The 144,179-nt window shown below is 36.0% G+C and overlaps 1 protein-coding gene and 1 pseudogene across 1 annotated transcript; one reads left to right on the top strand and one right to left on the bottom strand.

The window, feature by feature from the left end:
• Positions 1-59,476: 59,476 nt before the first annotated feature.
• LOC112825646 (translationally-controlled tumor protein-like) lies at positions 59,477-60,153 on the bottom strand (annotated as a pseudogene).
• A 4,026-nt stretch (positions 60,154-64,179) lies between these two features.
• Positions 64,180-138,172, top strand: TACR3 (tachykinin receptor 3). The gene is made up of 5 exons (XM_025873725.2): positions 64,180-64,715; positions 100,486-100,674; positions 103,103-103,253; positions 135,983-136,179; positions 137,645-138,172. The coding sequence occupies exons 1-5, from the start codon at positions 64,180-64,182 to the stop codon at positions 137,955-137,957; spliced, it is 1,386 nt and encodes a 461-aa protein (XP_025729510.2). The 3' UTR covers positions 137,958-138,172.
• Positions 138,173-144,179: the final 6,007 nt, after the last annotated feature.

The raw sequence follows: 144,179 nt of genomic DNA, 5'->3' as shown, positions 1-144,179 counted from the left end.
TTATTTCACTTTTTTAACAGATGACAAATTTATTATGAAGCCAGCAAAAAGTTAATGGACAAAGGAGTATGGGGAAATACTTGCAACATAAATTAATATTTATAATCTATGAAAAACTCCTATAAATATAAATAAAATGATAAATGTCCAAATAGATGAATGCATAAAGGTTGTGAGCCAGGTAATTAATAGTAGAAGAAATATAAACAGCCAATAAAAAATAAGAAGTTCAACTTTACTATTTATCAGGAAGATACAAATTAAAGACAACAAAGATAATATTAGTCACCAGTAAAAATTTAATCATATCCAATGTTTGATAGGAACAATAGGTCCTCCAATACACTATTGTTGTGAATATAAGAAAGCAGTCTTTCAGTTTGACCTAGCAAATCCACATCATCTGAATCTTCCAAAGAATACTAACATAGCCCTATATAGTTCAACATACAAGGGTGCTTATTTTATTTTATTTTTAATTTTTTAAAATTTATTTATTTTAGAGGGGCGGTGGAGGGGCAGAGGAAGAGAGTCTCAAGCAAGCTGCATGCTGAGCTTGGAGCCTGACTTGAGGCTCAATCTCATGACCCTGAGATCAGAACCTAAGCAGAAACCGAGTCAGAGGCTTAACTGACTGAGCCACCCAGGCGCCCTAAGGGAGGTTATTTTAATATTATTTGTAATTGTGAAGAATTGAAAACAATTTAAGTATCTAGCAAAAAAAAGTGGTTAGAATGACTCCACATTTTCGATGGAGTCTGACTGTACAAGTTGTTTTCATCTGTAAGAATTGTGTGATCACAGTACTTTCGAGCTGACATGAATCCAGAAATCTTCCAAGAAGAGAAGATTGAGGCCTTAGAAGACTTCTTTTTCTTAAAATCTCAGAATTGTGCCTAAACTGAGATGAGAACTGGTAACTTGGCTCAATCCAGGGAGCTAGTTTATTTTCTACTACAAAACCACAGAGACATTTACTATACATTTTTTTAAAGATTTTATTTTTTTAAGAGAGAGAGTGAGACCGAGGGAGAGGCCAAGGGAGCAGAGGGAGGGACAGAGGGAGAGGGAGAAGCAGACTCCCCGCTGAGCGGGGAGCCCGATGCGGGACTCCATCATGCAGGACCCAGAAATCATGACGGGAGTCGAAGGCAGATGCTAAACCGAGCGAGCCACCCAGGCACCCCAAACCACAGCGACGTTTAAACAAACCTACATTGAGTGCTTATTATTAACTGCTAACTGCCATCACATGTTAATTTATCATTAAACATTTTCCACATTCTACTTATTTTTTTCAGCTTATTTATTACAAATCACTGTCAAGATTTTTACCTGGTAGTAGCATAGAAATAATAAACCGACAGCTCTATTTTGTAACTACTGATTCTTAAATGAATTATTTTAAACACTAAATACCAGTTTAATTCATTATAAGTTAGAAGCATTATACATTTTTAAAAGATTCATTTATTTTATTTTAGAGAGACAGCAAGAGCAAGTGAGCGAGTAGGGGAGGGGCAGAGGGAGAGGGAGAGAGAGAATACTCAACAGATTCCCCGCTGAATGTGGAGTCCACTGTGGGTCTCCACCCTGAGATCATAACCTGAGCCAAAACCAAGAGTTGGACGCTGAACTGACTTAGTCATCCAGACACCTCAGAAGCATTATAAATTTGATTTACTCAATCACATTAACACTGACTCCAAATTTATTATTTATTATTTATTAAGGGAACAGTGGGAGTGTCTATATGCAATTTATATGAATTTGTACTGCTTCCCACCATGTCCCTGATATATTTGCATAGCTCTTATAAAAACATTTAATACTTTATGTAACCTAATATTCTCATGAGGTCTTGGAGATAGAATACTGACCTACATTTAATGAGTTCTATAGTTGAGAATAAGGTGAAGCAGGCATTTTCAGACATGGCTGGTAGATACATGTAAATTCTCTGGAAAGCAATTTAAAAACATATATTAAGATCCACAAAACTGTTCAGAACTTTGACTCAGAATTCTGTGAAAAATAACTTAAACAAAGGTGAAAACACAGAAAAAGATTAAGATTTAGGTACAAATATGTCCATCTTCATACGATCTGTAATAGCTGAAAATAAGTATGAAATGGCTGCAAAACAAGTATTCAATTTTAGCAAAATAAATTATGAGGAGAATACAAGGCAAGGGGATGAAGCTGGATAGGAACACACAAAATATGTGTACACCTGTGAAGACGTGTAACAAAACTGTTGTAATTTACAATGTTAACAAATTCTTGACACAGAACAGCCAAAGTAAATCTGCAGGGGAGAATTTTAGAACAAAGACTCTAGGAATTTTTTGTAACAAAACTTAACATTATAGTACATTATAAAATATAATAGCTTTACATTTATAATGTTATTAGAATTTGTTTTTCTTCCAGTAAAACTACTGTTGTTGGTTTTGTTTCCTATTGCTCAGGATGGAGGCTGGAGGCGGTAGGCTAAAAATTCTCCCCGTGTGTCAACAACTTAACAGGAATGGTGATTTCATCATGATGAACAAAGAAAACAGGAAGCTAGAACTACTAAGGTTTCATGGTCTGGTGCACAAAAGTTGTCAGTGTTTAACTAATGTATATTTATTGCTAAATATATTGATGTTTCTGTTGAAATAATTAACGTTCTGAATTTTAATAGGTTGTATTAAAGCTCTGTTATTTATTTAACCTGAAATTTGAAAAGTCTATTAAATACTCAACAAAATTTTCTGTATCCTAAACTCTTTGAGGGTAGGGTTAGCATGGGAGGTCTCAAGATTTTTTTTCTTTGAAGTATAGAAAAATATTAAAATAATAGTAGAAAGGAAATGCAAAAAGAAACTGGGTCAGAAATAGTACAATGAGCTTTCACATCTATTTTGTCCTGCTGACACTATTTCTTTTAGATATATCTGAAATCTAATGACTTTTCAGCATCTCTACCTCCACTACTCATAGTCTAAGCCACCAAGAATTCTTGCCTAGACTATGGTCATACTTACCGGCTCTTTCTTTTCATTGTGACTGCTATAATCCTGATAAAATGCAAGTCACATTAAGTTCAGATCAATCACTTACCTGCTGAAAACCACACAATGACTTAAAATTACCTTAGAATAAAATAAAACACCTAGAGAGTCTTTGTTATCTGGCATCTGACTATAGCTCCAAAATCAATAGCCACTCTTACCATATTCGTCACTCTACTTCAACCAGACTGGACAACTTGAGATGCTTTAGAAATTCTCACCTACGTCCCTGACTCAGGGGCCTTTGCCGGTTCCTTCAATCTAGAATGTTCTTCCTCCACGTATCTCCACGATTCATTGACTCACTTTCTTTGATTTTTGCCAAATATCATCTTCTCAGAAAGATAAGCCTCTATCACTTTAACCTGCCTTCCTTTTCTTTATTGAGTATATTATAACTAGACTTTAATATTATTTGATTAATCTTTTTTCTCCTACTGAGGCAGAGACTTTGTTTCTTTTAAACCACCATACCCAAGGTTTCTAGAATAGTGCCTTACACATAATAAGAATTGTGTTAAATCAAAAAATGAATTTCATCCCTACTAGAATATGATTCTAAAGGTATCATACTAACTATATAGTTAAGGGCAGAGCCCAGAGAAGCTTTTACCTGGTAAAGTGGAGAAGCCCCATCTCAGAACCCACAGCTATGTCACTCCAAAAAGGATGCTCTTTACCACTGCATTGGATGAACTCATTCCTCTTTATAGACCTGAACCATCTGTGGGTCTTTATAAAATATACATATCTGAGCTTCATCCAAGAAAGGATTTAGTAGATCTGGATTGAGGCTCCACAGATGAATTTGGTATGCAACCAAGGTCGTATTTTTATTAGAATAATAAAATATGGTATAGACAGATCATGTTTAGTAAGTTGTTCTTCCAAAATAATTTCACTATTACTCTAATGTACCTAATTCATTGCAATAATTGGTGCATATATCAAAACCACATGCTTTCAGAAAGAAAATTGCTGTATATATATTTATATAAAATATGAATGTGTCACTATATTGACATATATGTAATAATATGAATTTCTATATCATGTGTACATATATGTAATGATGGTACATATGTGTAGCATTACATTTTACATATGTAATAGTACATATGCAATGTCATATGTCATATATAAAGCTATATATATGATATTATATAGATTAACTCATTTTAAATTCATAATAATCTTGTTTATACACCTGTTAAATTTCTATTTAAAGCATATTTTCAACTGGGAAAGAAAATAGGACATCTAAGAACTTAACCAAGGAGGAAAGCTGTTTTTTCCAATTTAGAAAAAAATAACATCTCATTTTGTACATATCAGGATTAGCTCATCTTGAAAGTGTTTTTAAAAGCCAGCAGCTGGAGATAAGCACAAAATGAAAATATAGTTTTAAAGGGAGTTCCAGAGAAAGCTGTGTCGACTGGAGAGAAAAGCTAATAGGATGAACATCTTAATTTTAAGATCAAGTGACTGACTAATCTGACCAGAAGGAAAGATAAATCTATTCCTATACCAAGGCCAGATGTTCAGTGGTGCAGACCATGCTGAATTGTTCTTCTGCAACATGCTACATATGTGACCTTGGGAAAATTACTCCACTCTTCTGTATCTGAGGTGTTTCAAGATCATTGTGAAGATTAAATGACTTAATACATGGAAAGTGTTTGGAGAAATGCTTGACACATAGGATGCACTATGTGAACGCTTGCCCTTTTAATTTTTACAAGCTGCATTGCTGGGGAGGTTATATCCCCTGAATAAATAAAGTGACTGACTGAATGAATAAAAATAAACAAAAAAAATATACATCGGGGAGCCTGGGTGGCTCAGTCATTAAGTGTCTGCCTTCGGCTCAGGTCATGGTCCCGGGGTCCTGGGATCGAGCCCCGCATCAAGCTCCCTGCTTGGCGGGAAGCCTGCTTCTCCCTCTCCCAATCCCCCTGCTTGTGTTCCCTCTCTCGCTGTGTCTCTCCCTGTCAAATAAATAAATAAATAAAATCTTTAATATATATATATATACATCATTCCTCAGGGAATATTAATTCCTGTATAACTGGATTTTCTTTACGTATCAACAGTGTTAAGAGCTGTTCCAATATTAGAAATGTTGGGAATTAAAATGATAACTAAAATCCAGAAAAATATAATAAATAGTGTAATCACAAACACCTTTGTCTTTTTCTGACTTTAATATGACCTATATTTTGCACATTAAGTGTAACGTTGACATTTAGGATGACATATATACATAAAGGTTCATATATTAAAAGAAACATTTTACTAAGAATTTATCAAAAATTGACGTTCAATAAAATGTCCTTTTGGTATATGTAGACATGATTGTGTGAGATTATATGGTTTTTCTCTTTAGGTATATTTATATTATGAATTATAGAACTGTTTCCATTTCTGAAATAAATCCCACTTGTTCAAGTTCTATTTCACTGGATTATGTTGCCAAGATATACTTTTAGGATTTTTGTATCAATATTCATATTGAGACTGATCTAAAATTTTCTTTTTTTAACTATTTTTGTCAGTCTTTTTTATAAATATAATGCTTCCTATGTGAAAATAATGTGGAAGATTTTCTTTTTCAATACTCTATTTCATTCACATTATAGTTATCAATTTTTAACAGTTTCAAAGAACTCCCCTGTGAAGATTTCTGGGCATGCTTATTTTGGGAGGGGAAGAGAAGGATGGATACTTATTTGACAATTCTCCTTTTTTTTAAGATTTTATTTATTTGAGAGAGAGAGAGAGCATGCATGGCGGGGGTTGGGGGGGCAGACCAACAAACAGGAGTAAGGGGAGGGGCAGGGGGGAGGAACCCACCATGGGTCTCCTCTGATAACCCTGAGATCATGACCTGAACCAAAATCGAGAGTCACAAGTTTAACCAACTGAGCCACTCAGGTGCCCCAACAATTTTCTATACATGTAAAATTTTCTAAAATCGTTGGAAATTGATCCATTTATTTATTTTGTTTTCTGGGATAAGGTTCAGCAATATAAAATCCTCTGATATTTCCTTTATTGAATTCAGTTCTTAAATGTATTTTGAGAGAAGTAATTCCATTCTAAACATAGTCCCCTTTTGCCATGTCTTTTTGCCATTTTCTTGCTGCTTGGTACCCAAAAGCTTCCTACACTGCACTATTCACTCGGAAGGCTGAAATCTCCAGAGATGTGCAGTGTGGCCTCATTCCTGACTTTTTATTTCTTCTCATAAGAGCAACCGCTACAATCTGTGGAATAGTCTTTTCTCTCTTATCGCAAATAAATGCGAGCGTGCAATACCAGAATTCACAGTATTCATCAGACTCTTGAAGGAGCTCATGACCCAAGAAAGTTAAGAGCTAAGGGCTTTAATCCAGTTCTGTAAGGCTGCCCAGTGTGAGTCACTGGACAAGTCTGTTAAGCAGGGCCCTCTCTTCAGGTCCATTTTTTCCCAGCCATTCTCCCCTTAGCCACTGGGGTTTTATCCTTACACTGTTTCTTAAAAGCCTCCGATGATATTCTACTGCTCTGAACCCCTTAGTTTAACACACAGGACATATGGTCATCTGATTCGTTCCTACATTTCTTTAACTTCAACCCTTCCCTTGAAGTCTTCTCTCTAAGAGAAACCAACCCATTTCATGGGGCTGTGACTTCCTCTATGGTATTTTCTCTTCCTGAAGGCCTTCACCACTAACTCATCTCCAAATTAGTACAATTCATCTTCCCAATGTCAAATTCTTTAGGAAGGATTTCCTCTTCCAAGCCTGCATAAAATTCCCCTTTTTAAAGTCGCCAATCTTCTGTATATCCCAAACATCGCACCTCTCACCCAACAAAATCTAATGTCAATTTGCTATTTTTGTCCATTATACTCTGAGCTTCTTGAGGAATGAGACTGTATAATACATATCACAATTACTTTCAGGTACATAAAATGACCTCGATAACTTTTGGCAAATAAATGAGTAAATTTATTATGAACGATATATTTAATAAGAATTCTGAAGGTGAAGAGAGCTTTGTTTACCAAGGTGATCTGTGAAGATTTCGAGAGGCTAGAAAACACATTACAGCAATTTTTCACTCATATCTAATGGCCTTGCCTCATATGAATATGTTCCCAGTCAGAAGCAATCTGAACCAATGCTTTAACAATGATGATCCTAGCACTTGACTATAATGTATTTGGCTAGCTAGCACTTGGCTATAATGTAATAAATACATTGCAGAAGCCAGAAAAACTGATAATATGTCCTTAATTCTTTCTATTGACAACATGATTCTTTTTCTAAAAAGATTTTATTTATTCATTTGAGACAGAGAGATACAGAGAGAGAGAGAGAAAGAGCATGAGCAGGGGGAGAAACAGAGGGAAGGAGAAGCAGACTCCCCTCTGAGCCAGGAGTCCAACACGGGGCTCTATGTGGGGCTTGATCCTAGGACCCAGAGATCACAACCTGAGTCGAAGGCAGATGCTTAACCATCTGAGCCACCCAGGTGCCCCACTTCTGTTTGATTCTTATCTTCCAAGTAGTTTATTCCAAAAGCACCTGTACATGGTGGCATTAAGTTTATCAAAATAAATGTCACTTCCCTATTGCAGGAAGCATTGGCACAACTCTATAGAATTCAGGTTGAGTATTCTGTATAATTATTTTCTCTGCTGTGTTCCATTTTACTTACATCAATATTATACGAGGTCTCTGAATTGATAATCTGCTCATAGAAAAACATTATTATCTTGTAATATATAGGAAAGTAAGTTCTATTATTTAATGTTTAATGTAAACTAATGCAGCTTGTTTTTAATTTTTAACTAATATTTACTCATGTAAATAAGCCCTGAGAACATAGAATTAATGATGTCTCACTGCTCACTTGAAAACTGCTCATATAAATAAAAGTATTGAAATGATGGCAGAGAGGTAGTCATATTAAGCTAGTGGAAACCCTTTACAACTTTGAGGGGAAAAGCAAGTGAATACTAATAAGTCAATCACCATGTGCTCTATCACAGACTTCAAAGACAGCACAATCATATCATAGATATAGAGACATACAGTGGAGGTAAATATTTTAACACCCCCTCTTCATTGCAAGGATACTTGAGGAAGAAAAACATAAAATCTTCAGTTGATGAAACCACAGACGCAGATCACAGACCATCTTACTTTATCAGTTTTAAAGAATTCGAGAGCTTCCATTTAAATGTTCCATTAACATTTTATATGGACTATAAAAATATTTTTTTCTTATCTTTTTCTCCTTGTGGTATCACTGTTTGTTTGTTCAGTAGGGTTTGTAGAATTCAAATTAACTGATAAATTTACTTGTGTATGTTAACTAAATGATTAAAGGAAATACCTTAACCAATCTTTCTCCTTCTGACTTCCTTCTTCTCCTCCCTACCATCCAACTTACCTCTACTATAAATATTAGCTTCCCAAAATTGTTAAAAACATATATCTAGCAGTATCACTCCACCTCTAAAGTTCCTCCCAATGGTTCCTCAATGCTTTTAGGATAAAGGTCTAAATTCCTAGCATGAGACACAAAGCGCCTCATGGATCCAACCCTAATCTACATAATCAGTCTCAGAGCAAACTACTTTCCAACACACAATAAATCTATTCTCCAACAACACTTACACCTCGTTTCTTCTTTTCTCCTCTGCATCTAAAACAGGTATTTTGGTCTCCATAATCTACATACAACACCCAGGGGTGTCTATGTGTGTAATAAGCACCAGTTAATATATTTTGAATTAATTACTCAACACATTTCGTATTGGTAAAAAGAAAAATATCTCCGTTGTCTGATTCTTCCTTCAGTTTAATAGCAGTAAAGTTGTGGGGTGCCTGGGTGGCTTAGTCAGTTAACCATCCAACTCCTGGTTTCAGCTCAGGTCATGATCTCAAGGTCGGGAGATCAAGCCCTGTGTCAGGCTCTGTGCTCAATGTAGAGTCTGCTTGTAATTCTCTCTCCCTCTGTCCCTCCTCCTGTTCATGCTCTCACACTCTCTTTCTAAAACTAAATAAATAGCGGCAGAGCAAGATGGCAGAGGAGTAGGAGACCTGGATAGAGTCTGGTCTCAGGAATTCAGCTGAATAGGGATCAAACCATTCTGAACACCTACGAACTCAACAGGAGACCGAAGAAGAGAGTAGCAACAACTCTCTGAACAGAGAAGCGACCACTTACTGGAAGGTAGGACGTGCAGAGAAGTGAATCCGAGGCGCTTTTCAGGAGGATAGACGGCGGGGGAGGGGGCCTCTATTGGCCGCTTCTGGCAAGTGCTAGAGCCACGGAGCACAAAATCAGAACTTTTAGAAGTCGGTTCCACTGAGGGACGTTGCTCCAGTGGCTAAGCTAGGGGTGGAACCCTCGCGGGACAGTGTGGTCTCAGGACCCTCAGGGTCAAGAAAGACCAGGGGTGCCTGAGTGTGGCAGAGTTCCCAGGTATCGGAGCGGGGAAGCCGGCAGCAGAGATGGAGCCCAGGCACAGGCTCTCAGCTCGGGGTTGCCATAAACTATGATTCGTGGCCCACTCGGGCCACTGCGCCTCCAGCAGGGACCCAACAAGCGGCAGAGCCGGGGAGACGCCCCTTCCTTCCCTGGGAGGAGCGGCACGGGAGTGAACCGCAGGGATCTGCTGGGTTTGGAGACTCCACACCGCATCGGGTGCCAGAGATACAAACGCTCGGTCACAGGCCGGGTGAGCACAGAGTGCGGCCGGAGACCGGGGAGACGGGAGTGACTGCTTTTCTCTGGGGGCGCACTGAGGAGCGGGGCCCTGAGTTCTTGGCTTCTCCGGGCGGAGATTGGGAGGCCACCATTTTCACTCTGGTCCTCCAAAGCTGTACCGAGAGCTTGTAGGGAACAAAAGCTCCTGAGAGCAAACCCGAGCAACTTGCTTAGCCCAGACCGACAAGGGCGGGGCAATTCCACCTCCGGCAAAGACATTTGGGAAACACGGCAACAGGCCCCCTCCCCCAGAAGATCAGCACAAACAGCCAGCAAGCCAAGACCAAGTTTGCCGATCAAGGAGAACGGGAGAACTCCAGCGCTAGGGGAATACTGCACATAGAATTCATGGCTTTTTTACCATGATTCATTAGTTTTTCAAAGTTAATTTTTTTAACTGTTATGGTTTTTTTTTTAATTTTTCTTTTTCCTTTTTTCAACCAACCTCTTATCAATCCCTTTTTTAAAAGAACATTTTTTATTTTTCATTTTTAGAGTCATATTTTATCCCTTCATAGTAGTTACCCTTATTTTTGGCATATATATATAAGTTGTTCTCTCTTTAAAATTTTGAGATACACTTTCTTCTAACAGATCAAAATATACCCTAAATCACTAGTGTATGGCTTTGTTCTGGTCTCCTGCCTGATCACATTCTCTCCCTTTTTTTTCTTTCCTTTTTTTTTAAATCTTCTTCTTTCTTTTTTCAAACAACTTCTTATCTTATCAATACCTTTTATAAAATCTTTTATAATTTTCATCTTTACAGTCATCTTCCATCCCTTGATTGTATCAACCCTTATTTCGTACATATATAAGTCTTTCTTCCTTTAAAATTTTAGGAGGCACTTTCTTCTAACAGAACAAAATACGCCCAAAATCTAGTGTGTGGCACTGATCATCTATGCATTACCCTGATCATATTTGATCATATTCTGTTTTTTTGGTTTTGTTCTGTTTTTGTTTGTTTTTATCTTTTTCTTTTTTTTTTTTTCCTCTTTCTTTTTTCTTTCTTTCCCTTTCTTTTCCCATGGTTTCAGGTCTTTTCTGATTTAGATAGAGTATATTTGCTGGGGACGTTGTTAACCTGTTAGCATTTTGTTCTCTCATTCATCCATTCTCCTCTGGACAAAATGACAAGATGAAAAAAAATCACCTCAGCAAAAAGAACAAGAGGTAGTACCGTCTGCCAGGGACATAATCAATACGGACATTAGTACAATGTCGGACCTAGAGTTCAGAATCATGACTTTAAAGATACTAGCTGGGCTTGAAAAAAATCGTGGAAGTTTTAGAGAAACCCTTTCTAGAGAAATAAAAGAACTAAAATCTAACCAAGTCGAAATCAAAAAGGCTATTAATGAGGTGCAGTCAAAAATGGGGGCACTAACTGCTAGGATAAATGAAGCAGAAGAGAGAATCAGTGATATAGAAGACCAAATGATGGAAAATAAAGAGGCTGAGAAAAAGAGAGAGAAACAACTACAGGATCATGAGGGCAGAATTCGAGAGATAAGTGATATGATAAGACGAAACATTAGAATAATTGGGATCCCAGAAGAAGAAGAAAGAGAGAGAGGGGCAGAAGGTATATTGGAGCAAATTATAGCAGAGAACTTCCCTAATGTGGGGAAGGAAACAGGCATCAAAATCCAGGAGGCACAGAGAACCCCTCTCAAAATCAATAAAAATAGGTCAACACCCCGACATCTAGTAGTAAAACTTACGGGTCTCAGAGACAAAGAGAAAATCCTGAAAGCAGCTCGGGAGAAGAGATATGTAACCTACAACGGTAGAAACATTAGATTGGCAACAGACCTATCCACAGACACCTGACAGGCTAGAAAGTACTGGCATGATATATTCAGAGCACTAAACGAGAAAAATATGCAGCCAAGAATACTATATCCAGCTAGGCTGTCACTGAAAATAGAAGGAGAGATAAAAAGCTTCCAGGACAAACAAAAACTAAAGGAATTTGCAAACACGAAAGCAGCCCTACAAGAAATATTGGAAGGGGTCCTCTAAGCAAAGAGAGAGCTTAAAAGCAGCATAGATCAGAAAGGAACACAGACAATATACAGTAACAGTCACCTTACAGGCAATACAATGGCACTAAATTCATATCTTTCAATAGTTACCCTGAATGTAAATAGGCTAAATGCCCCAATCAAAAGACATAGGCTATCAGATTGGATTAAAAAACAAGACCCATCAATATGTTGTCTGCAAGCGACTCATTTTAGACCCAAAGACATCCCCAGATTGAAAGTGGGGGGGTGGAAAACCATTTACCATGATAATGGACACCAAAAGAAAGCTGGAGTGGCAATCCTTATATCAGACAAAGTAGATTTTATTTTTTTATGTTGTATACAAGAAACCCACTTTATTGTTTTTTGTTTTATTTTATTTTAATAATTTTTTATTGTTATGTTAATCACCATACATTACATCATTAGTTTTTGATGTAGTGTTCCATGATTCATTGTTTGTGCTCCACGCAGAATGTGCCCTCTTTAATACCCATCACCAGGCCAGCCCATCCCCCCACCCCCCCCCCCCCCCTCGAACCCCCAGTTTGTTTTTTAGAGTCCATCATCTCTCATGGTTCATCTCCGCCTCCGACTTACTCCCCTTCATTCTTCCCCTCCTGCTATCTTCTTCTTCTTTTTTCTTTTCTTAACATATATTGCATTATTTGTTTCAGAGGTACAGATCTGTGATTCAACAGTCTTGCACAATTCCCAGCACTCAACATAGCACATACCCTCCCCAGTGTCTGTCACCCACCACCCCCTCCCTTCCACCCCCCACCACTCCAGCAACCCTCAATTTGTTTCCTGAGATTGAGAATTCCTCATATCAGTGAGGTCATATGATACATGTCTTTCTCTGATTGACTTATTTCGCTCAGCATAATACCCTCCAGTTCCATCCACGTCATTGCAAATGGCAAGATCTCATTCCTTTTGATGGCTGCATAATATTCCATTGTGTATATATACCACTTCTTCTTTATCCATTCATCTGTCGATGGACATCTTGACTCTTTCCACAGTTTGGCTATTGTGGACATTGCTGCTATAAACATTGGGGTGCACGTACCCCTTCGGATCCCTACATTTGTATCTTTGGGGTAAATACCCAGTAGTGCAATTGCTGGATTGTATGGTAGCTCTATTTTCAACTGTTTGAGGAACTTCCATATTGTTTTCCAGAGTGGCTGCACCAGCTTGCATTCCCACCAACAGTGTAGGAGGGTTCCCCTTTCTCCGCATCCCCGCCAACATCTGTCGTCTCCTGACTTGTTAATTTTAGCCATTCTGACTGGTGTGAGGTGGTATCTCATTGAGGTTTTGATTTGAATTTCCCTGATGCCGAGTGATGTTGAGCACTTTTTCATGTGTCTGTTGGCCATTTGGATGTCTTCTTTGGAAAAATGTCATTTTTTTAATGTACTGTTGGATCCTATTGGCTAGTATTTTGGTGAGAATTTTTGCATCCATGTTCATCAAGGATATTGGTCTGTAATTCTCCTTTTTGATGGGGTCTTTGTCTGGTTTCGGGATCAAGATAATGGTGGCCTCATAAAATGAGTTTGGAAGTTTTCCTTCCATTTCTATTTTTTGGAACAGTTTCAGGAGAATAGGTATTAATTCGTCTTTAAATGTTTGGTAGAATTCCCCTGGGAAGCCATCTGGCCTCGGGCTTTTGTTTCTTGGGAGATTTTTGATGACTGCTTCAATTTCCTTAGTGGTTATAGGTCTGTTCAGGTTTTCTATTTCTTCCTGGTTCAATTTTGGTAGTTGATACATTTCTAGGAATGATTAGAAAGTGATTAACATAACAATAAAAAAAATTTTTTAAAAAGAATGAAGATGATAAACACTGTGCAGGTAAAAATGTTTGGAAAACTTGTTTTAAAATCAAATCCAGGGGCGCCTGCGTGGCTCAGTTGTTGAGCGTCTGCTTTCAGCTCAGGTCATGATCTCGGGGTCCTGGGATCGAGCCCCACATTGGGCTCCCTGCTCGGCGGGAAGCCTGCTTCTCCCTCTCCCACCCACCCGCTTGCGCTCCCTCTCTCACTCTGTCAAATAAATAAATAAAGTCTTTAACAAATAATCAAAAAATTAAAAAAATAAAAATAAATAAATAAACAAATAAATAAATAAAATCTTTGAAAAAAATGCCATGAAGTTTTTTTTTTAGAACTATATACTAAAACTCTATAGTCTCAGTGGCTTATTTTTTAAACCCATCGTATTTGAAGTTAGATTTTTCACTTAGTTGACCTTTAGTAACATGTTTTAAGCACACATAGTACAACAGTAATGAAAATGCTGTGTATTATTATATAATGATTTTTCTGGAAGCATATTGTATGGTAGGAAGAACATGGGAATTCAGATCAAACAAAATCATAACAATGTCATAATTTTTCAAGTTAGTTTCACTGTTGTTTACTGATATACTAATAATAATTCCATGAATAAAAGGATTCTTTGGCCAAAAATCTCTTTGAGAACTACTAGAACTTAACATACAGATTTTGTAGTAACAAAACTCTTTGCTTACTTGGTCATTGCATGAGTTCAGCTGCATTTAAGAGACTCAACATGGTGATTTTAACCAATATTTTTTGCAAACCAGGAGTCCCATATACAGTGGCTTCAGTAGGTCCATAAAGCATCATTGTCCTAAATTTGTTCTAAGTTCTGCTCTACCACTCTTATAATCCCCTCATATTACAAAGATGGCCAGTCAGCTCTCAGCCTGTCATCTGAATGCTGGGCAGGAAAAAGGAAATGCCAAAACTTTTTCAGAAAACACCAAAAGTTTCCCACTGAACTTTCATTGACCAGAACTGACAACTTATCCTAGCTTAAGGGAGGCTGAAGTAATGACTTTTGGCTGGTCATATTGTTGCAATAAAAATTGAGCTTCTCTTAGTAAAGAATGTAGGCATTCGACAAGCAGTTATCAATGACTTCCATTATCATAAAGCCATTTTTATCCACAAATGTCAAGGAACATTAATAGATCATGAAGCAATTTTTAGAACAGTGGTAGCTTTAAAAACAAATTAGTAACTAAATCTATGTACCTATCTTCTTCCGCACAACCCTCCCTCCCAAACTATCAAATATAAAATATTATGAAGTATAATTTATGAATTTCATCATATTAAATCAAAGTAAAATTCTTGGAATGAAATATAAATTAAAACTCTCCTTTTTGAAAAAAAATCCTTTGTAATAGGAACAAAATGATTATGAAAGCAGTTGAAAATGGTTTATGAACATTATGAAGTATTTTTTAGAAATAATTTCTGCCTTTATGCATTATAATGCTATGCTAAGTATATATGGTAATGTCAATTCACATTTTATGTGTATTTCTGACACTGTGTTGTAGTATTTAAATAACCTAAAGCTTAAAATCTTGTTTTTTATTTAAAAATTTTAGAAAAAACTTTTTTTAGAATCCTTAAAATTTTTAGAAAAAAATTTACCAAGAGATGTGATATCATGGGATTTGTTTTACCTGATCTTTGAAAGTCATAGACTATTCCCCCACTCAACCTTACATGCACACTGGGATCATCCTCCCATGTGCAATTATCTACCAGTTGTCTTCCTTGTTTCAAAAGAGCAGACACTGCCATGCCTTGTTTACCACTCTATCTCCACCATACCACACAGGAGACATGTAATGAATACCAACTGAATGAACACAATGCTTTCATGAACAAATGCATTGTGAGATTCACACTGGATTGATACAGTTGAACACAACTGATTTCTTCATCATTGCCTTTTGAAAATGTTGACTCTTCTGGGAACAATAAAAACTTTTGTTTGTTTTGACAATCAAAAAGTCTGAGATTTGGACAACTGCCACTGTCAGAACATGGTAGTTATTTAAATTGTATTCAATATCTGTAAAAAAGAGAGTTATTATGCCAATAACTTCATATTAACTGGAAGTAATGATAAAGTTCCTAATTTAGCATTACCTAATAAACATTAGCTAGAGCTTCATTAAATTTTAAGTTCTTTAAATTATGATTTATTATAATTATTACACTAAATTATTATATTGCTTATTCACTATTATCAACAGACCAATATTGTGTTACACCAGAAAGCCAAAGACACAGCACCTAATTTACAATTCAGAATCTTTTCATTGCCCTGAGCTCTTTGTGCTTTCATCAGCTATCTCTAATGAGTAATAATAGTCCTTTGTGTTATGCTATTAGTCCATATTCAATATTAAGAATAATTATTTTCTCCCTTCTATAGTAGTATATATAAAACAGTACTTGAATTGTTTTATTATAATGAATTATTTTAAAAGATAAATAAAGGTGTGCATGAAGAGTACAAGTGGGGTGAGAAAACAGAGAAGAGAGAGAATAATGCAAGTGGAGAGAAAATGTTAATTTAGAGAACATTGAGGTAATAAAGTAAAGTTGCATTGAAGTGGAAAGAGGCTGGGGAAGACTGATGGGAATGAGTTGCCAGTTTTAATTTTCCAAATAGAGCTGGAGTAAATTTCCCACTTAAAAGTAAGAAAATATTCACTTGTGTACCAAGGGGTGCAATTAATTCTATATCACCCCGTACCCTGAACTGAAAGTCCAAATATTAACCCTAGAGAAAATAACTCTAGAGAAAATAATAACAGAGAAACCAACTTAAAATTGGTTATTTAAGCCAATGTTCCTGTTGAATCTTCATAACTATTGATAACTAATATTTTCATTTATTGTATCTCTTGCATATTTAGTAACATATTTTAATTTACGGATTTTTAAATCTCATATATTGGGAGCCATTAAATTGAAGTTAATGTAAGGCAAATTATCACTGTATTAAAAATATGTAATCATGCACTTGGTTTTATTATGAAATTATATATCATCATTGTTTTGCCTTTGAGAGTTTTCATATGTAATATCAAATTGTTTTGTCTCTTTAGGTGTATCTTAAGTCCTTGAATGGATATTATTTACAACCAAAACATTTCACTAATAATAGTCCTCCTTTTAATTGTATATGCAGTAATCATTTCTCAAATTTCCCTAGAAAACATATTATGCATTAACACATAAGTCTATTAGGAATACATATAGTCAAAAAATATAGAGAAAACTTGTAAGCATTTCCATGTAGTAGAGAAAAAATGCTGAAGTCTTTCAAAGTCCCTGATACAACATTATTTAATGCTCAGTGGCAATTTTAAATTAGTTTGTGAGGCAAATAGAGTAACTACATGACATAAAGCAGCCTCTGTAATCAGCAGTCAACATATTGTGGCATACAGCAATATTTATGTTGAAAAAAGAACAAACATATATAATCACAAGTATCTTTTTTTGGGCAACTCAACTTAATCTATCAAATATTTTATCAAGTCTAACTGCAATATTACAGTGCATGACTATGCATTTGATACAGTTATCTCTTGCCTCCAAGTAAGTCACTTCACTCTATGTTTTGTGTCTAAATTCTCTTAATTCTATGGTTGGAATATATAAATAAATATTATCTTCATATTGATGTTAGGTTGACATAAAATCTTTCGATAGGTCAATCAAAGGTACTAACACCTGTGAAGTGATACAGCAGCTCCCAAATTGCGTGATGTAATCAACTAAAGGATCAAAAAATTGAGCTAAGCAAATTGGTTTTCCGTTGAGTCCAGTCTACGTAAACTCCTTTATGCAGTGAAACTCTACATATGCTTTGTACTGAAAATTTTAAATGTGAGCTTTCAATAATGAAAGTATTTCATAAAAGAAAATATTTTCTTACTCTCAGATTTAGTCTTCCAATAGAATAAGACTCTACTCACAATGAATGTGCTTGAAGAAGTAAATAATCTTTGAACAATAACAACAACAACAAAAAGAAAATTTCTGAAGCACTGTACTTCCAGATTCAGAAAAATGTAGGTTGACTACAAAGGTAGAAACATTAGATTGGCAACAGACCTATCCACTGAGACCTGGTAGGCCAGAAAGGACTCGCACGATATATTCAGAGCACTAAATGAGAAAAATATGCAGCCAGAATACTATATCCAGCTAGGCTATCATTGAAAATAGAAGGAGAGATAAAAAGCTTCCAGGACAAACAAAAACTAAAAGAATTTGAGAACCACAAACGGACCCTACAAGAAATGTTAAAAGGGGTCCTCTAAGGAAAGAAAGAGACTAAAAGTAACATAGACCAGAAAAGAATACAGACAATATACAGTAACAGTCACCTTACAGGCAATACAATGGCACTAAATTCATATCTTTCAATAGTTACCATGGATGTAAATGGGCTAAATGCCCTAACAAAAGACACAGGGTATCTGATTGGATAAAAAAACAAGACCCATCAATATGCTGTCTGCAAGAGACTCACTTTAGACCCAAAGACACCCACACATTGAAAGTGAAGGGGTGGAAAACCATTTACCATGCTAATGGACACCAAAAGAAAGCTGGGGTGGCAATCCTTATATCAGACAAATTAGATTTTAAGACAAAGACTGTAATAAGAGATGAGGAAGGACACTATATCATACTTAAATATGGTCTATCCAACAAGAAGATCTAACAGTTTTAAATATCTATGCCCTTAACATGGGAGCAGCCTATTATATAAGCTAGTTAATAACAAAATCAAAGAAACACATTGACAACAATACAATAATACTAGGGGACTTTAACACGCCCTTCACTCAAATGGACAGATCATTTAAGCAAAAGATCAACAAGGAAATAAAGGCTTAAATTACACGATGGACAAGATAGACTTCACAGATATATTCAGAACATTCCATCCCAAAGCAACAGAATACACATTCTTTAGTGCCCATGGAACGTTCTCCAGAATAGATCACATCCTGGGTCATAAATCAGGTTTCAACTGGTACCAAAAGACTGGGATCATTCCCTGCATATTTTCAGACCACAATGCTTTGAAACTACAACTCAATAAAACCCTAGCCAGACTTATCAAAAAGAAAAGAGAAATGACCCAAATAAATAAAATCATGAATGAAAGAGGAGAGATCACAACCAACACCAAAGAAATACAAACAATTATAAGAACATATTATGAACAACTATATACCAGCAAATTAGATAATCTGGAAGAACTGGATGCAATCCTAGAGACGTATCAACTACCACACTGAACCAGGAAGAAACAGAAAACCTGAACAGACCAATAACCACTAAGGAAATTGAAGCAGTCATTAAAAATATCCCAACAAACAAGAATCCAGGGCCAGATGGCTTCTGAGGGGAATTTTACCAAACATTTAAAGAATTAATACCTATTCTGATGAAACTGTTCCAAAAAATAGAAATGGAAGGAAACCTTCCATTCGTCTTATGAGGACACCATTACCTTGATCCCAAAACCAGACAAAGACCCCATCAAAAAGGAGAACTAAAGACCAATATCCCTGATGAACATGGATGAAAAAATTCTCACCAAAATACTAGCCAATGGGATCCAACAGTACATTAAAAAGATTATTCTTCACGACCAAGTGGGATATATTCCTGGGCTGCAAGTTTGGTTCAACATCCGTAAGTCAATTAGTATGATACAATACATTAATAAAAGAAAGAACAAGAACCATGTGATCCTCTCAGTAGATGCAGAAAGCGTATTTAACAAAGTACAGCATCCTTTCTTGATTAAAACTCTTCAGTGTAGGGATAGATGGTACATACCTCAATATCATAAAAGCCATCTAGGAAAAACCCACAGCGAATATTGTACTCAATGGAGAAAAGCTAAGAGCCTTTCCCCAAAAGTCAGGAACATGGCAGGGATGTCCACTATCACCACTGCTGTTCAACATAGTAATAGAAGTCCTAGCCTCAGCAATCAAACAACAAAAAGAAATAAAAGGCATCTGAATTGGCAAAGAAGAAGTGAAACTCTCCCTTTTTGCAGATGATATGATACTTTATGTGGAAAACCCAAAAGACTCCACCCCAAAACTGCTAGAACTCATACAGGAATTCAGTAAAGTGGCAGGATATAAAATCAATGCACAGAAATCAGTGGCATTTCTATACACCAACAACAAGACAGAAGAAAGAGAAATGCTACCTAGAGCAATCTACACATTTAGTGCAATTTACACATTTAATGCAATCCCTATCAAAATGCCATCAACTTTTTTCAAAGAAATGGAACAAATAATCCTAAAATTTGTATGGAACCAGAAAAGACCCCGAATAGCCAGAGGAATGTTGAAAAAGAAAAGCAAAGCTGGTGGCATCACAATTCTGGACTTCCAGCTCTATTACAAACTTGCCATCATCAAGACAGTATGGTACTGGCACAAAAACAGACACATAGATCAATGGAAGAGAATAGAGAGCCCAGAAATGGACACTCAACTCTATGGTCAACTAATCTTCGACAAAGCAGGAAAGAATGTCCAGTGAAAAAAGACAGTCTGTTCAACAAATGGTGTTGGGAAAATTGGACAGCCACATGCAGAAGAATGAAACTGGACCATTTCCTTACACCACACAAAAAAACAGACTCAAAATGGATGAAAGACCTAAATGTTAAACAGTAGTCCATCAAAATCCTAGAGAACACAGGCAGCAACCTCTTCGATCTCAGCCACAGCAACTTCTTCCTAGAAACAGCTCAGAGGCAAGGGAAGCAAGGGCAAAAATGAACTATTGGGACCTCATCAAGATAAAAAGCTTTTGCACAGTAAAGGAAACAGTCAACAAAACCAAAAGACAACTGACAGAATGGGAGAAGATATTTGCAAATGACATATCAGATAAAGGCCTAGTATCCAAAATCTATAAAGAACTTATCAAACTCAACACCCAAAGAACAAAGAATCCAATCAAAAAATGGGCAGAAGACATGAACAGACATTTCTGCAAAGAAGACATCCAAATGGCCCACAGACACGTGAAAAAGTGCTCAACATCACTTGGCATCAGGTAAATACATATTAAAACCTCAATGAGATACCACCTCACACCAGTCAGAATGGCTAAAATTAACAAGTCAGGAAATGACAGATGTTGGTGAGGATGCGGAGAAAGGGGAACCCTCTTACACTGTTGGTGGGAATGCGAGCTGGTGTAGCTACTCTGGAAAACAGTATGGAGGTTCCTCAAAAAGTTGAAAATAGAGCTACCCTACCACCCACCAATTGCACTACTAGCTTTTTACCCCAAAGATACAAATGTAGTGATCTGAAGGGGCACGTGCACCCCAATGTTTATAGGAGCAATGTCCACAATAGCCAAACAATGGAAAGAGCCTAGATGTCCATCAACAGATGAATGGATTATGAAGAAGTAGTATATATATATATATATATATATATATACACACACACAATGGAATATTATGTAGCCATCAAAAATGAAATCTTGCCCTTTGCAATGACGTGGATGGAACTAGAGGGTATTATGCTAAGTGAAATAAGTCAATCAGAGAAAGACAAGTATCATATGATCTCACTGATATGAGGAATTTGAGAAACAAGACAGAGGATCATAGGGGAAGGGGGGAAATAAAATAAGATGAAACCAGAGAGGGAGATAAACCATAAGAGTCTCTTAATCTCAGGAAACAAACTGAGGGTTGCTGGAGTGGAGGGCGGTGGGAGGGATGGGGTGCCCGGTGATGGACAGATGAACGTACTGGGGAGAGTAGGTACTATGGTGAGCACTGTGAATTGTGTAAGACTTATGAATCACAGACTTGTACCCCTGAAACAAATAATACATTATATATTAATTAAAAAGAAAAAGAAAAAAAAAATGTTAGGTTGAAGAAGCAATCCCTTCCAGTCAGATAACCTGGGTTTATTCTGGTGCTACTGCTCACTAGCTGTGTGATGTAGGAAAAAAATCATTTTTCCTTAGTTTCCTCATGTCCAAAATAAAAATATGCCATCTATGATATTATCTAATATTTACCCCACAAGTCTGATAGAGCTACTAAAATACAGAACACATGAAAAGAGTTTAGAAAAAGATTGGCACATAAAAAGTTCTCAATAAATTCTAGGTGCTATTGTTTTTGTTATTATTATTACCAAATATTTTTCAAGTAATAAACTTCAGTTGCTGTGCCTGGGTGGCTCAGTCATTAAGCGTCTGCCTTTGGCTCAGGTCATGATCCCAGGGTCCTGGGATTGAGCCTGGCATCAGGCTCCCTGCTCCACGGGAAGCCTCCTTGTCCCTCTCCCACTCCCCCTGCTTGTGTTCCTTCTCTCACTGTGTCTCTCTCTGTCAAATAAATAAATAAAATCTTTAAAAAAAAGTTCTAAAAAAATTAAAATAAATAAACTTCAGTTGTTGATGATCAACCAATTAACCAGTATTTGGTGAGTTCTCCAATTAGAAGTTAATGGATCATCTCTGTCTACTCTTGGAAATTAAATTAGCAAGTACTATTTGACTAATGGACCAGTGAAGACCAGGTAGGCTCTGGCACTCATACCTCTTCTGTCAAGAGAGGGAAGGTCTCAAAGCACAGAATAAGTGACAAAGGAAAACAAAGTACAATATAGTATAGCTGGATTTGAGCAGCTATGAATAATCCTAATTTTATGAATAATGTAGAGATGAGCTAGAGTAATGGCTTAAGTAGAGAGTTTGAGGAACTTCTCTCCCTTCTAGGTCTTGACATATATCTTTGAAATTTACCAGAATCTGGTGAGCAACTTTGAAGAAGAGAGTAGAAGATAAGTAAGTAGGCTAGATGTTTTCCTATGTGGAAGCAGTGTGGGCCCTTCCCCACAAAAGTGAGAAAGACAACTCCATACCTGTGTGCACGACCTCCTCCACAACCATGGTCCAGTCAGAGCTTTCAAAGCTGGACAATCTGTAACAATTCTTCTTTGGTGAAAAAAGGGTTTGTGACATAGATGGAGCAAATTTCCTCCCTTATTTGCTCCAGAGAACTACATAGGAACAAACTAATTGCAATACACAGCTACATTCTTTCAATGTTTATCATATTAAGATTGTTCAAATTACTATTTCTACCTAACAAAATACCTCAAGATTTAGTTGCTTAGAATAATTATTTTTTGTTCTTATGGATTCTGTGGATGGGGAATTTGGACAGAGCACAGCAAATAGTTTGTTTTTGCTGAAAAGACTAGATGACTGACGTTGATCATTGTTGCACTGCCTAGGACTGGAATCAACTATAGGTTTATTTACACATATGTTTAATAATTGATAATGGCTGTTCACTGGGTCCTCATCTGAGACTTCCACATAACATTTTCATGAGGGCTGTACTTCCTCACAATATGACTTCATCAGAGTCATCAAACTTCTTAATTAGCATTCCAGAGCTCCAAAAACAAATATCACATTGACCAGTTCATCACATTTCCTAACATAGCATTTGTAGTCATGATGCAATTGACTCACAAGCCTACCCAGAATTCAAGGTAAGAGGACAAGTGTCAAGGTCACATTGGCAAAGAACATAAAGGGTGGGAAATATTAGTGTAGTCATCTCTGTAAAACATAATCTGCACAAAGATATAGCATTACAATGAAAGACTAATAAAATCATATTAAAAACAAATTAATTGTCAAATTTTGGAGAATATACTATAAGCATCAATGAATTTCAGGAATTGCAGATATCAGTGAAAGCAACTCTAGCAGCAAATAACCTTATGGAAGAGACTGGCCCTGAATTGGGCCTTGAAAGATAGGTAATATATTTTAACAATCCCTCTATACTTCAGAAAAAAAAACATATTAATGTCCAGCTGGTCTCCATTTTCCATTTAGAACCAATTATGGTTTGCCAATTTCTTGTTAGAGTTAGTATTTAAAAGAAGAAGGAAACTTTGATATCATTCACAATGATAAATATAAGAGTAATATCTTCTAAAATAGGCTAGAAAATATTAAAATAATAAATTTTTCCTAATATAGTTAGCACATAATTTTGCTTAACAATTATAACTTTTAATGAAAAGGAACAAAATTATAAGTAGTCACAAAATCTCAGGTTAAAGAAAGAATGGTGGAGGGAGAGGAAAAGATGGCTGAGGAGTAGGGGACCCTATTCCAACTAGTCCCTGGAATTGAGCTGGATATCTACCAGACCACTCTGAACACCCATGATATCAGCCTGAGATGTAAGAAGATATATCTGGATCTCTACAAACAATACCATGGGCGGTTGGTTTTGAGGTATGAAGCGGGGAGCCGTGATTCCATGGGCACATATCAGAAGATAAATGGAAGGGGGAGGGAGCTGTGAAGATCCTACACCACCGGTGAGCGATAGTCCCCCACACTGGGGACAGGGCACAGACGTGCAGACCAGTAGCTGCGGGGAAAGGACTTTAGGGCAGCCCTCCGACTGAAACCTGGAGCATCAGGGCTGCCTGCGCAGACTGGGGGCGGCTGGAGGTTTTAGAAGCACAAAGGGCAGAGACATGCCCCTGTGCCCTGACCTGGAGGTGAGGGCTGGGAGCACTGCTGAGGGGCGCACAACCCAGGATGTTGCAGTTTCTAGCAGCACAGACAGAAATGGAGATAGTGTGGCCTGGAGAACTCACTGAAGAACAGACTGCAATCTCTCTGCTCTGACGCAGAGGGTTGGAAACAATCTCTTCTGCTCTGACTCTCAGAAGAGACGCAGAAAGCTGCCAGGGAAAGCCACCAGAGAACAAAAGCCCCCCAAAATGTGTTTTCACTGAGCCCATTCCCCCACCCCCACAGAGGGCAGGACAACTCTGCCCAAACAGGGTTGCCTGAGTAACAGCACGGCAGGCCCCTCCCCCAGAAGACAGGCTGGGAGAACAAGAGGCCAGCAACACTAAGATCCCTATAAAACAGGTGCATCTTACTTGGGTTGTGGTCAATAATTTGGACTCTGTACATTCCCTCAACCACACCTCAACAGAAAGACTAAGAGAAGGAACCACCAAAATAGGAAAGACTCACAGACTGTGACTTCTGCCACAGATTTACAAATGGATACAGATATAACCAAGATGTCAGAAACAGAATTCAAGGTAGTAGTTGTGAAGACAATAGCTAGAATGGAGAAATCAATTAATGGCAACATAGAGTCTCTAAGAGTAGAAATGAAAGCTGATTTGGTAGAACTTTAAAATGCTATCAATGAGATCCAATCTAATCTAGATAATCTAACAGCTACAGTAAGCGAGGCAGAAGAATGAATTAGTGATCTAGAAGACCAATTGATAGAAAAGAAAGATAAAGAGGAGGCCAGGAAGAAACAACTCAAAATCCATGAAAACAAAATCAGAGAAATAAGTGACACCATGAAACGTTCCAATATCATAATTATTGGGATCTCTGAGGGAATGGAGAGAGAGAGAGAGGACTAGAAGATATATCTGAGCAAATCGTAGCTGAGAATTTCCCTAATCTGGGGAATGAAGCAAACATTCAACTCTTAGAGGCAGAGAGGACCCCTCCCAAGATCAAGGAAAACAGGCCAATGCCGCAGCATGTAATAGTAAAACTTGCAAATCTTAGCACCAAGGAAACCATCTTAAGGGCAGTTAGGGGGAAGAGATTCTTTATGTACAGAAGGAGGAACATCAGAATAACGTCAGACCTAGCCACAGAGACCTGGCAAGCCAGAAAGGTCTGGCAAGATATATTCAGGGAACTAAATGAGAAGAACATGCAGCCAAGAATACTTTATCCAGCAAGGCTGTCATTTAGAATGGATGGAGAGATGCAGAGCTTCCAAGACCAGCAGAAACTGAAAGAATATGTGACCACTCAGCTGGCCCTACAAGAAATATTAAGGGGAGTTCTATAAAAGGATAAAGACACCCAAGAGTGTTATAGAACAGAAATTTACAGAGACAATCTATAGAAACAAGGACTTCAAAGGCAACATGATGACAATAAATTAATATCTTTCAATAATCACTCTCAATATAAACGGCCTAAATGCTCCCATAAAATGGCACAGGGTTGCAGAATGGATAAAAAGGCAGGACCCATCCATATGCTGTCTACAAGAGACTTTGAACCTAAAGATACATTCAGACTGAAAGTGAAGGGATGGAGATCGAGCTTCTGTGCCAATGGACCTCAAAAGAAAGCTGGGGTAGCAATTCTTATATCAGACTAATTAGAGTTTAAGCTAAAGACTGTAGTTAGAGACACAGAAGGACACTATATCATTCTTAAAGGGACTATCCAACAAGAAGATCTAACAATTGTAAATATCTATGCCCCCAACATGGGAGCAGCCATCTACATAAGCCAGCTGTTAACCAAAACAAAGAGTCATATTGATAACAATATGTTAATTGTAGGAGACCTCAATCCTCCACTCTCAGCAATTGACAGATTATCTAAGCAGAAAAATCAACAACGAAACAAGAGCTTTGAATGATACACTAGACCAGATGGACCTCATAAGTATATATAGAACATTCTACCCTAAAACAACAGAATGCTCATTCTTCTCAAGCGCACACTGAACTTTTTCCATAATAGACCTCATACTGGGTCACAGATCAGGTCTCAACTGATACCAAAAGATTGAGATTATTCTCTGCATATTCTCAGACCATAATGCTTTAAAACTAGAACTCAATCACAAGAAAAAATTTGGAAGAAATTCAAACACTAGGAAGAAAAATTCAACTTTGCTTAAAAATTTTTGGGTAAAAAAAAAAAAAAAAAAAAAAAAAGAATGTTTGGGTCAACCAGGAAATCAAAGAAGAACTTAAACAATTCATGGAAACCAATGAGAATGAAAACACATCAGTCCAAAACCTATGGGATACTGCAAAGGTGGTCCTAAGGGGAAAATACATAGCCATCCAAGCCTCACTCAAAAAAATAGAAAAATCCCAAATTCACCAACTAATTTTACACCTTAAAGAACTGGAGAAAAAACAACAAATGTTGCCTAAGCCACACATTAGAAGAGAAATAATTAAGATTAGAGCAGAGATCAATGAATTAGAAACCAGAAAGACAATAGATCAGATCAATGAAACTAGAAGCTGGTTCTCTGAAAGAATTAATAAGATTGATAAACCACTGGCCAGACTTATCCAAAAGAAAAGAGAAAGGAGCCAAATTAATAAAATTATGAATGAAAGGGGAGAGATCATGACTAACACCAAGGAAATAGAAGCAATTATTAGAAATTATTATCAACAACTATATGCCAATAAATTAAGCAACTAGAAGAAATGGATGTCTTCCAGGAGACCTATAAACTGCCAAGACTGAAACAGGAAGAAATTGACAACTTGAATAGGCCTATGACCAGTAATGAGATTGAAGCAGTGATCAAAAACCTCCCAAAAAACAAGAGTCCAGGGCCTGATGGATTCCCTCGGGAATTCTACCAAACACTTAAAGAAGAAATAATACCTATTCTCCTGAGGCTGTTTCAAAAAATAAAAACAGAAAGAAAGCTTCCAGACTCACTCTATGAGGCCAGCACTACCTTAATCCCCAAACCAGGCAAAGACCCCATCAAAAAGGAGAATTTCAGACCAATATCCCTGACGAATATGGATTCCAAAATTCTCAACAAAATCCTAGCTAATAGAATCCAACAATACATTAAAAGGATCATCCACCATGACCAAGTGGGATTTATATCTGGAAGGCAAGTGTGGTCCAACACTTGCAAATCAATCAGTGTGATAGAGCACATTAATAAGAGGAGGGAGAAGAACTATATGGTCCTCTGAATTGATACAGAAAAAGCATTTGACAAAATACAGCATCCTTTCCTGATTAAAACTCTTCAGAGTATAGGGATAGAGGGAACATTCCTCAAGTTCATAAAATCCATCTATGAAAAACCCACAGTGAATATCATCGTCAATGGCGAAAAGATGAGAGCATTTCCCTTAAGATCAGAAACACGTCAAGGATGCCCACTCTCGCCACTATTGTTCAACATAGTGCTAGAGGTCCTAGCAACAGCAATCAGACAACAAAAAGAAATAAAAATGTATTCAAATTGGCAAAGAAATAGTCAAATTCTCTCTCTTCGCAGATGACATGATACTTTATGTGAAAAACCCAAAAGACTCCACCCCCAAATTACTAGAATTCATACAGCAATTCAGTAATGTGGCAGGATACAGAATCAATGCCTGACACCCAGGCACCCCTAAATGATTTTTAAATTTAAATTTGCGTACATTAAGATTCACTCTATGGTTGTAAATTATCACAGGTTTAGACAACTGTAGAATATCATGTATCCAGCATTACAGTATCATATATATCATAATTTAACCACTTTAAAAATATCCCTTTCCACAAGACCCTGGAACTACTGATCTGTTTACCAACTTCATGTTTTACCTTTTCTAGAATGTCATAAAAATGGAACTTATGGCACTTTGAGACTGACTTCTTTCATTTAGCAATATTTAAATTCATCTATGTTTTTTTATGGGGCTTGATAGCTTATTCCTTTTTATCACTGAATATGAGTCCATTGTGTGGCTGTCTCACAGTTTATCCATTTTCCTATGGAAGGACATCTTGGTTACTTCCAGTATTTGGTGATTATGAATAAAGCTGCTAGAAACATTTATGTGCTGGTTTTTATGTTGGCATGAGTTTCAAATCAGTTGTGCAGCTACCTACGAGTGCCACTGCTGGATCATGGTAAGACAATGTTTAGCTTTGGAAGAAATTGCCAAACTCTGTCAAAATGGCTATACCATTTTACATTCCTACCAGCAATGAATGAAAGTTTTTATCATTTTGCATTCTTTTCAGCAATTTGTATTGTTAGTTCTTTGTAATGTAGCTGTTCTAATATATATATATATATATATGTAGTAGTTTATTTGGGGAGGATGGGATCTAGAATCTGAGTAGCTGAGATAAATCATGTAGGTACTGCATGCTTGTGTGAGTGAACTCCAATAAAAACCAAGACATCAAGGCTCACATGGGATTCCCTGATTGACAACACTTATCATGTGTTCTCACATATCATTTCTGGGAAACCAATTGTATTCCTGTGTCACTCCCTGGGTAAGGATACCAAGAAGTATATGTCTGTTTTCAACTGGACTTTGCCCCAGGTATCATTTCCTTTGCTAATTTTAATCTGTGGACCCTTTCACTGTAATAAACTTAGTCATGTATATAACATCTTTTTCTATGTCCTGGGAGTCTTTCTAGTAAATCAGTGAGCCTGACGGTTGTCATGGGAACTCTATTACATGCCTTTAATATATTAATCATAATTATTTTGTATTTCCTTTCTGATAACTCCAATATGTGTGCCATATCTGAGTCTAGCTCAGATGACTATGTTGTCTTTTCCCACTGTGTGTTCTTCCCTTTTTGCATGCCTTATAATATTTTGTTGAGAGCAGTACATGTTATCTTGGGTAATAGGAAATGAAGTAAATTGGCCTTCAGTGTAAGGATTTATATTCATCTATCTTGGAGCTGGACTGTGTTTAACATATGTTGTAGTTATAGGTGCCAGAGGCTTCAAATTCTCCTAATGACCTTATTTTTGTCTTCTGTCTTATCATAGAGGCTTCCTAATAATTCCCCAGAGTCTGAGCTCTTTCAGTTGTAGTCATTATTATTATGGGAGAGCCCTTTTGCTGTGGTGGTAAGGTGTGAGGGTGGGGAAACTTTCTATAATCTTTTGATTAAACCTTAATCTTTTAGTGGGACTTTGACTTGGACTGTGTCCTTCACAAGTATTCCTTCAGACCCTCCTCCATTTTATAGGTTTCTTTTTTTTTGATGTTTCTCTTCCCTGTCTGTGGCATTCCTAATTTATATCCTTAAAGCCCTGTCCCCTGTTGATTATAGTTTTTTCCCCATAGGTGAGACAAGAAAGTAAGAGGGGCTGCATTTGACAGGAATTCCTTTCACCCAGCTGAGATAGGGTTTCAAAATTTTGCTCAGGCAAAGTATTTTTCCCCCCTGGAAAGTAGGCTTTGGGAGTGTCTCACAATGGCTACTCTTCCCCTCACCCTGCCAGAGCCACAAGGGGAAGTTTCCAGGCTCGTTAGAGTGAGCACCTGGTAGGATTCTTGGAGTGGAAGCCTATGAAAGCATGAGTTCCTGTAAGACTACAGTCCTATTCTCATGCTAGTCTAGTCTCAGTCTCAAAATTACCATCTTTCTTCAACTTAATGGCTCCATATGCTTGTGCTCCAGGTAAGCAAATCTTGGTTGCCATACTTTCTGGATACTCCTCTTTTTCCAGATTTTGGGATGACATTTGCCCTATGACCTCAATTCTCTGATGGATCCAAATGAAGGCACCAATTTTCACTTTGTCCCATTTGTTTTAATTGCCATGTTAAAATGGTTAAGTGAAATTAGAATAGACTACATTTCATAAAGATCATTAAAAATCAAGGCAGATCTTCTAGAAAGTTGAAACAAAAATAGAAAAGGCACAGTGTGTTTTAACACTTTGTTGTGTTGTTTTTGCCAGTCAAGGAAGGGAATGAGGCATGGTTGCTTAGTGAGAAATATAGTTTGCAGATGTAGGTAGTCTGGGGGAGCAAATGGAGTTCTATTATTTGGATAGCATGATGACAGGACTACATCAGGTGGAAGAATGGAAGATGTAGTTGCACAAAGAGCAACAGGGTTAATTGCAAAGTAGGACTGATCATATAAACAAAGATTATAATGGTCAAGAAAAAAATTACATCAAATATTGGTGGATTAAACCCAGCTGTTGAAGAACCAGTATTTCAAAAATAGCCTATTGGCTAAGGCATCTTATCTGTGATTCAGTGTGCTTCATCATCCTTAGAATGTATTCAGCAAACAGACATAACCATTCAATATAAGAAATAGCAATTTATGATGTAAGGTATTTTTAAGAATTGAAATAACTTTAGTTGTTTTATTTTTATATTTGAAACTTACTATTACTAATCTACTTAATCTACCCATTACCAATTCATAATATGCTTGGACACTAGACAGTATATTCAGAATTGCTGTTCAGATAACAGTTTTCTTTATTATAAACTGGTTTTTTTGAAACTAAATTAATCTTTTCTAGTTTTTCAGAGAAAGAATGCTATATCTAGCAACTGATATCTGAAAATATTTTTTTATAAAGTGAGTCATTTTTTTGAATTAGATAGGCCGACAGGATTTTTCATTTCTTAGGTTTTAAGGTACTTAAAGGTAATAAAGAAGTGTTCAAAAGATGTTTAACATGAAAATGGAAAATTCATTTATCAATAGTCTTTCAGTGAGTAGCCTATAGTTTCCACCATTCTTTTTTGAATATATTTTCTTTTCTTTAATTTTATTTTATTATGCTATGTTAGTCACCATACAATACATCATTAGTTTTTGATGTAGTGATCCATGATTCACTGTTTTCGTATAACACCCAGTGCTCCATGCAGTACATGTCCTCCTTAATACCCATCACCAGGCTAACCCATCCCCCCCTCCCCTCTAAAACCCTCAGTTTGTTTCTCAGAGTCCAAGTCTCTCATGGTTCTCCTCCTCCTCCGATTCCCCCCCTTCATTCTTCCCTTCCTTCTCCTAATGTCCTCCATGTTATTCCTTATGTTCCACAAATAAGTGAAAACATATAATAATTGACTTTCTCTGCTTGACTTATTTCACTTAGCATAATCTCCTCCAGTCCGATCCACGTTGATGTAAAAGTTGGGTATTCATCCTTTCTGATGGCTGAGTAATATTCCGTTCTATATATGGACCACATTTTCTTTTTCCATTCATCTGTTGAAGGCCATTCCACAGTTTGGCTATTGAGGACATTGCTACTATGAACATTGGGGTGCTTATGGCCCTTCTTTTCATTTACATCTGTGCCTTTGGGGTAAATACCCAGTAGTGCAATCACTGGCTCTATTTTTTAATTTTTTGAGGTACCTTCACACTGTTTCCCAAAATGGCTGTACCAACTTGCATTCCCACCAACAGTGTAAGAGGGTTCCCCTTTCTCCACAGCCTCTCCAACATTTGTGGTTTCTTGCCCTGTCAATTTTGGCCATTCTAACCGGTGTAAGGTGGTATCTCAATGTGGTTTTAATTTGAATTTCCCTGATGGCTAATGATGATGAACATTTTTTTCATGTGTCTGTTAGCCATTTGTATGTCTCCTTTGGAGAAGTGTCTGCTCATGTCTTCTGCTCATGTTTTGACTTGATTATTTGTTTTTTGGGTGTTGAGTTTGATAAGTTCTGTATAGATCTTGGAAATCAGCGCTTTGTCTGTAGTGTCATTTGCAAATATCTTCTCCCATTCTGTGGGTTGCCTCTTTGTTTTGTTGACTGTTTCCTTTGCTGTGCAGAAGCTTTTATCTTGATGAAGTCCCAAAAGTTAATTTTTGCTTTTCCTTCACTAGCCTTTGGAGATGTATCTTGAAAGAAGTTGCTGTGGCCAATGTTGAAGAGGTTACTGCATATGTTCTCCTCTAGGATTTTGATGGACTCCTTACATTGAGGTCTTTCATCTATTTTGAGTTTACCTTTGTTTATGGTGTAAGAGAATGGTTGAGTTTCATTCTTTTGTGTATAGCTGTCCAATTTTCCCAGCACCATTTATTGAAGAGACTGTCTTTTTTCCATTGCATATTTTTTCCTGCTTTGTTGAAGATTATTTGACCATAGAGTTGAGGGTCCATATCTGGGCTCTCTATTCTGTTCCATTGGTCTATATGTCTGTTTTTGTGCCAGTACCATGCTGTCTTGGTGATCACTTCTTTGTAATATAGCTTGAAATCAGGTAACGTGATGCCCCAGCTTTGTTGTTTTTTCAACATTTCCTTGGTGATTCGGGGTCTTTTCTGATTCCATACAAATTTTAGGATTGTTTGTTCCAGCACTTTGAAAAATGTCATTGGAATTTTTATCAGGATAACATTGAAGGTATAGATTGGTCTGGATAGCATAGACATTTAACAATGTTTATTCTTCTGATCCATGAGCATGAAATATTTTTCCATCTTTTTGTGTCTTCTTCAATTACTTTCATGAGTGTTCTGTAGTTCTTAGAGTATAGCGTATATATATATATATATATATATATATATATATATATATATAGCTAACACTGAGTCCTAAATGTGTGTCAAGCAGATCTATGTGAAATAATTACAGTATCTTCTCAAAAACAATAATCTTAAAAGGCAGGTAAAAGTAATATCTCCTTTATACAGATTAAGAAATTGAAACAAAAAGAGATTATGATTTACCCAGAGGTATACAGCTATGAAAAGTTCAGAAATAAAAGAAGTAAAACCAATGAATTACTGAAATAGTAATTAGTAAAAGTTTATTGGGCACATGTCAAAAAGTTTACAAACTTGGAGCACTCAAACCCAAACATTGGATGAAGCTGGGGGGTATACTGTGGTATATAGTGAGACAACAGTGACTGTTCTTCACAGTGATTTGTTATATATTAGAATTTTCCTAAATGATAAGGAACTGGTCAGGGTTACTTCATATCAACCCTGGGAAATAGTGTAAGTTTGCTTATGATTTCCAGAGGCATAAGCAAGAAATGACCCAGGTCAAGTTAGTCTTGCAAAATACACTAAATTAAGCTTTGTATGTCTAAACTGGTTTTGTCAACTCAGGGAATTTTCAAGACTGGTCTCCATTTTTTTTTTTTTTTTAGTTCAACACACCTAATAAATACAAATATCAAAATAGGGGTGCCTGGGTGGCTCAGTTGGTTAAGCACCTAATTCTTGTTTTCGGCTCAGGTCATGATCTCAAGGCCATGATCTCAGAGTCGTGAGATCAAGCCCTAAAACTGGCTTTGCACTCAGCATAGTCTGCTTGTCCCACCCCCTCTGCTCCTTCCCCTCCAACGCCCACTGGCATTCTCTCTCTCTTTCTAAGATAAATAAATAAATAAAATCTTCTAAAATGAATATCAAAATATAACTGATAAGATTATATCAAAGACTTGCACCTCTAAATTATTGTAGAAAAAATGCTACTGTTGTTATTTGTTTTCTCAATTTTTTTAAATATTTTATTTATTTATTTGAGAAAGAGAGACAGCAAGAGCAAGAGCACAAGCAGGAGGAGCAGCAGAGGGAGAGGTAGAAGCAGGCCCCCTGCTGAGCAGGGAGCCCAACTTGGGGCTCAATCCCAGGACTCTGGGATCATGGCCTGACTGGAAGGCAGACGCTTAACCAACTGAGCCACCCAGGCACCCCATCAATGGTTCTTTTTTTTTTTAAGATTTTATTTATTTATTTGAGAGAGAGAGAGGGGGAGAGAACAAGTGAGGGGAAGGGCAGAGGGACAAGCAAAATCCCCACTGAGCAGGGAGCCCGATGTGGGGCTCCCATGGGGCTCTTATGGGGTTCTGTATGGGGCTGGATCCCCCACCTAAGATCATGACGTGAGCTGAAGTCAGATGTTAACCAACCGAGCCACCCAGGTTTCTCAATAGTTTTTCAGTCTCTTCCCTACACACTGTTTCCAACACTTTCCATCCACAGCCATTTTCAGAGTTCAGTGTCCAGTGCTTCTCATTCAGATTTACAGTAACCTGTCATCAGCCCTCCTCACTCATTGCAACCTCAAAAAATAAATAAAAAATTCAGTTTATAAATATGATAAAAACACTTGCATAAAAATGTTTAGTTCTTTTAAAAAAGATTTTATTTATGTATTTATTTGAGAGAGAGAGGATGAGTGCACAAGGACAGGGAGGGAGAGGGACAAGCAGACTCCATGCTGAGTGCAAAGGCTGATGCTGGGCTCAATCTAGTGAACCTGAGATCTTGACCTGAGCTGAAATCAAGAGTCAGATGCTTAAACGACTGCACCATCAGGTGTCCCAAAAATGTTTAGTTCTGATCTACCAAATGTAATGGCTCTCAAGATTTCATTCATTTCAACAATACTTATTTAAAGAATAAACTATAGCTTTTCATCTTTTAATAATTTAATGCTCAGTGAGCTTGGTTCCTGGCTCACATATTTAAAAAACTAATGATTTTATATGGTACAAAAGGGACACAAATCTAATTGCCTAATGACCACATTACCTCTGAACATAACCATTGTTCTATAAAATGGTTAAATATTGTCTTTCTCTTTTATAAATTATAGCTTGTTTCTTTTGAAAGAAATAAGTGCAGTAGAAGAGAACATTATTGTCATATTTCATTGGGCAATTCGGAAATAACCATTCTGAGGTGGGTTGTTTTTTTTTTTTTGGTTGAATATAGCTGTTGTCATGCTTTATCATATCTCTCCAAAAACTACTGAGTGGTCATTAAATAACGCCTACCTCAAGTCATGCTCCCAAGGAATCAATTTTATGATGAAGGAAATTGAAAATTGTCTGAATATAAGAAATATTTTTTAAAAAAAGAAATATCATTTTTTAAACAATGTGTTTTTAAAAGAATATCTCTATGTGAATGGAAGAATTAAATAATCATATATTTTTCTTTTTGTGTGCATTTGAGCATCAATTGATCATGGTTGCCAAAATTAAATATTATATTGTGACTACAAAATGATGACTTCTCTAACCATGTCATTCCTTTTTTATGTGTTGGCATTTTTCTGTAAAGAAAAGTCTTCTGTCCCACACCACTTCTTGTAGTATTAAATTTATGATTTCATTGTATTCAATACAGTTTATGCATTATATTTTTTATGCTGATTTGGCCCAATTTGACCATTAGATGCCCCTTCGAGCTGGTTCTCTGTCCTTTTACTATGACTCTATTAATTTTTTAGTACCTCCTTGCTTTCAGCATAATAAGACTGAATGGTTTTATCTTGTACTTTCCCTACCCTAGTTCTGAAAGCTGCTAATTCTCTAATAATTCGTGGTTTCTTTTAGTGGACAACAGTATTTAGAAACCAAGAGTTAACCTCTAGTTGTGCATATTGATAGTGGGATGTCATTGTTTCTAGGCTCCTTCTGTGAGCAGAAGGAAGTTAAGTCAAGAGTTCACACTAAGTCAAGATACCACCAATTCAAATCCAACATTCTGAGTCCTCCCTATCTCTCTATCATTCAATATTTGTGTCTTCCATCTCCCATTATGAGAACCCTGGTTCCAAATATATTTAATACTTGTGGATTTTCTCTATCTTACAGTGCCTTTAGAATATAGTTTCATAATTACACAACTAATACCACTTACTAAGAGCAAGTCTACTATGTAAAGTTCAAAATTCCCTTGCAGTTCTTTCTGTCCTTATAGTTTATCTCATTAATGGTTTATGGTCAGAGTCCAATACTTTGAATCTTTATTAATATTGATTCAAGTTATTGGAATGAAACAAAGGGAAAAATTTGATGGAGTGTATTTATTATGGCAGCAAAATCTGGAACATTTAGAACAGATCTCATTTTGCTCATCTCTGAATCTCACCTCAAGCATTTCTATTAATGTGTGAACCCAGTAACCTTCCAAGACAAACAAACCAAAAATCTTGCCTGAGTTAGAAAGAATTGGTTTTGTTGCAACCAAAGAATCTGATTCAATACAAATGAGGTACCCATAGCAGGACTAGTTAATATTCCCTAACCACATACATGTTTTTTGTTGTCCTGCTCACTTACATTATCCCCTCCATCATAAATTTTTTTCTCCCAATATCCAGAGAGTTAAATGTGTGGTTACTGGAGCCAGACACCTGAGTTTGGATCCTTCTTCATCCACTTAAATAGCTGCAAGTTATGTCACCTTAACCTCTTTTAACCTGAATTTTTCATCAGCCTGAATTTCACCATTATAAAATGATGATAATAAAAGCACTTAATTTATAAGGTTGTTATGATGATAGTAAGTTAATAAGTGTAATACTATCTGACACATTTATGAATGTCACAAGGTGATTATAAGCAACCCAAATGCACAACTTTCTACTTCTCTGATTCCTATTGTGACTTGTGTTAACATATAATATATTTGGTCTTTTAATATTTTATTTCCTAACAGTGCTAGACACAGAGTAGATGTTTCAAAAATACATGTTAAAATGAATTAATTTTACATTTGTTGACATAGTATTTAATTTTACTTCCCATAAGGACAAATTCTGTGCAATACGCATAATCATTTTCAATAATACTTGTTAAATTTAACTTAATAGAGATACAAAATTGCTATATATCACTCTGGTGAAATAAAACTTTGATCCCATATAAATAGAAAAGGGTCTCATTTAACCAAAATCTGGGAGTAAATTGCTTACATTATTTAGTCCCTGCTAGGCCTGAAAATTTTTACTGTGATAATCAAATAAGTTTCGCCCAGTTTGATGTCTGATAGACTCTTTTTATGGAAAGGATTAAAAAAAGTATAGTATTTGTTGAGAATTACTGAGCCAAATTATAGTTTTTGAGCTATATACAATCTCTTATATGTGCGTATAAAATTATCAGTGGGTTCTAATATATAGCCTTTTTCTAGTCTCAGAAAGAAACAGATAATAACCCACTACCAATATGTCCTTTTCATTCCTACATGTAATCAATATAAAATTATTGAGATATTTTAACTATTTTCATAGTAAGTGCTTGAAGTCTAATGTGTATATTATACCCACTGCACATCTTAATTTGGACTGACGACATTTCAAGGGCTCACTCATCACAAGTAACTAGTGGCTACTATGTTGGACATGGAAGACTTAGTGTCTTAACATTTGTTTATGTTCTTGCTCAAAATAAAGCCTTTGAACACTGTTTTTTGTCTGTTTCCTTGTTCTCCCTATTGATATCTACTGAAGTTTTGCTTTAGACTAGGAAACTATCCAATTCAAAATGGTTAACTGCTATTCAGTTCATGAAATCATTTTTGTTCTGCTGGATTTCTCTGTCTTATATCTGTGCTACTCCAGTAGATGTTGTATTCTTGGCAATTGCTTTTTATCTACATGCTTTAAAAAGAAATAATTTAAATAATTTTTAGTGGAAAAAAGAATGGCCCAATTATGTAATAATCCTATGAAGCACTTCTAAATAACACTATTAAATATACTCCTAGAAGAAAGTGGCATTATCTTATAATCACTTCCCAAGAAGAATAAATTTGATCCGATATGAGCTCATCCAACTCTCCAAAATGTAAATTAATAATTTAGCTTTCTAGAATATTTAGAACAATTAATGTGTACTTCTGACCAGCAGGTTTTGTTACTTACTCAGCCCAATTTGAATAGTCTCTTACTGAAATTGGTCATCATGACCTCTCTCATTTGAGATTAACAGACCCTCTCAAATACTGTTTTTAAACTTAGAATAGTAGAATTTTTTTAAATAAAATATTTAAAAATAAAATCTAATCTTTGAAGAGAGAAAACAGGACTTCAATTCTTTCTCTTATTAATTCCCTCTGAGGCTTCAGAGAAATTCTCTATGGCATCCCTGTGGTGATGCAAAATACAGTGAGAAAATAAATAGTTTAGAGCAGTTAAGAATAAAATCATATTCAAATTTTGAATTAGGTTTCTCTCTTCTTCAATCTTAGAAATTCATGTACACAAAGAGAAAATCTCCATTTTACTACAAATCCCCCAAGAGCAGTTGTAACTACATATGATATCCAAAACCAGATCCCATCCAGTTAAATATAATCTGCAGAGCTATACTTATGTTTCATCATGTTATGTTTCCACAAAAAAAAATTATATTGAAAACCCTGAGTCCTTATAGAAATAGAGGACATTCACACAGCATTACCACAAGTTTCTTCTTTCTGTCTTGCTTTTTGTGATATAGTTTGTGCTATATAACTTTTCTGTGGTGTGCTTCTGAAAACTAATGAGAAAATACCTCTCCACTATAAGCAAGTTATGTTCACCTACCCTTTGGTGGATACTAACTATAATAGGAGCCATCACACAAATTAAAAAAAAAAAAAATACTGTGCAGGGCGCCTGGGTGGCTCAGTTGGTTGAGCGACTGCCTTTGGCTCAGGTCATGATCCTGGAGTCCCAGGATCGAGTCCCACATCGGGCTCCCAGCTCAGCAGGGAGTCTGCTTCTCCCTCTGACCCTCTTCCCTCTCATGCTTTCTATCTCTCATTCTCTCTCTCTCAAATAAATAAATAAAATCTTTAAAAATAAATAAAAAGTACTGTACAAAGTGGGGAAATAAAGTTGGCTATCACTAGTGCCAATAATATCATGTGGTCTGAGATTAAAAAATCTAATTTGAGAGCATTTATTGCTATTAATGTTCTTCACTATTTGATACATGACTCCCTTCAGTAGAGCTATCCTAGTAAGTTAGTGGAAATATGATTTTGTTCAAAGTACTATTTAGTTTCAATTCCATGGATCAAAAAAAAATCTTTAAAGAAATGTCAGATTTTTTAAAAAATAATTCAAATTAGTAAAACATTTTTATATATTCAGTTCATGTTTTTAGGAAAATATTAAAGACTATTTCTTTTTATTTACATTATAAGAATTTAAACATACAAAAATACACTTAAAATATAATTTTTCATGTGTTTTTCTATCGTACTTTGAAGCAAAACATCAGAATACAAAAACTATGTGTAAATAGTTGTTTATATGTACAGGTTTCTTTGAAATTGTTAACTTCTCATAAAAAAGAAAAGCAAAAAATAAAGGGATATATATTAAATGAGGAAAAAATCTGTTTCAGGTAGCAGAGGCTTAATAATTTCTTTTAATGATGAAACATAGAATGATCTTCATAAGTACTGTTTTGAAATACTGGCCTCCACAATCAATATTTATTTAGTTAACATTGTATGCTGTGTATCTCCTACGGAAGAGGTAACAACAACAACAACAAAAGGTATTAAGTTTATTCTCTGTCCTCAGGAAGATTATAAGCATATTCTTGAATTTATATTTACTTTTATAGGGTGGCACTATTGAAGAAGATGTAAAGGGATTCTGAGAACAAAACTAAAAGCAGGCCTTCCTCCCTCCCTGCTTCCTCTCCACTCTCTATTTCTCTCTTGAACCAAATGGCTTCTGAGGCTGTCAGAGTGAATGATTCAGGAGTTCTGGGGTCTGTTGGAGTCTCTATTGAGAACAAGTGCACTATTTACTTGTGGGAGAGGGGTGTGTTTGGAGACCACTCCAGGAGAGACACTGTATTGCAAAGCCACAATTCACTGTCTGGACATGAATTTATTCCTAGACACCTGCAGGTGCCCTTAGGAATAGAATAATATCAGGCGGTTCAACCATGCCTAGTTTTTCTGACTCTAAAAAGGTAGTTAAGAATTGGTGGGAGTTACTATGTTGTTTCTGCTTCTTACAATGGAAAGGTAGAAGGAAATAGGCTTTTGCCTAGTACCTCAGTCAGCTGCCAAGGGAGAGATGAGACAGAAGAATATTCAGCAAAGTATTGCTGATGGAGGAGGCAGAAACTTTAACTTAAAAATGAGGATGAGGATGATGATGACAACAACAGGAACTGAGAAAATTTTCCTGTGGCTTGAAAAAGTCTTTTTGAATCCAAAACCAACACAAAATAAAAAAACATAATTTGCCAGCTAAACAAGTCAGTGGATGAATTGAATGAGGTGATGGAAACAGCTCTAACTTAAGTTAATGGCTTGGAAAATGAAGTTTAAAAATATCTAAATCACAGAGCAAGATTGTAAAAAAATAAACATAACTGAAAAAAAAGGTGAGGAAATTGGAGAATATATTAATGGCACTTAAAGTACAAATAATAGTAGTTTTAAAAAATCACAGATGCAAAAGGATGGAAATTAAGCCAAGAATATAAGAAAATGTCCTCAAGATGAAAAGAGACATAGGTTTGAAAATTGAAATGACTCAGGCTGCATTCATGAAAAAAACCCACAACTTGTCATGTCATTTCTGAATTTTAAAAACTTCGAAACTTAAGAATTAAAAATTAAACAAGTTTACAAATATAAATAGAAAGGTTGTTTATAAACATTAACCCCCAAATCAAATTTATATTGGAATTTTCATTTATAATACTAACAATTGAAAAATAATAGACTAGTATCTACAGACTACTGTGAAAGTGGAATACAATCCTTGAGACCTGATAAGGAAAGAATAAGAAAAAATAGTGATGATAAATGAATTTTGCAATATATACAAATATATATCAGATATAAATATTCAAAGATACATAAGATGTACTGAAATTGATAATTAGTTTTCTGAAGACAGAAAGCTATATACATCAGGGAATATTAAAATAAAATTAAAGATCAAAATTACTAAACTATTTCATCAAAGAAGTTGAAGCAATGCTGAAGAGGGGAGAGTATAGAAAAGGTACAGAGAGACTGAGTCACACTTACTGCCCCAGTTTGACAGCCATGTAGCTTCTCCATAGCTTCCTAGATGATGGACAAATGATGACAGATATATGAACAAATAATATTACTACATGTTATGAAACATAATAAATACTATGTATATAGTATATATATCATAAATATAGTACTATATATCACATGTAGTTTATCTTATATATTTATATAACCATAAAACATTTTTATATATAAAATATACATATATATAGTTTTGTATATGTGCATTTACTATAAACAGGAAATTGCCTCACAGAAGAGAAAAAATCATTTTATTCAATCATAGATATGCTTAAATAAAGCAAAATATACTAATATTAATGAATATCTGTCTGCAAAGACATAGTCTGATATGAAAGCCAAATTAATTTAAGCCAAGTTATCCCTGTTGTCATGCCATAAATGTTATCTTTGGAAATTGCAAGACAACAAAAATTTCTCATATGTAAGATGTGATCTGTTGAACTGTGAAATAATATCATATTTAATGCCTTCTGTCAAAATGGCTATTATTAATCAAACATTTTTTGTTATTATGGTATTCAAGGCACAATAGGTATTTCATTCTCTAAATGTTTGTCACCTTTGGTACCAAACTCAGAGTGATGATCACTGACTTTTACAAAATTTTAATTCTCCACAGTAATAAATATTCTCCTACAACATATAAAGACAAGGAAATAGGAGAGATCTAAAATTTCCATTTGATGAATGGATGAAGGATAAATAAAATGAGGGAAGGGAGAAGGAGATAGGATAAAAGGGGAAAAAGAGGAAAAGGAAAGGTAAAGAAATAATGGTGAAGTTCAGGAAAGAACCTGAAGCATTCAACATTTAGAGTCCATGAATAAGGAGAAGGTATATATAAAGATATAATGTCTCAAACTCTTAAGTGTACAAAGGTTGTTTACCAAAAACCTCACACGTTCGCATATATATATATATATATATATGTATATATAACTTTTGCTGTGATGACATACATTCATTAGAAAAGAGATTACTTTAAAAAGAATATCTTTCAAAAAAAGTTAACATCCTTCATTTCTGTATATTAGATGGCATTATAATAATGTCATTACCAAATATTAGAGATACCATAGAATACATGTGTTTATTCATTTTTGGGTATCCCCATTAAATTTAATAATTATGGGATCATAAGCTTGTTTTTTTTGTTTTACTTTTAGGGTCATAAAAGCAGTTTATTTCTATATCAGATTTATTCCAAAGAAGCATAAGCCTCATGTTAGACATTGTGCATCAAACACGTTTGCCTTGTCTCAAGTTGTTTATGTCATCTCTATATACAAGTAACACAGGTTGTCTTTGCATCCAATTTATTTTTTTATTATGTTATGTTAATCACCATATATTACATCATTAGTTTTTGATGTAGTGTTCCATGATTCATTGTTTGCGTATAACACCCAGTGCTCCATGCAGTACGTGCCCTCTTTAATACCCATCACCAGGCTAACCCATCCCCCTACCCACCTCTCCTCTAGAACCCCCAGTTTGTTTCTAAGAGTCCATAGTCTCTCGTGGTTCGTCTCCCCCTCCAATTTCTCCCCCTTCCTACTATCTTCTTTTTTTTTTTTAACATATAATGTATTATTTGCTTCAGAGGTACAGGTCTGTGATTCAACAGTCTTACACAATTCACAGCCCTCACCATAGCACATACCCTCCCCAATGTCTATCACCCAGCCACCCCATCCCTCCCACCCCCCACCACACCAGACACCCTCAGTTTGTTTCCTGAGATTAAGAATTCCTCATATCAGTGAGGTCATATGACACATGTCTTTCTCTGATTGACTTATTTCGCTCAGCATAATACCCTCCAGTTCCATCCACGTCGTTGTGAATGGCAAGATCTCATTCCTTTTGATGGCTGCATAATATTCCACATTGTGTGTGTGTGTGTGTGTGTGTGTGTATTATATCTTCTTTATCCATTCATCTGTCCATGGACATCTTGGCCCTATCCACAGTTTGGCTATTGTGGACATTGCTGCTGTAAACATCAGGGTGCACATACCCCCTTCGGATCCCTACATTTGTATCTTTGGGGTAAATACCCAGTAATGCAATTGCTGGATCATATGGTAGCTCTATTTTCAACTGTTTGAGGAACCTCCATACTGTTTTCCAGAGTGGCTGCACCAGCTTGCATTCCCACCAACAGTGTAGGAGGGTTCCCCTTTCTCTGCACCCCCGCCAACATCTGTCGTTTCCTGACTTGTTAATTTTAGCCATTCTGACGGGTGTGAGGTGGTATCTCATTGAGGTTTTGATTTGGATTTCCCTGATGCCGAACGATATTGAGCACTTTTTCATGTGTCTGTTGGCCATTTGGATGTCTTCTTTGGAAAAATGTCTGTTCATGTCTTCTGCCCATTTCTTGACTGGATCATTTATTCTTTGGGTGTTGAGTTTAATAAGTTCTTTATAGATTTTGGATACTAGCCCTTTTTTTAATATTATTACATTTCAATATCCCAAATAGTGTCTGGCTAATAACAGTCCCGAACAAATGTTTGTGAATAAAAAAAAAAAATGAACATATGAACATAAAAATTCTCCTGCAAAACTCATTTTCTCACCTATTGTGTAAAAATACCCAGAGTTACAAAAGAATGAGTAATTGTGATAAACCATTCCCTAACAGACCAAATTGATTTTAATGTTTTTGGAATCAAGTGCTTGTTCACTTTTTCCCTTGTATCATAAGGGCCTGTGTGTGAAACAGTAATGACAGTGGAGCTATCTTTTAGAAAGTGTCAGTATTATCTCCCTCTTTTTTTTCCTTTAGCACAGGATAATGAAATAAATATTTAAAATATTCCATTTTGGGGGAATAAGCAGACTGTTCCTTGGAAATTTATTTTTTTAATGTATATTTTTTTTATTTCAAAAGAGAGATATTGTAGTATTTGTAAAGAATGAGTTTATAAATAAGTCAATCAGAGAAAGACATGTATCACATGACCTCACTGATATGAGGAATTCTTAATCTCAGGAAACAAACTGAGTGTTACTGGAGTGGTTGGGGGTGGGAGGGATGGGATGGCTGGGTGATAGACATTGGGGAGGGTATGTGCTACGGTGAGCGCTGTGAATTGTGCAAGACTATTGAATCACAGATCTGTACTTCTGAAACCAATAACGCAACATATTTTAAGAAAAAAGGAAAAGAAGAAGATAACAGGAGAGGAAGAAAAGGGGAGTATGTCAGAGGGGGAGACGAACCATGAGAGATGATGGACTCTGAAAAACAAACTGAGGGTTCTAGAGGGTAGGGGGGTGGGGGGATGGGTTAGCCTGGTGATGGGTATTGAGGAGGGCACGTTTTGCATGGTGCACTGGGTGTTATGAACAAACAATGAATCATGGAACACTGCATCAAAAACTAATGATGTAATATATGGTGATTAACATAACAATAAAAAAATTAAAAAAAAAAAGAATGAGTTTATGTTCCCTAAACTTGACAAAATGAGACTATTCATTTTTCTATTATTCAGAATAAATATTATGGATTTTAAATATTTACATATGTAGAAAATCCCAAACATATGTCATTTATCCAGTAGATTCTTCAAGATATATCTCTGGCATGGACTTTTAAAAAATACCACAAACATGCTACCATCACACATAGTAAAATTAACAATTATTTAATTAGATAATATTAATAATATCCAGGCTTTATCCACACCAATTGTCTCAAACATGACAATTTCAAGATTCAAACAAGTCCACACATTGCACATGGTTGTTATGCTTCTGAAGTTTCTCTTATTATCTTAGTTATTTCATTTCCTTCCCCTCAACCACCTCTTTTATTCACCTGATTGTTGGAGAATTCAAATGACCAAAAGACACAGGAAAAGATGTTCAGCATCACTTATCATCAGGGAAATACACATCAAAACTATAATGAGATATCACCTCGCACCTGTCACAATGGCTAAAATCAACAACACAAGAAACAAGTTTTGTCAAGGATGTGGAGAAAGGAGAAACCTCTTACACTGTTAGTAGGAATGCAAACTGGTGCAGCCACTCTGGCAAACAGTATGGAGGTTCCTCAAAAAGTTAAAAATAGAACTACCCTAGGATCCAGTAATTGCACTACTAGGTATTTACCCAAGGGATACAAATAAACTGATTCTAGGGGTTGTTATGCACCCCAGTGTTTAGGGCAGCACTATGAACAACAGCCAAAATATGGAAAGAGCCCACATGTCCATTGACTCATGAATGGATAAAGAAGAGGTATTATACATATACAACGAAATATTACTCAGCCATCAAAAGAATGAAATCTTGCCAGTTGCAGTACATGGATGGAGTTAGAGTGTATTATGCTAAGAAAAATAAGTCAGTCAGAGAAAGACAAATACCATATGATTTCAGTCATGTGGAATTTAAGAAACAAAACAGATGAACATATGGGAAAGGGGGAAAAAAGAGATTGAGGGAAGCAAACCATAGGAGACTCTTTAAGACAGGACAAACTGAGGGTTGATGGAAGGAGGTGGGTAGGGGATGGGTTAAATCATTGTGATGATGAGCAATGGGTGTCGTATGTAAGTGCTGAATTTCTAAATTTCATACCTGAAATTAATATTACACTGTATGTTAACTAACTGGAATTTAAATAAAAACTTAAAAAATTAAAAAATAAAAGCATCCTTTAAAAAGACCCATAATCTAGAACTTTAGCACTAAAAAATATTTTCCTGTCTAGATTGTTATTTTGTCTAACATCAAAATTATGATACTTAACTTTTATATTTTTTATCATTAATTTTGCATGTGCCTTGTTTATTTCATGGCTTTTGCCTTATTAGACAATCTGAATAACTTTTACATTTTAATGCACTGAGTTAGAGTCATTTATACCTATTGATATGACCAAATATTTGTTCTCAATTCTGTCACATTGTTTTATTTTATTTAAAGCCTACATCACATGGTATATTTCTTTTTATTTTGTCGTATCTCTTATTATGTAGATAAATTTATATTTTTTGTTTTAATTATTGGCTTTATACTGCTAATAATAATTATATATAATATTCTAGGTCTTCTCCTTTTGGCATACTATTTTATGATTCCTACTATCCACAATAATTAATTAGGCTAATAAAATCCTCCCCTTCTCTCCCTATTCTCCAGTATCTGCTTAAAATCATATTATTTTAATTTTTATTGCCTATAAAATACAACTAGTAAACTTATTTTACTTCCATATACTCTCTCTCTTCTCTGCCAATTTTTGATAGTTCTATTATATCTACGATGTCAAAGCATATACATTTATAATTTTCTCATCATCATCCTAAACACTTAGCTTGGTTGCACAGTTAAATATACTTTATGCTTATCACCATACCTAATAATAAAACTTCTTTATGATTGTTCAGATGCCTAAAGTAATTATCTAGAAGATTATTCATAAATAGTTGATGGGAACAATATTAGTCAATTACTCTCATGTTTGTAATTGTCCATGACCTTTATATTTTGGCTGGATATAAAATCCTTGCTTCCTTGAATATCTTCAATAAATTCCTCCACTGTATTCTATTATGAAATATTATGTTCTAGAAGTCTTGTACCTATTTGTTTTTTTCCCCTTATAAGTAAATTAATTTTTTTCCTGGTTTCCAAATACCTTTTCTTAAAGATAATTCACATTCAGTAATTTTAATAGGTTATATCTTGGTGTTGATCATTCTCAATTGAAAGTCACATATAATATTGAAGTCTTCCAGTACATAGGTTTAAGTATGATTGTATTCCATAAATAGTTTCCTTAATGATAATTATTAGTATTTATTCTAGTCCATTTCATTGCTTTTCACTTTGGCGATGCTAAATCATTGTATGTTGGATCATCTTTGCATGTCTAATTTTCTCTTGAAGAGTTTTTTTTTAATTTTTAACTCTTAATTTCATTTTCCTTTAGAGATATTGTTATGAATCATATTGAAAAATAATTTCTTCCCCTGGAATTCATAAATGCAATCCAAGTTCCACACTATAGAATCAGAAAGATTCTATATAGGACAGAAAGAAAAAAATATTAGAAGTGGGACAGAAATTAATGCTATGTGCTTGTACTATCCCTCATTCCCTCTTCTCTATTTTCTGCACAATGTCTCAACGACTTATCCAACCATGAATTCCCTTTATGTTCACATATATTAAGTTTTAACACACATTTATTCAATTTTGCAAGCCTTACTTATAACCTGTCAATGTAGTAAGTAGCTGTTTCAATTGCCCATTCAAGTTTTTAATTTTTGAATATTTTGTGGATGGTAAGATGTGATGTTTCTCAGTGCATTGTTCCACTGCACCTGCAACAAAATGAGTTCCTTCATCAAATGCTATATAAGCAGAAGGTCCAAACTGAAATGTTTCCAGCTCTAGGCATTAAACAGTGTTAGAAGTGTTTTCTTCAGTTGATGGATATGTAAATCTAAATTAATAACAAGTGTCTACACTGGTCAAGGCCCTTTGGTATCTACCCAGCTTTATGAATAATTCATCAATGTAATCTATAAACTATGGGCCTGCCTAGATCTACTCAAAATGCAACCATGGCTTCTTTTAGTCTCTAATGTTCCTGTTGACAAAAAAGCAAATACTGTAAGCTTCTAAGACAGTAGGGCACATAGTTTTTCTATGCCAGTCAGTGTATTTCTTGGTAAATCCCCCCATGCCAACTCATCTCATGTGTCCAAGAGACCACTTTCCAGAACCATCAGGAGTATCTACTGGTTGGTTCCAGCCCCCTTCTGAATTTGAATGGCATTCTCTTGGTGGGTATCAATATGGCCCACTTTCATTTCCCCCTCCTAAATCCACATTTTCCATAACATAGTACCCACTGAGATTCCTTTTGTCTTCCAATGATCTATGTCTCATTTTCTAGATATATTGCTTGTTCATTAGCTATTCCCCATAAATGTTAAAAATCTATATCATATTATCAGCCAGTGCAAATGCTTTCCAGATTGTTAACCTTCCACTCTTGAGACATCTGCAAACCATGTTGCATTTTTAGCACCTTCAGATAACTGATCATTGGAAGGGGCCCATTTAGCCAGAATGTTAGGTAATTCTTCAGGAAGATTTAATGTGGGACCCAAAGAATAGCAGCTGTGTGTTCATTTACGTAGTCGGTACCCTCAGCGGTTTCTCCTGTTGCATTTTCTTGAATATTTCCAAGAACCAAGAATATTTTCACTTACACTTGCTGAGGAATGTCTCTGTGCAACTCCCATCCTGCTGGGATGATGGTCTGATAGAACACAGACCAAAATAGGTATTTCAGGTCTCAAAATAACTGCATGCCATTCAACAATAGAAGCTTAAATTAAAACCCAAGAAGTACTTAACACTTGCTAAATGAGTATGGCAGTACACTGAGCACCAGTGTCCACCAATACTAATAAAGTTTCTTCCTACCCCAACCCATTTTACCTATACAAAACCAAATGACTTTTCAACTCCTGGTGACTCAGTTGCTCTACCTCTAAGGTATTTGAATTAAGTGATCTCTACAGTCCCTCTAACATAAGAGACCTTTGAATACTTAATTTTTCTCTCCTTTGATTTTATTTCTTCAGCCATCCAAGGAAATTATTTCTTCAGATGAAGTAATCACTTTCTTCTAAGCCCAGAGAGAACAGTTGGGTCTGTAAACTTTTGTCTGAAGAGTCAGTTCTATAAATAAACTGCATTTTTCATAAGTTTGCTCTCTAAGATTTCAGAAACACCGTCTTAATTATAGCTCAGTAGGTAATACTTTTTATCATCAACAAATTGTAGCAACCAAAAAAGAACAGTCGTAATCGCTACAAAGGCTAAGATCAGAGTTTCCCCATTTTAAGAATGATTTATTCAGGCATTTTTCCTACCAAAATTATTACACCTGATTTCCCCTAATGCAATAAACCAGGAAAAAGTCAATAAATCTATGAGTTTAGTATTTCTAGAGAAATAATTTTAAATCTTTGGATAAAGGATTAATACCAGCTGAATAGAATGCAAAACATCAGGATTGGATTAAGGGTCTACCACAGAGTGGAAATTATAAGCATAATTTCCTAAAGTTAAAAAAATCCTTGCAGTAACCTTACTTTTCACACTACCACTAGGACTCAGGAAGGTGGCACAAACAAGAGAAAAAAATGTAGATCTCTGTCACGCCAGCATCTTTGTGTCCTCCTACTCTAAGCCAATGGGGGGAAATCCTCCAGGGACCAAAAGAAGTGCATCTTCTCTGTGGCTGGAGAATGCAGTGGCAGTGGGAGAAGAGACAGGAAAGGGAAGTATAGCATTAAGATCTTTTATAACAGATTTTCACCAATTAAAAATCAGTGAACACAGGGCATGCATGCATACACATGATCATTACTGTATAATTTATACCTTTGTTCTACTATACTAATATATTAGGTAAATTTTAAAATATATACCAATAGCATAAAACAGTTAAAGGATAAGATAAAGAATAAAAATCATAAAAGTTCTAATATATCCCCCCACATCTTAACGAATCTTCTCTAGCACCACATGCAATATATGCACCTCACTTGGACACCAATGGTATAAGGAAGAGATGCTAGGGTTAGAATCATTTATATTCATTTAGATGACATAATGCCTCCCTTTTAATTGTTTTATAAATGTTATTTCTAGAGAATTTTAAATGTTACTTTTCTGTCTTTTCAGATTTTCACACTACTTTATATACACTTAATACATTTTCAAAATCCTATAAAAATTTTGAAAATAAAGATTAAACTGGGCGCCTGGGTGGCTGGCTCAGTCGGTTAAGCGACTGCCTTCGGCTCAGGTCATGATCCTGGAGTCCCGGGATCGAGTCCCGCATCAGGCTCCCTGCTTGGAGGGGAGTCTGCTTTTCCCTCTGATCCTTCCCCCCCCTCATGTGCTCTCTCTCTCTCTCTCTCTCTCTCTCTCATTCTCAGTCTCTCAAAATAAATAAATAAATCTTTAAAAAAAAAGAAAATAAAGATTAAACTACCTTGGAAATTTTGCTTTGCCATAGAAAACAATAAAAATAATAAGATTATGAGGGTTGTTTCTGAAATATATTGTGGGTTCAGTTCCACACCACCACAAGAAAGTGAGTATCACAATAAGGGGAGACAAATACATTGTTTGGTTTCCTCGTGTATATAAAAGTTATGTTTATACTATACTATAACATATTAAGTAAGTGTGCAATAGTATTATTTCAAAAAAAGTGTACACACTTTAAAAATATTTTATTGCTAAAAAGTGCAACAACAATGAGTTGTAAACTTTTGCTGGTGGAAGGTCTTTCTTCAGTGTTGATAGCTGCTGACTGGTAGGGTCGTGACTGCTGAAGGTTGGGATGGCTATGGCAATTTCCTAAAATAAGACAACAAAAAGTTTGCTGCACCAACTGACTTATTTTCACAAAAAAAAAAATTCTCTGTAGCATGTGATTCTGTTTGATAGCATTTCACCTACAGAATTTCTTTCAAAATTGGAGTCAATATTCTCAAACTCTGTCACGGCTTTATCAACTAAGTTTATATAATATTCTAAATTCTTTGTTGTCATTTCAACAATTTTCACAGTATCACAGAAGCAGATTCCATCTCAAGAAACTACTTTCTTTGCTCATTCATAAGAAGCAACTCATCTGTTAAAGTGTCATCATAAAATCGCAATAATTCAGTAACATCTTCAGGCTCTACTTCTAATTCTGGCTCTCTTGCTATTTTCATCAGATAGTCAGTTACTTCCTCCACTGAAGTCTTGAACCCTTCAAAGTCATCCATGAGAAATGGGATTAAATTCTTCCAAACTCCAGTTCATGTTGATATTTTGACTTCTTCCCATGAATCACGAACTTTGTTAATGGTATGTAGAATGGTGAATCCGTCCTTGAAGGTTTTCAATTTACTTTGCCAAAGTCCATTGGAAGAATTATTATCTATGGCATCTTGATCCATGGATCAAGAAATCATTTCAACACTCAAGTCTTTTTTTTATAGCAACATTATCAATAATAAACAAACTATGGAGAGAGCCCAAATGTCCATCAACTAATGAATGGATAAAGAAGATGTGGTATATGCATACACTGGAATATTATCCAGCCATCGAAAGAATGAAATCTTGCCATTTGCAAGGAGATGGATGGAGCTAGAGGGTATTAGGCTAAGCAAAATAAGTCAGTCAAAGAAAAATACCATATGATTTCACTCATGTGGAATTTAAGAAACAAAACAGATGAACATCTGGGAAGGAGAAAAAAAGATGGAGGAAAACAAACCATAAGAGACTTTTTTAGACAGAGGACAAACTGAAGGTAGATCAAGGGAGGTGGGTGGGTGATGAGTATTAAGGAGGGCACTTGTGAAAAACACTGGGTGTTAAATGTAAGTGATGAATCACTAAATTCTACTCCTTACACCATATGTTAACTAACTAGAATTTAAATAAAATTGGGGGGAAAAAAAAGAAATTGCAATGATCTGAACTTGACTTTGCAAACACAAAATCTTTAGATATTTCTCCAAATTTTTTCCACAAGTGGATTGATTCTGATTTATTCTGCACTGTTTCTGTTGCAAAAAACCTCTGGAGAGGTCTGTCTACCTGTCAGGTAGAGCATTTTGACTCATGAATGAATTCTCCTTCTAAAGCAAGGATAACATTAACAAATAGAAGAAAAACCCTATAGTGAAGAGAAACTTGAATTCAATTTAAATAAAATTGTAAGAACAGGCAAAAAAAAAACTATCAAGTAAAATGTCCTCATAGGTCCTTTGTTTCTATGAGAAATTGATAAGAACTAATTTCCACTCAAAATATATAACCAGTATGGTAATATAAATTAAATATAACCTGAAATATAAATAATTATAAAATATGTTCCCCTTTACTTTCGCTTTATTTTGTTGACTTTTAAGGAATGCTGATGTATTTTTTTTTCATTTCACCCTGCGTGTTACACTCTGTGTGATGATTTAACATAAAAAAACACATTAGCCTCTTTCAATTACTTTCCAACTAAACTGAGACCAAAGAGTGGTTGACTAAGGCTGTGGGATTTGCTTTTGAAACATCTGGATTTGAATGCTGGCCCTGTCAGTTAAGTTTCAAATTACTTCTCAGTTAGTTTCCTCACTCATAAAATAGAGATGTTAACAATTATGGCACTACATTTCTATATACATTTTTGGACTATATACATGTCTATAGTTGACCCTTGTACAATGCATGGCTTAGGGGCAGTGACTCCCTACACAATCAAAAATCCAAGCTTTTGACTCCCCCAAAACTTAATAGCTTACTGTCTACCAGAAGCCTTACCAATAACAAAAGCAGTTAATTAGCACATATTTTGTATGTTACATATATCATGTACTGTATTTCTACAATAAAGTCAGCAAGAGAAAAGAAAATGTTAAGAAAATAATAAGGAAGAGAAAACACATTTACAGTACTGTACTGTATTTATCCAAAAACATCTGCATATAAGTAGACCCATGCAGTTCAAACCCTTGTTGTTCAAGGGTCAACTGTACTATAATGTCTTATAGATGTACCTGAAAGACTTCTATTCAGGGAAAATAAATAGTTACATTTTAAAAAATCAGGGTATATGGGGGAAAAAGGATCAGGAACACTTCTCAAAATTTATACAATTTAGTTACAAAAGCACTGTCAAAACATACAATCAAACCTGGGGGAGAGACTTCGTACTATTGAAACAGGCTGGTCAACATGACTGGAGGCAGCCTCAGCAGATATTAAAAATGTACCAACATGGGGCACATGAGTGGCCAGTCAGCTAAATGTCTGGCTCTTAATTTCAGCTAAGGTCATGATCACAGGGTTGTGAGACTGAGCCCCACATCGGGCTCTGTGCTAGGCGTGGAGCCTGCTTGGGATTCTCTCTCTCCCTCTCCCTCTGTGCCTGAACCCTCTCTCAAAAAAAAAAAAAAATGCACCAACTTCCTAATAATAGAGTTATCATTCCCTCATTTGTAAATCCCATGCAAACTAGCACCTACAGGTACTTCAGTGTGGAGTGTTATATTTTTAATTGTTGGGATACCGAGGAACTCCAAGTGTTCCGAGGAAAGAGGATAAAACTTCCTAAGGGGAAAAAAGGAAAATATGTGTGTTTCAACCAATTAGGAAGTATATCAATACTATAAAAGTTAGGACAGCCATTTATGGACACACCTGTTGACTCCCAACTGTGTATGCAGCCATGGAATTAGTGGGATTGCTAACAACTTGTTTGTACAGGTTGGGTGAGGGAAGTACCTATGCAACATTATTAATATCATTTCAAAATAATTACAGAGGGAAAATTTTCATATCGATGACCAAATCTACTTTATGTGAATGAAGATTAAATACTGAGATCCTACCTATATGTTTAAAAACTATCGTCAATGGCTTCGTCTTTCTTTATCATTAATATCTTAAATGTATAAAATACATTAATGCAATAATGCAATATATAAAATTTGTGCATAAACATATATATATTTATGCTTTCTTTTGAGCTCTTGATCAACAGCTGAATACTACACTAGTCAGTATATAATAGTACAAAGATTAGAAAGTAATTTGTACCTCACAGTGTTAGCTATATTTGATTTTTTAATCTAACCAGATTTAGATTAAACCATATAAAATGCTGGTTTGATTATAGATTATGTCCTTAGAAATCTTCTTAGAACTCTAAGAACATTTTGGAATAAATGTGTATCCAGAAAATTTTGTGCACTATTTTTTTAAAGATTTTATTTATTTATTTGACAGAGAGAGACACAGCGCGAGAGAGAACACAGGCAGGGGGAGTGGGGGAGGGAGAAGCAGGCTTCCCGCCGAACAGGGAGCCTGATGTGAGGCTCAATCCCAGGACCCTGAGATCATGACCTGAGCTGAAGGAAGATGCTTAACGACTGAGCCACCCAGGCGCCCCAATTTTGTGCACTATTTTGAACAAATTTAACCTATTTTCTCTTTAATATATTTCCATTCTTGTGGAGTTTATGCAGTGATCATATTTGAAATGAAAAATTACACTAAGCAAAATGAAGCATACATAAATAAAGATATCAGCTTTTCCTGTACACACTAATTTCTGATTCCTCCTTTAAATGATAGTAAATGAATGTGTAGCACAGAAATTATATACCAATCATGGAATCCTATAATTTTACTGATTAACTTTGATTTAATTAACAGATAGGAGTTCTCCAAGGAACTCTTAATTTGAGAGCTAAAAAATGCTGAATTATCCAACTACCCCTACTCACACACACATTTAGCAGTTTTTAATTTAGAGTAATAGATACTTTAATGAGTTTTGAAAGATTAATTCTTCTCTTAATTATGTCACCTGAATCTTTTGAATCAACATGGGAAATGCCAGTGTTTGTAGATAACCAACAGATATCTGACCTACCACCCCATACTTATTTGTGTAGAACACTTTCTCCTCTTAGACAAAAAAATAAATAAACAAATCTTGATGTTATTAGAATTCTTTTAATGAATTTGTATAAATTTGTTTTTGTTTCTTTGGAAATTGTATCCAAATTACTTGAGGGTATAAATGCAGGTGGCAAAATTATCATCACTCTATAATTCTATGGAATTATATTATACACGCCTTTCATATTCTAAAATTCCAATAAATATACTTAGGAAATAAAGAAGGAAAGAGGTAGGGAGAAAACAAGGAAGGAGAGAAATAATTTACATTTTCAGGTAATGCTCTTCCCATTTTCTTGATTTAGCATAGTCCCAGTGAGAAGAGGAGATGGGAGAAATGAATCTTCAACTCAGTCATTCTCACCTCTCATTGTGTAAAAGTTCTGCACAAATAAATATGATTCTAGTGTTTCAAATGTGCATTTTGTACCATCTGGACTCTGAATACAATCTAATGCTTTATTTTTCGCTAAACTGAAGAAGCAGCAATAGATTCCAGCTTGAAGACTAGCTATTTTGTTCCTTAGGAAACACGGTGTATGCACATATCATACTTTATCGGTGATATGGAGGATTCTCAAGGGCCACTTTGATAATGTGATTTTCTCTTGCATACAAACTGTAGTCACTACTCCTCATGTAATCTGTGACTATGTTGTGCACACATATGTTTAGAAACACTGGTAGTGAGGATACTGATCACCTCAAAGTCATCACTGTGTCTCAGACCCAACTCTGGTCCATGGCTCCAGTCTTAACTGATAGCTACTCCAGTCCACTTTTGTTGGCTGGGTTTTAGTTACAAAGAGATTATCTTTTTGTTTGGTTGCTTGCTTGTTGTTTGGTTTGTTGGAGTATCGTTTGTGTTCTACAAAACTCTCATCAGTGTTATATCTGAGTCCCTGCATGTTTGAAAATGTCTTTCTATTATCCGTATATTTGAAAAAGAGCTTACTTACTGGGATAAATTTCTTGGAACACATTTTCCTTTCCCGAAGAATTTTTAAGAATTCCTTAACACTCTTCCAGCAGGTAATGTGTAAAATTTCAAGACCAAATTGATTTATTAAACTTACAGGTGATTTGACTATCTTTGCCTGTTGCATATAATATTATCTCCTTATCTATGAGCCCAGGGGTCTTGTAACTTCACTTGAATATGTCTTGACTTGATTTTTTTGTGTAAAGCTTGATTGGGACATGATGAATCCTTCTGAATTCTTAGTTCTTTGGTCTTTTTAGGAACTGTTTCCTGTTTTAGGTAAAATTTACATAACACAAATTCCACCATTTTAATCATGTTATTTTTTTAAAAGATTTTATTTATTTATTTGACAGAGAGAGACACAGTAAGAGAGGGAACACAAGCAGGAGGAGCGGGAGAGGGAGAAGCAGGCTTCCGGCCAAGCAGGGAGCCCGATGCGGGGCTCGATCCCAGGACCCTGGGATCATGACCTGAGCCGAAGGCAGACGCTTAACGACTGAGCCACCCAGGCGCCCCCATTTTAATCATTTTAAAGTTTACAATTCAATAGCTTTTTGTACATTCACAGTGTTGTGCAACCATCCCTTCTATCTAATTTTAGAACATTTAAAACATGCTCTTCAAATGATGGGATAAAAGCCCATCTTTGAAGATACTAGGATACAGTTTTTGGACATGCCAAAATTATTTTATGTTTATGCCTTTTACATCTTTGATCTCATAAATATAACTCTAAAATACATCCTTGTACATAAATTTTTGTCTGAATTTCTGATTACTTCCTTAGATCAAATCACTAGGATTGAAATTATTGGACTTGAAGAGTGAGATTATTATCAAGATTCCTGATATATATTACTTTGTATTATATCATTTTTCCACTGCCGTAGTAATTCATACACTGCATTGAGGGCTATTAACAACACTTAGTATTGAAGGGGGGGAGGAATTCATGGTTGTCTTTACTCACAGTCTCTCTATTTATTGCTTCCTACCCAGCACTTGATTCACAAAATCTATATACAACAGTTGAGCTGTCAGTCTCCAATTTAAAACCTTCCTTAAATATGACCCTCAATATTGTGTCCCTCTACTCCCCCCCACCAAATAAATTTAGTTCTTAACTCCCAGTACCTGTGAATATGACCTTATTTGGAAATAGAGTCTTTGTTGATGTAATCAAGTTAAGATGAGGTACACTAGTTTGGGGCTGACCCTAATGCAATGACTGATCTCATTATAAGAAGAGGTTAATTTGAACACAGAGAAGGTAATGTAAAGATACACAGGAAGAATGTCATGTGATGAGAGGGACAGAATTAGAGTGACACCATCTAGAAGCCCAGGAACACCAAAGATTGCCAGCAACCAACAGAAACTAGGAAGGAGGCATGGAATAGATTCTCCCTCAGAATTTCCAGAAAGAACCAAACTTGCCCACATCCTGACTTTAGGCTTCTAGCCCCCCAAACTGTGAAAGAATAAATTTCTGTTGTTTTAAGCCACTCAGTTTGTGGTAATTTGTTATGACAACCCTAGCAAACTGATATAAATGTCAAATGCTAATGCTACAGAGAGGTCAAGGAAGTTAAGGACAGAAAATGAGAGTTTAATTTATTATGCAGAAAATTGATAGGACAGTGCATTGACAGAAGAGTATTAAATATTTAATATTTAAGAATATAATTGTGAGTTAGGAAGTGAAAATAATGAGTTTAAATATTTTGTTAAAGAAGCTCATGTGGGAATAGAAGGAGAGAGAGAAAAGTGGTAACTAAAAGGGAATGTGGTCAGAAAAGAGTTATTTTAATGTAGATTCTTAGATGTGTTTCAATCCTAAAGACAAAAAAAGAGATGCTGAAGAGAGAGAGAAAAGAGGAGTTGTTGAAAGAACAGGTAGCACTTTAGATAAAAGAATGTTTCAGGAGAAGATAAACCACTCTCATCAAGATGATAACAAATAATGAAAGGTGGATGAAATGCACAGAAATGTGAAATTCATGGCCGATGTTCGTTTTTTTAAGATTTTATTTATTTATTTATAGAGCAGGGGGAAGGGCAGGAGAAGGGGAGAGAGCAGCATCTCAAGCAGACTCCATGCTGAGCCCCAGTGCAGGGCTCCATCTCATGACCTTGAGATCATGACCTGAACCAAAATCAAGAGTTCGTCACTTAACCAACCGAGCCACCCGGGTGCTCCAATTTGGCTGATGCTCTGAATCTTTTTCAGATAAATTGGAAATAACTTGCTGAGCAGAAGAAGGATGATGGAGAAAGAAGAAAGTTGAAGGAAATTTGGGATTTGGGGAAATGGAAACTGATAGAGCCACATGAAAAGGGTGTTTGGCAGAAAACAAGTATTTTCAAGGCACTTGTCTACACAATTGAGTGGAGTTGTATCGATTGCTGATTATTGATTGATTGCCAGCAATACTTAGTAGCCTGATCTTGTGGAAATGACCCAATGTAATTGCAAAGCAGTATCATGAAATAACAAAGGAAAAAAGTGTAAAGCAAGAGTCAAAGTGTGGACCATCAGATCTGAAATTCATAAGAAAGAAAAATAAATCTCAACACAGTGGGAACACCGAACATATCGAAACAAACTGTCAAAGAGAAGTTCGTTGTCAGAGAAATCTGGAATTTTGACAAACTTTTTCTGAACATAACTCCTCCACTAGCCAGCACCAATACCTGAAATTCTACCCTATTATTTTTAAGAGGACTGTTAAAATAAAAATACAAGTGTGAAATATGCCATATGGTTTCCTTGAGTTGTAAGGGAAAAAAAAAAAAAGAGGAGGAGAAGGGGGGGCAGAGCATGTCATCAGTATCCATTCTATTATTATAAATTGTTAGCAAATTACTGGGGCACGTTACCAATATGTATTCCAAACAAAAATATGGAGAACAAATAAAACTTGAAAGAAATGTAGTCTATTATACATAATAAATAAATAAAATAGATAAACTTTTCTCATTAGGAATAAATAACCAACATTCACATAAAAGATCATAATTTGGGGGTGCCTGGGTGGCTCAGTCTGTTAAGTGTCTACCTTCAGCTCAGGTCATGATCCCGGGGTCCTGGGATCAAGCCCAGCATCAGGTTCCCTGCTCAGCGGGGAGTCTGCATCTCCCTTCTCCCTTTGTCCCTCCCCCTATGCTCATGCTCTGTGTCTCACTTTCTCTCTCTCTCTCAAGTGGATGAATAAAATCTTTAAAAAAAGATCATAATTTGTATTAATATTTATGTAGTCAAACCAAGATTTAATCACTATTATGTAAAACCTATTAACATCTCCTATGATACCATGCTTGGCTTATTTCCTAGCAGCCTCACGCTTTTGCATAGGTTTTAAATGTGCTCAAACACATTCCCCAGGGTTTTTTTCCTTACTATATTAGTCTCTTCTTATTCTTTTGATAATGTCATTGAGTTAACTACTACTTCCGTTTGTACGTGATGGAATGTATAAGGAGTCACTTCAAATGTTGGCACCACTATGAGCATGGTCTTTCCCTTTACTTGAACTCAGAATTAAGAGTTTTGGTTCTTGTTTTTTTTCCTATTCCAGTCCCAGAAGAAGTTTTCCCTGTAGAAGTTATCTGTAGGCCGTCTTATGCTTTCTAGCAGTAGTCCACAACCAGGCCCTAACTTCTCCAGGGTGCTACACAGGATCGACTTAAATATGTATTAAGCTAAGAGACATTCTCTCAAATGAGTTTAAATGCATTTTATCTTCAGCTAACCTACATGATATGTAAAAAAAAAAGAAATATGCCTTAAAAACAATGCTTCTGCTCCAAATAAATCAAGGTCAAAATAAATGAAGAGCTCAAGATGACATCAGGCCCATTTGTCTAAGTCCTGGTGTTGTATGGATGAAGAGCAGCAGCTAGTTACGACAATACATGATGCATCCAAAGTGATGGCCAAATTCCTTAACATTTTTCCATTTCTAAACCATCCTTAAAGAAAATCATATATAGGGCCACACCATTCTCACGGTAGTCCAGCAGAGCAACCATGCCATCTGGATTTGTGCTTTCCCTAAAAAGAACTGGTAATTTTTGAAGTTAGCTGGGATGTGCTTCATTTGTTCTTCAGCTCCTGTCGTAAAAGATTTTACTCTTTCTGGCCTCTGTTCTTTCAGTTTGCCTTTGATTGATTTCATGTAATCTTTGATGTACTTCTTGTAGGCTTCTTTTGTGAAGCTGGTTTCCTGCAAGTGATGGTTCATGACAATAGCAACATCAGTGATTACCGTGCTTCCAGTACCTTTGCCCTCAGGGACTTCAGTGGAGGCATTTCCACCATTAGTGAATCATCAATGGTACCTTCTGTCTTCTTGACCACCTTCCCCTCCACCTCTAGGCGCAGCCCATCTGCGATCTCCCAAATCTTACAGATGTCAGAGGACATCTCATCGTGGCTGAGGAAGTCCTGGTAGATGATCATGAGGGCAGCTGGAGAGAGACCACTGTGGACTTAGTTTAGCCAGAGCCAAGAGCTCTGAGCTAGTGGTACAGCCTGAGCAGCACTGGCGGGCAGGAGGGAGTGGGCAGAAAAGCCACACTCCCAAGTTTTAAATGGAAGAGGAGAGGATCCTTCTCCAAGAGTCACCTTCTGGTATGTTACCATTTCCTCTGCCTGTCCTCCTTCCCTCGGGAGTCCAGGACTAAGACTTTGGAGTTCTTATAGTAATAGAAAGAGGAATTAGGAAACCAGCAGAGTGGACTCAGATCAGGGCAGGATTCAGATTCTGGAGCTACAATGAGTAGACTATTCACCAAATTCTCTTAGGAAGAAGTCTAAGGAAGCTTCTTTCTTAGCCATTATCTTCTAAACCTTCCCATTTTTCAAGGCATAATCTTCTGACAAGTCTATTTTTTGGCACTTCATTTCATCCTTACAAATAAATTTTTGTTAATTGAAGTAGAGTCAAACATAATGTTACGTTAATTTCAGATGTACAACATAGTGATTCCACAACTCTATATGTTATGCTATGCTCACCACAAGTGTGGCTACGATCTGTCACCCTACTTCACTATCACAATAGCACTGATATATTCCCTATGCTGTACCTTTCATCCCTGTGACTTACTTATTCCATAACTGGAAGCCTGTATCTACCACTCTCCTTCACCCATTTTGCCCATCCTCCTTTTTCCCACTGGCAACCATCAGCTTGCTCCCTATATTTATGGGTCTGTTTCTGCTTTTTTTGTTGTTGGTTTCTTTTGTTTTTTAGATTCCACATATAAGTAAAATCATATGGTGTTTGTCTTTCTCTGACTCATTTCACTCATTATAATATGCTCTAGGCCCATCCGTGTTGTCACAAATGGCAAGAGCTCATTTTTTATGGCTGAATAACATTCTATTGTGCATATATATACACACACACTACACCTTCTTTATCCATTCTTCTATCAATGGACACTTAGGTTGCTTCCATATCTTGGCAACTGTAAATAAAGCTGCAATAAACAGAGAGGTGCATATATCTTTTCCTTACAAAGAAATTATGTGAAGTTGACAGAATCCAGAATCCAGTGAACACAACATCCTCCTGTTCAGTTGAACACTCCCATTTTTCTCTGTACTTTCTTATTCCACCATCCATAATAATTGCTCTAAGATCAAAAATATTGCTAGACTGCAGGCTCAGCGAGGACAGGAGTCATATCTGGCTTATGTCTATAGATTCCCTGCTCCATCCTAGTACCTGGCATAGCTCCTGGAAGGAAGTACCCTCAGCACTGATGGGAGGAATGACTGAAGCAATGAATGAACAATAAATCTTCTACTGGGATACACAGACATTCTCTCTGTGGAAGACAGATGTAAAAGGAAAGCCATGACCTGGATCCCTCTCTTCCTCTGAAAGGAAAGAACTAACTCATTAAACCCTTTTCACTGGGGCCTGGGTGGCTCAGTGGGTGGAGCGTCTGCCTTCGGCCGGGGTCATGATCCCAGGGTCCTGGGATGGAGTCCGGCATCCGGCTCCCTACTCAGCGAGGAGTTTGCTTCTCCCTCTGCCCAACCCCTGACCTGCTGTCTCTCTCTCTCTCTCTCAAAAATAAACAAATAAAAAATCGTTTTTTTTAAATAAACCCCTTTCATTGTAAGTACTTCTAATTCTATCATTATCACTTTTTTTTTTTCATATCATTTCCACTCAGGGAAAAATCCAATGAAGGCGGAATTACAGACCTGATACTCTGTATGGGATAAGTAAAGCACAGAATAAACTGAATGGATTTCTACACAACTAGGTAATTTTACAATGTTAAATATTTGATCAAAATATGCAAAATTACCAAGCGACCACATGACTTATTTGATGACTGATGAATGTCATACAATTTTTTTTTAATTCTTCCTTGATTTCCTTATGGAAGAAAGAGATTTTCATTTGCAACTCAAGTAATTTCTAAGTCGTGAACTGGCAGAAAGAAATAATCTGCCTTTCAAAAGAAAATGGTTTAGTTTAGAATTAGTAAACAGGACATGTGGAATCTCTATTAAATTCCTTTATGATTTATCACATATTTTCACAGGTCTTTCTGAGAAGAAATCATAAATAATAACTTGATAATTTTCAGCATGCATTTATTTTGAAGCAGGGTTGTATCAATATATTTATTATCAGGTTGCCTCAAAGTTATTTCTATACACTACCTTGTGTGTCATAAAAACTACAAGAAAGAAAACATTATTCATTACCAGACATCCAGGTCTACTTGTATAATAATCACTGCAGAGTTTTGGAGAAATATGTTCTACACCAGGAAACTAAAGAATACAGAATGTTCACAAATCACATGCTACCTTTTCTTGAAGCTAATAAAACTTTCTGTGCCAGTCTATTTTACCTGAAAATGTTTAGATGAAATAAACAATGATAACAAGAAGAAAGGACGCTAACATGTATTGAGGTCTCCCCTTGCCTTCTGTTGTTGAAAGTCTGTTGAAAACTATTTGCCCCCTAATTATTCTGTAAATTAGATTTTTTTAAATATTAACTTTCAAATGAGGAAACTTGGGTTTAAAGAAGTCAATGTTTTGGGGAGGTTGCTAAAATATGTTTAACCCCCAATCCTGTTATTCCTGCCTCCAAGAAACTAATAAACAGTTTCCTCTCTGGAACATACTGATAAATTGCCCATCACATCCATCTCCAGCTTGCACTCCATAAACACTGCTGCTCACCTGCTCCCAGCCAAAGCTCAAGAAGTCAGGCCCTCCGGGTCTGCACAGGAAACAGGTTACTGTCACTCACCCTTATCAGAGTGTCCTCATGGTCAGCCCGAAAACTAAGGCGCCAAATGTCCAAAGCCATATAACCAAATGAATGTGTTTAGATTGCTTACAAGATATGTTCACACCAGAGAAATGAAGAGATTCAAGTCTTGTCATCGTATTTCAAAAAAATCTGCCTCTCGGGTTTCTGATTTACCCTCAGTGTGTTATGGCATTCCAACGTGAGCAGAATCCTCCAGGAGAAACCAGTCTCTGCCCGGGAGGAAGGCAGAGGAAACTGATTTCTGGTGACAGAGATTAGAATAGGACAAATGGGTAGACTTCGGAAGAGGGTGAGGAAAAAGGATCTGAGAAGTGAGAACACACACACAAGCAGAAAGTGGAGCGAAATTCCAAAGGCCAGCGACACCTACCAAAGTGAGCGTCTAGCTGTACCCGCAGCCTGCAGCAGTTTACACACACACACACACACACACACACACACACACACACACACACACACACGCTCTTGACGACAAATCTGGGATAGTGCCTCTGCTTTAGGGATGAATGGTTTAATTGGTTTGGAAAAGAACAGCCCATAAGAAATGTCTGAGAGCAGGGACCTCAGCAAAAATATCTTGAAGTTAAAAAAGGAAAAATCAATCATGTACAGATTTTAATTACAACTGAGAAAATGCAGCCCTTCCTGAGTGTCTCAACCCGCCACGCTCCAGCTGCGTGGCTACAAGTAGCGAATGAATGAAATACGAAGGGCGCGACGGAGGAAAGGAGCGCAATCATAGCCTGCGAAGGGGTTCGTCAGCTCCGCGGCCCCCACAACGTCACCAAAGCAGGGGACTGTACGAGACTATAAAGCCAGCTGCAGCGCCTGAACCTCAGTGCTCCAGCCAGGGCCCGGGAACCAGAGAAGAGGCAACCCCGGAGTTCCCCGCTGGTGACAGCTCCTAACGTCTCCCTTCCCTCCCATCTCATTCTTCCTGCCTGCTCGAGTCGGAAACTCCTCCGAGAAAGTGCCTCCCCTGTTACCCATCACCTGCTGGCTCCAAGCATCTCATAACCAGCAAGGGCTGCGGTAGCTTCTCCACCTTGCTTCCAGGAGGGGCTGAGGTCCGCCCAGCAGCAAAGGGACCAGGAAGCAGAGAAGAACTTCGAGGGAGTCGGCTCCGGCTGGCGGCGGTGAGTGGGGAGATCCGGGGCTGCAGACCCGTGGCGATGGGCTCTCTCGCCGCAGCCGCAAACTGGACGGACGGTGCGGGCACCGCGGGCGCGGACGCCGGGAACCTGAGTGCGGCGCTCGCGGCAGGGGCGGCTGAGGCTGAGTGGCTGCATCTGCTGGTCCAAGCCGGCAACCTCTCGGCCTCCTCTTCCGCGCCGGGACTGCCTGCTGCCTCCCCGGCGCCTACGCAGCCCCGGGCCAACCTCACCAACCAGTTCGTGCAGCCGTCCTGGCGCATCGCCCTCTGGTCCCTAGCATACGGCGTGGTGGTGGCCGTGGCGGTCTTCGGGAATCTCATCGTCATCTGGATCATCCTGGCCCACAAGCGCATGAGGACCATCACCAACTACTTCCTTGTGAACCTGGCTTTCTCCGACGCCTCCATGGCTGCCTTCAACACCTTAGTCAACTTCATCTATGCGCTTCACAGCGAGTGGTACTTCGGCGCCAACTACTGTCGCTTCCAGAACTTCTTTCCTATCACGGCGGTGTTCGCCAGCATCTACTCTATGACGGCCATTGCGGTGGACAGGTGAGGAGAGAATAGGGAGGAATGGGGGAAAAGGGAGAGAGAAGAGCTGGGCAGTGGGATAAGGTTACCAAGGACATGGTGACAAGATGGATTTGATGAAAGGAAAGGGCCTAGGAAAGAGTTCTTGGAGAAAGGAGGGCACCAACACATGGTGTTGGCCGAACCAGTTTCTGCTTCTGTGGCCTCCCTCACTCTCCCCAACCCCTGATCCCACTAAGAGCATCTAGAGGGACTGAGAAGACCAAGGAGGGAGACGGGGAAAATCTGTCATTCCAAGAGGGACAAACTCAGCTAGAAACAATCCTAGCAAGTTTCCCAAATGGCTTCAAACTATTGCTACAAAACTTACATTCTCTGTAAAGGGTACCTTTTGGTCTTCCTTCTCTCTGTCAGTCACTATTCTGTCAGAGAAATGGACGATGAGTCACCCTCCACCCTTCCCCCCTCTCCCTGGTCTGCTGGTCCTCAACCCCACCAGCCCTATTCCCTATCCTTGCTCCAAGGCCAATATTGGCTTGGCCCCCCAGTCATGGAACATCCAATAGAGGTAACGATGTCCTCCAAAAGATTGCTTTATGCTGAAAGTTTCCACAGTGACTTGGGTTAGATTTCACTTTCAATAATCTGAGGAGGCTATGAGCTGGGTACACCTTGTTCCTGGAAGATTACCTCCAGCCAAATGCTTCAGACGATGGGGGGAGGATCCTAAATAATGAGATGTACCACTTTATAGCTATTTAAGATGATTTTTTAGAATGTTCCCCCATCTACAGTGGGGATTCTGAGATCCTTAAGCAATTAAAAGAAGCCTGATAGACTGCCAATATTTGTCCTCATAATTTAGTTTTTAAAATTTCTGTTTGCATTTGCTTTCTCCTATTGAACATTATGAAATACGCATAATTGTGTTAATTGTGTTAAGACAATGGTAAACCCCTACTTATTACTGAAAGCTGGTTACACTAATTCAGTATTATTCTAAAACCCAACACCACCAGTTGATTCGTGTCTGTTCTGTGACTGGCAGCTGCATGGGGGATGTAGGGGGCTGACATGACTTTAACTTCAAGCCTCAAAGTTCTTGACCATGAAAAGAAAAGAGCACTTTTTTTCTATATTAACAACCTGTTTCCAAAATGAAATGAGACTTAATATTCTTACTACATTAGCATTTTTAGAAGGCCTCCAAAATTGATCTTCCCTTTATCTCTGATCTTCCACATGTATCTCTTCCTTCACTTTTGTAGGAACACGAGTGAGTGCAAAGAAGGAACAAAATCAGCCCCAAGTTGAGGAATAGGTGAAATTGCCTCTAATTTTGCTCCACCAAGATAGAAACAAATGTTCCTTTAGCTTGAGCATCTTCCCTTTTGTTTTGTTTTGGTTTCCTTTTCCTTCTTTTTTCAAATTACTTGTAAACGTGATTTTCAATGGGATCAGGAAGGGAATTAGCATATCGTGTTATAAAATTCTCACAATCTTCTTGAAATATTAATAATTCCTAATGAGATTTGATGAAATTTTAGTGTTGTGAAATTGGTATTTCAAGTCTGAGGGGAAAAAAGGGGTACTTTTCCAGTTATTTTCTGCCAACAGTTAGACAAAATCTGAAGTGGTCTTGGAGTTATTTTAAGTGATAATATAATGCTATGTCATCACAGTCACTGATTTGAAATTAATGAATACTTTACTTCTTCTTTACTATTTCTTTAGTAGAAAACATTATTTAATCAGCAAAAAAATGCAAAATTTATCAAGCATGTAATTTGCAACAAAATTTGAAGCATGCTCAGCTTCGTTACTGAAAATGTTTTTAAAAACTGTTACTTAAAGTAATATTTTGTGCACTCAATTGATGAAAATCAATACAGACCTATAGAAAAACCTGTTTAAGATAATTTTTAGAATCAAAGATCATTCAAATATAACAAGTTATTAGAATTTTCAATAGTTTACCATCCTTGCTGGATGGATGGAATCTTTCTACACTAGTGTCTTATCAAACATGAACTGGAAAAGCTAGTCCTGTGGTATTTGCCATTACTTTATAGATTCAAGTTTGCAAGGTCGACCCTCTCTGAGAAATTTCAGGTGAGTCATGGTGCCTTTGGTTATGGCTGCATGGACTCCCCACCCCATATAGGATATAGGAAATAGTATGTGCTCACAGAAATTATATTTTCCTGTGTAATTAATGCTTTATTGAAATAATCATAAAGGTTACTAGTTCCCTAATTAGTTCTTATTGATAAAGGAATACATCATTTAGACTGTGATGTGAATACTTGTCTTATTGAATTGTGTTTTCTATCCTCATTTAATATGAACTGAATTGTATTCTCCCAGCCTAAATAGAAAACATATTTAACTCACTCTGTCCCTCTGCATAAAATCAAAAAGATCCTCTGAGCTTGAAAACTACTTCAGCTTTGACTCAGGCACAAATGGCTTTTCTTCAGCTAGAGCAAAATGGTTACAATCTCCTATGAACTTGGAAATTTTAGACCTGACTATAGATATTCCCCTAATGAACACATGTATTTTATAAATGGAGAACATCAAGCTAACTGTCACACATTTTGTTTTGTTTTGTTTTGTTTTTGTATAATTCTAGTAGTTCTACCAAATATGTGCATGTGAGGTCATGGTTCTGGTCTTATCCTGATACATGTTACCTTTTGTTTTGTTAAAAATTTCTGCAAAACTCTTTTTATTGGCTCAGAAACCATCTTTCAGTTCTACACAGTTCCCTCTTGCCTGGAAGTCTACTTCAGCATCCCCACACATCCATACCCACACCCACACACATACACATGCACACACACACACACACACACACACACACACACACACACTGGAATTATTTGCCAATCAGGTCAATGTTTCTCTTCACCATCCTTCCCAAATTTACCATTTTTAACTTTAACATTTAAACATAACATTTATTCAAAAGATGCTAAACTTTCCCAAGATCATGCAGTAGAGCCAAGATTCAAACCACTGTAACCCGCTCAAGGGTCTGTGCTATTCTCAGCCTCTATGTTAGTAAAATGGCTCCTAAGGAATTCTGATGATTGTAGAGTTTAATTAGACAAATTATTACCTTCATTTAAATTAGAATTTAGTGCTTGTTTATACTATATAAACTATATATCTATATATTATATATCTTAAATGTACATTTAACACCTTATGTATATAGTACCTTTGTTGTAATTGAGAATGTAGATAATAGAAAATTATTAATATAATACAAATATTGTCATTTTATTCATTTATGGCCATATACCACTTGATATGTGGGAATATATTAAAAAACAAAATTTTTTCTTCCGTTTTCTAAGCACATTTTTGAGATTAAGTTAGAAACTCTAGGAAGGGTTTATTAATATGTAGTAAAGGAAAATTTCAGAGCTCATACTCCAGTATTGATTGTAATATTTAATTAGAGAATTTTTAAAATGACATTCACTCTTTCTTACCTGGAAATCTTAGGGAACTATTTCAATATGTCTTATTTAATAGTCCTAAAACATTAACAAAGACAGCAAAAAATACTTTATATTCTTCAAATCCAGGGACACACGCCCAGCACGAATAATTGTAAGAGAAGTATTTTATCTAACTGAACTGTTTTATTTTTCATCCAAATAGATAAAAGTTGATCTTATATGCTACTCTCCATTTTTTTTTAATTTCTTTAGGAGGATCCTTTTTCATAAAGCTGTTATGCAGAGTATTCATAGAACCTCTATTTCTTTTGAAGTTTATTGTGGACAAATTAAAAATAGGTAGTTATAAAAAATCATGAGGCCTCGGAGTGCCTGGGTGGCTCAGTCGTTAAGTGTCTGCCTTCGGCTCACGTCATGATCCCAGTGTCCTGGGATCGAGCCCCGCATCGGGCTCCCTGCTCCGCGGGAAGCCTGCTTCTCCCTCTCCCACTCCCCCTGTTTGTGTTCCCTCTCTTGCTGTGTCTCTCTCTGTCAAATAAATAAATAAAATCTTAAAAAAATCATGAGTACTCAATGTGATAAAAATTACCTAAATGTATTGTGGTTACTTTTACATCACTGCTATGAATATTATGGATATAAACACTTCAGTAAATTTTTTAAAACTCCCTCATCGGTCTTTAATTCCGGTGCCCTGAGCCAAACTCCTCATTCCTCTCTATTTTAGGGACAGCTACTATCCATGCAGATAATATTCTTTATTAGTGTTATGGTAAGACTTGATTCAATATTTAACCCAGATGATGAATTGGATGAGTTTAGCCTAAGATTAATTGCTCTATCTTTGCTTTATTTACAAAATAGTAAGTAAAACTATGTTTGGGAAAAGATTGTTTTTAGGGTATTTACTGTGAATCTTCAGCTCTTTCTACAATTTATAGTTGTTATCTAAGGCTTTTAAAATATCCCATTTATATCTACTAAAATTACTGCTGTAGTGAGCTGTGAACATTCTGTTAAAATTATAGTGCAAATTCTTTTAAAATTAATCATGAGCACATAGTGAAAGCAATAAATATACATTAATTGAATGGGTGAAACATACGATCATTATAGTATAAGATATAATCACAAGTGGCTCTTCTATAGCTAGCAGAACTCTAGTTGATATCAAGGTTACATTCACCGCAATGGGAAAGACTATGTTGAAAAAAAGTTTGCAGCATATTTAACAGACCTAGTGTAAAGACAAAACCTTAAAATATAACACATTCTTACACACTAATAAGAAGATACAGCATTAATATAAGAAGAACAAAAGACATAAACAGAGAGTTCATAGAAGAAACAAATGTCCAACAAACATAAAATTATGGGCTGCTTAGATTCCATATCTCCATTTCTTCACCTGCTCTTTGCTCCTCAAGCTACTCAAATCTGAATTAGTCTCCCAAAACTCTATCTGAAGACAAGTTGTGAAACCCCGTGGGCATTTCACTCCTTAACTTCCTTGATTTTTCAGTAGCATTCCTATCAGGTAGCTCACTGCTTCTTGGCTTCCACCTTCCCAGGTCCCCTCCTTCCTCCTTGGTCTGTCTTCCATGCTTATATTTCTGATTCTCTGCCTCTATCTAGTGATTAAATACATAGGTTCCTCAATGCTAAATCCTGGGCCTGAGTTTGTCCTAACTTTATTCTCTCTCCCCAAGTAAGCTCATCCAAGCCCATCACCTTATTTTTCACTTTTGAATAAAGAGCTCTCATTTTTTCTATTATCTAATTGGTTTTCTTCTGGATTATAAAGATACATGACCATCTGTACAGTAGACAAATATAAATGAATGAAAAATTAAGACTGGAGAAAATACTAAAAAAGCAGGGTGAAGTTATAACAGACATTTAAGGTAAAGAGTTCTAATGATTAATGAAAAGTTGAGCTTCAGATATGTCTGCAACTCTTGATGTACATGCAAAAAAACACAATTAGTAATATAGCTGACACCGTCCATAAAAATAATACCTACACATTCATTAAGGGCTAAGGAATTTCTGGTATTGAGTTTTAAGAAATTCTTTGTTGGGTAATAAAGAGGACACTGTCTTAACCCACGCTGTCACAAATGGTTGTTAAGTGTTCCTCTGGGTGAGCCAAAGCAGAATTCAGTGAATGAAATCCTCAGGGTCCCAATTCTCTATTTGAATAGTTTCCAGATGTTCAGGTTGGATGTATTGAAGAAACTACAAGAAGGGATAAGGTACATTTCCCCCAGAAGTATTTTTCTCGCCTGAACTTTGGATATAGTTTGAGAAGCAGAGAACTCAAAGTTGTAAGGTATGGCTAAAGCCCTCTAAATATTCTTCCTTTCAGCCCCCAGTCCCTGATCCTTATCTATCCTCTATGCCAGTCTTTTATTCCAATGTATTATTTCACTCATTCGTTTTAAGAGGCACATATGCACAGTGTAAAAAATACAAAAATTTACCTAACAATGAATCATGGATCATTACATCAAAAGCTAATGAAGTACTGTATGGTGACTAACATACCTACTCCCCAAATATAGCCAGCCTATGATCTTCATATTCATATTACAACTCTCATTTCTGTGAGATATGTATATAATCTCACATATATGTATGACATATATACACATCTCTCGTGCATAGTACATTATATACAGGCATAAATACAGATGTCTTTCCTTTAATTACTAAAATAATGTCACGTTACTGTCATTTTTAATTTAATAAACTTATTAGACTTTTGTTGAACAAATTATAAATCTCGGACATTATTTGATATGAGAATATACAGATTCATCTTGCTCTATAATGTTCTTTAAATTTTTAATAGACAATACATATATTTTGTTTAAAACTCAGTAAATGCCTCACAATTTAAAATCCTATGTCTAAACCTTCTGCAAGCTCTGGTTATGTATATTCAATTACCTAATTGACATTTCCACTTGGATGCATAAAAAGCCCCTTAAACTCCACCCAATGCCATTACCTTACCTCTAAACCTTTTCCTTTTCCAGTGTTCCCCATTTCAACAAGCAGTACAAGCATCCATTCAATTGTTCAAATAGCTCCCAAATCTATTAACTTTTTTCTGTCTCTACCCCAGTTTCCCAAGTCCAGGCTACCATCATGGTCACACAAAGAATGATGCATTCAAAATAAGAACATGTAAGAACATGATTCTGCACCCCTGCTTAAAACCCCATGTTTGCTCAATGCTCTTATGAGAAAAAGAATTTTCTTTTTAATTTTTCCTCTCATACCATAACTCAACTGACCTAATCTCTGTTCCATGCACTCCTATCTTCTTTCAAGTCCCTATTTTTGCCACAAAGCTTTTTTGTTGTTTTTTTTTAATGCTATGTTAATCACCGTACATTACATCATTAGTTTTTGATGTAGTGTTCCATGATTCATTGTTTGCATATAACACCCAGTGCTGCATGAAGTACATGCCTCTTTAATACCCATCACCAGGCCAACCCATCCCACCACCCCCCTCCCCTCTAGAACCCTCAGTTTGTTTCTCAGAGTCCATAGTCTCTCGTGGTTCATCTCCCCCTCCGATTTCCCCCCTTCATTTTTCCCTCCCTACTATCTTCTTTTTTTTTTAACATATAGTGTATTATTTGTTTCAGAGGTACAGATCTATGATTCAACAGTCTTACACAATTCACAGTGCTCACCATAGCACATACCCTCCCCAATGCCTATCACCCAGCCACACCATCCCTCCCACCCCCCACCACTCCAGCAACCCTCAGTTTGTTTCCTGAGATTAAGAATTCCTCATATCAATGAGGTCATATGACACATGTCTTTCTCTGACTGACTTATTTCGCTCAGCATAATACCCTCCAGTTCCATCCACGTCATTGCAAATGGCAAGATCTCATTCATTTTGATGGCTGCATAATATTCCATTGTGTATATATACCACTTCTTCTTTATCCATTCATCTGTCGATGGACATCTTGGCTCTTTCCATAGTTTGGCTATTGTGGACATTGCTGCTATATACATTGGGGTGCACGTACCCCTTCGGATCCCTACATTTGTATCTTTGGGGTAAATACCCAGTAGTGCAATTGCTGGATTGTATGGTAGCTCTATTTTCAACTGTTTGAGGAACTTCCACACTGTTTTCCAGAATGGCTGCACCAGCTTGCATTCCCACCAACAGTGTAGGAGGGTTCCCCTTTCTCTGCACCCCCCGCCAACATCTGTCGTTTCCTGACTTGTTAATTTTAGCCATTCTGACTGGTGTGAGGTGGTATTTCATTGAGGTTTTGATTTGGATTTCCCTGATGCCAAGGGATGTTGAGCACTTTTTCATGTGTCTGTTGGCCCTTTGGATGTCTTCTTTGCAGTGATGTCTGTTCATGTCTTCTGCCCATTTCTTGATTCGATCATTTGTTCTTTGGCTGTTGAGTTTGATAAATTTTTTATAGATTTTGGATACTAGCCCTTTATCTGATATGCCATTTGCAAATATCTTCTCCCATTCTGTTGGTTATCTTTTGGTTTTGTTGACTGTTTCTTTCACTGTGCAAAAGCTTTTTATCTTGATGAAATCCCAATAGTTCATTTTTGCCCTTGCTTCCCTTGCCTTTGGCGATGTGTCTAGGAAGAAGTTGCTGCAGCTGAGGCCGAACAGGTTGCTGCCTGTGTTCTCCTTTAGGATGTTGATGGACTCCTGTCTCACATTTAGGTCTTTCAACCATTTTGAGTCTATTTTTGTATGTGGTGTAAGGAAATGGTCCAGTTTCATTCTTCTGCATGTGGCTGTCCAATTTTCCAAACACCATTTGTTGAAGAGACTGTCTTTTTTCCATTGGACATTCTTTCCTGCTTTGTCGAAGATTAGTTGACCATAGAGTTGAGGGTCAATCTCTGGGCTCTCTGTTCTGTTCCATTGCTTGATGTGTCTGTTTTTGTGCCAGTACCATGTGCTCTTGATGATGACAGCTTTGTAATAGAGCTTGAAGTCCGGAATTGGGATGCCACCAGCTTTGCTTTGCTTTTTCAACATTCCTCTGGCTATTCGGGGTCTCTTCTGGTTCCATACAAATGTTAGAATTATTTGTTCCATTTCTTTGAAAAAAGTGGATGATATTTTGATGGGGATTGCATTGAATGTGTAGATTGCTCTAAGTAGGATTGACATCTTCACAATATATTTTCTTCCAATCCATGAGCATGGAATGTTTTTCCATTTCTTTGTGTCTTCCTCAGTGTGTTTCATGAGTATTTTATAGCTTTCCGAGTACAGATTCTTTGCCTCTTTGGTTAGATTTATTCCTAGGTATTTATGGTTTTGGGTGCCACTGTAAATGGACTCAACTCCTTAATTTCTCTTTCTTCTGTCTTGTTGGTGTATAGGAATGCCACTGATTTCTGCGCATTGATTTTATATCCTGCCACTTCACTGAATTCCTGTATGAGTCCTAGCAGTTTTGGGGTGGAGTTTTTTGGATTTTCCACATAAAGTATCATATCTGCAAAGAGTGAGAGTTTGACTTCTTCTTTGCCGATTCGGGTGCCTTTGATTTCTTTTTGTTGTCTGATTGCTGTGGCTAGGACTTCTAATACTATGTTGAATAGCAGTGGCGATTGTGGACATCGCTGCCGTGTTCCTGACCTTAGGGGAAAGCTCTCAGTTTTTCCCCATTGAGAATGAATTCACTGTGGGATTTTTACAGATGGTTTTTATGAGATTGAGGTATGTACCCTCTATCTCTACACTCTGAAGAGTTTTAACCAAGAAAGGATGCTGTACTTTGTCAAATGCGCTTTCTGCATCTACTGAGAGGATCATATGGTTCTTGTTCTTTCTTTTATTAACATATTGTATCACATTGTTTGATTTGCAGATGTTGAACCAACCTTGCAGCCCAAGAATAAATCCCACTTGATCGTGGTGAATAATCCTTTTAATGTACTGTTGGATCCTATTGGTTAGTATTTTGGTCAGAATTTTCGCAGCCATGTTCATCAGGGATATTGGTCTGTAATTCTCTTTTTTGATGGGGTCTTTGTCTGGTTTTGGGATCGAGGTAATGCTGGCCTCATAGAATAAGTTTGGAGGTTTTCCTTCCATTTCTATTTTCTGGAACAGTTTCAGAAGACTAGGTATTAATTCTTCTTAACATAAATATTTGGTAGAATTCCTCTGGGAAGCCATCTGGCCCTGAGCTCTTGTTTGTTGGGATATTTTTGATGACTGCCTCAATTTCCTTAGTGGTTATTGGTCTGTTCAGGTTTTCTCTTTCTTTCTGGTTCAGTTTTGGTAGTTGATACATCTCTAGGAATGCATCCATTTCTTCCGGATTATCTAATTTCCTGGCATAGAGTTGCTCATAATATGTTCTTATAATTGTTTGTATTTCTTTGGTGTTGGTTGTGATCTCTCCTCTTTCATTCATGAATTTATTTTTGGGGGTCATTTCTCTTTTCTTTTTGATAAGTCTGGCCAGGGGTTTATCAATCTTGTTAATTCTTTCAAAGAACCAGCTCCTAGTTTCGTTGATCTGCTCTACTGTTCTTTTGGTTTCTATTTCATTGATTTCTGCTCTGATCTTTATTCTTTCTCTTCTCCTGCTGGGTTTAGGCTTTATTTGCTGTTCTTTCTTCAGCTCCTTTAGGTGTAGGGTTAGGTTGTGTATTTGAGACCTTTCTTGTTTCTTGAGAAAGGCTTGTATTGCTATATACTTTCCTCTTAGAACCGCCTTTGCTGCATCCCGAAGATTTTGAACAGTCATGTTTTCATTTTCATTGGTTTCCATGAAATTTTTTAATTCTTCTTTAATTTCCTGGTTGACCCATTCTTTCTTTAGTAGGATGCTCTTTAGCCTCCATGTCTTTGAGTTCTTTCCGACTTTCCTCTTGTGATTGAGTTCTAGTTTCAAAGCATTGTGGCCCAAAAATATGCAAGGAACGACCCAAGTCTTTTGGTACCAGTTGAGACCTGATTTGTGACCTAGGATGTGATCTATTCTGGAGAATGTTCCATGGGCACTAGAGAAGAATGTGTATTCTGTTGCTCTGGGATGGAATTTTCTGAATATATCTATGAAGTCCATTTGATCCAGTGTGTCATTTAAAGTCTTTATTTCCTTGTTGATCTTTTGCTTAGATGATCTGTCCATTTCAGTGAGGAGGCTGTTAAAGTCCCCCACTATTATTGTATTGTTGTCGTTGTGTTTCTTTGCTTTTGTTATTAATTGCCTTATATAATTGGCTGCTCCTATGTTAGGGGCATAGATATTTACAATTGCTAGATCTTCCTGTTGGATAGACCCTTTATGTATGATACAGTGTCCTTCCTCATCTCTTATTATAGTCTTTGGTTTAAAATCTAATTTGTCTGATATAAGGATTGCCACCCCCAGGTAAGTATGTAATGAACAGAGCATTTTTACATATAGTTTTAGATTGAGCCTTACGCAATTGCCATTTTTTATAGTTTATTTTTTAAAGATCTTATTTATTTATTTATTTATTTGAAGGGGGGAGCACAGAGGGAGAAGCAGACTCCCCACTGAGCAGGGAGCCTGATGTGGGGCTCAGTCCCAGGACCCTGAGATCATGACCTGAGCTGAAGGCAGATGCTTAACCAACTGAGCCACCCAGGCACCCCGCCATTTTGTATAGTTTAATATGTCATATTTTATATGGTTTAGCCTAACAGTTGGATATATTTTGTCAAAACCTTCAGCAGTTCAATTTGCCAATATATTTGGGGATATTTTTCTTTCCTCTCTCTCTTTTTTTTTCTTTTTTTAGAGAGAGAGAGAGAGGATATGCACCGGAGAGAGGAGGGGAGGGGCAGAGGGAGAGGGAGAAAGAAAATCCTAAGCAGGAGCCCATCACAGGGCTCAATCTCAAGACCATAAGATCGTGATCTGAGCCAAAATCAAGAGTGAGACCCTTAACCGACTGAGCCATGTAGGTGCCCCTCAAGGATATTTTTCAAACCAAAATTAACTGAAAACATTAAAAATCCCCAAAAAAGAAAATGACCAAATAAATGATGGGGTATCTATGAGGCCAAAATGAAATTTAAAAGTCATATGTTTGAATATTTTGAATATAACATCAGTCCTCTCAAGTCTCCAGGCACACGTGTATAAATGTAGTAACAGCATAAATATCCCAATTTTTTTAGCTCATAACCTGTGTCATTAGACACAGTCAGAGTCTGAATCCCATTTTAGACTCAGCAGAATCTCTAATACATGTGGGATTTTTAGACTATGGATTTAACAGTCTGATATAATTCCATATGTACAACAAGGTTGATTTGCTCTGAATGGTGAGACTTCAGGGAATTTTATTTTATTTTGTACTTTTCTTTTTAAATTATTTACAACATGCACTTCTTTTATATGAAACAAATTATTAATTAATTAAAGTTCTGTAGATAGTGGTGAAGGCTGCACAACAATGTGAATGTACGTAATACCTGAACTGTACACTTAAAAATAGTTAAAATGGTAAATTTCATGTATGTTTTATCACAGTACAAATTTTTAAAATATTAAGTAAGTATTTTTTAAAGAACCAATAGTGACTGAGATATATGCCCAACAAGTTGGGACTCCAGAACAGAACAACTTGATTAAGCTTTGTATAGACATTCTTGTGGTAGATGTTTTATGGCAACATTTTAAACACATTTTCTAGGCTGAATTCAAATTTATGAAGAAATCTCTGGCAAGAGAGTACTGTTAACCTTATAATAGATTATTTTGTAGGCTGTGAAATCTTTTTCCCAAGAATTGTATAATAATATCTCAGATGTGTGGATAATATAACAGCCTGGCTAAAGGTACAAGGATAAACTTAGTTTGGTATGTGACATAGGCTTTAAATATTTGCTTAAATCCCCCATTTTGAGCTTTTATTATCACCTATGAGATTTTCTTCCTTCCTATCTGCCCAACTATCAAGCTTATTTAAAATTCTTTTTTATGCACACCTGTTAGTAAGGAAAATATGTATATGATTTTTCAGGGGGGAGAGAAGATAGTATCATTTTATTTTATTTTAAAACATTAAAGAAATTTTAATTAAAAAATTTTTAAGTTCTGGTACAGCTAACATATAACATATAACATATAACTAATACAGTTATATTAGTTTCAGGTGTAGAGTGTAGTGATTCAGCACTTGCATACAACACCCAGAGCTCATCACGACAAGTGCACTCCTTGATCCCCATCGCCTATTTCACCCACCTTTCGACTGACCTCCAAGATAGTATTATTTCAAACCAGCATTTAAGATCATAGACTAAATAATAAAAGAATAGGAAGGAAGGGGAAAGTGGATTGAGAGAAGTCAAAAATCATTAAATAAGTATATGATTATATCACTAAACAAGAGCGGGCTTAGTTTTGTGCTGGAGCTGCTTTATACTGGCTAAAGGGAATCAGTCGCACACATTTCTTCCCAACTCTGCACTTAGCGATGTTACTTTGGTAGCCTGAAATCATGGTAGGAGTTTACACCATAAAAATCTGCAAACACTAGAAATCAGAGTTTTGTTTTCAGTTTGATTTTTTTCCACAGAGTGCTTGTAGTTAAACATTTACCAGCACACAACTCATAATATTTGTAGTCACTCAACAGGTATTTCATGAGTACCTCCTAAGTACTACACTTTGTATAGGAATGGTACACTTTGGCATAAATGAGGTAAATATGGCTCAAACACTAATGAAATGAATTAATATATCTAGCTTGAACCCCTCAGCTATATTCCAGAATCTTAAATCCAACAACTTATTCGACTTTACCATTGAGATGTCTAACAGGTATCTCAGACTTTACTGAGATTGAGGTGTCTCCAGCCTTCACTGAGTTCCTGATATTCCTCCAAACTTACTCCTCCTGCAGTCTTCTGAGGTCAAAAATCTGAGCCTCAGGTCAAAACTTTTAGACATATTCTTGACTCATCTCTTCTTTCATATTCCATATCCAATCCATCAGCAAATCTAACACCTCTATTTTCAGAATATATGTAGAATCTAATCACTTCTTAAGGTGTCTACTGTTGCCTCCCCAGTCTTAGTCAATCCATTTCTCACCTCACCTGTTTTCCTACTCCTACTCTTGCTCCTTTTTGATTTGTTCTAAATGAAACCACCAAAGTGATCCTGTTAATAATGAATCTGGTCATTTCCCCCTCAGCAAAGTCTCCAATAGCTCCCCAGTTCTCTCAGGGTAGAAATCAAAGTTCTTACAATGGTCTGTAAGAATTTGTAGTAACTGGTCCTTTGTTACTCTCTGATCTTATCTCCTGCTACTCACCTCTCCACCACTCTGCTCCACTATCACTGGTCTCCTCTGTTTCAGCAATATGCTAGTCATATTTCCACTTTAGGTTCTTACATTCTACGTGAAACATGCTTTCTCCAGATAGCCACATTTCTCATTCCCTGTACTACTTCTGAACTGTGACTACTCTACTTAAAATTGCTTTAAAAAAAATTCTCTATCACATGTATCACCTTCTGAAATACTATATAATTAGTTCATCTTTATTGCTTATTGTTTTTTGTCTGTCTGTCCTACTGAGTTATAAGTTCCATGAGGACCAGACTAGACCTGTATTTCAATTAAATGAATGAACAATAAAGTTCATGATAAATGTAAGAACACATAGTAGGGAAAAGCACATGTGGAGTGTTAGAACAGAAAAAGAAATTGTAGAAGCATCTTTTAAAGTTCATTGTACAGAGGAATAGAAAATATCTCCTAATAAATTAACTATGAGTAGTAGTATTTAAATAAAATAAAAATAAAACAACTTAAATACTCTATTCAGCCTAAAGCATGATTACAGTATCCAGCTGAATTATATATAAAGAAAAAGACTTGGAGATTTTCAAAGCATAAGGAACAATTTTGAAAAGATAAAATACTCATAAATTTGAGTGTTATGTTGAGTAAGAACTATTAATCACAATTCAGAATTCCCAGATGAATAAACCTATTAAGTTTAAAAGATGGCACAGCACCATGTATATTGATTTTCATACCTTCAGACTGAATAGATATATGTACGTAGTTTTTTCCAGTAAGCTAACTACATGGTATAAAATAAATTCAGAATTCTTAAACTATACATCATGTTTTCATTAGCTTAAAATATTTTACTCCTTAAATCAGAATATTTTCAGTATCTCTTCAACAAAGACTTACATAATCCTAATTTCATGGTGAAATATTTCAGAATCAAACAAAATGAGGATAATCCAATATTATTTTTTTAAATAATAGGTTAAAATATCTTTCCTGTACTATACTATATTAGTACTGGCAATCCTCATTCACCAGTCACAGAACCATTGCTGATAAATATCTTTAATGAACAGGAATGAAACAGAGAAACATATAAAATGATACCAATCTTATAGCTTTAGCAGCTCACGAGCAAAACACGTATGCTGAAGATTAAATAAATAAATAGATGAATAAATATTTGTATGAACAGATTGCCAGTTTTATACACGCACTTCTCACTCGGCACAAATTTCAGTTACCAGATTTAGTTATATATCAGTCCTCTCAAGAACATGGCTAAAATTTTAGTTACCAAGTCATATTAACTATAATGTGGTGCTGAGGTGTGAAGAAAGGGCACGTGTTCTTGAGTCCTTTGATTAGCTAGTCATTTACTGAGCACATGCCCCTGGCCTGTGAACTTCTGAAGTGTTTTTTTTTTTCTTCCCCCTTAGATGGCACAGGGTAGCTAGAGTGGGCTAGGATGGGATACCTCCCTTCTACTTGGAAAGCCATCTGGGGCTGGATTTGGGTATAACTTTCCCCCGAGACAGTTAGACTCTGATAATACCCTATCTGATTAGACTCTGGATAACTAGTTTCCCCTGCAGGCAGACCTTACTAAGAACAGTCTTTCATGTGTTTCACTTGGTTCCTCTTCCCCTCTCCTTGCCAGAGCATGATAGTTACCATGGTAACATGGTCAAGTTCCTGGAGATAAATCTGATAATATTGTGGGGGTTCCCTTATGATTGGGCCTCCTTGAAGTCTTTAACACTCAGATATGTCCACTCAGAGCCTCCAGCAATTCACATACTACAGCGCAGGTTTTCCTAACCATACACTAGTTCTGATGGAATTTTTGCTTGTGTGCCTCTGCTCAGATAGTTGCCTGTCTGCCCAATCTTAGGGAGAGTGGTTTTTTCCTGCATCCTACCCTCTCTTCCAGATCTGGGAATAGTTGTTGATTTTTCAGTCTGTGCACCTTTTCACTTGTTAGGATGGGGTAGCAACTTCCAAGCTCCCTATATGCACAACCAGAAACCAGAAGTCCTGTGATACTTTTACAAAAGAAAGTATTTTTTACAAAAAAAAAAGAACTTATTTCTAACATTTCTAATGTTTAAAATTACACTGTAAATATTAGTTTTACTATTTTTTTCATTTCCTTATGTATACGTAACTGAAAGTAAGATTTTTAAAATTTTTGACAGAAATTTTTAAAGGTCCCAGAAAATTGTCATTTTTCTCATTATTTTTTTTAAAGATTTAATTTATTTATTTGACAGAGAGAGACACAGCAAGAGAGGAAACATAAGCAGGGGGAGTGGGAGAGGGAGAAGCAGGCTCCCCGCTGAGCAGGGAGCCCAATTCGGGCCTCGATCCCAGGCCCCTAGGACCATGACCTGAGCCGAAGGCAGACTTAATGACTTAATGACTGAAACACCCAGGCGCCCTTCTCATTGATTATTAAGATCATTTTGCACAGTTTCAACTTACATGGTCATTTTGATGTTCCCATAATACTTGGTAAAGTGAGAACTGCTGGCATGGCAAGTATCACAACCTAATTGCCTAAGTTTGGTAATAAATAAATACTTTTGTCTCAGGCATTTGCACACTATATAGATAGTACATATAGACCATTGTATTCGCCAAACATAATTATGATATTATTCAAGAATAAATTTTGCCATTTGCAATGATGCGGATAGAGCTAGAAAGTATAATAATTAACAAAATAAATCACTCAGAGAAAGACAAATACCGTATGATTTCACTCATATGTGGAATTTAAAGAAATAAATAAATAAGCAAAGGGGAAAAAAGAAGAGGGGGGCAAACCAAGCAACAGACTCTTAACTATAGACAACAAACTGATGGTTACCAAAGGAGAAGTGAGGGGGCCGATGGGTGAAACAGGTGATGGGGTTAAGGAGGGCACTTGTGATGAGCACCGGGTGATGTATGGAAGTGTTGAATCACTATATGGTCCTTCTGAAACTAATATTACACTGTATGTTAACTAACTGGAATTTAAATAAAAACTAAAGAGGATAGTAGGAAGGGAAAAATGAAGAGGGGGAAATCAGAGGGGGAGACGAACCATGGACAAACTGACGGTTCTAGAGGGGAGGGGAGTGGGGGGATGGGTTAGCCTGGTGATGGGTATTAAAGAGGGCATGTACTGAATGGAGCACTGGGTGTTATATGCAAACAATGAATCATGGAACACTACATCAAAAACTAATAATGTAATGTATGGTGATTAACATAACATAATAAAATTATTTAATAAAAAAAAAATAAAATAAATAAAAACTAAAAAAAAGTACCTTTGTCAGAGATACAAATTATATAGCTGTGCAAAGAGAATTTAAAAGGAAAATGGGAGAAAGGAAGCATCCAGTAGGAAAGACAACCCAGGGAAATAGGAATTGGCTGAATACCAGAAACTATTAATATATAATGTCAAAAATAAGCAAATGATCATCTAAATGAATTTTGAAATGCATCCAAGATAACTCAATACACATTCCTAACAGAATTCTTGGTGAATTACAATATATGGTACTTTCTTAACATGATAAACAAATATTTATCCCCAAACACAATATGTGAGAACTATATGAAATAAACTTTACACACACACACAGGCTTGAAAATGACATATAGTAAAAAAACTAAATAGTAAAAATGTAATCATTGTCTTAAGGCTCAATGTAATTCTAGTAAAACCACAGTGGAAGTTGAATAGAATCTAAAATAGTCTACTACAGTTTTTCTGAGAGTTGGTGGGACTAACCAAGAAATGTTTGTTAATAATAAAAATAATAATAAAGGGAATTGCTAATGAGAATGAGAAAGTATTATAAGTTATAATAAATGAAAAAATTTGGAACTGTTGAACAAGAACCAAGTCAGGTTGATAATATATGTAATGAAATTCCTACACATATAAGATTATACAAAGAAAATATCACAAGCCAATAAAAGCACAACTAGTCAAAATAAGAAATTTGGAATTTATCTAATTATTTTGGAAAAACACAAGTAAGTTAGAGTCTCACTTTACACCATGTGCTAATAGAAGTATCAGATAGACTAAATAGTTAAAATATAACAATTAAACCATGAAGAATAAAATAGAAAAACTTATTAAATAATCTTAGGTGGGAAAAAAATTTCTAAGCATCAGGACAGCAAAAGAATACAGAGAAAGATATTAGTTGATTTGACTGTAAGAAACTATATAACCAAAACTTTATATAGTTTAACCACAAAATCAAAAGTATTAAAGCATAATTAAATAGCAAGCAAACTGTTTTAGTTATTTTCAATATAAGTGATAGACACAAGGTTAATAACTTTAACTTATAATGAGCTCCTATAAATCAGTAAGAAAATATTAATGCAAATATGCAAAACAACAGTTTTTAAAGGAATAAAACTACTACATAAATAAATGAAAAAATATTTATCTTAACAATAACCAAAGACATAGACATTCATTTAAAAATATTTTATGTTAATACAGTGCTAATGAAAGTTAGAAAGGCAGGCATTCTAATTTTTTGCTGGTGGAAACAGAAATCAGAACATTTTGAGAAATCAATTTGGTAACGTATATATTAAAATTGCTCATTCCATTAGACACAGCAATTTTAACTCCAGGTATCTATCCATAAAAAATAAAGTTGCAAAGAATGACTTTATTGTTTGCAGTTTTTTCACATCATAATAGTTCAGAAATAGACATTCTTATGCACGTTTTAGGATATTATGTAGTAATTAAGAATAGTATTTTGAGAATATTTATATTCAAATAGCATGCAATAAAATATTAATTATAGAGAATGTAGATAATTATAAACAGGTACAAGATATAATTATATATGGGGCGCCTGGGTGGCTCAGTCAGTTAAGCGGCTGCCTTCCGCTCACGTCATAATCCCAGGGTCCTGGGATCGAGCCCAGCATCGGGCTCCCTGCTTGGGGGGGAGCTTGCTTCTCCCTCTCCCTCTGCCTGCCTCTCTGCCTACTTGTTCTCTCTCTGTATCTCTCTGCCAAGTAAATACATAAAATCTTTAAAAAAAAGATAATTATATAATGATACATGCGATAAGTATGCATATGCATAAATAAAATAGTAAAAAGGAAATGAAAAATGAACCAAGATATATAGCAATATTGTCCCTTAGTGGTGGGATTATGGGGAATTTGTATTTTCTTTTTTTTAATTTTATTTATTTATTTGAGAGAGAGAGAGTGAAAGCAAGTGAGAGAGAGAGAAAGAGAATGAGCACAGGGAGGGGCAGAGGGAGAGGGAGAAGGAGGCTCCCCACTCAGGGAAGGATTCCAGGACCCTGGGATCATGACCTGAGCTAAAGGCAGACGTTTAACCAACTGATCCACCCAGAAGCCCCTGCATTTCTTAATATATCCTAGTATCCTCAGTTTAATAATCTGAGGGGAAAAATGTAACTTTCTATAAAGCAGGATAAGATTATTTTTCCACAATTTCATTTTGTAGAAAGACCTGAATGTTCATATGCTTTCTCATTACTTTGTTACTTTGCTGGAAGCCTGGACAATGGTTTTCCCTTTGCTGTAACCTGTTCCTTAGAACTCATCCTGAGGTTTTTTACATGTACCTGTGCCAGCAAATCTGTGGAGTTATATAATAGGGGATATTTAATGACCTTTTGTACAGTATTTTCCATTCATCTGCTATTTGGATATGGTTCCACTATTCGATTTGTTAATTTTTAAGGAAAATCACTCTGAGAGGTTGTTTTAAAAAATCCTACAAGCACCACATATATAAAGTTTCAAAATAAATCAAGAGAAGTGTTGACATTGTCTGATGTGATGAACTCTCCTCCGTAAGTACATCAAGTTTATTAATCATGTTCACATCTTCTTCATCTTTTCTAGGTTTTGTTATTGTTGTTTTGCTTTCTGTTCTATCAGTTACTGAGATAATTATGTGATAGTCCAACTGTGACTGGAATGTATTTTTCATTTTAGTTCTGTCCATTTTGTTTTGCATATTTTAAAGCAATGTTAATACAAATCTAGGATTTGTTATGCTTTCCTGTTGAACTTATTCTTTTTATCATTATGAAATGTCCATCTTTATGTTTAGTATCACTTCATGCCTTCAAGTCTAATGTTTGTGAAACTTATATAGTCAATCATTTTTTTTTAAAGATTTTATTTATTTGACAGAGAGAGCACAAGCAGAGGGAGAGAGAGGGAGAAGCAGGTTCCCTGCTGAGCAAGGAGCGCGATGTGGGACTCGATCCCAGGACCCTGGGATCATGACCCATGCCAAAGGCAGCAGCTTAACCGACTGAGCCACCCAGGCGTCCCTTATATAGTCAATCTTCTGGGGAGGTGGAGTTAGTGTTTACATGATAACCCTTTTCACACAAATATTTTAATACGAAGAATATTTAATATGATTAGAAATCACAAATTTGATTTCAATGATGTGTGAAAATCTAAATTCCAAATATATAACTTTATTTTAAAATTAACATACAGTAAAATTGATTTTAATTGATGTATAAATGCAGGATTTTTAATGCATGAATAGATTCATTTAACAGCCACCACAATCAGAACACAAAATGATTTTTTTCCTTTATGCTATACCTTTGTATTCATACCTTCTCCCTGCCCTAAGAACTGATTATCACTGATTTATCTTCCACCATTTTAGTTCGGTCTTTCTGGAAAAATATCATATTAATATAATCATACAACATGTAAACTTTGAGTCTGGATACTTTCACTAACCATAACATCTCTGAGATTTATCTAAGTTGCTGAGTGTTTCAAAAGTTTGCTGCTTTTTATTTCCAAGGATATTGCATTGCGTGGATATACCAAAGTTTGTTTGTTCATCCACTGTTGGTAAAACATTTGCATTGTTTCTGGTTTTGAACAATTATAGAGTTGCTATAAACACCCATACAGAGATTTGTGTATGAACAGAAACTTTCATTTCTCTAGGGTAAATAACTAAGAGTGAGATTGCTGGGCCATGTAACAAATAAAAACTTTATAAGAAATTGTGATATCACCTCATACCTGTCAGATGGCTATTATCAAAAAGACAAGAAATTAAGTGTTAGTGAGGATGTGGAGAAAAGGGAGCTCTTCTGTACTTTCGGTGGGAATGTAAATTGGTGCAGCCACTACAGAAAACAGTATGGAGGTTTTTCAAAAAATTAAAAATAGAACTACCATACGATCCAGGAATTGCATTTCTGGGTATTTATCCAAAGAAAATAAGAACACTAATTAGAAAAAATATATGTACCCCTGTGTTCATTGTAGCATTATTTACAATAGCCAAGATAGGAAAGTAACTGAAGTGTCCATCAATAGCTGAATGGATAAAGAAGATGTGCTATATGTATACAATGGAGTATTACTCAGCTAGAAAAAAAAAGAATGAAATTGTACCATTTTCAACAACATGGATGAACCTAGAGGGTATTATGCTAAGTGAAACAGTAAAACAGAGAAAGACAAATATCACATGATTTCACTTATATGTGGAGTCTAAAAGACAAAACAAAACAAAAACAGACTCATAAATACAGAGAACAAACTGGTGTTTGCCAAAGGGGAGGTGGGTGGGCAGATGAGGAAAATAGGGAAAGGGGATTAAGAGGTACAAACTTCCAGTTATAAAATACATAAGTTATGGGGATGGGAAGCACAGTGTAGGAAATAAAGTCAATAATATTGTAATAACTTTGTATGGTGATGGATGGATAACTACACCTACCATGGTGAGCATTTTGTAATGTATATAAATGTGAAATCACTGTGATGTACACCTGAGAATAATATAATATTGTATGTCAACTATACTTTAATAAAAAGAAAAGAGAAAAAAAATTTTGAAACTGTTTTCCACAGTGGCTGTACCATTTTTGTATTCATATCAACAGGATATGAGAGTACAACTTATTCCAGATCCTCATCAGCAGTGGATATTGTCAGTAGTTTTGTTTTTATTTTAGCAATTCTAATGTTTGTGTGGTTGTATCTCAATGTGGTTTTAATTCACATTTCATTAATGGATAATTATGTTGGACATTTTCATGTGCTTATTTGTCATTAATATTTCTTCATTGGTGAAGTGTCTGTTCAAGCCATTTGCCCATTTTTAAATTGGATTGTTTTCTTACTGTTGAGATATTATTTTTAATAGCCTTACTGAGTTATAATTTACATGTCATAAAATAGTCATTTTAAGTACATAATTGAATAATTATTCATAAGTTTTTAGTTATGTAACCATTAACACAGTCTAATTTTAGAACATTTTCACTACCCCAAAAAGAAACCTCATTCTAATTGCAGTCACTCCTTGTTCCACACCCAGACCTATACAACCACTGTGCTATTTTCTCCTGCAATATATTTGACTTTTCTGGAATCTGTTATAAATGGACTCATACAATATGTAGTCTTTTGTGTGGACTTCAAATTGTTTTCTCTGCTTTTAAATTGGGTTACATATCTTCTTATTAAATTGTAAGAACGATTTGTGTATTTTAGACACAAGTCCTTTATTAGATGTATTATTTGCAAATATTTTCTCCCTGTCTTTGGCTTGTCTTTTTACTTTCTTCATGGTAAATTGAAAGAGCAAAATGTTTAATTTTGATGAAGTACAATATATCATTTTTCCCCTTCATTTTTTGTGCTTTTGTGGTCAGTCTAAGAAATCATTAGTTACCTTAAGGTAGAGAAGATTCAGCTCCATGTTTTTTTCCCAGTCGTTTTATAGGTTTAGATCTTACATTTATTTATGATCCATTTGGAGATAATTTTTGTGTATGGTGTGAGGTGTGGGGTAACAATTCATCTTTCTGTGTGTGGCTATCCAATTGTTCCAGTACTGTTTGTTGAAAAGACTACCCCTCACTAAATTGCTTTGGCACATTTGTCAAAAATCAACCAATAAATGTAAGTGTTTATTTCTGAACCCCCGCTCTTTCTAGATCATTGATCTATATGTCTATTTTTCCGCCTGTACTATACTATCTTGACTACTGTGGGCTCATAATAGGTTTTGAAATATGGAAGTGTAAGTCTTTCAAATTTGTCCTTATTTTTCAAAATTGTTTTGACTGTTCAGGGAGACATTTCCAAATTATTTCTAGGATCAGCTTTTTAAATTTTGAAATTAGAATAAGGATTTTTATAAGGATTGTGTTGAACCTTTCAATCAACTTGGGAAGTAATGTCAGCTTAATGAGACTTCCCATCCATGGACAGTCCCTCCATTTATTGAGATATTCCTTAATTTCTTTAATATCTTTTGGCAATGTTCTGTAGTTTTCAATGTACAAGTCTTTCATTACATTTATTCCTAATATTTTATCCTTTTTGGTGCTGCTGAATGGAATTTTAAATTTTAATTTTTATTTAAATTCTAGTTAGCTAACATACAGTGCTATATTGGTTTTAGGAATGGAATTCAGTGATTCATCACTTACATACAGCACCCAGTGCTCATCTCAACAAGTGCCCTCCTTAATACCCATCACTCATCTAGCCCATCACACACCACCCTCCCTCCATGAATCCTCAGTTTGTTCTCCATCTTTAAGAGTTTTTTATGGTTTGTTTCCCTCTCTCTTTTATTTCCCCCTCCCATATGTTCATCTATTTTGTTTCTCAAATTCCTCATTGCTGAATGGAATTTTTAAAGTTCATTTTCAGATTCTTCATAGCTACTATGTAGAAATGCAGTTGATTGAACTTGTATCCCTGTGACCTTGCTGCACTTATTTATTAATTTTAATGGGTTTTGGCTTTTGTGCATTCCTTAGGATATTCAGTATGGAGGATCATGTCACTTGCTAATAAAGACATTACTTTCTTCTTTTCAATTTGCGTGTCTTTTATTTCTTTTTTCTTTTCTTTATTTTATATTTTATTTTTGTTTGTTTGTTTTTTGCCTGATTGATTAACCTGGCTAGAACTTCCAGTACAATTTTTATTGGAAGTGATGAAATTGGACATCTTTGCCTTGCTTCAGATTATAGGGAGAAAGAATTAAACTTTTCACAATTAAGTATGATGTTAATTGTAGATTTTTCATCAATGCACTTTATCAGGTTGAAAAAGTTCCTTTATATTCCCAGTGTGTGGAGAGTTTTTATTCTGAAAAGCTTTTGGATTTTAGACAATTATTTTCTGCCTCTGTTAATATGACCACATGGTCTTTGTTCTTTATCCTATTACTATGGTATATTATATTAACTGATTTTCAGATCAACCTTGAATTTCTGAAATAATTTCCACTTTTCCATGATGGATAATACTTTTTGTATGTTCCTGAAATAATTAACATATTATATTATATTAGTTTTGCATACACAACATAATAATTTGATTTGTATATATTATAAAATTATCACCACAATAAGTCTAGCTAACATACATCACCACACAGCTACAATTTTTTTCTTGTGATGAGTACTTTTAAGATCTATTCACTTAGCAACTTTCAACTATACAATACAGTATAAACTATAGGAGCCATGCTGTACACTACATTCCCATGACAGGTCATATTTTTTCATTAAATGTTTAAGCAGATTCATCACTGAAATAATTTGAACCTGATTTTTCTTTGTGGGAATATTTTCGATTTCTGATTTTATATCTGTATTTGTTATATATAAATTCAGATTTTCTATTTTTGCTGAGTCAATTTCAGTCTTTTGCTTCCTTTTAGGAATTCTTCAATTTTACTTAAGTTTTCTAATTGGTTAGCATATTGTTGTTCAGAAAAGCATGGAAGGGTTATGGCCCACAAAGAAGAAAAGTTATTAAAATAAAATTATATTTATAGTTGTGTTGTAAGAGGACAAAAAAAGCAACTCTTACAAAGAAATGAATAGATACCTTTCATTTTCTCAGTGTATATCATATGTGAACTGAGTGATCACCGTCTAAATAGTAGCCTCATGTTATTTTCTACCCACATATTGTGCTTTGTTTTTCTTCATAATATTTACTATTATCTATTTTGTTTACTACTATATTCATAACATCTAGGATAATGACTACATATATTTGGCACTCAATACATATTTCCTGCATGACTGAGTGAATGGAAGAAATTTTTAAAATTGTTTTCCTAACACTGAATAATTTGAGCACAAATTACCTTAAAAAGATATAATGAAAACATAATTAGAAAGAAAATAAGATATGAAAAAGAAAAAGAAAAATAAGATATGAATAAGATATGAATAAAGATTTTCCATCTTTATAATCCAAGTTTAAAAGCTATTACCTGTTTTCTTCCATTTGCACAGTTAAAGAAACCTTTACATCATCACAACTTAAATACCCAAAGATTTAGAAATCCTCCTGCTTTATGTGTGTCATCATCTCTACGAGTTTAAAGATAATCTAGTGGATTTGCTACACACCACTATTTATTTCAGAAAGGAGTTTGATATGGTGTAGATCCACATTAGACAAAATTGATTCCTAGTATACACAAAGAATTTTAAAAATCTCCAAATGTAACACTGAATATTTCCATTTAATCATTGAATCACTGAGCATTAGATGTCCTTATTGAAGTTGCATAGAAATTTCATTACTCCCTATATAGAAAATTGTTTCAGATGGAGAGATTTAGAAGAGAAATACCTATACTGTTGCTACCCTTATGGGATTGGTTTGTGTTGAAGAGCTAGGGACAATATCAAAAGATGTTTTTTCAATCCTTAGATTAGAATTTGGACATAAACGTGTTTCTCTTTCTTGCCAATCACAAGTTCTAAGAACCATGTTAAATTGTTTTGTTTGTTTTTGTCTCAAACTTACCACTTTAGCTGTTTTGTTTTTGTTTTTGTCCTAAGTGTTAATTTCATTTTATTCAACATAGTTAGGAATGTTTTAGATTGAGTGTCTACAGTGCCTGACATTGGCTAAGTCTCTTCGAATATACTGTGTTATTTAATGTTATTTTAACCTTATAATCATACTCTGTATTGTTTATTATTCCCATTTAGCAAAGTTAAGAAAGCTATTCCTTTAAAAATTGTATACATGCTGAAGTTTCCATTTGTAATCAATTATTCACTCCATCCAAATATTCAACAACCATAGAAGTATTCAAGTATTCAACATCCAAATATGTAATAACCATTTGCAGTCACTATTAAACTATCATGTCGACTACTATAGATACTTTGTTAGGTGCTACAGAACACTGAGAAGAATAAATCAGTAATTCCAATGAGCTAAAATCAAAATATGAGCATAAGGCTGTTGGAGCCCTGAGAAAGTTAAAAACTAACTCTGGACAAAGAGAAGGGAAGGAATCCACGGTGATCATTCTGTAACCTGAGTGGAAACTGAAGGATGCCTAAAAGTTTAGCAGCTGTAGAACTTTAGAGTAAGTAAGGTATGAGCAAGAAAAATCATTCCAGCAAAGAAACTACCAGGTGAGAAACATGAAATTATTAAAGGCTATGTGAGCTGGACAATTTCCATGTCTCAGTTCAGATTTACTCTCTACTTAGTCTACTCCATTTTTCTGCCCCTTCCCCACCAGGCTGACCATATCTGTGGACTTAATGCATCTATAGGGTCCCTTGCTGTCTGGTCTCTTCTTGGCTTTGCCTAATGGGAGACACTTGGAGGAAATGGGAGGAAGAGAGAAGAGCAACTTTGGGTTGTATTTACTACCATTCCTTCCATTCAGGATTGCTGCAAATTGGCTAAGCCCCCAACATATCTCTTGTCAAGTACTCCTCCCCCAAGGGTTCATCTCCTCACTTCAGATTATAGCATTCTTTCATCCTTCAGACCTGGCCAGGACACCCACTCCTCCCACTCCTTGCTATTGCTAATCCTAGGAATGTTCATTTCAAGTTGATTTCCTATTACACCTTTGTAAAATGGGGTTTGTAAATGGCTTATCTATTTAACTTTATAAATGACCTCTTTATTAAACTCTCTAGTTTTCCCATGCCAGTGTGCCATCTGTTTCTCCTGGAGCTCTGACTGATACAATGTAGTAAGTTTGAGTGAAAGGTAAGATATTTAGTGCCACTGTAGTAAAGGGTGTGCAGAATTGCAGTTAATCCTGTCAAAAGTGAAGAGACAGTGAAATAATTTAGAAAGATAACTTTAAAGACATTGTGAAGAAAGAGTAGCATCAGGGAAACCCATTATGGTGATGTTCCAATAGTTCAGGAATTGAGAGTTGAAAGGGAGGACAGAATAGATTTGGTGGTGTCAGAAGCTGAATTGATAAGGTTTATGATTGTGCAAAGGAAATGAGAAAAATAAAGGGGTTCAGAGTAACTCATATGTACATATGAATAATACTTACAATGAACACACTCAAAAAAGTATTCATTTTCCAAAAGTGTAAAACCTATTATTGAAACATAAACATATTTTCATATATGCATAGTAATATTCATGGGGTTTTTTCTGAAGTCATTCACACCGCCAAAGAGTAGATATAAAATGTTTCCATCCAGGGGCGCCTGGGTGGCTGAGTTGTTAAGCATCTACCTTCAGCTCAGGTCATGATCGGGCCCCGCATTGGGCTCCCTGCTCAGCGGGGAAGCCTGCTTCTCCCTCTCCCGCTCCCCCTGCTTGTGTTCCCTCTCCCGCTGTGTCTCTCTCTGTCAAATAAATAAAATCTTTAAAAAAAAATGTTTCCATCCACTCTTATAATCTCTTAATGTTGCTGTTAGTTAAGAAAAATGTCTGCCAAAACTATTGACTTGTAGTGCTAATTATAATATGTAGCTTTTACTTAATCAATGCATATAAAAGTCATAAAAAGAGAAGTCAATTATAAGGGGAAGCTAATAGAGGGGAAGTGAATTTTGGCTCAATACTATTTGATATATGAGTCATACTTGCAAATTACACAAAGTACTCTGCAAATTACACAAAGTAATAAGTTACTTCACTCAGTTGTCCCAATAATCTGCTTCCTGTTGTAATTTTGATGACGAGGGCCTGGAACTATAATTAGTTTTCTGACAACCTCCCTCTGATGAAAATTAGGATCTCAAAGTTGTGTGGGAGACTACTTTTATCTATTTCAACAATTCACCTTACGTTTATAATCCTTTAATTCACTCAATAAATGGTGACTCATTTTATTCCTGATTCCTGAGTGCCTCAACAACACAGAGAGAGAGAGAGAGAGAGAGAAGAGAAGAGAGACTTATTACCACTGGAGACAATCTATTGTCCCCTAGGGAGTTGTGATTCATCTTTCTCCAGAAACTGTAGTCTGAGCTCTACCTCCTATAGTGATCTCAAACTGCTCTACTATCTACACTACAGCTCCTTATACATTTGACTAAAGCTAGCAAGTGTCCTGAGTCTTCTCTTCTTAAGAAATTTCACTTCCTTTATCCGTGGATTATAATTTGACATGTCTATTGCTCCCACCTGGGAGTTTCTTTAGCCCTTACTCGAATTCCTCCACTTTGGGGCAACCTTTTGAATTGTCTCTTCATCTAAAAACTCTTTTCCTTATAAAATGAAATTAAACTGGATTGAATATCTTTTCTTATTGTTCTGAAAAGGGGTTTTGTATGCATTTTAGGAAGCATATTACCTTATAGTATAAATAGAATATCATGTATAATTGTACTACACACAATTACGTATTGTGTTTTGTGTTATCTCTATAAAATACTGAATACTAAAAATATTTATAGGTCAATTTCAACTTCAGATTTTTTTAAAGATTTTATTTATTTATTTGACAGAGAGAGAGAGACACAGCAAGAGAGGGAACACAAGCAGGGGGAGTGGGAGAGGGAGAAGCAGGCTTCCCGCTGAGCAGGGAGCCTGATGTGGGGCTTGATCCCAGGACCCCGGGGCGATGACCTGAGCCAAAGGCAGACGCTTAACGACTGAGCCACCCAGGCACCCCAACTTCAGATATATTTTAATGAAGGCATTGCTTCCAGGAAAATAATTTGCCAAGAGTTCAAAAGTATTTTCAAGAGGAATTAGTTTCTTAGCAAAGAAACTAATTAACTTTTTAGTACATGATTGATAACATAAAGGTGACTTTGTGAAAGCAGTACTTTCGAAGTGATATATAGAAGTGGTGATGTATGTTCCCATTATTTTTCTGAACCAATATAGAAATGACACAAAATGTTAGTAAATTGGACTTTAAAAAAAGTGATTTAGAGTTTTATAGTATCTCATGGATGAAATAACCTATTATGTTCTGATTTTTGAATTATTTATCATCAGAGGTAGTATAAATAACATTAGAGAATCATTAGCAGTAAGTTTTATATTGTCAATTTAGAAAACCACTTCTAAATTCGTGTCTGAAATTTTGAGGAGAAATTGTTTTACGTCATACTCACTAATGAGGTAGCATTTTGTTATAACTCATTTTGTAATTACTACAAATGGAATTTAAAGATTAAATGATTTATATATAAAGCTCTTAGAATAGCATCTTGTACAGGTGTTAGCAATTATTGCTTTTATTGTCAAAAAAGAAAATCTAAATATATATTGGATATATAATATCAGTGAAGTCATGATTAATACCTACATCTTCAGCCTCATTTGACACCTCTGCTTTTTCCTCCTCTGTGCTGTACAGAAGCTAGCTTTTTTAGTTCCTCAAATACCTCATGCTTTCTCTAACCTCAGGACTTGCTATTACTTTCTCTTCCAAATCCACCTTCATTCTAATTAACTCCTATTTATCATTCTAAACTGATGTTGCTTCCTCAGGGAAGCCATGCCTATTAATATCTCTACCATCATTTCAGCCTATACCCCAGACTGAGTCAAATTGCTTGTTTTATGCTTTATAATTACTAGTACATGTCTTCATAACATCATGGTGTACACAAGGGAGACAATTTTATTTTGCAGACTTCCCAAAGGATTATGTTAGACAGATTAGCCTATTGACAGTACCCCAGGGAACTGGGTTAAACTTCTCAAGGCACTGTACATGAGAGGGTCACCCATGGTATGTGGAGAGTTTTTTTAAATTACAGAATATAAAGTGAGTATAACAAAGAGAGAAAGTTGAGTTTAGAATCAGGACGAAGAGTGCCAGTATATTCTCCCCCGCCAAACTCCTAAATCCAATAAAATTTTGAAATCTGAAATGCTTTATATAATTGGATTTGTTGTGGAAATCATCAGTACAATTTCACAGCCAGGTTCACAATGGGTGAGATGAATGTATTTCATACAGATTCAAGAACAGAAACAGAGGGTACCAAATAGGACAGATTGGATTTCACTTAGAAATCATGGGGGAGGGTGCTGAACTTGCGCAGGCCATTACAATAAAGCGCCAAGGAAAGTTTAACTAAATATCACAGAGGCAATGTTTCCTAAGCAACATTTAGGTAGTAATTTCTTAACATATTTTGTGACTATCTGAATAATGTATTTCTTCTGCGTTAGACTCTGAACTCCACAAGAGTAGGAACTATATCTATTTCATTTACCAATATGGCCAAAGATTGTAATACAATCTTGAAAAAAAGCATTCAAGAAATAGTTGAAAACAAATAGCTGATATTCAGTTAATAAATGAATAGATAGACCTAATTGCCAAATTTAAATTGAAAGTATATATAGTGAGGGTCAAGTACTTTTACTATTCGGAAACTTTATTTTTTAAATATAATCTCCCTCAAATGCCTGTTTATAAATTTTATTTATAAAAATCAAAAAACTTGGGATGGCTGAGTGGCTCAGCCCGTTAAGTGTCTGCCTTCGGCTCAGGTCATGATCCCGGGGTCCTGGGATTGAGCCCCGCGTCGGGCTCCTTGCTCAGCCGGGAGCCTGCTTCTCCCTCTGCCTGACGCTCCCCCTGCTTGTGCGCTCTCTCTCTGACAAATAAATAAATAAAATCTTTTTAAAAACTTGATTAAGTAGTGATTTGTTTCTCGCTTGATAATATTTTAAAGTTCCTATTATATGTGTACATGTATTTGAATGTATGTATATATGTTCATTTCAATAAATACTTGTTCCTTTCAAAATTCACTAAGACAATGTAACAGATTCATTGGCTCACTCTTGCTTCTTTAAAACACTTATGAAAAAGCACAAAATAAAATTTGTCTACAAAATGCAATTTCAGAAAAGATTATATTTCTCTCTAGTGACTTCTCAAAGCAGAAAATGCCTTAGCACCAAAGGTCAGAAGTTGAAATTTTATGTGTCATGAACACCTATTGCAACTAATTTTTACTTTGCGCAGACAATAGCTAGATAGCATTTTATATATGGGCTCTACAGACTAAGACTTTGTCTACTGTGGCCAGAAGCAAATTGGAAAACAGCCAGACCCATGTCATTTCAGGCAAATATTCTTTGCATTGTTAATATAATCAAGTACCCGTCTGAAGAGTGCACTCTGTCTTCATACCAAAATTTTAAAATTTGCAGAAGCATGAAAAGATCCAGAAACAGAGCTTAATAAAAATGTTAACAAAAAGAAGAATTATACCAGACAGATATCAAGAATTGCAAAATGGAAAAGGCTTACTTATTGAAAAAGTTATGTCAAAATATTCTATTTTAGACATCAGAGGGACCAGAAAAGACCCTTCAATTATATCAGAAAAAAGTAAGTGGTAAAGGAATTCATTAGAATGAAAAGGAAAATTGATAAAATATGGCATTAAAAATATGAGCTTTCAATGGATGCTTCTGAAAATTTCAGACTCAAAAGATAATAAAAAGTGACTTTAAACTTGTTTAAGTGATATGGTAATTGGAAGAGTGAAGAATCCAATCTTAGCTGTTACATATGAAATAATCAGACCAAGGAGACTAACATATTTGAGAATCTGTTTAGTGAGGGAAAAATGGTAGCGAGAAGCTCAGACAAAAACCTAGCAACAGCTAATGTGATCACATCAAAGATACGAATTTCTTGAAAGGAGAAATAAAAGTACTGACAATCATTTAGGTGATAATATAACTCAGATTAGACCATTTCTTCTCAGGGTCCAGAGGATATTCATGTGGATGAGCCCAAGGATCCTTTTATTTTTTATGCCTACTTTCGAGCAAATTATTATTGCTGGAGAGAGTCACAGAATAGGAAATATTGATGCCACAGTGAATTCTTAATTACCAATTTCAAATCGGTCTTGTCAGCAGTGCCTGGCAATCGTACCTACTTCTTTGGCCAACTGGCTCTCCCTTTCTACAATGTTTCAACATTCCTTTATTTTCCTCAGACCATTAACATAATTCAACCTCCAGGTAACACCCTACTCCAAGCAGCAATCCTCTCATGGAAACCAAAACATAGCCACGTCACTTACTCCCCTGCTTCCATTCTTCTCCTTCCTTCAGTCTATTCTCCATACTAAAATCTGATTATTCTCCTCTGACTGATCACCTCAGCCTACTTGCCACAGGACAAGAGACCTAGAACCTGCTGTACAACCCCATCTCTAACCACTTCCCCCATTCACTTTCTGTGTTTCTGTTACAGTAGTCTTTAATTACTCAAGTGCCCAATGCTTCCCCCCCCCCTTACCCATAGCTCTGGTTTCCTGGGGCTGTTGTAACAAAGTAACACAAATGGAGTGACTTAAAACAACAGATTTTTACAGTCTTAACAGTTCTGGAAGCTTGAAGTCTGAAATCAAGGGGTTGACAAAGGCCAAGCTCCCTCAGAAACCTGTAAGAAAACCCTTCCTTGCCTCCTCCTAGCTTTTTGTGGTTTGCTGGCAGTCTTTGGCACTCCTTGGCTTTTATTTATTTTTGTTAATTTAATTCAATTAGCCAACATCATTAGTTTTTTGGGGTTTTGTTTTGTTTTGTTTTTTGTTTTTTATTATGTTATGTTAATCACCATACATTGCATCATTAGTTTTTGTTGTAGTGTTCAATGATTCATTAGTTGTGTATAATACCCAGTGCTCATCACATCACATGTCCTTCTTAATGCCCATCACCCAGTTACCCCATCCCCCCACCCACCTCCCCTTCCGTAACCCTCCCTTTGTTTCCAGAGTCAAGAGCTTCTCATGGTTTGTCTCCCCTTCTGATTTCTTTAGATGCATCATTCAGTCCTCCATCTTCGTATGGCATTCTCCATGTTTCTCTCTGTTCCCAAATTTCTCCTTTAAATCAGTCATATGGATTAGGGCCCACACTAACGACCTCATTTTGACTCAGTTGCCTTTATAAAAACTCGATTTCTAACTAGGGTCACATTCTGTGATACGGAGGTTTAGGACTTAAACATATCTTTTTTAGAGACACACAATTCAACCAATAAAAACCCATTAACACAGGAGATTTTCCCATGTCCTTTGCTCTTCTACAAATCTTCTGGCACTCCTTATTCTTCTGCCGCCTTGCCTAGTCACCTTTCCAAACTTCAAGCCAGAATGACTTTTCTTAGGGAAGACTGAGTCACAATCTAAATATGTTTTTCCCAGTAAATGCATTCACATGGCTATATGTTGCTTGCCTTTGTAACACTTGTCATATTTGTAATTTTATGTTTACATTATTTGATTAGTATCTATCTACTCCACTGGACTGTGAGCTCTGTGAAGGTCGTTTCTCCTCAGTGTTGTATCACTGTAGTGTTTAGCATACCACAGTAGGCATTCAATAAATGTTTGGTTGGATGAATAATGGACCAAACCAGAAATGATAAAAATGTCAGCTGGAAGTTCCTAAATTTCTATTTTCACTAAAGTGCTGGTTAACGAGAATATAAATTGATTGTTTTCATATAATTCATATAAGACGATATTCTCCCTGTCAGGAAATAATTTCTGTAAATATAGAGTAAGTCACCGAAACAATCAATAAGCAACTTGCACCTTTTTTTGAATTATTTGAGTTGTAGTAACTGTGGAAAATTCTAACCCTCCTCATGTCACTCAAATTCTCTTTTTAGTCTCAAAAAATCAACTGTCTGAACATCCAAACTGCAGTCATATACTTCCAGGGCAAGCAAAAAAGCCAAAGATTATAATAGAGTTGGGGAATATTCAGTTCAGTACAACAAAATTTATTGGTAAGTGCCGTGCTTGGCTCTAGAAACGTCCATTAAGCAACAAGTCAATATAATGAGAGAAATGCTGTGGTGAATCGTAATCAGCAGCAGTGCAAACAGAAATGCCCAACGACAAATATTACCTATCTATGCTTGACTTCTGTCATTAACATTGCACATGAATGCTTTTGGATTCCGAGGCAAAATGTGATTCTTTGGATGGCATCTACCTTATATATTTTTCTTTCTCTTCCATGATTCCTTACATGAGCAGTCATATTCAAAGACACAGTCTAAACATAAGGACTTTGAAGACTGGCAGAACTGGTTTAGAATTCTAAGCCCTTACCATCTGGGTCATTTTGAACAATTTGCTTAATGTGTTCAAGCTTCAATTTTCTGTAAAATAGAGATAATAATATTATTTGGTTGACTAGATTGTTCTGGATATTAAATATATATAGTGTATATAATAAATTTCTTGCTTATGGTTGGCAATCAGTAAATGTTGCTATTATTCACCAACATAAGCACAAGAGGTACGTTTTCAGTTTTACACATATGCATTTTATTTTCTTGTGTGGTTTACTTAATTTTCTGAAACTATGGTACTGTTTTTATGATTTTTTTTTCATACCTAACATTCACTTATACCTATTAGCTGTCATACATAATAAACTAAGGATAGGGCGCCTGGGTGGCTCAGATAGTTAAGCGTCTGCCTTCAGCTCAGGTCATGATCCCAAGGTCCTGGGATCGAGTCCCGCATCGGGCTCCCTGCTCCTTGGGAGCCTGCTTCTCTCTCTCTCCCTCTGTCTCTCATGAATAAATAAATAAAATCTTTAAAAAAATAAAAAAATGAAATGTTTGGGGTTTAAGTAACACTCATTCTTTGATTAAATTGATTAAATTAAAGCCTCTGGAAATTTTGCATAAATCAAAATATATTTGAAAAACACAAAATGGTCAACAGTAAAATAATTTAAATAATGTTTTATTGATAGAAGTGCAGAAATATAATTGATTTTATGTATAATTTTTAATTAACTTTCTGCTCTATTAGCCAGAATTTGGCAATTAGACATATTATCCAATTTAAAACTTTAACTGATTCTCCCAGACATGGTTACTATTTTACCAAGTGAAATAGCCTGACTTTTGTTACCATATTCAAAGAGTTTCCAATTTCCTAGAAAGTTGCACTACAAAAACCATATGTTAAGTGTGTTTTTAAGAGTCTCAAATATATTTTTCTTATAACTATTATGTTATACAGAGTTACATAGATACTGTGAAGGTTTTCATGATAAACCATGAATTCAATTTTAGAGGTAACAGCAAGGCACAGCCTCAGTCAAACTTGACTTATTCATTATTATCTGAATCCTGAACTTGTATCCTGATGTTTTTAAATGAAGTTGTTGATGATATCTTTATAGGGGTTCCTCATCTTTGTCCATCATATCCATATTAGTTCTCTAGAATTTTCTTGCAAACAGGTAAACATACAGAAGAAAAATGGAGGTCTTGAGGTACAGAACTCATATTTTTAAGCACTTACTACACACTTTTCCAATTCCATTCAGCAGACATTTATGAATTCTGATAATGTGCTAGGCACAGCACCAAATAATCAATACCTTTCACTTACATTGTTTCTATTAATCTTGACTTCACCCCCTACGAGGTGGGTGTTCTTATTTCTATTTTTAAAATAATGAAGCTGAGATTCAAAAAGGTTAAATAAGTGACAGAATAGGATTTGAAACTTAATCTGCCTGATTCCTAAGACTATGATGTGATTATCATTCTATGCTGCCTCTACCTAAGCAAAATCCTCATTAACTTGCTTACCAGAGAGATAACTCCTTTGAATCTCCATTTTTAACTCTGTAGCAAGAGATTCAACAAAATGGTTTTGTTTGTTTTTATATAGGTATATGGCCATTATTGATCCCTTGAAACCCAGACTGTCTGCCACAGCAACCAAGATCGTCATTGGAAGTATTTGGATTCTAGCATTCCTACTTGCCTTCCCTCAGTGTCTTTACTCCAAAATTAAAGTCATGCCAGGCCGTACTCTTTGCTACGTGCAATGGCCAGAAGGTCCCAAACAACATTTCACGTAAGTTAATTCTCTATTGTGGTTTTCAGTTCAATTTATTGAACACTTGAGAAACTACAGGTTGGGAGAAACAATTAAGCAAATAAGATATAAGCATTTCCTCCCAAGGGTTCACACATTACTTGGGAAAATAGACATATTAAAATATTGTAATACATGGAGTGCCTGGCTGGCTCAGTGGGTAGAGCAACTCTTTATCTCAGGGTTGTGAGTTCGAGCCCCATATTGAGTGTAGAGATTACTTAAAACCAAAATCTTTTTTTAAAAAAAGGTTTAAAATACTACAATATGATATGATCAATAAATTTTATAAGTTACAAAGGTTTCTAATAGGAAAAATTTGATGACATTTATATGGGGTAGAGCTAGAGAGTTTCCTGGAGGAGGTGATAAGATCCCTGGAGATGAAAGCATTACACAAACGAAAGCAGGGTTATTATTGATTGAGAAAAGAATGAGAAAAGAAGAACTGAAGCCCAAAGGTGTTGGCTGCCCTTTTAAAATCCTGGCCAGGGAAAGGCAGTTCTAGTAGGCTCTTAGTTGTGTTCCTTTCTTTTAGCATTAAAGAAACATAAACACTAGGTTAGAATGGAAATACGAATTCTATACGATAGAATTTGGTATTTCATATTTTGGGCCCATCTTTTAAAAAGAAAAAAAAAACATAACTGGGCAACTGTTTGCATTTTTTAAAGATTTATTTATTTGAGACAAAGAGAGAGAGAGAGAGAGACTGGGGGAGGGGCCGAGGGAGAGGGAGAGAGAATCCCAAGCAGACTCCGTGCTCCCAAGCATGGGGCTCGATTCCAGGACCCTGAGATCACGACCTGAGCTGAAGTCAAGAGTTGGCAGCTTAACTGACTGAGCCTCCCAGATGCCCTTGTTTGCATTTTTTCTTGTGATCATTTAAATTTTAATTCAGTAAAATCTTATGTAGTGTCCTATTTTTCCCTTTAACAATAACAAGTAATACAAATATAATGGTCATCCTTTAAAGCAGCTGTTTTATCAAACTGGTCTATACCCAATGTCCAGATTTTTTTAAGTTTTTATTTTAATTCCAGTTAGTGAACATGCAGTATAATGTTAGTTTCAGCTGTACAAAATGGTGGTTCAACATTTCCATATAATACGCGGTGCTCATCACAAGTATACTCCTCAATCCCCATCACTTATTTAATCCATCCCTCCACCACCCTTCCCTCTGGTGACCATCAGTTTGTTCTCTATAGTTAATAGTCTGTTTCTTAATTTGTTTCTCTCTCTTTTTCTTTTCTTTGCTCATTTGTTTCTTAAATTCCACATATGAGTGTAATCATATGGTATTTGTCTTTCTCTGACTGCCCAGAGTCCAGATTTTTAAATAAAAATGTTAAGAAATATTTACTGAAGGAAAAGAAGGCAGCAGTTATTAAACCGAGTACTGTTATTCTGATATTAATAAATCTTAGCTGTATAACAAAATAAAAGTAACCATGATAATAAAATTCAATTATTTTTTGCCTGAATTCCTTCCCACTGACGGTAATTCAATATTTAATAAGCTATCAGGAAACGGGAAGGCAAGGAGATTTAAGATTCTCTTTACAAAGAAACAGATATTGAGACGACTAGTGTTCCAAATTCTTTAATTACTTTAAAGCCTTCCTAAGACAGTGGAAATTACGCAAAACTTCTACAAATTCTAATTGTGTGGTTATATTATCAGTTGCCCTCCTATTCCTCCCCAATTGCATCCTTATAATTTTGATTGAAAGCTATGAAGTCCTAGAATTTAGTTTGCTAAATAGTATCATGACACTGGTGTGACTAAAACATCTGAATGTTATTTACCAAATTAATAATGCTATCACATGTGTCATGACATTGGAGAAATGCATGAAAATGTCATTACCTGATTTTCTTAAATTACAGTCATATAGCTTGTGGATCCAAAATTGGCTTAGAGTATCCAGTTACATTTTTTATTCAGATAAAAAACAATTTATTTCAAATATGACTGTTGTTGCAGAGATATATAGAATAATTTTACATATGAGAAAATATCAGTCAGTTGATTCGTTTAGTTGGCCTTACCTCTTTCTCTCTGATGATAAATTTAATTAGATTAACTGAACAATTACCAAGCAGAGAAATAGCATTCATCCTGAACCTCTAGGCAGGGAGAACAGGGATGGTTTAAATCAGCACTGCAATGCCCCTATAGTTTTTGCATGTGAATCAGAGATTGACCAAGATCAACTGGCAGCATTTGGATGCCTGTAGTAGACAATAACATGATATCTTGATGGATTTGGGAAATGAGGACTTGGAGCAAATGTGGAAGTAATCTTTGGAATTTTCCATTATTATTTAAAAGGGAATGAATTCAGAGTTCCACATATTGCATCTCAATATGCTCTTCAGCATTTTTTTTCATCTCTTGCAGTTACCATATTATTGTCATTATACTGGTGTACTGCTTCCCATTGCTCGTCATGGGTGTCACATACACCATTGTTGGAATTACTCTCTGGGGAGGAGAGATCCCAGGAGATACCTGTGACAAGTATCATGAGCAGCTAAAGGCTAAAAGAAAGGTACTGTTCCATTATCATTTTACCTAGCATTTGTGTTAGTGGCCCATCAGAGAGGGGAAAGCCTAGTCATGGCATTTTAATATAATGCGATGGGATGTTTTACTCTTATTTTTTTTGTCATGTTTTCACTCTCTGTATCAATTTTTTCTTTTAATTTCTTCATGTCTTCTATAAGCACTGTCTATGTACAGTATCAGTCTGGAATACAGTCAGTTTCTTACAGCAGGACTTGCATTACCTTTTGCAGAGTGCTCTCAATTACTCCACCTGAAACTTCTGAAATTTCAGTTGAAGTTCCAGTGATTATGTTTCTGCGGCTATAGCTACCTTTGTCCTTTATTGAACAGAATGCCTCTGATGTCCTCTAATCTTCCAGCAGCTTCTTTTACCCCAGGAATCTCTCCTAGTAGGTGCTATAATTTCCAAATATCCATCTACCCATCCCTCTCCCCCTACACAGGCCTCCCCTACGCCCCCAGCCCCATGTGGTTTCTAGCCAGCCATCATGCAAGCCTGGTGAAGAGATGCGGGCTGCACCAATGCTCTTCTATGACTTAGTGGGTGGCAAGAAAAAGCTTATTTTTGAACAATTCAGATGAAACAAAAAGCCTCTAAAAATTATTATATTGACATTTTATTAGGATTTCTTTAATGAAGATTTCTTTTCTATCATCATATGACTCAAGCGAGATTTTTAAAAAATCTGTGGAGTTGAAAAGAATCCTAGAGTCATCTATTCCATCTTCCTCTCTCCAGTCGATGTGTTCCTGATACAAATCAGAGAGGTTTTCCCAAAGATGAAAGAGTCATACTGATTAGGCCAATTATTATTTATTCCATTTGCGATTCATTTATTTATGTAGAACTACTCCTTACTACATGAACACTTCCCTTGAAAAAACACTCAACAATTTAAAAACCACTTACCTACAAATTCTCACTTAACAAAGATCAATCACATTTTAAAATCTAATGTAGCAAATTGATTCCATTTTAGTACTGTTATGCTTTTCCTGTTATCATTAAATAATGGAAGATAAGATTTATGTTCAGTTCACATTTTATCATGGTCTCTAGTATTTGAAAACAAAAAGTAGCATGAACTTCTGCACATTAATTTAGTCATTTCAGCCTATAATATGGATAAAGTTATAGACTTATTTCTTTTTCAAAGAAACTTACCTTAAAAATGAAGTGCACAATTAAACTATGCCTTTAGCACAAAACAACAACAAAAAACCCTAAATCTAGAAGAACATCAATAACACACATCTTAAATGAACAGTTTCTCTTTCTACTTTGTGGTTTCAGCTCATTTTCCAACATCTTGCTCATATTTCAGAATACTTTTGAGAATCATATTTTTTATAGCTATGTTTTAGGGGTTATCACATTAAATAACTGATAGCTATTTCAGAATAATGTCTGTGTCTATAGTACCCACTTAGTTTCCCATCTTTTATTTCTTTCTTTTGGTTTAGGCATCTCTTTTTTTTTTTTTTACATTTTTTTCTTGTTCACTCCTAAACAAATTAAAATAAGCCCAGTAATTGTTGATGATTGTTCTCTTTTTCTCATATGCATGTAATATTGTCTAGCAAGAAATGAAAAGTTAATGTGAGTGCTCCGTTTTATTTTTTATTTGAGTCCCAGAGGGAAGAGAAGCAAGAGGGAATATTTTTGTCTTTGCCCATCTATAACTGATGAGAACAAGGCATAAATATTTACTTTTTATTTCATTACTCTACAATTCCAAAGTATAAATACCAATTCAAACTGAGAGAGTGACCCTTCTAGAACATTTCAAAAAGTAAGACATTTAGAAGTTCCAGTCCATATTTCTGTCATACTGTGTTCTGGGCTAAAATAAGACAAAATGACATCCATGGCATGGACTTCTCATAATAAATCACCTTGCCCTTGGATTTCTTTCGCAGGCACATATTAGAATGATCATCGGTATCTCAGAAGTAACACTCATTTTGTCTAAAACTTTTAAATTTCAAAATAGAGCTGGCTTTTCTCCTAATTTCTTTATTTGAACCTAAAATTAAAATATTGTCTGATATGGTCTGGGATACAGTTATTTATCTAGTAATCATCTGTTTTTTATATTTTAATATGACAACTTAGGTTAAAGATGTAAATCCTACTCTGGATGAGCACTTTAATTTTTTATATTTTAATATGACAACTTAGGTTAAAGATGTAAATCCTACTCTGGATGAGCACTATCATTTAAAGAATACATCCTTGATAATACAGATTGGACTTCAGAGATTAAATAAGAGGGTATCGGTTATGACAGTACAAATTCATGATGACTGTGGGGAAAGAAAAAACTCCATAAACAACTCTGAGTCAGCCTTCTAGTAATAAAAGAGTAGTGGAGCCCCCAAATACACATGAACAAGAATAAATGAAATTTAGGCAAGTCATTGAGATCTCTGCCACCACTGAGAAGCATTACTTCCATTTCTCTTTCTCCCACAATCTGCAGGAATTATGCTCAATTTCAAATATTATACATTAAATTCTCTGAAGAACAGCCAGTAAAATAAATTACTATGTCTAAACCATAATGAATTTAGCAACCTAAAAATTAAACTAATATAAAACTTTCAGATAATTAAGGATTAACTTCCCCACTCAATCTTTACATATGACCTGCCTAAGTATATGTATAGTTTGAAAGTAATACCAGTAGTTCTAGCCAGCACCAGGTAAAAAAAAAAAAACTAAATTATTAGTCTTGAGAAATAAGTTAATACCTCTAGAAATATTTCATCATTAAAATTGGAGTGTTGAAACTGAAAATCAGTATTAAAATTCGATGGCTCTAAACAGCTCACTAAACTCTAGAAGGTAATAGGTAGGATTGTCTGACATTTGAGTCACATATATAGAACCAGTCTTCCAAAAATATGTTAGAAATCACATTAATAAACTCTTATGTAAGTGTATTTTACAACTTCACAGCACTATGTTTACCTCATAGGACAATCAGATATCCTTAATTTATAGTAGATGTGCTAGATTTTAAAATATTATATGTTACATACCCATTGGCTTTCAATATAAGTCTATTTAAATATGCATATTGAAATAATAATGTACCTTTTAATGTATAAAGTGGTTAACTTAAGAATCCAGGCACTTTAAATAAGATTATCTTCAAATAGTAGAAAATATAAAGTTTCAATTAATATCACAGAATCCCCAGAGTCTTAGCTCTCATTGGTTCTATTTTTTTTTTTTTTGGTAGTAATTGGTCAATATTCTTGCCAAAGCTCTCCTTTCAGGAAATGTGTATTATTTTGTACACTGCTATAATATTCAAATTGAAAATTGAAATTATAATATTTTTATAAATTTTTAAGAGAATGCTTTTCTAACATTATCCTGTTTGCTGAGCTTGTTATACTAACGCTTACATTCCAGTGTAGGAAAAGTTTAGTGTCCAGAGGAAAAGCTGATCCGGTTTATTCTACTTACTAGTGGATATAGTCACAGATTTTGGCTACCTGTGGTTGAAACGCTATGCATGAAAGCAATCTACTTGAAGTCATAACAATTATATGACAAAATTTGAAGCTGTATCTCTTTATGTTGGCATATAAAAAGTCAGATTTTAAATATCTAGTGGTCAACTCACAAGGTGATTTTAAAACATATTTGCAGTTTAAAAAATGTGTTCTAGAATGACAGATCTGATCAGAACCTAAAATTTCATGAATCCCTTGCTTACTGCTATTCTGGATTAAAATCAAATGCAGTATAAGGAAGAAATGAGTATGGGGTGCTAACATCTCATATTTAGGATGTTTTGGTTAAAAAAAAAATCAAGTATGTTCTTTGATGTTTTTTCACTCCTGTCAATATTGTTCCATTTCCTTAAGTATCTAGAAATAAGAAAACTATATAGATACTGTCTCAGAAGCCATTGTAATGCTTATTTCGGTTAGGATCTTATCTACAACTAAATCTACACAGCTACAGTTTGAAAGCTGCACTTTGGAAACAGAGAAGAGTTGCTATCCATCTCTCCCACTTAGTATTCTCATATAATGACTACTTCCTTGGCAATGTGGGTGAAAAAAAGTAGTGACATTCTCCTATAAATAATATTAAATTCTTGGCAATGACAAAATATATCCCAAAATATATGTGTAAGTCTGCTGACATCTTGGAGTAACTATGTAGAACATAAATTCCAGAAGACCAGTGATAAGCAAGATGGAAAGAAAATAAATTATGTTTATTAATAGGTATATGAGTTGGACATAAAACATAGCTTAATACTTTAAATAATTATAATTATTAAATTCATCTATCAGAAAAATAAGTGGTGGCTAGATAGAGAATGAAAACACTGGTAAGAACTATATCAGATCAACTTTAACTCATTCACCAAAGGTGATATATTAAAAGTTCCTATTGTAGAAATACCACTGACAAAGTTTGTCTGATATCAGAAAAAAAGTTGGTATCTTGTAATATTCTTATAAACCAGATAAAGAAAAATGTCCTTGTTGCAAATCATATTAGTATTGATTGAATTTGGATGCTCCATGTGTGCTGATGAAGAGAATGATGTCAGTCTAAACAGAGGCTCTGAGGGGCACACCACAGAGCTCTATCCTCAGTACTAGCTCATTCAAAATTGATCAATAACAAGAATATCAACTCTGTGGCCATGATAAATAAATCTACATATAGAGACAGAATATTAGATGACTGAAGTAAGATCTAGGAAGGCCTAGAACACAGTGCCATGTGCATGATAGGTTGTGCATGCTGGATGGTCTTGATCCGTTGGCTGACCAAAAAGGGTGGGGTATTGGATGTCAATGATCTCTATTCTTTTTTTTTTTAATTTAAAGATATTTATTTATTTAGAGAGCAGGGGGAGGAACAGAGGGAGAGAGAAAATCTCAAGCAGGCTCCATGCTGAGTGCAGAGCCCGACCTGGGGCTTGTTCTCATGACCCTGAGATCATGACCTGAGCTGAAACCAAGAGCTAGGTGCTTAACCAACTGAGCCACCAGATGCCCCACCAATGATCTTTATTCTAGTTACTGTCCTATCAGTGTGATCTTAGACACATCTCTTTAACTTTCAGAGTCCCTGTTTACTAAGACTGTGGAGGTTTGAAAAAGGACCTTTTGTATTAAAATTCGGTGGCTTTAATGCCCAGCGTCATGCCTTTTACAAAGCAGGCACTTAGTTCCTGTTGATATTTCCCTCTTCTTGAGCCATTTTCTACCTTTTTCAATATGGAGAACATAAAACTGAGTGGAGAACTCATGCCCAAACATTTATATCTCACTCTCACTTTACTCCTTTAATAAATCAATGATTTGTATTTAAGATGGCTGTAGATTTTATCAAGACTTACAGTTAAGATAAATTCCATTAAAGATAAAATCCATTTCCAAGCGGTCAAGAGTTGTTTTTTTCTATGCATTAACTTAACAAAAAATATAAATAGAAAATTTCCTGTGACTACATTTAACCAAAGGAACAACAACAACAGCTCAACCACAAGGGGAAAAAGAGTTACTTTCCATTTTTCGGATTTAGCCTATAAGCCTCTTAGTCTTGGAAAATATCCATTAAAACAAGGTGAATCAATAATTTGATAGCACATTTCCTTCTCTGTGTTTTACTATTTACATCACATTTTATGCTATTAATGTGATTTTTTTCCTAGCAATTGTCTTCCTTTAGCTACCCAGCTGTAGCAAATAAAGTAACACAACATGTGCATATTTTTCTAAAAGAGAGCTCACTGTGCAATGTCAGCAGTGGCAGGCATTCAGATTAATTGAGAATCTGCTGAAATGCTGGCTTTGTGAATAAACTAGAAGTTTTGTGTCTGACCCTTTCCCCATAATCAGTTGTTTTATCTTTATGTACTTCACTTTGTTGCAGTAAAAAAAAAAACTTGATATTATCTATATGATTTAGACTTCAAATGCTAATACATTATGTAAATGTAAAAGGGAGTATAATTCAGTGTGATTCTCCTATCTTTGTGTCCCTTCCTCATTTCTGTGTCTCTATGACACATTTCCACTTATTTCCATGCATCGTTCTCCAATAACTTGGCATAATATTATTATTCATATTATTAATCATAAAACCATATATCCCTTTTAAAATCTCTACATTTTAAGAAATACATATCTTCTTATGTCTTCTTTCCTTTAAAATATATACTATAAGTATACATTTTAGGTGTAGGTATGAATATATATATAGGTATATATATGTGTGTGTGTGTGTATATATATATATATATATATATATATATATGTAAACCTAAAGTTTATACAGGCAAAAAAACCAATATTTTAGTAGTAGATTTTCTATGGAAATGAAAATCAAGAACTATAAAATAGCTTTTTTAAGTTTTTGTCATGTATCACAAAATATCTCCCCCACAAAGAAAAATAAATATTGTAAGCACTTTTATATAGAAGTTCATGATAATTTATCAACTATTTTTCATTCATATATTTTGAGACCAGTTTGTGCTTTGGCTGATGAATCATTGAACATCATTAGAACATATCTGCTTTTTTTATTTTGAAAATTATATAAATACTTTATTCCATCAGGATATGATGAAAATTTATATGAATTGGGTCTTTAAAAACCTTGATGTCTTCAAGGAAAAGAACTAAGATCAAAACAGAGTCAAAAAATACCTGAAATTTATGATAGATAGGAATAATATTACCACGAAATACTTCTAATTGAAATAGTGAAGCTTAAAGAAACTAAGAGCTGCTCTGTCTCATTAACTTCTACCCCACCTGGGACTACAACCCACAATTAGGAGTGCCTCCTACACCTGAGCTTTGCATTGACTGCAGATGCCACTTAGTTGCAATCTTCTCCCTGCTCTCTGTGGGTGGCAGTGGATGGCAATCATTTTGAAAAACCTAGAAAAGTTTCTGTGTATTTCTTTCTGGTTTTCCAGAGGTACTCAAGAAGAGGAGGTGTTTACTCCTTTTTTGAAAAGATAGCACTTGTGGAGGAAATGTCCGCAGCCCTTCAGTGCTTTGCAATTACTTGAAAAGATTTCGCCATGGATTACCCATTAATAGTTCTCATTCTGCAATCACAGGTGCAGAGAATTTTGCGACCAGGTTCAGAAGTAGTGGAATTCTCACAGGAAAATTAAGCTTAGCATATGAAATCTATAACAAGTACTACAAAATCAATACGCAGGAATCTGTTGCATTTCTACACACTGATAACAAACTATCAGAAAGAGAAATAAACAAAACAATCCCATTTACAACTGCATCAAAAAAGAAAAAAATACCTAGGAATAAATTTAACCAAGGAGGTGAAAGACCTGTACACTGAAACATTGATGAAAGAAATTGAAGACAACACAAATAAATAGAAAGATACTCCATGCTCATGTATTGGAAGAATTAATATGTTAAAATGCCCATACTACCCAAAGCAATCTACAGATTCAATGCAATTCCTAACAAAATTCCAATAGCATTTTTTACAGAAAAAGAACAAACAATCCTAAAATGTGTATGGAACCACACACACACACACACACACACCCACACACACACACACACCACACACAAAACCTAAATAGCCAAAGCAATCTTGAGAAAGAAAAACATAGCTGGAGGGATCATACTTATGATTTCAAACTATATTACAAAGCTACAGTAATTAAAACAGTATGGTATTAGCATAAAAACAGACACATCAATCAATGGACCAGAAATGACAGCCTACAAATAAACTTACATATTATTTTACAACAAAGGAGCTAAGAATATAAAATGAGAAAAGGACAGACTGTTCAATAAACTATGTTGGGAAAACTAGACAGCTATATAGGAAAGAATGAAACTGGACCACTGTCTTAAAATTCTCAATACTTCAGGACACACAAACACACAAATGCACACACAAGAATGGTATCAATTATTATAAGTTTTACAAAATCACCATATGGATAGATAAGATTGAATCAAAGTCTTCTACTGGTTTTTGTGTGTTTGTTATTTAAAACTTAGATCTATCTGAAGTTTATATAAGTTGTAGAATGAGAAAACAGTTTTATTTTCTAGATGTTCTTCTGTTGTACCTGCCACTATTTACTGCATAACCCATCTTTTCCAACACTAACTTAAAATGTCACAATTATCATATCCTAAATTCTTAAATGTGTTTGAGACTCAGGAGAATTTCTATTCTCTTCTATCTGGCTGTTCATGCATTATCACCATACAGATTAAATTAATGAAACTTAATGTATTTTAATATCTGACAGGGCAACTCTCCACTCCATTTATCTTTTTTCTTTCCAGAATTTTCCTAGCTATTCTTACATGTTTATTTTTACATAAAAATTTTATAAAATCATTTTGTCTAGTTAAAAATGATTTTTGATTTTGAAATTAGATAACATTTATTAACTTTGAGAGAACTGGACCATAAATATTTAGTAAGGGAAAAAATGGAATGGGTTGATGAATGGATAAACCAATGGTATTCTTTTACGTTACTTGAGACAATTGAATGTAATGACTGGGAACAGAGACACTTAGTGTGCCAAGTTCAAATGCTGACTCTGGCACCTATCTTGGGCTATATAACCTATCTGAGCCTCAGAGAGGTTACAACCCTTATAAAATGAAGGAAAAATAATAATAATGCATATACATGTGGTTGTATAGAGATTAAACAAGGCAATGAATGTTAAGTACTCCAAAAAGTGGCTAGCACATAGAACTGTTCTCAGTAAATGGTACCTGTTAATGCCGATACTTCACTGTGAATATATATGCCAGTATTGCAGAGATCAGAAAGCATCATGTGATAGCAAAGTAAAGAGGTATAAAATTGGCCATTTATCTTTTTAAATATAATATTGACATACATTGTGTTTCTGTGTGCTCTTAATCCCCTTCACTTATTTTGTCCATCCCCCTACCCACCTACACTGACTTCCTTCCACATATATATTACTTAATTCTCACAATATCTATGTGACTTTTTCTTGCTTTACAGAAAAATGAAACTGAGTCTCAAGCTTATAAAATTCATAAGAGGCAGAACTTGGACTTGAATTCTGGACAGAAGTTTTTAGGGCTGTGTTCTTTTAGAGAACTACTTAGTTCAAAGAACCAGGTTTCAGAATGATACTTTATGTCTGAGTATTATTTGTATTATACAAGGTGCATTCTTATATACTGTCTGTACTGAGCTTCATAATTTCCCTGAGGAAGTAGGCCTGGTGGAAGGTGTTTTCTTCCACTTAACAAATCAGGAAACTGAAGCTCCAGGAAGGTGAAAGTGTTCCAAACTTACACAGCTGATAATGGTGTACATGGAGTCCATTCAGTACTATGGAATGCAAGATGACCATTCCTTCCGTTATACTCAACTGCAAAGAATTCGCAACTACCCTTAGCCAGTCTTTTGTGCATTAAAAATTTCTTCCTGGTCATTCCATTACACATCCTGATTTACTCTAGACTACTACTGTCCAATAGAAATTTCTGCAATGATGGAAATGTTCTGTATCTCGACCGTCCAATGGGATAGTCATTAGCCACATGCACCCAACGAATGAACACCAAGTACAGCCACAATAACAAAAAATGAAAATTAATTTACTTATTTTATTAATGTAAATTGAAATTTAAATGCCACATCTGGGTAGTGACTACCATATTTTTATCAGTGCTACTCTAAAAAGGCAGAACAATAAACCAACCAGTTATTTTACAACTAGTGTTTACTCTCATTTACTGTGATAATGTAGTAAGAATTGAAGAAAATGAATAATTCTACCATGAGGTTCATAAAAAACTAAGATTCCTCTACTTTAACATTTTGCTCATAGAATTCTGGTATTTGAAATACTTTTTCTCTATTCTTGATCCTTATTATGTGTTATATGTATTTTAACTATATTGTGTCACATATATACACTTATTTTGGCTACTAAGTTTCTTGAGCCATAAGTAAAGATTTCTTTGTAAGAAAAGGGCCATCATGACTTCCTTACATTTCTGACATGATGCCTAACACAAACACATGTAACATATTTGTACAGTGTTAATGGGGAAAAAAACAAAGCGAAACCATGAACTGTGGAGTCCGATAGGCTGGTGTGATTCCTGGATTATTGGCTACTGGTTCTCTCACCCTCCATTTCTCATTTATAAAATACCAAAATACTATTTCTTTTCTTGAAACTTTTTGATGAGGGCTAATCAAGATAATGTATGTATTAAAGTGTCTGGTACCTAATGCTCATAAATATGCAATTCCAGTCTACACTTACTTTCATCTATTCGTGAGACAAAAATAAACTTAATTATGATTACTAATAAAAATAATGCTTATGATAGCTTTATAAAAGCAACAGCATTTATCGTTCTTGTTACATGCCAGACACTTGATTTGGGTGCTTTAAATAGATGAGCCAATTGAATTCTGACAACCACATGAGGAAGGTACTATTATTATTTCATTTAACAGATGAAGAAGCAGTCAATAGATGGGATAAGGAATTGCCTAGTCTACTGAATGATAAAGTCAGGATTTGAACCCAGCAAATCTGATTCTAGAGAATGTGTTCCTTTTTTTTTAAGATTTATTGATTTATTTTAGAGAGAGAGTGCACACGTGCATGGGGGGGAGGGGCAGAGGAAGAGAGAATCTCAAGCAGACTCCCCTGCTGAGTGCAGAGTCTGATGCAGGGCTTGATCTCAAGACCCTGAGTTCATGACCTGAGCCAAAGTCAAGAGTCAGACACTTACCCGACTGAGCCACCCAGGCGCCCCTAGAGAACATGTTCTTAACCTCTCTATTATACTGATCATTTCCATACTTTGCTCCAAATACGGGGGGCGGGGGGGAGTAAATAAGAAAAAAGAATTCTTCACTTATTTTTGAATTTATTTAATTACCAGTAATACAATTGAATTATATTATAGTATTATTTATTGACATATTCTGAATTAAAAGTCTTTTGAAGATTAAACTAACCAAAATACATAACATTGCTTTTAAAGAATAATTATTTCCCAGTACCAGCAGTCAACTTAAAATTTATTTCCAGTATCAGCAGTCAACTTAAAAATTAATTCTTAGAAAACAATCCATCAGTAAACTAAGACTGCATGTATTTACCAAACTGAAGAGGCATCTATTTTAGCTACGCAAAAATGTGTTACTGATCATTAAAAATTGTAAATCAGCTCAATATATAGTATTATTTTGGTTTTTGTTCAGATCAATTTTTAACATTCTAAAGCTCCGTTTAATACATAAGAAATAAAAACAACAAGCCCCCCCAACAAACTGCCCTTAGTTAATATAACATCCTAAGGCATACTGATATTAATTAATGGTTTTGCAGTAACTATCATCTCTAAGTTCTCTTCCAACTATAAATATCCATGATTGAGATTCATGAATTATTTATTCAACATCAAGTGTATACTAGGCATTGTGCACAGGTGATTTTATTTAACCTTACAAAATCCTATAAAAGAGGCTATGTTTCAGGTCAGAAATATTAGTGGCCCAAGCTCACTGGAACTTTTCTAATGGGTTCTGTGCAGTTGATCTTGCTTACACACCAAAGTTTTTCCTCCTATCTCTGACCTCACTCAAGCAACTGAAGTCACACATATTATATTAACGTCTGCAAGTGGTGTATCATGCAGGGATACAGATGGGAAGACCCACATTTAAGGTCAGTTCAGCATGGAGTCCCCTCCCCTCAAAAATAAAATTTATTCTTCTAATTTGTAACACTTCAGTCCCTACATTTTTTTCTCTCTGATCTCAGCCACCCCGCCACCTCCACCTCCTACCCCCAACTCTATCTAGTTGAGAGGAAGAAAAATTATGTGCTTTTACATGTGCTTAGGCAAATGTTTCATAGGAACACTAATGGGACAGAAAACAGGAAGGAAAATCACAGGAAACATTAACACTTAGAGTATCAACTTATGTTTATAGTGTAAGGTGATGTTGTTTATATGCAGTAGTTCTGTGTCCATTACTTATATAAATATGTATTCATATAAAATATACATAATGTTTTTCTAACCACTGCAGCAGTGCACTGGATGATGAGGTAAGGAGGCAATAATGGAGTCTGAAACTAGCTCACAATCTATGATGAAAAAATTTTCCAATTCCATAACCTTTATAACACACAGTCGCTACATTATTTTACTCTACACTCACAATAATGTTCCAGGATAGATAGGAAAGGTTTTATCTTACTTTAGAGATACATAAGCAAGAGAGTCAACATTAGAGAAGGTAAAGGTGAAATAGAAAGAGATCAATGTGAAAAACTTAAAATAATCATCAGAGTTTGGTGACTGATTAGATATGAAGACTGAGAGAGAGGAAATTAAGAGTTCTATTTAAAGACTAAATTGCTGAGAAAATTGAGATGCTTGTGACAAGAAATTTGCTTGTGAGCAAATCCAGCAATTTGGAGTGAAAATGAGTTCACTTTTAGAAGAACCCAGCAAGGTGGAAATGGTCCACATGCAACTGGAGGTGTGTTCCAGCAGAGGGAACGTTTACTCGTGCTAGGGAAGATGACAGCTCATATTACAACCGCACAAAATGTCTCACACTTCTTTAATCTAACACCATGAGTTTCAATCAATCTATTCTGTACTGTGATTAGAAATTTTCATAAGAAGAACATTCTATCCCACCCTCTGAAGGACATAATAATTGTGAACATAGGTGCGCCAACTACTGAGTATCATGAACACAAATTCCTCTACTCATGTCCTCTGCTCATGTCCCTTCCTTCCTCCCATTCTCCACACCATCAACCTCCCAAAGCCCAAGTCAGAGGAGCAGAGAAAAATTCTTTTGCCAGAACTACCTGCTTCTATTTATATTTATTTCATGATTTCTATTTTTTATTGTTTCCAATTCTGTTAAAAAAGATTTTTCAACCCATGCAGAAATTTCCATCGATAGAATTGTTCCTCTCTACTAGAAGTAACCAGTTAATAACAGGTTAGTAAAATATTCTTTGAAACAGATGGATGGCTAACTGACCATTTATACCGCTATTCTTGTGCTCTCAAAAGTAAGAGAGTGAATATCACCTGTCTTCCTCTATTCCTTTTTAATTTTGCATCATCATCATACAGCCTGTTTTAATAATAATGTGTAGTCTTCTGCTTGTGAAGTCACCTGATGTGACGGTAAAAGTCAAAATCATGAAAGGGGAGAACCAGTTCTGGAATTTAGACTTCCTGAGTTGTACGCTGGAACTCTGCTCCTTGTCCCGACACACACACGAAAGATTTTAGTCTAAATCTGTGGAATAAAGTGAATGTCTTCAGGACTGTATTAAAATCCTCAGCACTAGAAATGAAGTCTACTGCTCTATTGCTGAATGAGTTAAACTGTTTTTGAAAAGTTTCCATATTTCATTAAATAAAAATATTTCTTAGCCCTGCCACAAGTAAAATAATACATAGGACTCTCCCTATTGTATAGATTGGTGATACGGTATTCCAGTAAGCTAAAAAGTCTAGCCAGTAAAAGGAGTTTATATGCATGCATATAATATTCATTATATAATTCCAAATTCCTTTAACATCAAACTGTGCTGGGAAAAAAAAAAAGCTTCCTTTCTTTCATAAAGGAGAAAAATACTTCAGTGTTATGCAGGACTAACTTTATCAATATCAAACATAAATTGCCTGACCATGTACAATAATTAATAGACAGGTTCAGCTAACAGAATGATGGATAGCAGAGGGTATACTCCTAGGCTTACGTATTGCATATCCCCACAGCAGGTTTGCCATCCTAGCAAACATTTCCACAAACCTCCCATTCTGCCCATGCCCTCAGCTGGTAACATTAGTCATGAAGCTTTTTCTAAAAAGAAAACTCCCTTCCAAAAACCCAAAGAATACATGAAGAACAAGCCTTTCTTTCTTAGTGTCCTTTTGGTTGACAACTAGGACACAGGAGTTGACAGAATCAAGGGCTCTCTCTGCTGGAGGTAACCAGTAAGAGATACCAGATTAAATTTGCCATTTCCGCCCCAGGAGCAGCTATGTGAACTGCACATGTATCAGGCTTACTGTGGATCTATCTAGGTTAGGTAACAGAATATAAATATCAGTTATATTTCGTAATACCTGCCACAAATGATTTAGAAGTGGTAAGGGGATGTGAGGAAGAAAGGTGGAAAGAAAATGTATGAGTTTGTTAGAGAAGCCATAGCAAACAACCACAGACTAAGTGATTTAAAAACAGAAAGTTATTTTCCCGAAATTCTGGAGGCTTAGAAGATCAAGGGGTCGGAGCGCCTGGGTGGTTCAGTCGTTAAGTGTCTGCCTTCGGCTCAGGTCATGATCCCAGGGTCCTGGGATCGAGCCCCGCATCGGGCTCCCTGCTCGGCCGGAAGCCTGCTTCTCCCTCTCCCACTCCCCCTGCTTGTGTTCCTTCTCTCGCTTTGTCTCTCTCTGTCAAATAAATAAATAATCTTAAAAAAAAAAAAAGAAGAAGAAGATCAAAGGTCAGCAGGGTTGGTTTCTTTAAAGTCTCTTTCCCTGGCTTGTAGATGACCATCTTCCTCCAGTGTCTTCATATGACTTCCCTCTGTATATAAGGGCACCAGTCATATTAAATTAGGGTCCATCCATAGGACCTTCACTGTGTCTTATTTAGCTTTTTAAAGGCCCTGCTTCCAAATACAGTCCCACTCGGGGGTCCTGGGGGTTAGAATTTTAACATATGAATTTGGGAGGGGGACACAATTCAGCCCATAGCAAAGATGTCATTCCTAATTTTTAGAAAGGAACCCTCTGATTCAGTCACTTGATGGTTCTGGCCGCTTGCTGGCACCAAGGAGTATTTCTGCTCTGTTATGAAGAGGCAAGTTCCTTAACAAGGGAGAGAGAGAGTGCACTAAATGAGGGCTAGGGTAGTGCTCCTCTCCACTTCATTCCAACAGGCTTATCTTCAGCTGAAAGAAAATTGAAACCATTTTTCTGTTTGTTTGACTTGAATGTTTTATTCTTTTTCATCCCTAGTTGGCAGTTTGCTTGTGAGAGCCCTTTGCACTTCACCGTTCTCCTCCAGTCCTCTTTTTTCATTCCTGCCCTCAAAGAAACTGTTCCTTTTGAAATGATTTCACCTTCCCATCATTATGTAATCTCTGCAGTCCTGTTAAAGTGCCTGGTATGATGCCCGAGCCCCCCAGCACAGCACTCTGTGAGTGACTCTTACTCTCCGCATGTTTAATGACAGCCCGTTCCCAGGACTCTCTGTATTCGTTTATCATTAGTTATGTGACCTGGTTTTTAACTCACTTCATACGTATCACTTTTTTCATATGTCCTGAATGAAAAATGTAAACTCTCTCAAGGACTTTGTAGATTAGTTGAAAGGGAGAATTTGCCTCTCAGAACATAAAACTCCTTTAGCGTGTCTTCTCAAGTCAGCACCCAGGTACTTATGTCAGTCTCTCTCCCTCTTCACCTTCTCCCTTCCCACCTTTCCTTCCTGCAGCCCCTCCTTGATCCATTTCTCTGCTCCACAAAGACCATGCACCCACAACTTTCAAGGACAAATTTAGTACTGTTCCTAGAGTTCCAACTACAGTACTGTTCTGATCATTCGAATAGTTCCAAACATGCAAATTCTCATCTATACCCATTACCCTTCTCAGCAAACAATATACCCTCCCTCTACTCAATTTCTCTCTCTTTTCCATGTCAGGAGATTATTACAAACTGAAAAATAATGTTGTTGTTGACGTTGTTGTTTTCTGTCACACTATGTTGACAGACCCTTTATGTATGTGATTCTAATTATTTGATCTAAGTCTTTTTCAGGTGTCTTTGTGCTCCTGTTTTTATTTTATTTCATTTCTGAAAAGATTTCGGAGAGACTTCCCTCTCCTATTCGCTTAGGTGGTCATCCTAAAGGACTATGATTCTCGGTACTTCTACATGCTTTCCTCAGTGTATTTCCAAATTTATGTATTTTTCAAATCATTTATATTCCTTCCAAACCTATCTTGAATCTGTTTTTATTTGGAAATATTTAGAACTGGAGAAATAACATTGTGAATTCTTCCTACATTTTCATTCTCAGGTATTATCCTCAGATTATTTCTGCCTCATTATTTCATCATTCTCCAACATGATCTGGCAGCATTATACAAATCTCTGAAATAGGAATTTCTAAAGCCTTTTGCCGCAGCCATCTAAGCCCAGATGAGAAGAATGATTTTCACTGACACCTTAAAGGAACACGTACATGTTCACATATTAAAACTGTAAAGGAAAAGATCATCTTAAAAGAACCGAAAACAATGGATAGAATAGTAGTTGCATACCAAAAAGGAATTCAGTATTAATTAGAATAAACAACAGGTCATTCAGCATTATCCTTGCTGATTAAAAGGCAGAAGATCAAGTATGAGATAATAATTTCCTTTATATTAACAGTGCCTCACCGGAAATTGAAAACACATGATCGATGGCCATAAGCTCATATACCACATTAATCCAGCTTGAACATCACAGACCAGTTTATTTTAAAGCAAGGCTTCATGGAGAACTAGAAGACACTGCTTCATTCACTTGACTGAGAAAACAAACCAGGTCTCCATCATCACAACCCCAGTCTAACTTCTAGCCAGGAGATTTCATGGGACATCTAATAGAACATTTCATTACCAGACCAGGGATTTTACTAGGAAAGAGTCTGTACAGAGAGCTCTAACTCCACTGCTGGGAGACAATTAATAAATCAACTTGCATTTACTTGGGGATCACCTGTAATAGATTGAGTGGGAGACTGCAGACCTTACAACTCGGTTTCTGTTGTTCTCCTATCTTCTTCCTATAAGACATCTTAGAATCTAGGCAGCTTTGAGAAGATGATTCAAATGTGAAGGTTTTTACCCGCACCTTCCTCAAGTCCCATAGCCCCAAAGGGAAACATGGTTCAGGAATGTTTTGCTATAGTGATTTCATTTTTTAATACATATATGACATACAGATGGCTGTTCTATTATATTCTGTGATGACAAACCACAAAAATATTTTGCCGTAAGCAAAAGGAACTATTTTCCAGCACATGAAGTTGTTAATATTTTTTAAAGTTTTGTAGGAAAGTCACGGAATCCATGTCTTTGGGTGATTGAACAACACAGATCAGATTCTCATCTCTCTGAAATGTGTTGCTTCACACATAAACATTCTTTTCTCATCCAGCTACAGTACCAAGTTATATTAGTTGGCCGGAACTAAAAAAAGCTTCTAGTTGTTTTTTTAGCTTCTAGTTTTGTTTATATTAATTTTAAGGAGAAAAGGATGAATCTATTTATTTTGAATCCTTTTTCTAAGACAGTCGTAGGTATATTCCAGTTTGAGGACAGGTATCCAACAAATGACCTTACACCATTCCCATTGATTTCTGTCCTCCAATTCATTCTGATTCAAACTTCACTATGCATTTATTTTAATTCTAGGAAGTGTGGTTCCTTAAAGCTGGTGAATGCCCTTCCCCAGTGGCCTTAACAATGGTTGTCACTCCTGGGTCTTCTTGCTCCATGCAACTGAGTTCCATGACTCCACAGCAACCCATCTGTTCTGCAGGATGGAACTATATATATATATATATATATATATATATTTATATATTTATATATCTATTTATGGAAACATCTTCACAATACATCCTGTCCTTTATCTTTGATTGTGTCTTTTGTGCTGTGTAGTGACCCACAAACTGGTACTAATGTTTCACTTCATAGTCTCCAATATCCCACCTTGGAGTTTCCTCTAACACAAGTCATTAATTTCTGACATTACTGATCTGAGTCCATATAATTTAATTTTCTAAATCACTTCCAATTTTCCAGACACATTATGAGGAAGACTTAAATTTACTGTTTTAAAATATATTTCTGGAATCGTTAGAGCAGAAGATATCAGTCTTTCCCAGAAATTACTCATGCATCTAAAGGAGTAGATAGATAGGTTATTTTCTTTTTTCTCAGATGAACTTCACAGGCCAATTGAGATCTTAAATACTAATAGAAAAAATCCTGAGATTGTAAGCCTTGGATTAATTTTATGCTCTACATATTACAGTTAAAAAAATTAAATGGCCATGACAGTCTAAGTGTTCTTTAACTTTTTAAAAACTTTTCTGGTCTTTTTATTGTTCAATTAATATTTTATTAACTAAGTTTCACATTGCTAATTTTCCAGTGGTAAAGCTAAAAGAAATATCAAAAATAAAACATTTATTATTCTTTTTCTTCCTGGTAATATAATAGTTTTCTTACATAGGAAAGTTTTTTAAGGAATACCTGTTATCCTGTTGTTTTATAGAAATACGCCATGTTGGAGAAATGACAAACCACTATAAGTACATAATAACTGGGCTTGTTGTTTTTTTATTCTGTAATGGAAAACATGGATTTGATGTTACTTCCACTTTCTGCTTCCCTCTCTCTCACTATCTCTGTCTCTATCATTCACAATCACAGACACACACATTCACACACAGATAGTAGGACTATGCTTGAAAAAGAGCCATTCTTAAAATTCCTATTGTCTGCACAATTTCTGTTACAAAATTTGACAAAATTTCTTGGCTCTCTAGTACTCAATTTGCGTTTTACCCATTGTCCCCCAGCCTGCCACCATAGTCTTTCTTTGCCTTTACAAAAGGCGTGTTTGCAATCAATTTACATGGTACCGACGATTTAAAATTTGCTTATAAATTAGTCAGATTGGGGAATGAAGTGAAAATGAATATCTCAGCATGCCCAGAGTATCTGATGAGCCTGGCATCCACACTTCCATTTAATCTTCACAGGCCATACGTGAAAAGTGTTCTTGTCTTTTCTTAACTAATAACACTATTGATATGAGGAAAGATTAAGTAATTTTCCCAAGGTCACGTAGCTGTTTATGAACAGGCTTAGATTTAAATCAAAGTCTTAAGAATCTAGTGCTCTTGACACTGTAGTACATTGCTGTGCAATGAAGGCTTCAAGTCTTCTAACTATTCCAGAGAGTGTATGCTTAAAAACACACCACTGCGCAGCCATGTGATGAGCCATTACAATTTTTTTTGCCTCAACACTAAATAGAACCAAGTTAATAATGCCTTGAAATATCAGGGAAAGAATTCCTCTCAACAACTCCTCTTTTTTTTTAAAGATTTTATTTATTTATTTGAGAGATAAGAGAATGAGAGAGAGCACATGAGAGGGGTTAGGGTCAGAGGGAGAAGCAGATTCCCTGCCGAGCAGGGAGCCCGATGGGGGACTCGATCCAGGGACTCCAGGATCGTGACCTGAGCCGAAGGCAGTCGCTTAACCAACTGAGCCACCCAGGAGCCCTCCTCTCAACAACTCCTTAAAAAAGTTGTGTGTCTCTCCAAATTTGGAAATCATTCTTCCTAGGCCAAACAATGAATCACAGTATATTAATATAAATATTAAAACTAATATCAAAAAAAATTACTTTCTAGAAAGCACAATAGATAATTGGCAACTCAAAGGAAAAGTCTAGAAAATAAAAGAACTAAACACATCCTAAAATGAGCACTTGAAAATATATTATCTTACACTTATCATTGCTAAGGACAAATTGTGTCCCCCCAAAATTCAGATTTTTGGAGCTCTAGACCCTAATATGATTGTATTTGAAGAGAGGGCCTATAGGGAGATAATTAGGGTTAAATGGGCTCATATGGATAGGGCCCTGGTCCAATAGGAATTATGTTCTTATAAGAAGAGACACCAGAGAGCTCACTCTCTCTCTTTGTGAGCACACAGTAAGATGGTGACTGACTACAAACCAGGAAGTGGACCCTCACCAGAAACTAACCATGCTGGCACCCTGATCTTGGACTTCCAGGCTTCAGAACTGTGAGAAAATAAATGTCTGTTATTTAAGCCAGCTAGTCTATGATATTTTGTTACAGCTGTCTGAGCTAAGACAGTTATTGTTTTATTATTAGCTATTAAAATATAATAGTAGCTTTGGCAGTTTACCCCAATAAGATGCTTAAAAGCATTATTTGAAATAATCTTCATCACAATCCTATGTAAGGTTAGTCTCATTTCACATTTGAGAAAGCCTAAAGTTCTACCTTCTCATCTACAACTTGCTAATTCTGAGTGAAGCAACAACTGAGATAGGACAGTGGGCCAAGCTCAGAGGGGTGTGTGAAGCCCAGGGGTGCTGCAACCCAGGAAAAAAAGGCCCAGGGTTTTATGCATCAACCTCATCATTCCTGAGACTGTGAGAATGCTAATGTTCCCACTAGGTCCACGTGGGGCAGACTGCTTTTTGCATCCTCCAAGAACACACAGCAGATTTGCTGCTTGAAGAGAACACTTTCAGTTTATCTTTATAAGCAAGGATGAACAGGGCCTGGAGTTGGACAAAAGAAATAAAAGCAGGGGCCCCTGGCTGACTCAGTCAGTAGAGCATGCAAATCTTGATCTCAAGGTTGTGAGTTCAAGCCTCATGTTGGCTGTAGAGATTACTTTAAAAATTTGTTTAAATCTTAAAAAAAAAAAAAAAAGAAGAAGAAGAAGAAGGCACCTGGGTGGCTCAGTCATTAAACGTCTGCCTTAGGCTCGGGGGGATCAAGCCCCACTTCGGGCTCCCTGCCCCACGGGAAGCCTACTTCTCCCTCTCCCACTCCCCCTGCTTGTGTTCCCTCTCTCACTGTCTCTCTCTCTCTCTCTGTCAAATAAATAAATAAAATCTTTTAAAAAAATAAAGAAATAAAAAGAAAAAAAGAAAGAAAGAAAAGCAAGCCTCAGGGAACCCAGCCACTAGAAACAAGACAAAGGAGCAGAGCACTTAGAATAAGCTGTACTTCATGAACTAAAACACAAAAGATAAGTCACTTCATTATGATAGAAAAATTATGAGACTAAATACATGATTTTTAAATGTAAAACTCCAGTTGTTAAAAAGATGTCACCTCAGGTATTGGGGAGGGTGCGTTCTGCTTGGAGCACTGGGTGTTGTGCACAGGCAATGAATCATGGAACACTGCATCAAAAACTAATGATGTAATGTATGGTGATTAACATAACAATAAAAAATTATTAAAAAAAAGGATGTCACCATTGTGAAGTGAAGAAATATATCAAAACACAAATATACAAAATACTTAAGGATCACGAGGGAACAAGTAACAGAAGTTTAGAGGAGTCTAGGTTAGTGATATGAATTCATTCCCTTGAATAACGAAGAACTCACTGTATAGAAGAATGTTTTATTTACCTTTATGTCCAGAATCAGCCTCTTCTACTTCTTGACAACATTCCTTGTTAGAAAAGAAATGCATGTCTAGTTAACTGTAACTGAAACGCAGTAGGGCACCTCCAATATGGACCAAGTGCATCAGTTAGAGTGAGGTAGCACACAGAATACGTGTAGCACAGTCCTTTTCATAGAACAGGTCCTCAACAAATTTTAGTTTCCTTTCAACTTAGAAGGCGACTGTTTGTCCTTTACTTTTTGAAGTACTTATTTATTTCTTATCCTCTTTCCTAAACATTCTTATAAAACCAAATGCACCTACATGTTAGTAGCACATTCTGAATTAATTTCTTACAATAGAAAGTCATTTCTTTCCTTATACCATTGCTGCTATTAAGAGAAGAAAGTACAAGCTTTTAGAATATATGTCTTGACTTATATTTGCCTTAGGGTGTAAATAAATCTATACTGACACAAGATCACACTCTACAAAAAGAAGTTTGTATTCTGTAGGCACCATTGAAATAAAAGACAATGCACAATACAGACATGTATCTAACCTGCCTTTTATCCTTCTGTCTGTACATCCTCTAGGTTTCAGCTTAAATAGTGCTTCCTCAAACAGACCTTCCATTGTATTCTACAAATCTACATGTGATTATCTTTATCTATAGAATTTACCATAATATGTAATTTCATATGTTTTCTATACTCACTATTTAACAAATGTCTCCTTGAGAGGATATAAATGCTGTGAAAATAGATAACATTTTTTCTGTTTTAATTTAGCACTGTATCCCTAGAGTCTGGAGCCTTGGTTTCTTTAGAAAAAATGGCATTATTGTAAAACAATTGTTACATAAGTGTAAAATAAATTAAGTACGCAATAATAATTGACTTCCTTCTAAGCCTGAGCCATCACATGGTTCAAATATTCTTTTCAAACTTTGTGCTAAACACAAAAGTCAAGGGCAATAATAATTATCTTAATTTAGATATAAGATATTTAAATATATTTGTGTTTTATTCACTTAAATAATATTTTTGAAACAGAATCAGACCTATAAATATACAGAACAAACTGATGGTTGCCAGAGGGCAAGAGGATAGAGGTTTGGACAAAATGGGTGAAGGGGAGTGGGAGACACAGGCTTCCAGTTATGGACTGAATGAGTCATGGAAATAAAAGGCACAGCATAAGGGAGTAGGGGGAGAAGGAAAAAAAGAAAAAGAAATTCTGCCTTCCTAGTTCAAAAATGCATATTTTTGAAATCCTATTATGTGCATGATAGGGCAAAACACTCGTAAGACAAAGATAAATGATGCTTCTTGCAATTAAACTGTTCATAAAATGAGTGAGAAAATTCAGTCACCAGGTAATTTATTCAATGTCAAGAACTATGCTAGGTTGGGCGCCTGGGTGGCTCAGTCGTTAAGTGTCTGCCTTCAGCTCAGGTCATGATCCCAGGGTCCTGGGATCGAGTCCCGCATCGGGCTCCCTGCTCCGCGGGGAGCCTGCTTCTCCCTCTCCCACTCCCCCTGCTTATGTTCCTGCTCTCGCTGTCTCTCTCTGTCAGATAAATAAATAAAATCTTTAAAAAAAAAAAAAAAGAACTATGCTAGGTTCTGGAGACACAAAAACGAATAATGCATATGCCCGTATTTGGAAGGAAACAGAAACACACTTGACTATAACATGTATCTGCGTTATAAGATGTAAGCATTCCTTTTCTGTGTTATAAGATGTAAGCATTCCTTTTCAAAAACTCTTGTTAAAATTACTCTTGCTAAATCTCATTAGGAAGCATCTAACAATACCTGCAGGAAGAAATGAGGGAAGCTACTGAGAGAGGTGAACTTGAGGTGACCTCCCAAAAGATGCATAGAGAATTTTACAGGGAAAGATATCAGATCGGGGCATTCCAGAGTGATAAGCATGTGTGAATCACATAGGTTTATTTCAAGGTAACTACAAATCAGGACAATAACATTATTTATAATCCACGCCTTATTAGATTGTCATATATCATAGAGAAAAATATTAATATTCAGTGGCTGATCTTATTTTCTACCAAATTTAGTGTAGAAAAACGTATTTTTAAGTATTCTATCCTGTTTCAAAAAGCAATTAAGGTATACACACCTTTAAGACAAAAAGCCAACTGCAAAAGTACTTTAAGACACTAGCTTACTTAATATTTCAGACCGCAGTATATTAATAACAGTGTATTTTTTAAAAGGACAAGTTATGTCAACATAGAGCAAGACATAAAATCTCTTGGTCGGGCAAATGATGTCAGCCTAGCCTTTCTCACCTGGCCAGGCATACTCCCGAGATACCAGATCTCCCCCAGCAACTCCGGGAACAGAAAAGGAAAAGCTGACCCCATGCCATGTTGCCAGAAGGCCGGCAGCTGATTGCAGCTGTTTGCTCTTTCGCACTCACTTCCCCACGAAGGTAATTGAGGCAGAAATTCTCTTCGCTCACTCCCCTTCTGTGAATGTCAAAGGATCTTAAATCCCAACAGTAACCATTTATCTGGGACCAAAGTAATCCTTTTCCGCAGACTTGCTTTATGGCTACTAGGTAAAAAGAATATAGGAGATTGTCAAGAATTTATACTTCTTGTCCATTTGTCTTTATTTTTTTTTAATTTTATTTATTTATTTGAGAGAGAGAGAGAGAATGAGAGATAGAGAGCATGAGAGGGAAGGGGGTCAGAGGGAGAAGCAGACCCCCTGCTGAGCAGGGAGTCCGATGTGGGACTCGATCCCGGGACTCCAGGATCATGACCTGAGCCAAAGGCAGTCGCTTAACCAACTGAGCCACCCAGGTGCCCATGTCCATTTGTCTTTAAACATGCTCAACATAAATGAAGTCTGTGGAAGTAAGTGGTGCCACATGAGCCCATACAATATTTGAAGTTCCGAGTCCCTATTTCATAGTTTTAATGCAGATAAATCTGCCCATATTCCCGTAGCAATAGATAAAGCAGATTCCAACTTCAAGTTCCCAGCCCACTCCACCATTCCAACTCCTTTTCTCACTCTTTGATCTTCCAGCTTTAGGAAAAGATCCCATCTTACACGAAGCTCAAATGGGCAATTCCTTGGCAAAATAAGGTTGTCTGACTACCCTTCACTTAACCATCCCCTAAGCATGTTAAATGAGGAAAGAAGCCAGGACTATTTCTAAAGGTCTTGAGAGGGAGAGTATATGCAAAATGAGGCCTTAGCTAATGAAGAATTAAGAGATCCAGGAATCCTAGCTCTGAACCTGCCTTTGGGATCCTGAGAAAGCACCCCACTTCCTGGGTTTTAAGTCTTTCACCCATAAAATGGAGAAGCTATATGGTCAAATGTTTGTCATGAAGGTTAGAGAAGTTCATACATTGGAAAGATTATTTTTCAATGATTATAAAAAGCACTAAGCCTGTTACTAAAATCAAAAGTGAATACAACTCTACTGAGTCATCCTTCAAATGCATCTGCTGGCCTTGCCTCACTCAAAGGACAATGTTGCTATCAGCATGCTTTTCCTTTGCTGAGCCTCAAAATGAGTGTTAGAACTACCTGACCGATGCATAGAGTGCAGCACCTGGGCTGAACATTGCATTCTGTAGCACAGAGTCTGTGGCACCAGAAACAAACACAGGAAGGTAATGAGGGAAAAGATAAGGGAACGGAAGCTTTGGAAGGTAGGATGAAATAAGTAGAGCACAGGATAAATTTGAAAACACTACTGTACCTTCTAGAGTTTATAAAGGAGAAATCGGAAATGCAGAGTCAGGAATGGGCTCTTCATGGCACTCCAGTTAAAATGTAACAACCCAGCCCCTCTCTCTAAGAGCACAAATACTGATCAAAGAATTTCAAACTTCATTCCCATTACCAGACCACTATCTCGTAGTCCATTATGAATTAGTATTATGTTTTGTCAACATGTCGTGAATTGTATTCTTGTATTACATTTTTGTGTTAATTTGCTAAACATACACTTTAAATTAATCCACACTTCTTAACCATACTCTGACATTCCTTTCCATTCTAATAAAACAGAAGCCTCAAAAACATGACTTTGTCCCAGTATTCACAATATGTAACAATTCCTTTTCAAAAACGCCTGTTAAAATTACTCTTGATTATTTGGATACCCATGAAATGCTGGTAAATAAATCTACTTCTACTGTTTTTGTAAACCGTAGAAATCGTTTTCTGGCTATTTTCTATTTTAATTTTCTTCCTCTAAACTAACAAGCCATAGCAGCTCTGCTCCTTCAGAGGTGAACACCTAAGTATGATAACAAAGAAGGCTTTTGCCTTAATCAAGGGGACCACTCTTCAGTCTAAGCTCAAGTGACAGATTCAATTGGATTTTTGAATTGTATAACAACCAAGAAAAACCCATCATCTCATTTAGCAAGCAAGCTTTCTATATGCAGTGTCATTATTTCTGCTGCAAAGGAATTAACCATGGAAAACGACGGTGCGGCTGAGGACGACCGTATATAACCTAAGAGAGGCTCATCTGATGCAGCTGTAGATCCTGGTCTATTTCTGATATTGCTAAAAGCAATTCTACAGGCAATCCAAACCTCTCTGGAAATCTCCATTTTCTGGGACCCTCTAGGGTATTTTGCCTCCTATTTTGCTGGCATGAAGCCATATCATCTAGTGCCCTCAGCATTTCAAACACTGTTGCTGTCTTTTCAGGCTGCCATAACAACATACAATAGACTGGTGGTTTAAACGACAGACATTTATTTTCTCACTGTTCTGGAAACCAGCCATCTGAGTGGAAGGTGTCATCGGAGACGGTTTTCTCTAAGGCTTCTCTGCTTGGTGTGCAGGTGGCTGCAAACCTCTGTCTTCCCATGGTCTTCCCTCTGTGTGTCAGTGTTCTAATCACTTCTTCTTTCAACAACACCAGTCATACTGATTAAGGCCTCCTCCTAATGAATTCATTTTAACACCCTATCTCCAAATTCAGTCTCACGCTGAGGTACTGGGGATTAGGACACCAACATGAATTTTGAAGACTGACATCAGCAAGATGACAAAATAAGACATCTCTTGTCATCTTCCTAATAACAATGTGGCATGCATCCACAGGCAAAAGTGCCTTTGTAGGAGCTGAAGGATCCAGATAGATCTGGTGCAGTCCAAGAAAGAGGAGAGTCATTTTGAGAAGGCAGGCCTGCATCCAGGAGGCTAAAACAAGGTCCCAGCTATAGACCCAGAAACAGCTCTATACCCCAGAAGATTTGGCTCTTGCCTCATTTGGCTTTGGTTCTTTCACCAGCACCAAACACCAAGGGATCCAGGAGGAATCTCACCCACCGTGAGTCATGTGATGGACCTCCATGCAGCTGTTGACCCTACCGTGGCACATGAACCAACTCTAGCTCCTCTCGGCCACAGTCCAGGATCCCTGGAAAAAACTGATTTAGATAATCACCCATGGACCAGAGAGCCATGTGGAAGTCCAGGAGTCTAGCAGAGAAGTTCCAGCACAGCACTAGAGAAAAGAAAAAATGTGATGCAGATGCACTGGAGAGGGTAAGAAGACAGTTTGACTGCACCCACATCACCTCTCCCTGAAAGTGACACAGCTCAGAGCCAAGAGGGTCTTTCTCAGAGGTGATTTCTCCCAAGGGGGGAAATGAAAGTATGTGAGTGAGTGAGTACCCACTGCCCCAGCTCTGCAGGGTGCTGCCAAAAAGGCCCATTTCTCTCTCCCTACATCCAGAGAACTGAGTCATGAGCTGCTGAACGAGCAGGCAGGTGAGTGGCTGGGAAAACAGCAAGCAGGGTAAATGGAACCTAGCAGAAGGACTTGGATTCTACTAACCAGTCATGGACTCTACAGGAGGCCGGTCCACAAGCAGCTGGGGATGCCTCTCCTGCAGGTCTCCCACTGGCCCAGTTATAAGATGAATACAGTCTGAGGATCAGATGTGAAGCATGGGGACTATAGTTAACTATACTGGATTACATATTGGAAAGTTGCTAGTAAATTTTCAATGTACTTACCACACACACACATACACAAACCAAACCCAGTAATTATGTGTAACCTTTTGTGTTAATCATCTCACAATACATACATGTATCAAATCATCACGTTGTACACTTTAAATATACACATTAGATATCAATTATTTCTCAATAAAGCTATAAATAAATAAATAAATAAATAAATAAATAAATAAATAAACAAGGCTTGTAAACTTTAAAAAAATGGGGGAACACAATTTGGTCCATAAGAAGCTTCCATACATTTTTGTCTCCAACCATGATCCCATTACATCAGACCTTATTCATCTTGCTTTAATGTATTTCCTTTTCTAATTTCATCTCATCTTCCCTTTTGTGGCTGCTTCACTTTCTTTGGCTTTAGACCATCATAAGCCTAAAATTTTATGATGCTCTCAAAGTCTAAGTTTTCAATGGAAAAAATGAAAATACACTAAAAGCGAAACATGTAAAGAAGGAGAGTCCAAATATAACACTGCACACACACACACACACACACACACATACAGAAATGTTTTCCACACTTGCACTTACACACACACATAGGTTTTTTTTCATTTGTTTGGACTTGACATAATTTCTTACAGGCATTACTCTAACATTAACTGTGTGCACATGTTACTTGGAATTGGCACCAGTGTCACATCTCTTGGATGACACTAACACAGCGCGCCCGTATTCTCATCTAATTCTAAAATCACTAGCAAAATTCAACTCGGCTTCTGGGCCACGGTGTCCTTTTCTTCACAACTATTATTACTGAGTTCTTATGTTCTCACTCAAAACTGCAATTTTTAAGCCTACTGAATGTAACTGAAGCAGCGAAAGTTCTACCTAAATAGCCCATGAAATGATACTTTACATCTTGATGCTTTTATGGAAATTTTTCCCGTATCCCTTCTCTAGAGGGTATTATCTTAATTTGCTAATGTGTGGTTAACATAAACAGACCTGAAATTTTGACTTAAATATTATGGTCCATTTAAGAATGTTTGTGCAGACAAAAGGCGTGGTGAAGTGGTAAGATGTGACCCATGGGACAGTCCTCCAGAACATATGTTCTGAAGAGGTTCTAATCACAGCAAGAAGCTTCCTGTCACATGACGTTGAAAACTTCCGGGTCGGACATTTAGGAAGAATAAATCCTACACTGAAGAATATAATCCTAGACATTTTTTACAGTTGGCACCATTTTATTTCATTTCCTAGACTTACTTTTTTTCTCTTTTATGACCTAAACCTCAAAATCATACCTCCTACACTAATTTAATATGAAAGATAAGAACAGCTGCAGGCATTCCAGGCTAACCTGTACAGGATACAAAAATCAAAGATTTTTTTTTTTTACCTTTGATACACAAACAAAAGGTTCCCAAAGCTTATTTTCACTTACCAGGACATGCATTTCAATCCTGCCTATGTGAGTAAAGTGGATTCTTAACTACTAAAAACAGACAGTAGAACTGTATGAGCTACATCACTTTTGTCCCACCTCCCTTGTCTGTGCCAAAGACAGTGGGCAGCCACAACTGTCCTTGTTGCCATGGAAAATGGAAAATAAATCCCATTGCCTCAGAAGTGGGATGCATCTCAGATTTATGAAATACCCAACATCAGTCAATCTTTATATCAAGTTGTAACACAATTTGTTAAGACATGGTGAAAGATTTGAATCGTCTCCATCCCAATCTCTTATCTTGCCTAAAAATTTCAGGATTTTCAGGAAGTCTACCAAACTCAATCCTTTCCTGCTTAGTATTTATGTGCTAGTGCCATTGCCCAGCCATGAGACACAGGGGAACTGTTCACAGCTTTTGCGCATCTATCCTTGCTCAAGGTTTGTGCTTCGAAGTGCTCTTTTCCTTAGCAATTTAAAGAGTAGGATTACAATTTCATGATTTTGGCACTTCACAGAGCAATGCAATTTCTCCCACCTATGACCCCGCTTTTGCATTTACATGACACCTGAGGTCACGAAAGTTGGATATCTGAAATAATTCCACAAGATTTTGTGAGCAGAGACTGAAGCTAACAGTTAAAATGTATTTTATAGAAATAAAAAAATGAAGTATATTATAACCATGTTTCACTGTAAAAGATATTTTCTTTGAGTCTTTTAGATTTTTCCTTATCTTCAAATAAGTTTCTATATGTTTTATAACAAGGTCCATAAGGCCTTATATCTGTGAATTAGAAGTTATCTGAAACTTCTGTTCCAGAGGCATTTTCATTTAATTTAATTCTCCACATGCATTTTAATTTTTCTACATTATTGATGGTTGGAATTCACTTAAAAGATTCTGATAGCCTTTGTAGGTCTTTAACTACTATTGTTGGAAAACAACTTCATGCACAGGGAGTTTGTGGACAACCTGCAAAAAAGCATCCAAAGGAGCTTTTATGCATATCTGCTGATACTGTATTTAACAGAGTAGCCTGTACCATGTTCACACTGTCATGGATTTTTTTTTTTTTGCCCTTAACACTTATTCAGAATAAAATTTAATGTTTTCATGCACCTAAAATAATATATTGGTTATATTGTTTGTACACTCATATTCTTTTGAACTTGTTTGCCTAGAAAAATGAAATAGCAATAAAACATCAGGCTCATTTTATACATACATGCCCATTTTAAACTTGGAGGACAAATAATACCAGTAATTAATGACTGAGTAAAATTGGGGACATCTCTTAACCACCTGTATGACTCTTCATTTCTTTTTTTATTCACTTCCATGTATTTATTTTAAAAAATTTTTGAGCACTGATTATGTATGAAGTCCAATCTATGTGCCTGAATCCATCAACAAAAAACAAAGCAAGCAGAAGATTCTTGCTCTCTTATATTCTAACATGAGGAGACAGAAAGGAAAGAATAAACATAACAAACTGAAAATAAAGAGCAAGCTAAGGAGTTTGGTGCTGGAAGGGCAGACTGCAATTTTAAACAGGTTCGTCAGAATGGGAGTCACAGAGAAAGTAGGTGCAAAGGCGTGAAGAACATGAGCGTGGTACCCTGTGGGAATAACTGGGGGAAGAGTGTTCTGGAGGGCAAATAATTGGGGCAGGAGCTTGCCTGTTGTATTCAAGGAATAGTATGATGTTCGTATATTCAAAATAAAAAGGTAATAGAACTTGTTTCATTCAGTCTTCTATCCCTGGGCTACAGTTATCATGCACCGAATCATTCTCGCTTATAATAAACTAGTAATTGCTCATAAATATTATTTCAATTTTATATGCACTTGTTTACATTCACCACATTTCCATGCATTTTTTATTTACATTTTTTCGTTATATTGTAAGCTTCTTCAGGATAAGAAATGGGTCCCCTACTCATTATTTTTCTCTATTCTGTTTTCTAGACCCAAGAGACATTCAAAAAAATGTTATTAACTGTAGACAGGAAGAAAAAAGACTTAAGAATCTTAGTTTTAAAACTCCAGCCATGTGGCGCCTGGGTGGCTCAGTTGGTTGAATGTCTGCCTTCGGTTTGGGTCATGATCTCAGGGTCCTGGGATTGAGCTTTATGTTGGGCTCTCTGCTCAGCAAGGAGTCTGTTTATCCCTCTGTGCTTTCCCTCTCTCTCTCAAATAAATAAAATCTTAAAAAAAAAAAAACCTGCAGCCTTGTTTCATGAATCACAGTGGTCAAATCTTTTGGTCTTTGCCTTAGTTTCCTAAAGCACAATTGAAAACCAACTAATAAGTTGTTAAATACATGAAACATTGTATAAATGTGAATTAAAATATGGTTCTTACTTATATTCCACAAATATATGAATAAGAAATCAGAGAGATAAATGCAGAAATCCGAATACAGCTTTTCAGGAAAAAAAAAATCAGCTTAAAGAGCATTGAGAAAAAAATGCTTTAGATGGTGTGGCCAGGGATGACATTCTGTGACCTATTGACCTAGATCTTCAGCTCTGATGAAGCTCAATACTAGTTACCTTGATGGTACGGTGATTAGGCCCTTGGGAAAGCTTTGCCTTCCACATTGATCCACTTCATGCTTTGCCTTGTTCTAGAATCATGTCTCTCCTGACTCTTAACCTTGCCAACTTTTCATCTGAATCCCAAACTTGCAGTGAAATGATGAGTACAGTCCATAAATATTGTATTTTCTTAGTTCTAAGATGCCTCATAGATCACTGATGTCTCTCTGATTTGTGTGCTGATCTGACTAGGGATAAGCCCCAAAATTATTTTATTTAACATATATCATTCTAAACATTTTACTATTTCCAAATTGCCAAAAGAAGTATGGATAAATTTAGTAGACAGATTGCTAGTGAGAAATATTAAATGAGGTCATCATAGAATATTATTATTTCCTTTTTCACACAAAGCCAAGCTGCTTTGAGTCTACCTTTCTTATAGTCACAGACAATGGACAGATTTTATTTCATTTAGGGACATATAAAACATCCTCCCATTCAACCTACTATTGCAAATTGTACATTGTCATTCATTATTCATTCATTCCATATCTAATTATTTATTTTCAGCTATATACTTTGGATTGTGCTAGATGCTGGGAATATTAAGATAATTAAGACAGTCTCTCTGCCTTTTAGGAATTTAAGGCCTAGTGGTGGAGAAATAAAGGTTGATAGGCTACTTTGGCCAGGGCTTTCTAGAATATTTTGTTTCAAAGGTGTGGAAACCAAGGAAATGATCCATGCTTACCAAATTCATAAGACCTAATGTATAAACCAGTTGATTGCCTATTTGCAAATTTAAAGTTAATGATATTTCCTCAGACTAATGTGAATACTCATAATCACTATCCAGAGAAACCTTTCCCAATACCAGATTATAAGAGAAACCAAGTTGATATTCAGAAGGTTGCCTGGTGAGCATGGTATTAGAGTAAAGAAATCTGAATAGTCTTAAGCTATAGTCAGGCTATAGTAAATACTGAGGAACCAGCCCAACCCTTACAGCCTAAATTACCCCCACCATGACTCAACAGTCAGTTTCTCTACATATAATATCTCTGCTATTTTACTGTTCAGGCTAGCACAGCCAAATCTTGCTCCCCTCTCCCCTAAGCTTGTTGGATTTTTGTAAACACTTATTTTCTTCAGGCCAATTAATATATATATTTGTTTCTGTTTGAGTTAGTGCCATCCATTCACTTGGGCTAGGCAACGAAGGAATGGTGACATCAGCATGCTTTCTTGGGACTTATCTTAGGCAGCTGTCCCTGGCTTACCTCCCACTTTTTAATACAAATCCTTAGGCATGCTATGTATTTAACTATATTGGCAGAAAAATATGATCTGCAGTAAACTACTGCAACTAATACATTTAATGACTTTTAAATTTTCCAAAACTGACCTCTTTCCTTCTTTCTTTCTAGGTTGTAAAAATGATGATAATTGTTGTGGTGACATTTGCCATCTGCTGGCTGCCTTATCATATTTACTTCATCCTCACTGCAGTCTATCAACAGCTAAATAGGTGGAAATACATCCAGCAGGTCTACTTGGCCAGCTTTTGGCTGGCAATGAGCTCAACCATGTACAACCCCATCATCTACTGCTGTCTGAATAAAAGGTAGAAAGAAAATTACCAAGCCCAAGTTTCTTGTCACTCCTGGCTTAGCTGAAAGCATATAATTTTGTTCCAGCTTTTTGGTGCAAATTAAAAATGCAAAAGGAAGGAAAAATTTAAAAATTCACTGAGAGGAGTACAGAGCTTGATTTTTTTCTAGACTTCCTCCTACTTTCTGAAATATCCCACCTTAACAATTACGTCCTCAAAACAGTGAACTTAGAAGCTCTAACTGAGAAATTTTTATATGGCCTAAATTCTCCCTCCAGACCCTTCAGAATTTTGTCAGCTAAGAAAAAAAAAAAATCCATCATGACTGAAGGAAGTGAGTTGAATATGTGCTCAAGTCCTCAAAGAAATGAAGACATTTCATAAACATATACAGATAATTTTTATAAGATGGGGAGAAATGATGGCATATGTGAGTGGACTCTATTAAGAAGGATGTCTTGTAAATAGACTTCAAAATAGCAGATGTTGCCGTGAGGGTTATAGAATCAACAGTAAGGGGAGGAGAATTCCAATCCTCCTGCCTATACAATGAGGTCAGTGAGTAAGACAGGGTGCAGTCCCCATGGAAATGGGCTGTGAAGAAATTAAAGTGGTCAGGGCAAAGCTACTTTTACAGTAAAGTTTTTAAAAGGCGGTATTTGACTATAGTCAAATTTAAGACTGGAAAGGAAGGTAAAATGTTTCCAGATAAAAACACCTTGATTGTATGTATAAAACACACAGAGGGGCAGGGTTAAATTTCATAAGATTAGTAATTCCCTGAAGAAACCAATGTGTTTTGAGCACAACTAGAAATAGAACTTCATGTAAGTAACTGTGAGCCAAATCCTAAACTCTCTTTCCAGTTGGGCCTCCACTACACTGTGCCTAAGTTTGTTAAACACTTAATTCTCCCTTTTTTTTTCATTAATTGCATAAGCTATATATCAATTCAAGCCACCCCACAAGCAGTACATCTGTTTTTAATCAACTTCACTTAATGGTTTACAAAGCAAAGTCTTTTGTGCTTTCATATGCGATTAGATAAAAACCATCAAGATTAGTAATTAATTCTAACATTAAATGAGACTTTAATGTATAAATGTGTAATCATTTCCGAAAGAAGCTATTTTGAAATATGTCATTTTTAAGTGCCTTAACCCCCAAGCCTAATTCAATCACACTTCTGCAAACCTATAACATTACTGAAGAAATGTACACTGTTTCTTTGGCATAAGGATTACCTGACGCTGTGCTTTTACTCTTCGATGACTTGCTTCTCATTAATAGGAAACTAAAATTCAAACAAGAAAACTTAAAAGACTAGTACCAATACTGTGGCATACATTTAAGGGTTGGAAATCAAATTCAAAACCTGATTTTGCTTAATTGCCTTAAGTAGGGCTTTCTGTGGGAATTGAAGGAAATTTCCACTTGAAAACATGACTTTTTCTTTCTGTGGCCTGCTTCTCTTCAGATTTCGAGCTGGCTTCAAGAGAGCATTTCGCTGGTGTCCTTTCATTGAAGTTTCTAGCTATGATGAGCTGGAGCTCAAGACCACCAGGTTTCACCCCACCCGGCAAAGCAGCCTGTACACGGTGACCAGGATGGAGTCCATGACAGTGGTGTTTGAGCCCAGTGATGCAGACAACACCAAATCCAGTCAGAAGAAGAGAGCAACTCCAAGAGATCCAAGCTTCAGCGGCTGCTCCCGCAGGAATTCTAAATCTGCCTCCACCACGTCAAGTTTTATAAATTCGCCTGGCACCTCTGTGGATGAATATTCCTAAATTCATTTCCTGAAGTGAGAGAGTCGTGTGAGGGCCTCATGGTGTCAGCATAAGCCCCTATTCTCCTGTGTAGCAGTCCTGCCCTACCTACTCTCTGGAAACAGAGGGCAATTTTGTACAGCTGTGCTTCAACTGAGGAAGGTAGAAGAGAAATGTAACAAGGACACTATGAAGATATTTGTCCCCTCAAAAATAAAATGGGCTTTCCATTTATTCTTTGAAAATTCTAAATTATTACATGCAACAAACCAACAATAGATCTGAAAAATACTTCTAAGGTGTTACATTTTTCTCATCTAAAAGTTGCAATTATACATTTATGACACTAAAGTAACATAATGATTTTTCCAAGAGAGTAAAGAAACTTTAAAAACATCATGTTTTGAGTGAATAAAAACAAAATCCATATAAATGAAACATTTTCATCTGTAGCTATAAAACAGAAAAAAGAATAAATGACTAATTTTCCCATTGGAATGAAGGAAAATTGCCTCAAAGAGTAGGAATTAATGAAAATCTTTGCTCAAATGAACTTACTTTGTACAATGAAAAATTTTAAAGATTTAAAGATTTTCTCCATGAAATGTAACTGGAAAGGAAATCTAGCAAAATTATTAGACAGCTGTACATGTCATTCTCTTTATTATTTTCTCTGAGAAAATGGCTTCAAAAGAAAAAATAACCCTTTACTTTTTGACTATTATATAAAGTACCAAGTTAAGAAATAGTCAGTTAGGACCTTAAAAGGATGAAGCAAATTCCTATGATCTTTACTTTATTTTTCACAAATATTTAAAAATTTTTAGCAAACAGGCAGATTATAAAACATTAAAGATGCCTTCTAATGAAGAAGGGAAGAACCCCATTTGTCTCTAAAACTGGCTACCAATTTTTAGGCAAGAATTAAAGACAGTAATTCATAATTATGATGGCAGGCAGGAACATCTACCAGCTCCAAAGGAAGAAGTGTTTCTCCCCATAACTCAAGGAAAAAGCTTCAGATGGACATCGACTTTATCAATTGCATAGTGTCCTCCTAGCCTCTCCCTGCATTGAAAAAAAAGTAAGGACTAGGGGAAAGTATCAGAAAATATACTCAAATGCAAATCCTTAGAAAAGTAAGTCTACGTACCACCTATATGTACTAATAAACATGTGTAGAAAGGTGAATCAACTGTTAGAATAGAAAGCAGAACAAGAGTGGACACATGTGAACTAATACCAGGCAGACAAGAGTATAATACACACCTTTCCACAGAGAACTTTCCTTTTGTCTGTTTAGATAATTCAGACATCCCCCAGAAAGAAATGAGCTAATGGTCCTAAAGAAGCATCTGTTTACTATAAAAAAATTTACTGTCATATTTCTGAGAACCATAACACAAAAAAAGTACACTTTAAGTGTAGAATTCAGTGCTATAATCATCTTTCTTTGAATTAAAGATACTGTCAATTTTGCTCAAAAAAGCAGAAACCTGAGAATGTGTATGTACAATACAAACTTTTCAGGAAGTTTAAAATATTCAATTAGATTTTTTTAAAGCTATCCAGCTAACCTAATTACCTGTAATGCTTTACTGGATTCTTATGCTTCCATCAATATAGAACCAGCTATTGTTTTGAAGAACAAGATAAAAGCATTATTCAAAAGCAAATCATGGTCTATTGCTGCCACTACATTAAATTTTCCAATCCTCTTTCCTATTTGGGCCCAAAGCCAAAAATATCTAATTATTACAAAGTCCTAAAAAAAAAAATCTATACAACTCCACCATGTGTTTAAGCTGATTTCTTCTGATTGTACCAATAAACAGACACACAAATATACACTCACAGGTGTGTACATACAATCATTCTAATGTATGTAACAGCTTCAGAGAATTAAATTCAAAACTGAATGCTAAAATAGTAAGTTGTTATTACAGAGTTGCAACAAAAAGATCAACAAAATCTATGAAGCTTGTGTGCATGCTTTGGATAAGCAAATTTATCATTATTTAGTATTTAATTTTTGAATATAATTTTTTAAATGTTCATTCCAAAACATGTAAATGCTTATCATACAATGTTAAAGTGTCAAGAAAAAAATCTAATATTTTTTTATTGTTATGTTAATCACCATACATTACATCATTAGTTTTTGATGCAGTGTTCCACGATTCATTATTTGCATATAACACCCAGTGCTCCATGCCGAATGTGCCCTCTTTAATACCCATCACCAGGCTAACACATCCCCCCACCCCCCTCCCCTCTAGAACCCTCAGTTCGTTTTTCAGAGTCCATAGACTCTCATGGTTCATCTCCCCCTCCGAATCCCCCCCAATTCTTCCCCTCCTGCTATCTTCTTCTTCTTTTTTTTTTTTTTACATATAATGTATTATTTGTTTCAGAGATACAGATCTGTGATTCAACAGTCTTGCACAATTCACAGAGCTCACCATAGCACATACCCTCCCCAATGTCTATCACCCAGCCACCCCATCCCTCCCACCCACAACCACTCCAGCAACCCTCAGTTTATTGCCTGAGATTAAGAATTTCTCATATCAGTGAGGTCATATGATACATGTCTTTCTCTGATTAACTTATTTCACTCAGCATAATACCCTCCAGTTCAATCCACGTCATTGCAAATGGCAAGACTTCATTTTTTTGAGGGCTGCATAATATTCCATTGTATATATATATACCACCTCTTCTTTATCCATTCATCTGTCCATGGACATCTTGGCTTTTTCCACAGTTTGGCTATTGTGGATATTGCTCCTATAAACATCGGGGTGCACGTACCCCTTCGGATCCCTACATCTGTATCTTTGGGGTAAATACCCAGTAGTGCAATTGCTGGATTGTATGGTAGCTCTATTTTCAACTTTTTGAGGAACCTCCATACTGTTTTCCAAGTAGCTGCACCAACTTGCATTCCCACCAACAGTGTAGGAGGGTTCCCCTTTCTTTGCACCCCCGCCAACATCTGTCGTCTCCTGACTTGTTAATTTTAGCCACCTGACTGGTGTGAGGTGGTATCTCATTGAGATTTTGATTTGGATTTCCCTGATGCCGAGTGATGTTGAGCACTTTTTCATGTGTCTGTTGGCCATTTGGATGTCTTCTTTGGAAAAATGTCTGTTCATGTCTTCTGCCCATTTCTTGATTGGATCATTTGTTCTTTGGGTTTTGAGTTTAAGTTCTTTATAGATTTTGGATACTAGCCCTTTATCTGATATGTCATTTGCAAATATCTTCTCCCATTCTGTCGGTTGTCTTTTGGTTTTGTGGACTGTTTCTTTCACTGTGCAAAAGCTTTTTATCTTGATGAAGTCCCAATAGTTCATTTTTGCCCTTGTTTCCCTTGCCTTTGGTGATGTTTCTAGGAAGAAGTTGCTGTGGCTGAGGTCGAACAGGTTGCTGCCTGTGTTCTCCTTTAGGATTTGGATGGACTCCTGTCCCACATTTGGGTCTTTCAACCATTTTGAGTCTATTTTTGTATGTGGTGTAAGGAAAAGGTCCAGTTTCATTCTTCTGCATGTGGCTGTCCAATTTTCCCAACACCATTTGTTGAAGAGACTGTCTTTTTTCCATTGGACATTCTTTCCTGCTTTGTCGAAGATGAGTTGACCATAGAGTTGAGGGTCCATTTCTGGGCTCTCTATTCTGTTCCATTGATCTATGTGTTTGTTTTTGTGCCAGTACCATACTGTCTTGATGATGACAGCTTTGTAATAGAGCTTGAAGTCTGGAATTGTGATGCTGCCAGCTTTGCTTTTCTTTTTCAATATTCCTCTGGCCTATTCAGGGTCTTTTCTGGTTCCATACAAATTTTAGGATTATTTGTTCCATTTCTTTGAAAAAAGTGGATGGTATTTTGATGGGGATTGCATTGAATGTGTAGATTGCTCTAGGTAGCATTGACATCTTCACAATATTTGTTCTTCCAATCTATGAGCATGGAATGTTTTCCCATTTCTTTGTGTCTTCCTCAATTTCTTTCATGAGTATTTTATAGTTTTCAGAGTACAGATTCTTTGCCTCTTTGGTTAGATTTATTCCTGGGTATCTTATGGTTTTGGGTGCCATTGTAAATGGGATCAACTTCTTAATTTCTCTTTCTTCTGTCTTGTTGTTGGTGTATAGGAATGCAACTGATTTCTGTGCATTGATTTTATATCCTACCACTTTACTGAATTCCTGTATGAGTTCTAGCAGTTTTGGGGTGGAGTCTTTTGGGTTTTCCACATAAAGTATCATATCATCAGCAAATGGTGAAAGTTTGACTTCTTCTTTGCCAATTTGGATGCCTTTTATTTCTTTTTGTTGTCTGATTGCTGTGGCTAGGACTTCTAATACTATGTTGAATAGCAGTGGTGATAGTGGACATCCCTGCCATGTTCCTGACCTTAGGGGAAAAGCTCTCAGTTTTTCCCTAGTGAGAATGATATTCGCTGTGGGTTTTTCATAGATGACTTTTATGATTTGAGGTATGTACCCTCTATGCCTATACCCCGAAGAGTTTTGATCAAGAAAGGATGCTGTACTTGGTCAAATGCTTTTTCTGCATCTATTGAGAAGATCATATGTTTCTTGTTTTTTTCTTTTATTAATGTGTTGTATCACATTGATTGATTTGAGGATGTTGAACCAACCTTGCAGCCCAGGGATAAATCCCACTTGGTCGTGGTGAATAATCCTTTTAATGTACTATTGGATCCTATTGGCTAGTATTTTGGTGAGAAATTTTGCATCTGTGTTCATCAAGGATATTGGTCTGTAATTCTCCTTTTTGATGGGGTCTTTGTCTGGTTTGGGGACCAAGGTAATGGTGGCCTCATAAAATGAGTTTGGAAGTTTTCCTTCCATTTCTATTTTTTGGAACAGTTTCAGAAGAATAGGTATTAATTCTTCTTTTAATGTTTGGTAGAATTCCCCTGGGAAGCCATGTGGCCCTGGGCTTTTGTTTGTTGGGAGATTTTTGATGACTGCTTCGATTTCCTTAGTGGTTATTGGTCTGTTCAGGTTTTCTATTTCTTCCTGGTTCAGTTTTGGTAGTTGATACATCTCTGGGAATGCATCCATTTCTTCCAGATTATCTAATTTGCTGGCATAGAGTTGCTCATAATATGTTCTTATGATTGTATTTCTTTGGTGTTGGTTGTGATCTCTCCTCTTTCATTCATGATTTTGTTGATTTGGGTCCTTTCTCTTTTCTCTTTGATAAGTCTGGCCAGGGGTTTATCAATCTTGTTAATTCTTTTCAAAGAACCAGCTCCTTGTTTTTTTGATGTGTTCTCCAGTTCTTTTGGTTTCTATTTCATTGATTTCTGCTCTGATCTTTATTCTTCCTCTTCTCCTGCTGGATTTAGGCTTTATTTGCTGTTCTCTCTCCAGCTCCTTTAGGTGTAGGGTTAGGTTGTGTATTTGAGACCTTTCTTGTTTCTTGAGAAAGGCTTGTATTGCTATATACTTTCCTCTTAAAACCGCCTTTGCTGCATCCCAAAGATTTTGAACAGTTGTGTTTTCATTTTCATTGGTTTCCATGAATTTTTTAAATTCTTCTTTAATTTCCTGGTTGACCCATTCATTCTTTAGTAGGATGCTTTTTAGCCTCCAGGTATTTGAGTTCTTTCCATGAGAAAAAGTCTAATATTTTAAAGCAAACATTATCTTCTTAAATTTACAATGATTATGAGAGTAGCATTAACATTCTAGATACGTGGGGCCATATTCAGCTGCAGAACATGAATGTGAAGTTTGGCCCTCAGGTTCACTGTAGTCAGCCACCACCAGATACAGTTTGAAAAACCTAACTCTTGGCCTTCATACGTTAGGAAAATTTAGTATAATTTGCTAGGACATCTGTGGAAAAACATTGCTTCAATCTGCTGTTTTGTTTGGTTTATTTTGGTTTTTGTTTTATTGGGGTCTTTCAGTAGATTTGTTGTTGCTGTGCTTACCAAGTGTCATCTTTCGAGTGTGACAGAAATACTTTAGGTCCAGATGGCACCAGGAAAACTGACATCATTAACTCAATATTTATGACCTTCAATGAAGCAGAATTTTTAAGGTCAAAAGTTTAAAAAATAATATTAAAATCAGAACAATGTGAAAGAGAAGATTTTAGTCCTTTAGTCTGAATTTTGACACTGAGAATTATAGAATAATACACATGGAAATCATTTTCAATAGAGGTCACTTCAAATAAAGCTATGCTGATATGTTCAC

The sequence above is a fragment of the Callorhinus ursinus genome, unplaced genomic scaffold, assembly GCF_003265705.2.
Source record: "Callorhinus ursinus isolate GAN/ISIS: 27379988/994484 unplaced genomic scaffold, GSC_fseal_2.0 scaffold4, whole genome shotgun sequence".
Classification (NCBI taxonomy): domain Eukaryota; kingdom Metazoa; phylum Chordata; class Mammalia; order Carnivora; family Otariidae; genus Callorhinus; species Callorhinus ursinus.
Note: the sequence above shows the minus strand (reverse complement) of the source record. Positions and strands in the feature narration are given on the sequence as shown.

Bases quoted from the DNA above. Each gene is read 5' to 3' on its own strand.
- TACR3 (XM_025873725.2), top strand. From the start codon at position 64,180: ATGGGCTCTCTCGCCGCAGCCGCAAACTGGACGGACGGTGCGGGCACC. The intron at 103,254-135,982 runs GTACTGTTCCAT...CTTTCTTTCTAG, and splicing joins AGCTAAAGGCTAAAAGAAAG to GTTGTAAAAATGATGATAAT. The intron at 136,180-137,644 runs GTAGAAAGAAAA...GCTTCTCTTCAG, and splicing joins TACTGCTGTCTGAATAAAAG to ATTTCGAGCTGGCTTCAAGA.